The 144,179-nt window shown below is 43.6% G+C and overlaps 1 protein-coding gene across 1 annotated transcript; it reads right to left on the bottom strand.

The window, feature by feature from the left end:
• Positions 1-39,027: 39,027 nt before the first annotated feature.
• Positions 39,028-105,339, bottom strand: LOC124593992 (acyl-CoA Delta-9 desaturase-like). Its single transcript, XM_047132344.1, has 5 exons — positions 105,126-105,339; positions 96,061-96,191; positions 54,190-54,395; positions 50,190-50,375; positions 39,028-39,361 (listed from the first exon to the last, which is right to left on the bottom strand). Exons 1-5 carry the CDS (start codon positions 105,337-105,339, stop codon positions 39,028-39,030), a joined length of 1,071 nt encoding a protein of 356 aa, XP_046988300.1.
• Between the last annotated feature and the right edge of the window lie 38,840 nt (positions 105,340-144,179).

Raw genomic sequence — 144,179 nt, 5'->3', positions numbered from 1 at the left:
AGGTGGCAGGGGTAAAATAAAGGGAGCGAAAGGCTATTTAGAATTTGTACAGAAACCAGATGGCATTTATATGAGTCGAGGGGCATGAAAGGGAAGCAGTGGTCGGGAAGGGAGTGAGACAGGGCTGTAACCTATCCAAAATGTTATTCAATCTGTATATTCAGCAAGCAGTAAAGGAAACAAAAGAAAAATTCGGAGTAGGAATTAATATCCATGGAGAAGAAATAAAAACTTTGAGGTTCGCCGATGACACTGTAATTCTGTCCGAGACAACAAAGGACCTGGAAGAGCAGCTGAACGGAATGGACAGTGTCTTGAAAGGAGGATATAAGATGAACATCAACAAAAGCAAACGGGGATAATGGAATGTAGTCGAATTAAATCGTGTGACGCTGAGGGTATTAGATTAGGAAATGAGACGTTTAAAGTAGTAAATGAGTTTTGCTATTTGGGGAGCAAAATAACTGATAATGGTCGAAGTAGAGAGGATATAAAATGTAGACTGGCAATGGCAAGGAAAGCGTTTCTGAAGAAGAGAAATTTGTTAACATCGAGTGTAGATTTAAGTGTCAGGAAGCCGTTTCTGAAAGTATTTGTATGGAGTGTAGCCATGTATGGAAGTGAAACGTGGACGATAAATAGTTTGGACAAGAGGAGAATAGAAGCTTTCGAAATGTGGTGCTACAGAAGAATGCTGAAGATTAGATGGGTAGATCACATTGTAACCTCCCCACCGAAATTTGAAAACAGACAATATTTAATAGAAATGGAGCCAGGCGTAACGTCCCTGCAATTAAATCTACTGTCAAAAACAATAAAAATGTGAAATTCGCAATCTGACTCTGGTGTAAGCTCCCACAAAAAAAAATAATAAAAGACAATTTAATGCTAATGAAACTTCAGTGATAATGATAACTCAATTAAACCGAAATATCGGTCTTTGGCCCTGTACAAAAATCAGAATTAATTTCTTACCTCAGTATAACTGCATGTCAAATTTCTGCTCTTAATGTTGGCCACGGCTTGGAGGAAATGCATTGCAAATAATATTTTTTTTTTTTGAAATTTAACTGAAACTTTTCTTTAAAGGAAATGGAAGGAGATCGTTGGTTCAATTAAAAGGTTCTTTTGTAAAAATTGCTTTGAAATCAAAATTATTATTGGGGCGATTATTGCACAAATTAGTTACAGTTAATTTACATTATTAGCTGAGCGCATTTAAAAATAATATACCTCGTCCTGTATCTTGACCAGAATGCCGTGTCGACGCTCGCCGACTCCTCACACACAACTGCACTGGGCTGCTACTACCGACATACTGCTCGCAACTGTACTGCACGACTACTACCGACCGACTACTGGACGCAACTGAACTGAGCTACTGCTACCAACAGAGTACTGCTCGCAACGACTACTGACAGAGTACTGCTCGTAACACTCGCGCGGTCGAGCACAGACTAACTACGATAAAAGGCTCTCTGGTCAAAGATTTTATCATGCCTCACCATCGCTGCTACGTTACATACGTGTTTCAACATAACTAAAGAGGAGGTATTGAATCGAATTGGAGAGAAGAGAAATTTGTGGCACAACTTGACCAGAAGGAGGGATCAGTTGGTAGGGCATATTCTGAGGCATCAAGGGATCACCAATTTAGTATTGGAGGGCAACGTGGAGGGTAAAAATCATAGAGGGAGACCAAGAGATGAATACACTAAACAGATTCAGAAGGATGTAGGTTGCAGTAAGTACTGGGAGATGAAGGACGTTGCACTGGATAGAGTAGCATGGAGAGCTGCATCAAACCAGTCTCTGGACTGAAGACAACAACAACAACAACATATATTCCATTTAGGGCGGTGGAGGCAAATAGGCACCTCGCATGTACTGAAACCTTAGTACAAATGAGATCAGTGACACGTCATCTGTAGTAAAACAGAGGAGGTACGAAGGAAAGAAACATTTTTTAGGGAAGGGTGTTATCATACGCATGTATATGTCTCTCTCTTTTTCAACTTGCCGTACAACAAACATATCAGAAATAAATTAGTACAGCTCTCTGTAACACATGTCGTCAAAGGTTTAGCTGAGCTATGATGGGCAAAGGAATGTGGGGCTGCTATGCGTATGTTAACACTCTTCCCTCAAAAATGTTTCTCTCCTTCATACTTCCTCTGTGTTACCACAGATGATGTTTCTCTGATCGCATTTGTAGTAAAGTTTCAGTACATGCGAGGTGCCTATTTGCTTCCACCGCCCTGAGTGGAATGCATAAGTTCTTATAAATGTTTACCACCTTACAGTCTTCTATAGTTGTTGTCCCCTGCGCAGAAAACGGCACATAGGCCGTGAATCCGTTATCTTGAGGCTGTAAGAAACTCTTAGCGAGGAACGGTTACTTTAGAAATAATTAAATTTCCAATCAGTTTGTTTATATGGCATACCACTCGCTTTTTATTAGCAGAACAAGAGGAACTGCACAATTACATTCCACTTCAGAGTCACAAACAATTTCCATTCTTCAACAAAATAATGAACTGCGTATTTCCGAAATTATTGTCACACTGCTGTCAACTATATGTGCAAAAAACTAAATGTTGCTAATAAAATCCTAACCTGATGCCGACCACTGCAGACAACATATCTGTCCTCCGACGCTGCCGAACCAGCTCTGATTTTACAGCCGAACCACTTCGCCCGCCATCCAGTTTGGGCGAGATCCGAAGATCTCCGGTGTTTCCTCTGCCTTTTCGTTTAGCAGTTGTTTATTATTGTGCTGGTTACTAATACTTGTGAAATCATGGAATGATAGCACGGCGGTGACAGATACTATAATCTGAAAGGCCAGTAAATACGCTGTTTAGTTTGTCTAATTTTAGTAACATAAGATTATATTTTGGCGCGCAACTTCCGAACGCAGCAGCCAATCGCGGAGAAGGATCACAATTTAGGCGGCCTATCTCATGATATCAGTGGTGGACAAACCGTCTGACATCGGTACCTCACACAACATTACGTTATCTTGCCACTACTGCCTTCTCAACTGCTCTAAGAAGAGCTTCTTGTAGCCCAATATGATGACTGCAAAGCCAGAAATATTACAGAGCGGTGCTTTCTAAAACCATACTGTTTCGTGGACGTAAGCTTCTCAGTCTTAAGAAAGTTTATTATATGTCCAAGGATTCTGTAGCAAACGGAAGTTAGGGATATTGTCCCGTAATTCTGCGGGTACGTTCTTTTACCTTTCTTATATGCTAGAGTCACCTGCGCCTTTTTCCTGTCCCTTGACGTTGTGCTGGGTAAGAGATTCAAGGTAAATGCAAGCTAGGTTAGCAGTAAGGAGCCAATGCTGTGGAGTACTCTTTGTAAAATCGAACTGCGATTCCATCCGGACCTGATGCTCTATTTACTTTCAAATCTTTCAGTTGTTTATCTACGCCAGGGATGCTTATTACTATGTCGTCCATACGGGAGTCTGTCCGATGGTCAAATGACGGTATGATTGAACGATTCTCCTGGGTGAACGATTTCGGCTTTCGTTTTGCTATCTTCAAATGTCACGCGGGACTGGCCAACAAGGGACTGAATGGAAGCCTAAGACGCGCTTAGCGATTTTACATAAGACCATAATTTTCTCGGGTTATCTGCCAGGTCTTTTACTAAGGTGTGACGGCGGTAGTTGGTGCATGCTTTCCACAGACGCCCGAATCTCTACTAACCTTCACTTGTCGCCATATGTGCGCTCCCTTTTGAACCGAGAGTGCAACAGGCTCTGCTTCCTCAGCATCCGCCGAATTCCGTTATTAAACCATGATGAGTCGTTTCCATCCTTTATCCACTTACAAGGCACATAACTCTCCAGACCACGATTTACAATCTGCTTAAACTTTGCCCATAAGTCTTCTACACCCATCTTACTGAAAGTAAGTGCTGCCAATTCACTTGTAACGCGTCCTCTTATATTATTTTGTTTTGTTACTGTTGTTAGATAAATCTTTATTCAGACGGTCGTCGAAATTTTGAAATAAAAGTTATTGTGGATGTCGCGTAAAAAATATTTCGCGTGAAGCGCTGTTGTGACTCAGGCAAAGATCAATTGTGGAAACTAAGCCACTGAATGTTACAAATAATGACATTAAAGAATACGGCCGACTGACTACATCAAATAAGAGGGCACGTACATCACGTACATTCGCGAATGAGTGGTCCAAAAAATAAAAAAAAATAAAACTTAATACTGTGTAGGAAATATAGTTACACTTGTACACACTCAAATGTATGCGAACATACGAACGGGATAGAGGCACATACATTTTGAGTGACATCATCCGCCGTGGCCTGGATAATAAGAATCACAGTTAAATGCATTTATTCATTTTAGAACGTAAATGCGTGGACTTCGAAATTAAGTGAAAAGAAAGACTGCAGGTTCTGAATGTCGCGGCAAATATATTGAAATTGACGGTAGCGGCCACGAAAGGAAAAAGATGAACACTCTATTGTTGAGCAGCGCCGCCGTGAAGATCGTCGCCTCCATCTAAATTCTCTGCATAAAATTAAAATAATAGTAATAATTTTCCAGAATTTCAGGAGCTGGGACCCATGGTATCACAAAATACGAAATCGCTCTGCTTTAAAATCACTTTCATAATTTAACCCAATTTTATCAGTAAGAAATGGCACAACACGTCTTAAACTTATTCTAAAACTAATAGACGAAGAGCGTAAAGCTTCTTTTGTATTTTATATAATTCCTTTACATACTGTACAAGTGAGCTACTAATAACTGCTTATCTACTCTACCTAGCAGAGAAACTCTCCTAGACTCCTTGACTGATTTATTAACTTTCGTAATCGTAGTTGCTATAGTAACATCATGATCGCTAATCCCCATTTCTATACTGACATTGTCAATAAGGTGCGGCCTATTTGTAGCTACAGGATCTAAGATATTTCCATTATGTGTGGGCTGCCGAGCTAGCTGCTCAAGATAGTTTTCAGAAAACGTGTTTAAAAGCATTTAGCATGACTTTCTGTCTGCCCCACCCCCCCCCCCCCCTCCCCAAATGAATCTATAGATATCTCAGTCTACATTTGTTCTCTACAAAACGCTGCGTGGTAGGTGGTTGTAGGTACGTTCCATCCTAACGTACATTATGGCTTTTTCAGTACCGTCAACAGATGAAGCGATAGAAGAACGACGGATTACAGAACTTTGCGGCAGCTGTTATAATGTCATCTTCACAGTCTCGGAAACAATACTGAGGGAGCTAGTGAGTACCTATGTATTCATTCCTGGGTATTGTTTTTCAGAAATTTCTAAGTAAGTCTAGGTGATATACCAGCTGGTTATTGTTAAGGTGCTGCTACTCATCTACTCAGGGAGATCCAGTGTGGGCTGTAATTATCGTATGGCAGCGAAACTTGGTAGATACCGATTTAAGCTGGAAAAAAATCTAGTTGCAATTTTGGTGGTCACCAGGTGCAAATATGGCGCTGCAAACTGTTTATGTGACGGTATGACACCCTCGCTGTCATTTGACAAGCCATAACGTGAGTTAACAGTATGACGATCGAGAAGAGAGATCTTGTGCCTTTAGTGAAACTGTTTTATGTGAATGGCAGCGATTACAGGGCTGTATAAAGGGAATATAGACGACCGAAACGCAAGAGGCGACGCCTGATATCATTAAATGGTTTAAAGAGGGAGATGCTAAAAATCGAAAACACAGGTAATTTTGGTGTGGCACCGAAAAGAGGAAGACGCCCTATCTTGGTGGAAGTTATGAGGAGGTTGCTGTTGCGTAAATGGCAATGCAACACTTGTCGCAGAAGTGCTAGTGCTCGTGTTGTGTCACCGGACTTATCCATCCCATGGCCAACAGTACGGAAAATTTTGCAGTCATTTTACACTGGTAACCGTACAAGATCCAGACGGTGCAGCAACTGGAAGCTCATGATCCGCAGCCACGTTCTGAACTTGCTCTTCGGTTTCTGACGTGGACCGAAGTTGATGACTTGTGGCCAGGCAATATTCTATGGGTGACGAGGCACATTTTGCACTACAGGGTACTGTTAAACAATGCGGGATTTCAAATAATAACTACCCACTGTCCGACTCAGAGTTGCAATATTAAATTTTTGGCTGGTTTCGTTGTCTAGGGGCTGAGATACGTATTTGCGGCATTACAGGCCAAATACTGCTGAGTCTCCAGTATACGATAAGAATACACATACGTATCGAATGGTCGAAGGTTCCTATCACTCGGCAATTGCGGACTATGAATGTAACATAAATTTATAAATGAAAGATCGCAATTAAATAAAATCTGTAGGTACTATCTTAACGACTTTAAATGATGAGTACGATAGTAGAAGTACTTTTAAGGTTGCGGTATATTTCTGCAAAACACTGTCGATGGTCCAGCAATTAAATTAAATATAAGTTGAATAAATGGGAAACAATAGATTCCTACAGCACGTAATTAGTTATGAACAACAACATAGCTCGCGAGACATTCACTTCTAATCGCACACTACGTCTCGACTACAGAAGCCACGGATATGACACAAGAGCACAGGTCGGCACTCCGAAACATTTCTATCTTCCGCGACCACGCGCAAACTGCTCCACTGTCCAAGTCTTTCCGCCGACTGTGCGTCCCTCGCGCCGTACCGTCACGCCACTTCCCGTGTCCTGTGCCGTTCTGTCCAGAACTGCCCCGAACTCCCCTCGTGTCCTCTCCGGAAACTCACTTCCACCCAGTCTCCCCATTCACGAGCGCTGGGATTGGCCAGAGCGCTCGCGCCATGTCTTCAAGCCAACGCACAGTCACACAAACATAATGAAACATATTCGAAATACTGGATTTACATTTAAATACTTGAAATTAAATAAATATTCCTACGGCTGGCCCATAAACACGCTCCAACATACATTATTAAATACATAAACAATTAAATAAACATATATCAAAAGAAAAGAAGCAAGAGGTAGGCCAGGAGCCTAATGTCTCTGTGCTTTCTAACACACATTAAATATTGAACCAATTTCTTCATGAATAGTATATATCGGATATAAAGAAAGACATAGACGAATAAATATATTTACAAGCATGCTGCTACCGTTTTTTCATGTCACTGTGCAGTACTCATGGCCTGACGCGATCGATAGTAATCGACCACTTTGACCTCCAATAACTCATGTACTATTCAAGTTAGATGCCTGTAATTTATACCAATTTAGGTTTACACTAATAGCTTTCTAAAGACACATCATCGACGAAATCGGATGAAGCGTTTAAATTTTGGAAATTCGTGGCTCTGTATTACTTGTATAATTTACATTCAGATACTAAACTTTAAAGCAATATAGATATTGAAAATCTGATTACACCATCAGAATCGTCGTGCGAATAATAGTAATGTACATGTTTCTTTATGAGGTATCGTGATTCATCTGGCTACTATTAATTTCTATACGAACTGTGAAATGTCTGCCATTAAGGTTTCACAAAGTCCGCCATCTTTGACACTCCCGGCATAGTCATCTCCTTCATCGACACAACGCACCGTCCTAGTCACAGCGGCTGCACCATGCTCTGGGGCCACCCCTCTCGTCCGGCTAACGTTTGCCACCACGTGTTTGCTGCCGGGCCGCGGCTTTAACGAGCGTCCTGTGCGGCCACGCTAACTTAGAATATTTCCAGGGCGCCGCAACTCGCCCGTTACGTAACAACCACGTGTTGCGCACGAAGAGCTATCGCACTCCCCGTATATGACTGAGTGCTGTGGATTCACAAGAACCTTTATTCTTTGAAGAGAATAAACCAAGAGCGCCTCTCACGTGTACCGTGACGCCTACACGGTATCGAGTTTTCTTTTCACAGCACATGATTCCTGCTCTGGAAGAGCGCAACTGAGCGGAAACCACTTGTTTTCATGGAAGATGGGGCAACACCTCATGTCGCTCGCCCAGTGGAAGATCATCTTCATACAATCTTTCACGTACGTGTTGTCTCCAGAGGTTTTTCAAGTGCATCGTCTGCAGGATCACGTAATTTGAATCGGTGTGACTTTTGGCTCTGGGAGTATCTACCGAAAAAAAAAAAGCATTTATCAGGGACCCGTTCGATCTCTACCTGATTTGTAGGCCAGTATACAGAAACACGCTACTCACATTCCACCGTAACTTCTGTGAGCAACTGTAGATCCCGTCATTTTACGAATGCAGCACCTCGTCGACGGGCCGGCCGGAGTGGCCGCGCGGTTCTGGCGCTGCAGTCTGGAACCGCGAGACCGCTACGGTCGCAGGTTCGAATCCTGCCTCGGGCATGGATGTGTGTGATGTCCTTAGGTTAGTTAGGTTTAACTAGTTCTAATTTCTAGGGGGCTAATGACCTCAGCAGTTGAGTCCCATAGTGCTCAGAGCCATTTGAACCATTTTGAACCTCGTCGACGTCCCTGGTGCTCGTACTGTACAAACTGTGCAAGTGGTGGTTCATAATAAAATCGACATAACGCATTTCTCACTTGTTTGACCTTTTCTGCCCACGTCCAGTTCCTAATCCATTGAATATGGAAATATTTCTACACGTCTTTCTTGCATTGACAGTGCCAGGTTTGCACCTGGTGGTCAAAATTGGAACTAACTTTTTTCCAGCGTAAATGGTTCCGCGTTAGCTCATTAGGACATATACGAAGTTTCGCTGCCATACGATAATTATAGTCCACACTGGACCTCTGTGAATAGCTGCGCTTTAATTATAACCACCCTGTATTGGTTGATGAGAGGGGGGGGGGGGGGAGAAGGGACCTAACAGCGAGGTCAGCGGTTCCATCGGATTAGAGAAGGATGGAAAGGAAGTCGGCCGTGCCCTTTCGAAGGAACAATCCCGGAATTTGCGTAAAGCGATTTAGGACAATCACGGAAAACTAGATCAGGATGGCAGGACACGGGTTTCAACCGTAGCCCTGCCGAGTGCGAGTCCAGTGTGCTAACCACTGCGCCACCTGGCTCGGTCCTGTATTCGTTCCATTTCTTCAAGTGATCATCAGCTGCCCGCTCTGTTTACACCTTCTAGTGTCTGTATAAGTTTGTTCCTAAAGCATTTGGGACATACTAACTGGGCTATCACTCCAATCAATTCTGAGTGAGTGAACATTACTCTCTAACGATAATGGCGTGTTGCGTTCTGCATGTCTGTTCATAAATGGTTCAAATGGCTCTGAGCACTATGGGACTTAACTAATGAGGCCATCACCCCCCTAGAACTTCGAACTACTTAAACCTAGCTAACCTAAGGACATCACACACATCCATGCCCCACACAGGACTCGAACCTGCGAACGTAGCGGTCGCGCGGTTCGAGATTGTAGCGCCTAGAACCGATCTGCCACTCCGGCCGGCTGCATGTCTGTAAAGTGTCAGTCCAAGGGTAACTCTTGCTGCATGTCTTGTGCGAATGATTTTTTTTTTGTATGAGTGGGTGTAGTATTGAAACGAAAGCACATATATACCAGAAACTCGAAACTCATTTTGTTCCGCTATTTCGTTCGATATCGTGATGGTTGCGGATAGACTCCAGTGACTGATTATGGTTGTCAATGACCCACTTGTGAAAACGGGGAGTGGAACCCGGCGTCAGCATAAATGGTGCTATTTTCTACGTTTAAAATGGAACTGGCGAATTTTATATTCCTGCATCGTGGCTGGAGGTGCGTGGCTTTCACTCTACAACACTACCAAATGGTTTGACGGCCAACAGCTTTAGACAATATACGCTCCTCTGGCGGTCAAATTCCCACGATAAAACCGAGAAAATCTACAGAATGGGTGGCAAATACATACTCAGAAAGTATGTATCAACTAAACTAACTCCAAAGGTTGGTGGTAATTGCGCGCGATGTAAATAGCTAAGAGGTCCCATCTGTAATCGGGGAGGACATTGTAATCAGAAAAACAAATGAACTTCTCTAACCAGAAATGGAGATGGTGTTGAGGAGATTTAACTGTGGTTCCTGTACGCAGTTTCATTCTTGAGGAGACACAACGAATGGTCACCACGACTCGCGCTAGAAGCCACTATCTGATGAGCGACCTTGTTGACGCACGAGGCTGACGGATGACCTCGAAAAGCTGCTCCATATTACTCAGGCACTAAATACACGAGTAAATGGCTCCCCAGCTGTCACCCATGACAGTGCTGTTCTACAGACTGACCCTACCTTCGGCACATTCTCTTCAGGTGTATATGTTGTGGGACTGTTTGTCACGTCGATAAAATTCGAAAATTCTCTGTAGAAAAACAGGAATAGATGTATGCATTTCTTACTTACTGCTATGTATCGGATGGCAAACGCGAAAAACTAGACAGAGGGTGGAGAAACTACTTTTAGACATATCGAAAGGTTGTTAAGTGCGTGTAAATAAACTAATTTAGACTGGGAATTAGGCGTCGTAAACAGATGTCACTGTCTCTCTACCCCTAAATGTGAAGATGACTTGAAAAGATAAAATAATAATCGCCACCTTCACCAGGAGAAAAATAAATAAATAAATAAAATAAAAAAATTACTCGCTACACATTAGGTATGTCTAACTGATTTGCTCATCCCGCACGTTTCACGAATTGTAACTTCTAGGGAAATAATTAAGTTGTTCTTGACTGTGATTACTTATCAAAACTAGTTCTTTATGCACCTACAATCTCTCTAAGTTCTTGAAAACAGTTTGCCCGCTTTCTGTACGTCAGAATAATTCTATGCTGTTTCTGTAAATCAATATAATTAAATGTTTGAGTCAGAGGAAAATCCATTAAAGACAAACAATATGTTTGGTCCATAAAATCCCCGTAATGAGATGTACTAACTCCTGCAACTCCTACAACCACTACTACGCTCGACTGCAAACTGATAGAGGACATACGCGTCAGCTTCGTGTCCGGACAGTTTACATGTAAATCCAAACCACTTTGGGAGTTACATAGATGGAGCAGTGCGATGAATGTTACTTCATAATCCCTGGTGGATTGATGATGCAACATCCAGTCCCTCCTATTCTATTCTTCTCCGAGGCGATTGACTGATTTCAATTCTCGTGACAGAGAGATGCAAATAATCTTGTTGACGTTGTGACATGAAATCGTAAATCGGAAGACGGATATTTTATGCACGAGCCCTTCTTGTGCTTTTAATACTGTTTTTGTGCCTGAAACGGATGCTCGAATTCAAATTAAAAGTTCTCGCTTATAGATCTCACAATCGTTAGGTATAACTAACAATACATTGGTATGCAAAACTTCCGGATGATGTATCACGTATCACTGCCAAGTACCACAGCTAGATAAAATTTGGATCACACCTAAAAGGGACTCCTACAGTACAGTACAGATTAACTAATAGAAATACGCAATGAGACGAACAGAAATTACACTTTTCTCCAAGACCATAATTACGCTGAAGTCACCGCAATTATTGATGACCCCCTATATATAGGAAAAGGCATAACAATGTACTTAATAGGGTTTGTGGTGACTTCAGACCAGACTGCATGCTCCTATGCTGATTACCAGGTTCGTAAGAAGTTCTTGTGGTACAGCGTTTCATTCCTCCATCAGCGCCTTCCACAACGGCTGGATGGTCATTGGCGCATGTGGACGCAATGCCACACCCTCCAACGTAGCCCACACGTATCCGTGTTGTTACATTTGGGTTTCCTATCCAGAGAGTTTCCCACAATGCAATAATGAATTAGACATATGTGGTCAATGTCCTCAACATTGACTTGCGAACTTATGTCTTTTCAGACCTGGTAACTGTACGAACATTTAACCGTCTTTTTCTCGCACTACCTTCACAGAGAAAAATTCTGAAGGTACAACAAACATGATTATCTTGACCATCAGACTTTTCCTTTATTGCGAAGCTCGCGGGCACTCCTTTCAGTGGTTCCCAACGCCTTTTTTTCTAACATCCCCATACTTTAGTTACGTGAGAATACCTGTGACGCCTTGCGTCCGAGCCGGCCGCTGTGGCCCAGCGGTTCTAGGCGCTTCAGTCCGGAACCGCGCAGCTGCAAGGGTCGCAGGTTCGAATCCTGCCTCGGGCATGGATGTGTGTGATGTCCTTAGGTTAGTTAGGTTTAAGTAGTCCTAAGTCTAGGGGACTGATGACCTCAGATGTTAAGTCCCATAGTGCTTAGAGCCATTTGAACCATTTGAACCTTCTGTCCGACAAAACAGTTTGTGATATTCGCTATTTTTGGCTTCATTAAAACGGCAAATAGTTAATACTTTCAGCCAGAAGGCGAATACTTGTTTATAAAGAATGATTAATGTACACTCCTGGAAATTGAAATAAGAACACCGTGAATTCATTGTCCCAGGAAGGGGAAACTTTATTGACACATTCCTGGGGTCAGATACATCACATTATCACACTGACAGAACCACAGGCACATAGACACAGGCAACAGAGCATGCACAATGTCGGCACTAGTACAGTGTATATCCACCTTTCGCAGCAATGCAGGCTGCTATTCTCCCATGGAGACGATCGTACAGATGCTGGATGTAGTCCTGTGGAACGGCTTGCCATGCCATTTCCACCTGGCGCCTCAGTTGGACCAGCGTTCGTGCTGGACGTGCAGACCGCGTGAGACGACGCTTCATCCAGTCCCAAACATGCTCAATGGGGGACAGATCCGGAGATCTTGCTGGCCAGGGTAGTTGACTTACACCTTCTAGAGCACGTTGGGTGGCACGGGATACATGCGGACGTGCATTGTCCTGTTGGAACAGCAAGTTCCCTTGCCGGTCTAGGAATGGTAGAACGATGGGTTCGATGACGGTTTGGATGTACCGTGCACTATTCAGTGTCCCCTCGACGATCACCAGTGGTGTACGGCCAGTGTAGGAGATCGCTCCCCACACCATGATGCCGGGTGTTGGCCCTGTGTGCCTCGGTCGTATGCAGTCCTGATTGTGGCGCTCACCTGCACGGCGCCAAACACGCATACGACCATCATTGGCACCAAGGCAGAAGCGACTCTCATCGCTGAAGACGACACGTCTCCATTCGTCCCTCCATTCACGCCTGTCGCGACACCACTGGAGGCGGGCTGCACGATGTTGGGGCGTGAGCGGAAGACGGCCTAACGGTGTGCGGGACCGTAGCCCAGCTTCATGGAGACGGTTGCGAATGGTCCTCGCCGATACCCCAGGAGCAACAGTGTCCCTAATTTGCTGGGAAGTGGCGGTGCGGTCCCCTACGGCACTGCGTAGGATCCTACGGTCTTGGCGTGCATCCGTGCGTCGCTGCGGTCCGGTCCCTGGTCGACGGGCACGTGCACCTTCCGCCGACCACTGGCGACAACATCGATGTACTGTGGAGACCTCACGCCCCACGTGTTGAGCAATTCGGCGGTACGTCCACGCGGCCTCCCGCATGCCCACTATACGCCCTCGCTCAAAGTCCGTCAACTACACATACGGTTCACGTCCACGCTGTCGCGGCATGCTACCAGTGTTAAAGACTGAGATGGAGCTCCGTATGCCACGGCAAACTGGCTGACACTGACGGCGGCGGTGCACAAATGCTGCGCAGCTAGCGCCATTCGACAGCCAACACCGCGGTTCCTGGTGTGTCCGCTGTGCCGTGCGTGTGATCATTGCTTGTACAGCCCTCTCGCAGTGTCCGGAGCAAGTATGGTGGGTCTGACACACCGGTGTCAATGTGTTCTTTTTTCCATTTCCAGGAGTGTATAATAAGGCGTCGCACAGCGACGGTGGAATTTCCTAAATAATGTAATTCGTCGTCTTTGGGCGGAAATATAAACACAAAAATACGGATAGGTACGCGATCCTTCACTATTTTGTTCGCTGGAGAACAAATGAATCCTTGAGCGCTAAAAATACTTGTACTGTTTTTCTTCAGTAAGACGGACGCAGATTTGTGGCGGTCTGATCTAATTTTTTACTAAATAAATAAAAACGTGTTCCGTCTAAGTTTGAGTGAAGTGTAAAAAGAAGAACTTATAACTTATCTTGACGACGCACGAGTAACTCAAGAGGACAATGGCTATATAAACGCACATAAAAATCTACTGTCACTGATTGTAGTACTAAGCTTAAGGTACGATATATGTTTTAGTTATAATAAATATTTGTTCTGGGAATATTAAATCATCTCCTCAGTATTATTTTCATTTTAATATGCATTTTGCTAAGATTACAGACACCAAGATCAGCAGTCCAATGTGCGTGTTACATTGACAAAAAGAAAACTGTTTTATCGTCTTCCTGCATCAGCTTTAATATTGAATTTCCCTTTTGTGTGATGTTACAGTTGTTTTTGCGCCCTGGTCCCTTAGGAAATTGTTTTGTCATAACAATAACCTCACCACCGTGTATGATCGTATCTACGATCATGAAGTAATTAGAAAGACGATAATGCAATTTCTTAATTAATTGCACGCTAGCTGTGACTGCTTCAAGCCACGCGAAACTGCAAGTAAAGACTATTCACATTTCATAATGCAATATTTTATGACAATGGTCAATCCATGATTCTTACGCCAATTGTGATAGATAAAACAGTAAGCGAAATCTCAAATTCCAACTTTTCCATTGAATAACAACATCACTTTTATTTTGTTACATCACACTTGGCGCCCGAACGTGGGGCCTGACCAAAACTTAGTTCAAATTCTTGGAAAAGTTTGTATGTGCTAGTGTTAACAAATGTTCTGTCATTTCATATACACATCATCTCTCTGTGAGAAAGACAGGAAATATGCTGGTCGATAACGCAGTTTAATTACCGAGAGAAAGGAAAAGAAAAGAGACGCGAATTTGCTGAGACAACGTAGCGGTAATCAAGCCATCAAAAAGTAAGTCAGAATTTTGCATACGCAGTGTAGTACTTCAGTAGCAACGTTGCTTTTCCAAGTCGATCCACATCCTTTCTATCTCCTTCCCGCTATAGAAAATCCACCGAGCGAGGTGGCGCAGTGGTTAGACACTGGACTCGCATTCGGGAGGACGACGGTTCAATCCCGCGTCCGGCCATCCTGATTTAGGTTTTCCGTGATTTCCCTAAATCGCTCCAGGCAAATGCCGGGATGGTTCCTTTCAAAGGGCACGGCCGACTTCCTTCCCCATCCTTCCCTAATCCGATGAGACCGATCACCTCGCTGTCTGGTCTCCTTCGCCAAAAAACAACCAACCAACAACTATAGAAAATCTGCTTTATTTTATCTTTCAAAGTAAAATTCTTCGTAGTCTGATAATAGAAATTTTTTCCATTGTTAGAATAGCTGTATTACATTTTCAACATGATGGATATTGTGTGCAATTTGCAGTGAAGAGCATCTTCAATCATGTGTCTGAAACATTTAGGTTCCATCTTGTCCTCTCGCTCTTAGCGGACTCACCACGTCACTGACAACCAACGAAAGCCTTGCGTAGCACGTGATTTACTGACGAAAATGGCAGATAGTAAACACAGTCAGGTGACAACAGGAGACGGGAGTGAACACGTTAACAACATTCCATACCCTTTACGATCGCGAACGGTAGGTTCCCGTGTGGAAACTGAACTATGTGTGTAACAGGGGAAAGTGACCCTAAAGTCCAAACTCTTCCCGATGCAGCTACAAATGACCTCGGTGCGTTAATGGAAATGCTGAAACAACAGTTTGACACAGAAAATGATACTATAAAACACAAAATGAGACTGTTAACGCCAAGTTGGATGCTGTAAGCGAGTCAGTAAAAACACAAAATTAGACTCCAGAATGAGATTTTCACTCTGCAGCGGAGTGTGCGCTGATATGAAACTTCCTGGCAGATTAAAACTGTGTGCCCGACCGAGACTCGAACTCGGGACCTTTGCCTTTCGCGGGCAAGTGCTCTACCATCTGAGCTACCGAAGCACGACTCACGCCCGGTACTCCTTTCTTTCAGGTGTGCTAGTTCTGCATGGTTCGCAGGAGAGCTTCTGTAAAGTTGGAAGGTAGGAGACAAGATACTGGCAGAAGTAAAGCTGTGAGTATCGGGCTTGAGTCGTGCTTCGGTAGTTCAGATGGTAGAGCACTTGCCCGCGAAAGGCAAAGGTCCCGAGTTCGAGTCTCGGTCGGGCACACAGTTTTAATCTGCCAGGAAGTTTCATATCAGCGCACACTCCGCTGCAGAGTGAAAATCTCATTCTGGAAACATCCCTCAGGCTGTGGCTAAGCCATGTCTCCGCAATATCCTTTCTTTCAGGAGTGCTAGTTCTGCATGGTTCGCAGGAGAGCTTCTGTAAAGTTTGGAATGTAGGAGACAAGATACTGGCAGAAGTAAAGCTGTGAGTACCGGGCGTGAGTCGTGATTTGGTAGCTCAGATGGTAGAGCACTTGCCCGCGAAAGGCAAAAGTCCCGAGTTCTAGTCTCGGTGGGGCACACAGTTTTAATCTGCCAGGAAGTTTCACAAAATTAGACTGTTAACGCCCGATTAGATGCTGTAAGCGAATCAGTAAGAACACAGCTAGGCACAACCAAAACAGATCTGCTTAAAGAAATTACGGCTGAATTAAATACCCAGTTGAGTGAGGTGCAAACTAAGATCAGCGATCAAATTCAGAAAATACAGAAACAGGTGAAAAGCGAAATAGCTGAAGTATCTGTAACATTAAACACAAAAATTCAGGCAGCTACCAAAGAAATAAACTCAGTTAGAAATACGGTATCTGACATTGAAGGTGTAGTAGAGGATCTGTCGAGGCAGATAGACTCAATCAATATCGAAGAACGGTTAAGAACACCGTGAAAGCACACGCAGAGGCATTATCGTAACACTACGGTGAATGGATAAAGGGTAAAGATATTTTTATCGAAAAGAAGGTCAGGGAGGAGCTTAGGGAGACTGTCAAGGATGTAACATATGAAATCTTCGCTGCTCCTGGTAAGTCGGGAGAGACAGTGGTATCTGAATTGGGACAGACTCGGAGGACACTTACAGGGCATCTTCCTAAGTGGAAGCAGCAAGTAGTGGACGAAGTCAGAATGCTGAGAAACTGGGTAGAAAAGCCGCACACGCATACGCAAGCTATAGGGAACAAGTCTATAGACGGTGACGAATGTCAGTCAACTCCTTATGATTCACCGCCTGATTACATGCAAAACAACAGTCCTGTTGAGCCCCGAGTGGGGAAAATAAGTGATCCGCCCACAATTGTGAGTTTAATGCAAGAGGAAAGTGTGATTAAGCATCGCACTTTTCCTGTTTTTCAGCCGCAGAAGCGAGAAATACACCCCATCGTGTTCCTAAAGAATTTTTCCGGCATATTTCCCAGGAGCTGGACAGACAGACAGCGAATTCAGTTCATCACTGGATTTATTTCCGGTGATGCAGCATTATGGGGAACGGAAATGGTAGACACGTGTAGGAATTATAAAGAGTTTGAGAAAATGTTCTTGGCAAAATTTTGGAGTAATGAGGTACAGCAGAGATTATGAATGGAGGTGTATTGTGCGGAAATTTTCAATGAGGAGCATGGAAGTCTCCGGCGATACTTCGAGAAGTATCTGGCAAAAATTTAATTCTGGGATTCTCCGATTACTTCCAAGGACGTAATTATGATTCTCAAAAGCAAACTCCCTGTATCTATCAGAGAGAAACTAGTAAATGTGTCCGAAGAAGACACGGATGCATTCCTTCCTGTGCTGGATTTCTTAGATTTAATTAGCGAGGATGTGCGTTCCAAGGTTGGCAGCGGCAAATTCTTCCCTGGCAGCCAGCGGAATGCATCACACGCGGACAACAATGGGCCGAAGGAGAGAGCGCCTCTACTGCGATCGCTTGTACCAACCTGCCAGCTGATATGAAAACGCAAACGGCATTAACTTTAAACGGAAGCAGAAAACCAATTACAGTAATCAGCAGGGATACCACCCAATTTATAACCACCAGGTACAACAGCAGTATGGAAACCGGCCATTTAATTCTGCGCCTGAGCAGTATGGAAATTCTCCACAAACGAGTGGTAATTTTTCAAATGGGCAAGTGTACAATCAAAGTTATAGGTGGAAAAATAGCAAGTGGCATGGGCAAGGCGGAGGCCACCCTGAACAACATCAGAACAACATTTCACAGGATAGAGGACCGCGGAACAATTTTCAAACGGCACCAAATGCGAACTTTCCTTCACAAGGAAATGGTTTTGCCGGCAGCCAAAAGATGGGGCGACAGCAGACGTCTCAAGTATTCTATTCACAAATAAATGTACCCAGTGGATTTTACCCCTTTACACCGGCATTTGTACCACATAACCAGCACAATATGAAACGAAACAAACACTTAATGCCATGAATGACAAACAGACTAAACATCCTGCGGAAAATTAGAGGCAGCGCCTTTCAGCCTGCTAGAGGTCGCTGCGGATTTTGAGTGGGGGCACTAACGAATCCTCTGGTTCTGAGTATGTTAATGCGATTCGGTACGACCATGAGACCTACTTACGAGATGACCTCGCACCTGACAAAGAATCTAAAGACATTAATGACATTTATGATGAACAGGTCCAGGATTCGATTAAGATTTCTGTTGCTAACATGCCTGTCACAGCCATTGTTGAAAACATCAATGTCACGTCATCATGTCTCTTCAGACAGGTGTCTTCTGTTTCAAAAGTTTTATCATTGCCGATTCAGGGTTGCTCCATATCGGGAGCGATTGGTCTATTGAAACAAAGAGTTAGTTTACAGACGCAGCTTCAACTGCAGATAGAATCTGTTTTGCTTTCTTGCCTCCTGAGTACTGGAAATTTCCTTGTGTGAACTGTTAATGATAAGTATTGCGCTGAACAGCGTCCGGACTACATGGTAACGGTTGCTACATGGAAACCTTAACTATTAAATGTTAAGTGTGGAAAAATTGTTTATAGTGATGGACATGAACTGATATTTCTTCAACAAGCTGAAGCAGGAAATTAAGGTTGCAGAAAGAATTTCAATTTAACTTTAAGTTAGTATTAAAAGAAAGTGCTTGTGAGGAGGAGGATGCGTAAATAAGCACTTCTCTCGAGGTACAAGAAGATTTATAGATTTATTTTTACTAATGTAAGTACTTGAAGTTCTGTTGTAAAAGCCCAAATTACCTGCTTAAAAAAATACATGTTCAAAACGTCCAGACTGAACAGGAGTGGAGGAAATATTTTAGCTTAAAGTTCAGTTAAAGCGTGCTGTTAAATGAGAAAACAAGTGGTAACCCACATGTGTTCACGCAAGGGGACGAAACTAAGTTAGTTGAAGTACAGTACAAAAAGAGAGGCCAACCATGAAGCATGAATAATGTAGCGTAAGTACTCCACGAGGCCATTAATTGCTATGAAAGTAAACTGTTTCCCTGTGATCTGAGCCCAATCTAAAGAGTATATGACGAATTGATTTAAGTAGAATCAAGGTACTAAATAACCACACAGCAAGCCACCTGTATCATAAATAAGTCCAAGTAAAGATCTTCAGAAGTTTTGTAGTGTAATCTAGCGACCATTCAATACCCTAATTGATGGATAATCTAAAGAACAAGCAATGCAGTGATATTTAAACTTAATACTGACTATAACCACAGTAAGACGTAGAAGCAGCAAAGCATGCTGTAATGAAAGAGGTTAAAAATTTATATATCTGGCTATGTTTATAATGATAATTTTATTTACATGCAGATTTTATTGTAAAAATGTCTCCTAAGACACTCCTCTTATGAAATCCATTTTCCTTGTGCCCGTTCCTTTTGATCCAGGTTCATTAACCCAGGCCAAGGGTCGACTTGTAAAAGGCACGTGTGCTTGGAGGCAAAGCAATGCTTATGAGAAATGAGACAAGTAGGGCGATGAACTTCGCTAGCTTTGGTAATGTTTTTTGTGGACAGGTTGCGTAAATCCAGTGAAATTTGGGTAATTCCATTCATGCGAAAAATAGTAGACACGCGTAACCCTATTTTTTTTCTTCAGAGAACGATTGCTGAGTACTTGTAGCGAAGAGGGAGACCTATTGTTATCCAGTCTGGCCTCTAATATAAAAATTTTGGCAAGCACAAAGGAAAGCACAAAAGAAATAGTTCAGTGTTAAATGCGTATTCGTTATGTAGTAGATATGCTACTTGCCAGTAGAAAATGATCTTGGGTGCACTAAAGAATAAATACAACGAGTGTTGCGAAATCTGTAGTTTTCATAATGAGGAGATGAGCCCTTAAAAGAAAGTTTGAAAGAACATTTTTTGTTTCACTAGTGAAAGTAAACCTTGACATATAAAGAGTCCATTCATAAAGGAGTTGTTCACTCGGCTTAACGAAAGGAGTGACCATAAATTGTAAGTATTAACTCGTAAGTGATCTTTTGTAAATAGTAGAATATAAGCCTTTCTGTACTAATGGAGGAAACCTGCAAAATTTATTGTTTTGTAAATGAACGCTATCGACGAGGGAACTCAGCACGAATGCTGTGTGAAGATGCACACTAAAGTGCGACGTGCGTAATAAAAATAACTGTTCAATGTGTATTAGTGGTAGTGTTTTACTGCAAGTTTACAAAGCAGTCCAGGCTACGACAATAGGTGCAACGCTAAGTTCCGTGTTGTTATAAGTGCAGCGACAGCTAAAATATTCGTCGTCACTTACCTGTGAGCCTCATGAGAGGCAATTGACAGGGATGTATAGAGGCAGCTTCAGTGTCCGGGTCCTCTGATGGAAAACGCGCGCGAGGTGTGTGTATCGATGCACTCGCGTGATACGAAGTTCACAAAAAAAGAGAGCGATCGCGAACGGCAGCTCTGTTACAACCTGAGCGCGAACGGATACTGAGTATTGGAGCTCACGCAACACTGTGCGGCCGCTGTGAGTGGCTGACGTGTGGGTGACGAAACAATCCAAACTTTAAACTGCTAACGGCCATGACTTCAATCGTACATACTGGAGGAAAGACATTTGCACACTTGTGTGACTACATTTTCATACGTAAATTGAGCAATTTTCTTGAGTTGAAGTTAAGATGAGTGATAAGTAGATTGTCAGATTACTCAGACCTTAAAGCCATTAATACCGGAACTCCTGAACACTGCTAAAATTAATTATAATCCTGTCTCTTGATGGACAAAGAAAACGAATGTGCACTATAGGAAGACTCTGAACTCCAGACCAGTCCCGATCCTTAACCAATGTATCCAATAGAGTGTAAGTTATGCTAATAATTTTCCATTTCTTCTGTTTCATATTGTAAATAAAAACCCAGGAAGCCACTTGAATTCCTGGCACCACAGTGGAAAGGACAGATGTGCTGCATGATGAACGCCATAGACAGCTAACACAGAAAGTGAAAGTATCACGAAGTGTAGTGCTACGTTATTAAACTGTAATTGAACCACAATGAGTCAACAGAGGCTCGAACATTGTCCACTCTAGTTTATTAAAAATAAACACTCACTGTACTCATGTATTAGTTGTTGAGCTCAAGAGAATGTAAATTCTGAGTTCTATCCCCTGAAGTGAGAAATGAACGTTCACTTATTGCTAAAAGCAAATATGGACCAGACATAAATATGCACATAAATGTGAATCTTGGTAATAAGGAATGAAGTGACTGATGAACAAAGAGTGAAAAACTTTATTTTGAAAAATGATAAATACCTGATATATGTTTATAAATGTAATATCAATTTATGTACTTACAAGGGAACCTCCCCATCGCACCCCCCTCAGATTTAGTTATAAGTTGGCACAGTGGATAGGCCTTGATAAACTGAACACAGATCAATTGAGGAAACAGGAAGAAGTTGTGTGGAACTGTGAAAAAATAAGCAAAATAAACAAACTGAGTAGTCCATGGGCCACATAGGCAACATCATGGACAATATGAGTTCAGGAGCGCCGTGGTCCAGTGGTAGCGTGAGGAGCTCCAGAATGAGAGGTCCATCGTTCAAGTCTTCCCTCGAGTGAAAATTTTATTTTCTTTATTTTTGCATAGTTATTATCTGTCCGTTCGTTCATTGACGTCTCCGTTCACTGTGATAAGTTTAGTGTCTGTGTTTTGCGACCGCATCGCAAAACCGTGCGATTAGTAAACGAAAGGACGTGCCTCTCCAATGGGAACCGAAAACATTTGATAGCAAGGTCATAAGTCAACCGATTCCTCCACAGGAAAACACGTCTGATATATTCTATACGACACTGCTGACGGCATGTGCGTCACATGACAGGAATACGTTGTCGACCCACCTAACTTGTACACTTGGCGAATGGGTAAAAAGATTCTTCTACCTTCCCCGATTTAGGTTTTCTTGTGGATGTGATAATCACTCCCAAAAAAGTGATGAAAACATAAGAGTTTGTCACATAAACTGAAAATAAAAAATTATACTTTTCACTCGATGGAATATCTTGAACGAAGGACTTTTCGTTCCGCAGCTGCTCACATTACCACGAGACCACGGCGCTCTTGCGGTCCCAGTGTCCTTGACGTTGTTTGTCTTGCCATGAACTACTCAGTTTGTATATTTTGCTTATTTTTTCACAGTCCCACCCGACTTCTTCCTGTTTTCTCGATTGATCTGTGTTCAGTTTCTCAAGGCCTATTCACTGTGCCATCTTATAACTAAATCTGAGGGGGGTGCGATGGGGAGGTTCCCATGTTAGTACGCCAGTAACATTATGTAAGTGTCATACCAAAAATCACGAATATCTCATGGTGACATGAGGATCGAGGTAATCTTTCGGCATTCCCTCTCTCCTCATGGGAGGCGATGTGATATTCGCTATTTTTGGCTTCATTAAAACAGCAAGTAGTTAATACTTTCAGCCAGAAGGCAAATACTTGTTTATAAAGAATGATTAATGTATAATAAAGAGTCGCATAGCGACGGTGGTATTTTCTAAATAATGTAATTCGTCGTCTTTGGGCGGAAATATAAACACAAAAATACGGATAGATATGTGATCCTTCACTATTTTGTTCGCTGGAGAACAAATGAATCCTTGAGCGCTAAAAGACTTGTAGTTTTTCTTAAATAAGACGGACACAGATTTGTGGCCGTCTGACCTAATTTTTTACTAAATAAATAAAAACGTGTTCCGTCTAAATTTGAGTGAAGTGTAAAAAGAAGAACAGTTATAACTTTTCTTGACGACGCACGAGTAACTCAAGAGGACAATGGCTATATAAAAGAGCTCTCAATGGACATGAAACGGACATAAAAATCTACTGTCATTGATTGTAGTACTAAGCTTAAGGTACGATATATGTTTTAGTTATAATAAGTATTTGTTCTGGGAATATTAAATCATCTCCTCAGTATTATTTTCATTTTAATATGCATTTTGCTAAGATTACAGACACCAAGATCAGCAGTACAATGTGCGTGTTACATTGACAAAAAGAAAACTGTTTAATCGTCTTCCTGCATCAGCTTTAATATTGAATTTCCCTTTTGTGTGATGTTACAGTTGTTTTTGCGCCCTTAAGAACTTTCTGGTCCCTTAGGAAATTGTTTTGTCATAACAATAACTTCACCACCGGGTATGATCGTATCTACGATCATGAAGTAATTAGAAAGACGATAATGCAATTTCTTAATCAATAGCACGCTAGCTGTGACTGCTTCAAGCCACGCGAAACTGCAAGTAAAGACTATTCACATTTCATAATGCAATATTTTATGACAATGGTCAATCCATGATTCTTACGCCAATTGTGATAGATAAAACAGTAAGCGAAATCTCAAATTCCAACTTTTCCATTGAATAACAACATCACTTTTATTTTGTTACATCACAAGTTCCACGACAAATCGCTTAGGTCACTTAATGTTGTCCACTTGTTCCATCAGTTGGCATCAGTAAGTGCTCCAGACCGACGAATAATTTGTAAGCGACTACATTTCTTGACGATTTATAATTCCTTACTTTGTGCCCTTTTTTCACTCCTCTTATGCGGTTCCTTACCCATATCTCTAGATATTTGAGATGGTGGCGTGTTAGGTAAAGAATCAGTTTGTCCTTTTATTATTTCTTATTTATTTTTTTGTTACTTCATCTGAAATCACAACATATAAGTACTTTTTAATGAACCGTGTTAAAGAATAGTACAATTAGTCATGTTTATGGTCGGCAACGAACTTCTCCCTCTAAACTCTGAGTATTTATTAAGTGTTTGGAAATACTGGTATGTAATTAACTGACGGATTTTCGTAAAAGGATAGTAGGGTGAAGAACAATTACATGGTGATTATTTACCAAACTTCATAGACCGTACTAAAGCAATTGTAAAAAAGTGAACATTAAGACATATTATTTCTATCGTGACAGAGATGTGGTACGCTTCCGTTCTTTTAATTTGAATAGTGTTGAATAATATCTGTAGACTCAGTATTTTCGTCATTTCATTAGTTATTTTACCTTCACTGCCCCACGTATGTAATAATTTGTGTGATATTCGAATTTCTGCTGGGCTCCGCCTTCACATCACATCTTTTCATTCCTGTGTAGGACGCCCTGCCATGCAACTCGAAAGGGAAGAAATAATTTCTGAACGAGAACTGTGTAGACTTTGGATTTTCACCGGTAACTAGTGCGTGAAATCAGTTGCGCACTTCCTCCAGGTTGAGCTATTGTAATATAAGTCTATTTCTTGTCAACAATTATTGACGTCTTGTTTATTTCGTACTACAAAAGCCACTTTTTCCCATCTTTATAGCTTTGGTTGAACAAGAGACTGATAGTATGGTTAACAGTTGCATCTTCTGTAACGTATCAGATGCCACTGAGTTTTTGCACAGTTCATTTCGACGAAGAGGAACCACATGTGAGCCCGAACATTTTTGGGATGTTAGCTGGCACGAGGAACTGTTATTTTAGAAAAAATAAAATTTCCGATCAGATTGTTTATACGGGATGCCACTCGCTTTTTATTGGCAGAACACGAAAAACTGCATGTTACATTCCACTTTAGAGTCACAAATATTTTCTATTCTTCAACAAATTTATAAACTGGATATCTCCGTAATTACGGCTTTCCCATTTACAAACTAGATATTGCAAACTAAGTCTTGACAGATAACGCTGCAGACAACATGTCTGTCCTCCGACACTGCCGAATCAGCTCTATTTACAAACCACACAATGCTAATAAAGCCTCAACTTGATGTCGACCGCGGCAGACAACGTGTCCGTCCTCCGAGACTGCCAAACTAGCTACGATCGTACAGCTGAACCACTTTGCCCTCCATGTAAGTTAGGCGCCATCCGAAGATCACCAAAGTGCTTAGTCTGCCTTTCCGTTTACCAGTTGTTTATTATTGTGCTGGTTATCAGTACTTGTGAAATGATGGAATGATAACAAGCTACTGAGAGACGCTTTAATCTGAACTGCAAATGAATACGCTGTTTACTTTGTCTAATATTAATAACAGAAAATTATCATTTTGGTGCGCAACTTCCGAATGCAGCAGCCAATTGCGGAGAAGGCCCACAATTTAGGCGGTCTTTCTCACGATACAGTGAGGATGTAAGGATATAGTATCCTTACATGCAATGATAATTGTACAGGATATGTATGCAGCATATCCTATAATATAAAATTTGTCGCTGATGCCAATGATGCGTTGCAGAATGTACAACAATCAAAGAGGACGAACGCTCCACTTTTGTGTGAGGCACGGTCTGGTTAGAATGTAAATGAAGCTTCTCTCTACTTTAATAATTTCAAAGTGTAAATGTGGGAGGTAGTAATAGTCAAGACGTACTTTATAAAGTGCCTGTCAAAAAAATTAAGGACCCAGCAGCCATGGTTGGACATCAATTTAACTTCGTACACGTAGGCACCATTGGTGCGTATCTATTTGACTAGTGTTCTGTGTGACAGGCAGAACGCTCACCACAGTGCTTTAGTGTTGTTCGTTTTTAGTGCTCTTACGAGGCTTTGTGGGGTATATAAGAGATGTCAGACGTATCAACAGCGCCAGATGTTGACTGATCACTTTGAAGGAAACAGAGATGTTGCACACTCGTACGAGACAGCGCTATCAGTACGAGACAGAGTTTGAAAGGAGGCTCACTGTGGATCTCTAATTGGCCAACTGGTTGAGTTGTGCGCTATCCAGATTTGTGGGTCATTCGGACATGACAGCGGCCCTACGTTGGACTACATGGAAATGTGAGGGCAGGCACACTCATCGTCAGTGTTCTGGTCGACTACTTACGACCACGACGAAGACTGATCACAGTACTGTGCACCAAGCATATTGTAACCTCTTCACGTCTGCGCCTGCCATACGAGAACAACTAATGGACTTCTTCTTCTTCTTTTTTTTCAGGAATTACGTTTACTTTTTAAAGAAAAGTACAGAAATTTGGAAGTAGGAAATTATAAAGTTATGGTAAAATTTAAGAAGAGAATAAAAGAAAACAGGAAAGAGAAGATATAGATATACCTTCATCGATACCTCCTGGGGAAGGGGACTTGGTATTAAACTTCAAGCCCAGCGCCCTCATGTGATCCTACCCATTTTAGTAACCATCCACATGAACATCGCTCGTCGGGAAAGCACTATTTGTTGAGTCCAGGCGCATCCAACCTATGTCGGTGTTGTTTGTTAGAGTGCTGTGTGAGCTGATGTTTGTTAGGTTACGTAACAACTACGACTACTGGGTTATTTAGTAAAATAATTCTGCATGGCTTTGGAACAATATCCTGCCTCAGTATAATCTTATTAAGTTACTGATCCGACATAGCTATAGGAGAAATAAAAGGCACCACTAACTTATTATTAATCTTTTAAAAAACATTTTTGTAGAATAAATCAAGAGATTTTTTAAGCAGTGGACCCATTAATTGATCTACAACACTGTCTCAGGTCTACCCATCTTCACCCAGTATGTTTCAGGCCGATACTTGGGGGTTATATCGATCGGGTACCACATACAGCGAATCGAATGATGTGGTGCCGAACGCCTCAGATAATCTAAGACCTAAGTAGTACACTCCTCTGTCACCGCCTAACAGTGACCCTGTTCAGGACGAGAGTGAGTCTGTGTGCCCGTGTACTAGGTGCAAAGCTCAATACCGACTCGAAAAGTGCACTGTGGTACATTGTTATGTGTGTGAGTGGTAGCCTGTATCGTGTCGAATTTAATGTCGCTAGTTTGTGAAATAAACTCTCTGTTTTGTTCGAGATTAGTAGTGTGTTTTCGTTGAAGCTATGTCGTTCGTCAACGTGTACCTCAAGATACCTGCTTACTACTTTACGTTTCATGTTTGTGTTCTTTATTTTAATTGCCGTATGTCTTTGTAGTGAACATTTAAGCATTATGTACGCTCTTTTTGTGCTGCTGTAGGTAATTTGCTCCGGTTGCACCGTTGTTGTATTGTGTGTAGCATACCACTGGCCTTGTTTTCCAACACTTGTGTTGGCTGCTGACACAACTAACAGGTAACCAGCATACGCAACGATCCCATCTGAACGTTCATCTCCCTCGATTAAATTCAAGAGCGGTTCAATTCTGATATCCCACAAGATGGGTCTGCTGATAGAGCCCTGTGGACATCCTTTGGTGATCCTTTTTACAACTTTGCGGTTGCCCTCTTGTCACTCAGCCACTCTGTTTCTACAATAATCTCGAAGACTATTGTAGAGGGATCCGGGTACCTGTAGTTCTAAGGACTGCCTATAACGTTCTGTGCCACCCCACGCCATTGGAAGGAGAGTAGCAGTGGCGGCACTAGGGAATTACCATCCTACGTGTAGGCTGCCGTTAACATCACAACACAAACAGCTACGTGTAAAGTGGTGTAGTGACCAGGAAGCATGGACTGCTGATAAATAGCATCGGCGAGTGTGGCTGCGATCTGGAAAGTCTCATTCTTCCACCGTTTTGGAAAGGCACAGAGTTGTTATTCCTGCTGTCGTGATGTGGGGAGCCATCGGGTATGACTGCAGGTCAGGGCTACTAGTGACGGAGGGAACTCTGACGGCTCAACAGTGCGTTTCGGACGTCGTGCTTCTTCATGCGTTACTTCTCATGCAGTGTATTGTGGTGCCATTTTTCAACAGGACAAAGTGTTGTACCTGGTGAAAATACAATGGTCAGTGCAACTATGGGTTCTTTACTTGCTCCGAAAGGAGAAAGAGTGGCAACTGGAACACGTAAAACATTAGTTCACTTTATTACAAGACAGATATAAGGATTTACTTAGCTGTATGTACTTGAACTCCATCCCAGTGTACAGTATCCAGGATATCAAGGAAAGTTACAACAGCTGTGAGCCATCTTGCCTCAGGAGAGGATGCAACGGATGTGTGACACGCATTCCCAACCAAATTAATGCCTGTATCCAGACAGTATAGTGATGCCATTTTTCAACTGGAGAATGCTCGTCCACACATAGACCGTGTCTCCATGGACTGTCTCTGTCATGCTGATGTACTCCCGTGGCCAGAAAGATCGCCAGGTCTGTCCTCAATATAAGATGTGTGGAACCAACTCGCACTACGTCCTGGTGTTAGTACAGCTACAGGCCAGCTTGCCTCAGGAGTGGATAAAACAACTTATAACACCCTTCCCAATGGTATGAGTGGATACATCCAGGCCAAAGTGGGTGCAACTGGGCTCATACTGCCAAGTTCTTTGTAAATTTGCCTCATTTGTAAGCACTGAAATAACATCACGTACCCTCTCAACCAGTGAAGTTTCATCTCGTTTCTTCCTTTCCTTCTGCCTGCTACACTTTTTTGTCAGGTAGTGAATTATTTTATTCATATATTAATTTTTGCAAAGTACAATTTTAGAACATTTCCAGTTACACTAGGAGAATAAGTTGCAGTAAATGCTTTATACAAATCTCCATCTTATGACGCTCCTGGGAAAACAGTTGGTATTTGAAAATGAAAAATAACTTTTGCTTGTTATGCTGGAATATACACTGAAGCGCCAAATAAATTAGTATAGGCATGCGTATTCAAATACAAAGACATGTAAACAGGCAAAATACGGCGCTGCGGTCGGCAACGCCTATATAAGACAACAAGTGTCTTGCGCAGTTGTTAGATTGGTTAGTGCTGCTACAATGGCAGGTTTTCAAGATTCAAGCGAGTTTGGAAGTCATGTTGTAGTCGGCGCACGAGCGATGGGACATACCATCTCCGAGGTAGCGGTGAGGTGAGGATTTTCTCGTTCGGTCATTTCACGAGTGTACCGTAAAATAGAGAATCCGTTGAAACATCAGATAATCCGACATCGCTCCGGCCGGAAAGAGATCCTGCAAGAAAAGGACCAATGACGACTGAAGAGAATCGTTCAAGGAGACAAAAATGCAACCCTTCTGCAAATTGCCGCAGATTTCAATCCTGGTATCAGCGTGCGAACCATTCGACGAAACATCATCGATATGGGCTTTCGGAGCCGAAGGTCCACTCGTGTACCCTTGAAGACTGGACGACACTGAGCTTTACGCCTCGCCTGGGCACGTCAACATCGATATTGGACTGTTGATGACTGAAAACATGTTGCCTGGTCGGACGAGTATAGTTTCAAATTATATTGCGCGGATGGACGTGTACGGGTATGGAGTCAACCTCATGGCCTTGTATGTCAGCATGGGCTGTTCAAGGTGGTGGAGGCTCTGTAATGGTGTGGGGCGCGTGCAATTGGAGTGATATAGGATCCTTGCTACGTATAGATACGACTCTGACAGGTGACACGTACGTAAGCATCCTGGCTGATCACCCGCATCCATTCATGTCCGTTGTGCATTCCGACGGACTTGGGCAATTCCAGCAGGACAATGTGACACGTCACATGTCCAGAATTGCTACAGAGTGACTCTATGTACACTTCTCTGAGTTTAAACACTTCCGCTGGAAACCAAACTCCCAAGATATGAACACTATTGAGCATATCTAGGGTGCCTTGTAAGGGGATGCCTTGTAAGGTGCTGTTCAGAAGAGATCTCCACCCCCTCATACTCTTGCGGATTTAAGAACAGCCCTGTAGGATTCATGGTGTCAGTTCCCTCCAACACTGCTTCAGCTCTTAGTCGAGTACATGCCACGTCGTGTTGCGGCACTTTTGCGTGCTCGCGGAGGCCCTATACGATATCAGGAAGGTATACCAGTTTCTTTGGTTCTTCAGTGTATTTACCTTACCAAATAACTGTCAGCATAGAGGCCCAAGAGCAAAGTGATAATATTTATTGGCTGAAGACAGCCGAGATGGCCAAACCCATTCCTCAGCGTTAGAAAATTGCCCCTGGCGTATACTTCATTCCCGAAATCTTTCAACTTTTAATATGTACTGCATATGTTAATGATTTCCTCTCTCACCGGCAGGCCTTGTAAGGAAATTTAATCTTCACCAAAGTGAGTAATGCTGTGGCATTGTTATTATGATTTAGCTTCTAATTTCTTTTAAATTACTTCCTGTTTGAGATTTATATAAAAAACATGTACTTATAAAAATCGCCACAGGCCTATGGTGGGATGGTTCCTTTGAATAGGCCTCCTCCGATTTTCCCCTCTGCCCATCTCTAACATGCTGAAACAGGTGGCTCAGTGGTAAGACAGTGAACTAGCAATCTCGAGGAATTGGATTCAATTCCAGTCCAGATATACAGATTCTGGTTTTCCGCGATTTCCCGAAATTGTACAAGGTGAATGCTGGAACGGCTCCCTTTAAAAGGACAAAACTGATTTTCTTCTCAGTCTGTGCTTGTTCTCCCAGTAATGTATAGTCGTCGATGGGACGTTAAAATCTTATCTTTCGTTTTTCCTCTCTTAATCTGCCATTGTATATTGACCGTCTGGTATCCACTACACACTGGCATTATAAGGCTGTCAACAGTAACATCTAATTATACTGCACATACAGAAATGCTTCAGCCATGTTCACGAAAACAAATGAGTATGAGTCTAAGATTGACGTAGCAGTAATCAAACCACCCAAAACCACGCTTAATTCCTCTGTGATATTGACGTACAATTGAAGTGACTGGCAGTAAAAGATTTTTTGCTGCATGTGTACTACGGCTTTAATAAACTTAAGGAATTACATATTACAAATACCACTAAATTCTGACGTTAAAATTATACTTTATTGAGCAACTGGTGGTAGTCTAACGAACATTCTGCAACTGCGATACAAACATCGTTAGATTTGTTTGGAATGTTTCTATCTGAAGAGACACTGTGAGTGGTCGCTACTTCTTACGAGCATAGCCATGGCAGGTGCGATAGTAGTACAGTTTATTGAGACGATTTCTTTTTTGTGCAGTTGGTATCCAACAACGTCACATTTACTGTTTTTAGTTGACTCTAGATTATTATCATCTTTGTCGATAGAATGGTGAATTGTTGAAGCTTGCTTTGGTGTGGTTTAGCATTACCATCTAGCTTAAAGGATGGGCTCCGACACGTGACTCCGTTTCTGCCAGTATACCGAGTAAGAATGACATAGCACATCATTACGCTATTGCGGATGCCACGTGCATCATTTGCTGCGTCTGGTGTATTTTACTTGCGGTGAACATGTTGGACTTCATACTGCATAGCAAGATGCAGAACAAGTTAGGTTACCGAACAAGTATCGATGCTCATTCAGTGTACTTGTAGAAAACAGTATACGATTGCAGATAAGTTTCGCTAGATTTACTTCTGTGCTAGGCTTTTGTCTCACTTGGCTGTAGTGTGCAGCCTTTCATGACGTCATTGTTTTGATTGTGTTGGTTATGCTACTGAACATAAAAACTGGATAGTCCTTGTACGTTGTATGTTTTGCAATATTATTTTTGTTATTGGTTTTAACCTAACTAAGTTTCTTGTATATGATGGCATTTGTAATGTACCCCTATCTAATGTTCAGTAGAGTGCATTCGATCTCCTAGTAACGTCTTGTAGTAACAGAAACTTATGGTCGTATTTCAAGATGTCACTCTTTAAATTTACTTTAAACGTCAAGACCGATGCTGGATAATCTGTGACCTAGTGGAACCATAGCTGGTGCTGAATGCTGCACAAAATGTTACATCCTGCTATTTCGTTTTTGTCTACCTAGGTCATGGTCCACTTTTATATCATTCTCAGGCACAATTATTTTGTGAAACTGCATTACATACATTCGTGTCATAAATGGTGGGGATCATGGTCAAAACATAGCAGCTGAGATATACAGTTATCGTGGGGATTTAGACTTTGATGAAGACGCTTTCTACACACACTTAACCTCGGGTACATAAAGATCAAAATTAGAGTGTGTAGCTAAGGCTGTGGGACTTCAAATCAAGGCTAAGACATTGGGTGTTACAATTGATTCAGTCAGAACATTTCCAAGTAACGTTGAGGATTGGCCATCAATGAACATTAAGGGTTCATAAAGCACTGTGCACAGCAAATTATTAACGCCACATCGCCATATATGATTTCAAGTGATGCGTTGTTGAAGGCTGCTGAATGAATACCAGTCAGCTTAGAAATAAGAAGGAAAATTATAGATGGTTAAGGCATACAATAAGTAGACCAGAACCAGATGGCTCTGTTGTGGATGGGTCCGATTGAGTTACAGCTACACGTACCGTCGACAAGGAGATCCTTAGAAACTTCCTGGCAGATTAAAACTGTGTGCCGGACCGAGACTCGAACTAGGGACCTTTGCCTTCGCGGGCAATGCTCTACCGTCTTTTCTTTTCTTTTTTTTGCGTCTTGTTCGTTATTGATCGTTGTGTTTGGTCGTTGCGGACGTCGCAAGACACCCTGTTCAAGTTCGGTGGTTGATCCGTCCACTTAGTTTTTTATTACAGAGGCCAGCTGGCTCTCTGACCGAACACGCTGAGCTACCGTGCCGGCTATCGTCTGAGCTACCCAAACACGACTCAGGCCCCGTCCTCACAGCTTTACTTCTGCCAGTACCTCGTTCTGCAAGATTCGCAGGGGAGCTTCTGTTAAGTTTGGAAGGTAGGAGACGAGGTACTAGCAGAAGTAAAGCTGTGATGACGGGTCGTGAGTCGCGCTTGGGTATCCCAGACGGTAGAGCACTTGCCCGCGAAAGGCAAAGGTCCCGAGTTCTAGTCTCGGTCTGGCACACAGTTTTAATCTGCCAGGAAGTTTCATATCAGCGCACACTCCGCTGCAGAGTGAAAATCTCATTCAGGTCCTTAGAAGCTGGTAGATTGGTGAGTAAAAGTAGTAAAAAGTGTGAAGATCTGAAACCACATAAATCACCACTCACGTGAAATTTGAGAAGAAGAGAACAAATGAATAAAGAAATTGGTTAAAAATAGAACCAGCTGGGGACGATTAATTGATTTCCAATAAGAACTGTCAGCGAAAGTTATAGCGTCGTATTATTTTACAAGAATATTGAAGAGTTAACAAGTATCATTAAGAGTGATAAAGTTAACAGATGGACGATTTAGCCCTAGAAAAGCGAGGGGATGTGAAATAGCTTCAAGATCTGTGGGTCTCTTAGCGACGAATGGTGGCAACATGAATTTTGCAAATTTTGTTAAGTAAATCTCACTCAGCATAAACGAGCATTCCAACGCTACAATCCTCCGTTAGTTATTAACAGGGATGCTGTTGTGGTGTTTACAAGTAGATTTATATCACATATAAAAAACAGAAAATTCTATTAACTTCTCCATCACTCCTCCTCTCTCCTCTCTCTCACTTCTTCTCTCTCTCTCTCTCTCATTCTTTCTTGAAAACATCAGAATCATTTTACACATATTTTTAGTTTTATTGTAATATTCTATATTTACATAGTTACACACATATCATAGTTACACATCATTAAACATCAAAATTATTTACTTCAAATATTCACTGGTTCTGATCTTGATGTCTCAATTTTTAATTCTATTAAAATATTATTAACAAGGAAAACCGATTGTTTCATATAAAATGACGAAACATTTGTAATTTTTGGAACGGATCCAAATTAGCAATTATTCGCAAATTATGACTTAAAGAATCTTGCTTGTCACCAAGCTCTTAAAAAAATACAGATACATAAAACATTACTAAATCCCAAAATCTTCGTATAAAGGTGTAAATTTAGTATTGAAGATATTTACGAAATAAAACAACATTGCCTTTGGTAATACATGAACTAAACTATGTACAGATTTCACACGACATACAAGACTATTTATCTATTGGTACAGACACTGATAAATAATGTAATTCTTTGCTGCCAGCAGATATCTATGACATCTCTGGCAGAAGAACGGCATCAGTATTCCGCCTCCCGTTAAGAGGGGTGTCACGTGCCTTTTTATTCCATGTTTACATCTGAACTTCATTCGTTTGGATTTTCGTATTTAAATTTTCTATTTGTAGTCACAATAAGTCATAAGTATTTCAAGTACCATTCCTGATGATTTTCTACAGACTTTTTGCCATAGTTGTCACCCTTGATGCCATGCATCCATACCTTTGGAGAGAAAGTTTAGCCTTTTTTGAATGCTGATATAATTTAAATTCTTGTACGCTATCTTATTTATAAGGCAGCACAGAAGGCGGTATGTTCTTTGCCAAGGAAGTTTCTTTAACGGAATTCTTTTATAAACTTAACGTCTGTATAGGAGGTTCCTTCATTGAATTATTCAATATTATTTGCTGCCATAGCTTATTGACTTGAAAGCATTCATCGTTTCCTGTATCATATTCTGCTATTTCTGACATCAGCGGCAGTTGATCCTATTTTTATTCCTGGTAATATGCTGTTGTACTACCCGGAAGTCTTGTATTCTCTAATGTGTCTATTGGCGTTAACAAACGATCGTCTGTACTATTGTCGTTCACTTTGTCAGCGAATTCTCGTGGTAAACTAATTATGTTCGTTACATGAGCATTTAAAGTTTTTAATTTATTATACAGATTATTATGAATGCAGAAGCGAATAGTTGTAAGACAGTGTGTTAGCGTTTTCATCTTCCCGCATTTGAATTTCTGCGCCAGCATTATTTAACACCAGAGAACGTCCGTGCTTATATGGAACCCATAAATTATACGTGTCTGTTCTGTAGTGAAGCGAGATTAACTGACAAAGAGCGTGATGGCCGAGAACGACTGAGATTATGAAGAAAGTGTAAAGAGTTAAGAAAATCAAGGAAATCAAATACTTCGTAAGTCACTCGAAGGCGACGGTGTAATTTCTTAACCACGCTCTAGAGCGAAACATTTATACTTCAGCGAGTGTTTGCTGATTATGAGCGTATTCTGGAAAATCAAGGAAATCAAATACTTCGTAAGTCACTCGAAGGCGACGGTGTAATTTCTTAACCGCGCTCTAGAGCGAAACATTTATACTTCAGCGAGTGTTTGCTGATTATGAGCGTATTCTGGACTGGGACTTGCATATGAGTTTTTGGCTTTTACAGGTGAAGGTCTACTGAGATCAGTTTAATAATTTAACTTTTGCTCACTCTCGTTACGCTTCTACTAACATAAAAAATGAAAAATGCACCAAGATTTTTAATAACGAATACTGCTCAAATAGAAAGAAAATCGAGTTAGTTAGAAGATAATAATTCGAGAGAACAGTTAGAAGAATCTGCCTTAGATAAGATGACTGACGAAACGGAGAGATAATGAGGAATAACTAAAAATGTTTAAAGAGTGCACATCAAGATATTCATACATAAGATCAAAATGTCACTACACAAATGAATCCTAGCGGTGAGTAATACATTGGAGGAGTAAGAAGTATTTGAGAGAAAATGAATGATGAAAATTAAGCAGTAATAAAGAAATGTATGAAAACAGAGAAATAACAGCAGCAATAAGGCAATGAAGGTCGGTATAGTTTGCACATTTACAAAGAATGATTGCAAACAGGCTAACAGACCCAATTAAAGAAATTAATTGGTTAGATCCGAGACGTTAAGGTTTCAGAAATATACAACAAAAGAGTAATGGATACATTTTTGCAGGCGTTGCTTCACAGCTTCTAACTTAACATAATACCGTGGTTACGGTATAGACTGCAGTATCGCAATTACACAATAGAGGTAGTGGTGTAACTGATAGTGAGAAGACTGACCTGCCGGTAAAGGAGGCAATAATTAATGGATTAAATCTTTTGCCTTTCCACAGAAAAGAAAAAAAAAATCCGCCTGATATCGAAGTGGCAAGAACAATGGAAGACATCAAAAACTCGTACGGGGAAGGCACTGTATGGAGAGACATCGTACCATTTCTACCAAGATCTGGTTTAATGGTTGTCGTTCGTCAACACGAAGCATCACGACGGTTTGTAGCGTGAGATTTGGACATGAAAGTTTTGTGTATCACTAGAACAGAACTGACACCAATGCAGCGGTATTCTGTGATTGAGGATGAAGTGATCAGAGTTGTGAACCATGTGTTGTTGTCTTCCTGCAAATATGAAGTTACGAGGAAAATATTTATACAGCAGTTACGTTCATCAGGTCTCCGTTTCACACAGAACATTTTTTCACATTTCAATGGAAACAGTGTGCGAGTTCTTCTTACAGCAATCACTGAAAATTCATTTCGAGGAGCATTTTTACTATTTGAGAGTAATTTAGTTTGTCGATATAGCACCTTTGGACATGATATTCTGTACTCTTTTAAAATATGTTTGATGTGGTCTGTGTATTAGCCATAGAAGTGTACACCAGTGTGAGTCTGGCTCTGACGTTTCTTGGTCGTTGCTGTGTCTGCACCACCGCACATACACAGTCCGCTACCACCAATTTTGATTCAGTGTTGAGTGAGACGTTGTGGAGGATGGACGTTAGAAACTGTGAAACATCGTTGTTTAATTAATTTAACAGAAATGTTGAGGGGTCACTATAATGCTGGAGAAGATATCGCGTAACTGTTCTGTCGGTGAGTGTCGAGTATATGTATGAGAAAATGGGACTTTGAAATGACGGAAGACGACGTTGTGAAAGACGACGTTGTGAAAGTGACGTAAGTCACTGTCTTTGTGAAATGTGATTCCTAAGCTGATGCTCCTGCAGCAGTTATGGTCACTGGCGAAACTGATCAGTCCGCCGAATTTTCAGAAAGCGGCGAAGAAAACGCAGTGGCACACGGTAAGAATGGTCGTTCTTGGAACACAGCTGTTCCTAATAGGAGAGGTCGGCCAGTTGCTGATAATACTGTAGTCTATATCACAAGAGTGAGGAAATAATGAATGAATGGATTTATGAACAATTGAGAACACCTCAAATATTTGCTTAATACGTACATTTAATTAAATGAATAGCACCTTCATCTAATTAAAATGCAGAGTCTTTAGGTCCGAATTACTCTCGACTTTCATCTTTGGAAAGCTTCCACGACAGTTTTTACTTAGTCTCGAATTTTGGGCGCATTAATACTAATAGTAACTGAAAAAGTTCATGACAGAGGTGAAATGATAAGCATTTACTATATAAGAGTCCAGTTGAAGTATAAAATACTCTATATTTAGCGGATTTCTTCAGCAAATGATTGAGGACCACAGTGACCCTCGTGCACAGTTCGTGCGACTTCAGAAGTGTACACTGCTAGGGTTAACATTTATTAATGTCCATTGACTATTCTAGCTGGTTCATTGAATGATAATTATTTGAAGACTAGATTTAAAAAAATAACTCATTATGAATACAAGAACAAAAACTGTAAGGTGCAGCTACGAATAATCAAACTGAAAGACTCTAAGGTGTTATGGATTAAAGGTCCATAAAATAAATGAAAAAGTATTTAAAAATGGATGTCTAGATGTCTAACTGCAGCTTACTGGTGGCCATGTCTTCCTACTTCATATAATAAAAGAAGAAGGAACAGCATAAATAAATGTTTTTGGAAGGAAAGTATTAAAGTTAGAAACATTTTAAGGAACAACTGATGACAGTAGTGTCGTTAGGTGGTGTGACAAAAGAAAATGGGGCCACAGTGAAAATATTAAATAAGATTGGATGACACAGGAACCAAAACGGGAAAGAACAGTAACTGGTTTATGAATTTGAGTAGCTCTCGGGTATCCGACCGGGTACCGTCGTAATTTCTCCACAATATTTCAGGAGACATACACACTGCCATCTTCAGATGGTTCCTCTCGGCGCCCTATATATACTAGCCGTTACCCCCTCCACCGTTCCTCTCCTGTTGTCTTTGGTGCGGCCGGCGCGGCGGCTATTGGAGGTGGTGGGGGAAGCGGCGCCTGGGTCTGAACGGGGGTCTGCAGTCTCCCTGCTGCCGCCGTCGGGGGCGGTCCTCGATCTCGGGAACCGCATCTTTCTCTCCAGGCTCGGTGCAGGGTTCCAAGCCTAACTAAGTTGAAGGCCGCTGTCTTTAGTAATTAGATCGTCCTGTAGTCGGATTTCGATGGCCTCTTCAGTAATGCAGTCGCAGAAGTAGGAAGATGCGGTCCCAGAGAGCGATGACCGCCCCCGACGGCGGCAGCAGGGAGACCTCAGTTCAGACCCAGGCGCCGCTTCCCCCACCACCTCCAATAGCCGCCGTGCCGGCCGCATCGAGGACACCAGGAGCGGAACGGTGGAGGGGGTAATGGCTAGTATATATAAGGCGCCGAGAGGAACAGGACAGAATTCGTCAGGGACCACTTCAAGATGGCAGCGTGTACGTCTTCCGAAATATTGTGGAGAAATTACGACGCTTCCCGGTCGGATACCCGAGAACTATTCAAATTGGAAATACGACGAGAAAACTTCAGATCGCATAACTGGTTTATGGTTCCTACCTGGCCATAACGAACAACAGGAAACGGAAAAAGAAATTACCGCTCGTCAGAAGCTTGTACGCTTCCAAGTGGGACAAAGAGCAATGTACTGCTGACTTTAGTAATAGTAGTAGTAGTAGCGTTATTCGTCCGTAGATCTCTTTTTACAAGGATATAGGACATGTCAAAGTATTTACAAGTTTAGGCCAATTAAAAATACTTCGTACACAGTAGACAGGCTAGTCGTCTTTCAGCTCCGTTTTCGGACGTCAGGAGACGCTGACTGTGGGCCAGATGCCCGGTGGCGCGGCTGGCTAGCTGCAGGCGCCGGCTGCGCGGCGGATGCCCGCCCTGTAGTGCGCGTCGGAGCCGCCCGCGCTGAGCGGCGGCCTGCCGGCGGCCACGGAGGGGTGCGAGCCGTCGCCGGTGCGGGCCGCCCTGGCTCGCAGCGCCTCTGCCGGCACCGTCTGCAGGTCGTACGCCTGCCCCAGGGCCGCCATCAGCCGGATGAAGGCGGCCGTCGCGTTGACGGCGCCGCCGCCCAGCTCGGCCGCCTTGTAGTCGCCGGGGAACGTGTGGTGGAAGTTGTGCCAGCCCTCGCCCAGCCCGAACGCCCCCATCGCCAGGCTGTCCGTCGCGCTGATCGACCTGCGGAAAACGCCCGACTCGTCATATCCGAAAACTCCACCACCTTAAAAAATAAACAAGTCTGTACAGTCAAACGTATATCCCGGAACCCGAAGATCGTGGCGCGCTCGGTGTGACGTCACCGACAGCGGGCCCGAGGCCCACGAGAAAGACAGGCTGTGGCGCGTACGTCACGAAGGCAGTACTGAACTCGCTCGCTCAGCCCAGCAGACAAAATGCGGTTCTAAACTTGGGAGTGTAAGTACCACTGGAATCTGCAGAAGACTTATTCTTCAAGCTTGCGGTGAAATTACGGAAGACATGTGCCGTAGGGTAATCAATAACATCAGTGTTCGTTTGAAGGAAGTTAGGAAACGAAATGGTGGCCATATTGAGCAGGTGCTGAGTTAGAACAAATCTCCATGGACGGGTCTTCATTGTAGTATATGTTCCTTTCATATTGTACTGACAATAAAGTTTATATTCAAAAACAAAATGGTAACACATTTCGTGCGCTACCCTGTACCTTCAACCAGACAATCGTCGGAGATGTGTTTGGGGGCAACCTGGTCAGGCTAAGCGCACTGAACAGTGAGTGCAGCTAGGTGGAGGTTCCCTGCTGTTTTGGGGTGATATTACATGGCGCCGACGTACGCCGCTGGTGGTAATGGAAGGTGCCGTAACGCTTGTACGATACGTGAATGACGCCCTCCGACCCATAGTGCAACCATATCGGCAGCATATTGGCGAAGCATTCGTCTTCGTGGACGACAATTCGCGCTCCCCATCGTGCAAATCTTGTGAATGACTTCCTTCGGAATAACGACGTCGCTGGACTAGAGTGGCCACCATGTTCTCCAGATATGAACCCTATCGAACATGCCTGGGATAGATTGAAAAGGGCTGTTTATGGACGACGTGACCCACCAACCACTCTGAGGGATCTACACCGAATCGCCGTTGAGGAGTGGCGCAATCTGAACCAACAGTGTCTTGATGATCCTGTGGATAGTATGCCACAACGAATACGGCATGCGTCCATGCAAGAGGACGCGTTAACGGGTATTAGAGCTACCGGTGTGTACAACAGTCTGGACCACCACCTCTGAAGGTGTGTGTATGGTGGTACAACGTGCAATGTGTGGTTTTCATGAGTAATAAAAAGGGCGGAAATAATGTTTATGTTGATGTCTATTCCAATTTTCTGTACAGGTTCTGGAACTCTCGGAACCGATGTTACGCAAAACTTTTTTTGATGTGTGTATATGTATAGATAAGTGACAAATATCTTAAAAGTATATTAGTTACAGATACAGTACATATCAAACATATATTACGCGGGCGAAGCGATGGGTAGAAAGTGTGACAGTCGAACTACAGTATTTGTTTTTGCAGAAAACTGGACAAAAATGTTGCATATCCAAAACCACTTGACTAGTCATTTTCAAATTTAATTCAAAGCACAAAAGATCACGTTATTTTACTTATTTCGCAGATTTGGATGTGTCTGCTTTGTATATCTGTAACCACTTAGAAAAAAAGAGACATTACAATGCATACCAAACACTGCTTTAAAAGAAAAAATGAATTCGTCAGAGCTGTGGCTAGTTGAGCCACAAAGGGAATCTGATAATGAAAATATGGCCAAACGAGTAATTTACAGCTGGTGTGGATTAAATAAAATGATACCTAAGCAGTTATTTTAGTGTACATCATAAATAAATTCTGCACCGGCTCAAAAGAAGTCTTGCTTCACATGTGTATGTCGCAAACGCATTCCTCCTCGACCTACGGCGTGGTGAATCCAAACGTCTTGTTTCAACTGACTGAACATGTAAACAACCTTGCCTATAGCAGCATAAATGGCAACCATGTTGATTTCATTGCACATCAGTGAAGCAATTACACGTACCTTCGTTCAGAAAACAGTGTAGTGACTTTTGTGGGCACTATATGGACGTTCTACGATGCTAAGAAGTCAGGTACTAGAGTATGATCTCACACGTGTTGTTGCTTTATGTCAGCAACGATTGTCAATAAGAGAATGAGCGAAGTGAATAGTGGTGACACAGAGTGATGTGATACACTTGAGTTTCCTAAACACTCATATCGATCGTGGCTTGTTTGACTGATCACCCTAGGGTAACAGCTACGGCATATGGCCGGTATCTGCAACTTCTAGCCCAAAGGAACTCCGACCAGACTGCCACTACGATAGACAATGACTCGGAAGGACGTGTACATCTAAACTGTGCGAAACAGGCTCCACAACGCCTCTTTGTATTCTAGATGACCATGGAGAGATTTGGCCCTCGAACACAGACATCATGCTGAACGGTACAACCTGTCACAAAATTATCAAGGACAAACTTTGGAAACATGGCGTAAAGGTCGCTTCATAGATGTATGCCGAATATATCTGATACCAGGAACCTGGTAATGCTGCAGTCACGTCCTGTCAATTGAAACAGCAAGGTGGAGAATCGGTGACGTTCTACGGTGGCGACATGTGAGGGGGTCATACACTAATGTTGTGTCTCCAGGGCAAACCCACCTCTCACGAATACAGGGATAACATCTCCCACCCCACCGTTTCATCAGAGTGTGGTATAAGAATTCAAGTTTATCGATGACAACTCTCGAGTCTATCTTGCATCCATCGTCTACCATTTCATCAGTCGTGGATTGGCCTCCGTGCACTCTCGATATAAAGCCCATGGAACATACTTGGGTTCGATTGAAAAGAGATGTGTGAACACGTCCTGTCACATCACGAAAACCTAGGAGAGCTGATCAGGATTGCCACTGAAGAATGAGCTAAATTAGACAAACGATGGTTAAAAGAACCCGTATGCCGCATGCCACGTAGAGCGCAGGCTTGTATTCACGCAGTGGTGACATGTACTCTACAGTGAGTGAGGTTGCTACACAATGGGCTCACATCAAGAAAAGTATTTTTGTTTATTAGAGTGGGAGTGATTTGTTATCAAGAAACTGGAAGATGCATTACTTTTCAATGCCATACCCCCTTGCACGGAATAACTAAGAACTTCTGTTTGTGATTTGTATTTAAGTGCGTCACTATCGCTGACCTCTTTCAATACTTTGTCTTTTATGATCAAAGTCGTAGCGTGTTGCTAGGTGGAAGTCCCAGAGGGGTATGTTAGAGTTGGCGACAAACGTCTGTGTGCAGTAAAGGGCTTCTATAAATGACTCATTCGTTTTCAAAGTTTGTACGTGATGATTCATGAATAGAACCGTAAACTCATAGAGCTTGCATTGTGCCCACGAATTGGCGTTCCATGTGCACTGCCTTGACAAAATGGTGACGAAGGAGTAAAGAATTTTTATGTGTTGGAATGTGTGAGATATTTATCTGTTACAACAGTGCAGCATTTATTCAGAAGATAGTATGGAAAAGAACCGCCATGCAAACAGAGCATTGTGTTTTGGTTGTCTCAGTTAAGAGAAAAGTACCGATCGATCAAGTGTGCCGGAGGCAATCGTGAAGAGAGGGAAGGGAAGTTTTGTACCCATTACAAAAAAAATCAATGGTCCGCAGAAGCCACGTACATGGAACAACACAGCAAACTGTGTGGGAGATCTTGCGACGACGGTTTCATTTCAAACCGTACCGTCTGCAGCTCATGCAATAATTAAAACAGAAAAAATTATGGCCGACGCCTTCAGTTTAGCAGCACAATGCGGGAAGCATTTGAGAACGAACATTTCGCCTTCAGGCTGATATTCAGCGCCAAGCGAACTTCCACTTATCTGGAGGGCTTAAATGGCACAATGTGAGAATGTGGTTCACTTAAAATCCTCATGAAACTATGGCTCATGAGCGAGATTCAACGACGGTTAATGTTTTCCGCGCAGTATCACAGACGAACCTGTATGGTCCGTCTTTTTCTGTGAGAAAACTTTAATGGGCACCTCTTACCTCGAAATAGCAGTTGTGATTGTTTTCTAAACAGACTGCTGATTCCGATAATTTGATCTTCAAACACGAAGGGGAATCCCTTCCTTGTACCATCGATGTCCTTCGGTGGATAACTACAAATGGACGCTAGATTGGGCGTAGTGGTGAAGAAGAAGTGGCTCTATTCTTTTGACCTCTCAGATTTCCTGACCTAATGCGTTGTGACTTTTTCATTTGGGAGCACTTTAAGAATCGTGTGTATATATCCCACTGCCAAGAATAACGGAATAGCTCCAAGACCACAACAGTGTTGCTTTGATGATCACAGACAGGAGATGTTGCTGCATAAGGTATGGATTAACATTTGGACGTGTGACGTGTGACAAGAGGGGCTGTCGATGAACATTCGTAGAGCTCAAACTCAAACTGCAAACTTGGTGACTTTACGGTTCTATCCACGCAACTATACATATCACATATTTGTACACGTGATACTTCAGAAAATATACAGCCCCGAAAACAAATTACTCATTTATAGTAGCCCTCAAGTCCGTAATGTTGTCATATTTCACTATCTCTTGCACAGCTGTGTGCAACCTCAAAGGTTTCGCAACCTCCCTCCTAGTTTGAACTGCACTCGCCACATCGTACTACATTTATTGAATGATTTTATTCTGTAGTGGGTTTAAGCATTTGACAAAAAGAAAAAAATGGTCAGAGTCTTCCTCATTGAGGCGTAAAAACAAACAGTGCCGTTGCCCTTACCGGATGATGCTAGCTTACTTGCTCACAGCGGCAGGGCTATTCATGAAAATAAACAAAGAATGTAGTTTGGGCTACGGGTGCGACAATCAAACAAACTAAGGACGTACACTGATTAGTGATAATTACATCCGATACCTCATCCTGTGTGAATGCCCGCAAAGTTCAGACACTTGCGCTAACATTCCGTCTACAAAATTTAAACTTCAAAATCATCGATGAGTCCTGATACTGATTCTGACTCATTGGTGGCCTGAGTCTTTATCGTTACTATCACAATGAAAAATACTACTACTGAAATCTCAACGCGGTATGGATGCGGTGTGATACCACATCTGAGTAACGACTGTCCTTCTCAGTTAACCTTGTGAGTACATCGTAATGTTGCCAAACTGATAGAGAAAAGTAGACAAACTTTCACTCACTATCGCATCGCGTTGTAATGTAAAAAGAAATTGCTGGAGAAACCAACGTTTCGGTCACGGTTGCAGTGGCCCTCTTCTGGGTCTTCAGCATACCCAGAAGAAGGCCACTGCAAAAGTGGCCAAAACGTTGGTTTCTCCGGTAAAGTTTTTGCACTCTGACGCGGTGTGATATTCAGAAAACTTTTATTTCAACCGACTGGCGGCGGAACCCTACGCAATTGCAGGACAGAGAAATCTTAATGATAACTCGTAGATAGTAGGAACGCTTACGTTAAGCAATTCCCTCTCTGAAGTCAGTGAATCGTGCAGACAGAAAAAGAGAAGTAGGAGAAGTTAAGGAACAAATGAGTGAAAGAAAAAGAAACGGCTAGCTGCCACTTGTATTCGTGGTAGTGGTGTGCGGAGAAGAAAGGGATGAGGAATTCTATCGATAAGATTTGTGTAGAGATAAGGTCACGTGTAAATTAAGATAAATAATGATTCATAGTGGGTATGAACGTTCAAGTTCAAGTTAATGTTTACTAGCGCTGCCCCTTCCCGCTTGTACGAACCTTTTTTAAACATCCATAGGAGCACGCTTTGAGTAGCAACATAATTACGTTTGACGCAGTTTGGGGTATTCTGCTCTAGTTGAGGTTCGACCATCTATGTTATCGGACCAAAAATATCCAGTTTGCAGTATAGACCACTAAATGTCACGAAAGGTTGACGTGACAGCGTAAGAGGGGTCGAGGACTACGGTACTGTCAGTAGACAAGCAGTAACAGCTCAGTCATTCCGAACGTAGACTTGTCGTTGGACGTCATGTGAGTAACAGATCCATCAGAGACTTCCATCCCTTCTACAGCTGCTCAACTCAACTGTTGGTGACGTTATTGTAAAGTGGAAACGCGGAGGAATAATACAGCTGAACCATGGCCACGCAGACCTCATGCAATGATGGGCAGGGACAGTCGAGCGTTGCAGAGACTGGCTGCGCGAAATCGCATGAAATCAGTGGAAGGAATCAATCGCGAGTTCAAAATTGCATAACAGCAGTCCGGCTAGCTCAATGACCATGGATGAGGAGTTAAAAATAATGGGATGAAAAGGTCCAGCAGCTGACGATAAGCCACATACACACACCAAAAAACGCTTAGCACCACCTCGGTTCCGAGAGTTCCGGAATCTGTACAGAAAATTGGAATAGAGATCAACATAAACATCATTTCTGCCCTTTATACTGCTCATGAAAACCACAAATTGCATATTGTACCACCATACAGTGAGACCTTCAGAGGTGGTGGTCCAGATTGCTGTACACACAGGTACCTCTAATACCCAGTAGCATGTCGTCTTGTATTGATGTGGTCTAGCGATTCTAGGCGCGCCGTCCGGAACCGCGCGACTGCTACGGTCGCAGGTTCGAATCCTGCCTCGGGCATGGATGTGTGTGATGTCCTTAGGTTAGTTAGGTTTAAATAGTTCTAAGTTCTAGGGGACTGATGACCACAGATGTTAAGTCCCATAGTGCTCAGAGCCATTTGAACCATTTGAATCTTGCATTGATGCAACAAAAGTCACTACACTGTTTTCTGAACGAAGGTACTTGTAATTGCTTCACTGATGTCCGATGAAATGAACATGGTTGCCATATATGCGGCTATAGGCAAGGTTGTTTACATATTTAGTAAGCTGAAAGAAGATGATGTTTGGAATCGCCTCACCGTACGTCGATGAGGAATGTGTTTGCGACAAACACATGTGAAGCAAGACTTCTTTTCATACGATGCAGAATTTGTTTATGTTTGCACACTGAAATAACTGTTTAGGTATCTTTTTATTTAATCCACATCAGTTGTAAATTACGCGTTTGGGCATATTTTCGTTATCACATTCCCTTTGTGGCTCAACTAGCCACAGTTCTGACGAACTCATTTTTTCTTTTTTTCTAGCAGTGTTTGGTATGCATTGCAATGCCTCTTTTTTCTAAGTATGTACAAATATACAAAGCAGACACATCTAAATGCGCAAAATAAACGAAATAGCGTGATCTTTTGTGCTTTAAACTAAATTTGAAAATGTCTAGTCAAGTAGTTTTGGATATGCAACATTTTTTGTCCTTCAGTATTCTGCGAAAACAAATATTTCGGCTGTCACACTTTCTACCCGTCGCTTCGGTCGCGTAATATATGTTCGATATATACTGTATCTGTACCTAATATACCTTTAAGATATTTCACACTTATCTATACATATACACACATCAAAAAAAGTTTTGCATCACCTCGGTTCCGAGAGTTCCGGAACCTATACAGAAAATTTGAATAAAGATCAATATACATCATTTCCGCCCTTTTTATTGCTCACGAAAACCACACATTGCATGTTGTACCACCATACACTGAGACCTTCAGAGATGGTGGTCCAGACTGCTGTACACGCCGGTACCTCCAATACCCAGCAGCACGTCCTCTTGCATTGATGCATGCCTGTATTAGTCGTGACATACTATCCACAAGTTCATCAAGGCTCCACAAGTTCATCAAGGCACTGTTGGTCCTGATTGCCCCACACGTCAAAGGCGATTCGGCGTAGATACGTCAGAGTGGTTGGTGGGTCACGTCATCCATAAACAGCCCTTTCAAATCTATCCCAGGCATGTTAGATAGGGTTCATGTATCGAGAACATGCTGGCAACTCTATTCGAGCGATGTAGCTATCCTGAAGGAAGTCATTCACAAGATGTGCACGATGGGTGAACGAATTGTCGTCCATGAAGAAGAATACCTCGCCAATATGCTGCCGATATGGTTGCACCATCGGTCGGAGGATGGCATTCACGTATCGTACTGCCGTTACGGCACCTTCCATGAACACGAACGGCGTACGTAAGCCCCACATAATGCCACCCCAAAACAGCAGGGAACCTCCACCTTGCTGCACTCGCTGGACAATGTGTCTAAGGAGTTCAGCCTGATCGGGTTGCCTCCAAACACGTCTCCGACGATTGTCTGGTTAAAGGCATATGCGATACTCATCGGTGAAGAGAAGGTGATGCCAGTCCTGATCGGTCCATTCGGCACGTTGTTGGGCCCATATGTACCGCGTTGCGTGGTGTCGTGGTTGCAAAGATGGACCTCGCCATGGACATATGGATTGAAGTTGGGCATTATGCAGTGTATCGCGCAAAGTCAGAATCGTAACACGAAGTCTGTGGATGCTCGAAAAGTATTATTCAACATGGTGGCGTTTCTGTCAGGGTTCCACCGAGCCATAATCCGTACCTAGCGGTCATTCACTGCAGTAGTAGCCATTGGGCGGCCTGAGCGAGGCATGTCATCGACAGTTCCTTTCTCTTTGTATCTCCTCCATGTCCGAACAACATCACTTTGGTTCACTCCGAGACGCCTGGACACTTCCCTTGTTGAGAGCTCTTCCTGGCACAAAGTAACAATGCGAACAACAGACAACACGAGCCGTGTACCTCCTTCCTGTTGGAATAACTGTAACTTATGGGCTGCCCGTCCGTCTAGTAGGCGCTGGTGATGCATGGTTGTCTACATCTTTGGGTGAGTTTAGTGATATCTCTGAACGGTCAAAGCGACTGTGTCTGTGATAGAATATCCACAACTATCGGCTGGGAGCGTTCTAGGAAGCGGGGTGATGTAAAACTTTTTTTTATGTTTGTACTTCTGTAGCCAATGGTAAACGACGCTTCAGCTGTCGTAAAGAGCAACGCCACTGAACAGTGGATGACTGGAAATGAGTGATTTGGAGTGATGAATTATGCTATACTATTTGGTAATGGTTGTGGTTTGGCGAATACCTGGAGAACCTTACCTGCTATCGTGTGTAGCGCCAACAGTGAAGTACAAGTGAGGTGGGATTGTAGTCAAGAGCTGTTTTTGTGATTATGATGTGGCCTCCCTAATGCTCTTAAGAAAATGCTAAATGCAGTAGGAGACGAACATACACTCCTGGAAATGGAAAAAAGAACACATTGACACCGGTGTGTCAGACCCACCATACTTGCTCCGGACACTGCGAGAGGGCTGCACAAGCAATGATCACACGCACGGCACAGCGGACACACCAGGAACCGCGGTGTTGGCCGTCGAATGGCGCTAGCTGCGCAGCATTTGTGCACCGCCGCCGTCAGTGTCAGCCAGTTTGCCGTGGCATACGGAGCTCCATCGCAGTCTTTAACACTGGTAGCATGCCGAGACAGCGTGGACGTGAACCGTATGTGCAGTTGACGGACTTTGAGCGAGGGCGTATAGTGGGCATGCGGGAGGCCGGGTGGACGTACCGCCGGATTGTTCAACACGTGGGGCGTGAGGTCTCCACAGTACATCGATGTTGTCGCCAGTGGTCGGCGGAAGGTGCACGTGCCCGTCGATCCTACGCAGTGCCGTAGGGGACCGCACCGCCACTTCCCAGCAAATTAGGGACACTGTTGCTCCTGGGGTATCGGCGAGGACCATTCGCAACCGTCTCCATGAAGCTGGGCTACGGTCCCGCACACCGTTAGGCCGTCTTCCGCTCACGCCCCAACATCGTGCAGCCCGCCTCCAGTGGTGTCGCGACAGGCGTGAATGGAGGGACGAATGGAGACGTGTCGTCTTCAGCGATGAGAGTCGCTTCTGCCTTGGTGCCAATGATGGTCGTATGCGTGTTTGGCGTCGTGCAGGTGAGCGCCACAATCAGGACTGCATACGACCGAGGCACACAGGGCCAACACCCGGCATCATGGTGTGGGGAGCGATCTCCTACACTGGCCGTACACCACTGGTGATCGTCGAGGGGACACTGAATAGTGCACGGTACATCCAAACCGTCATCGAACCCATCGTTCTACCATTCCTAGACCGGCAAGGGAACTTGCTGTTCCAACAGAACAATGCACGTCCGGATGTATCCCGTGCCACCCAACGTGCTCTAGAAGGTGTAAGTCAACTACCCTGGCCAGCAAGATCTCCGGATCTGTCCCCCATTGAGCATGTTTGGGACTGGATGAAGCGTCATCTCACGCGGTCTGCACGTCCAGCACGAACGCTGGTCCAACTGAGGCGCCAGGTGGAAATGGCATGGCAAGCCGTTCCACAGGACTACATCCAGCATCTCTACGATCGTCTCCATGGGAGAATAGCAGCCTGCATTGGTGCGAGAGGTTGATATACACTGTACTAGTGCCGACATTGTGCATGCTCTGTTGCCTGTGTCTATGTGCCTGTGGTTCTGCCAGTGTGATCATGTGATGTATCTGACCCCAGGAATGTGTCAATAAAGTTTCCCCTTCCTGGGACAATGAATTCACGGTGTTCTTATTTCAATTTCCAGGAGTGTATTTTACAACACTGTGTACTGCATGCGACACAGAAATCATTCGGAGACCATAATCGTCTGTATCCGCATGACATTGCACCCTGTCATAAAGTAGCAACTGTCGAGGCAACGGTTTATGGACAAGATCATGGACTGGCCTGCTCAGAGTCCCGATTTGCAACGAGTGGAAGGCCTTTGGGATGAGTTAAAATGTCGACTTCGCTCCAGAACTCACAATTCAAAAGCACTACCTTCTACGGTTTCTGCTCTTGAAGAATGGGCCGTTGTTCCTCCACAGACAATCAGACACCTCATAAAAGATGATCCCAGCAGAGTTCATGCCATCAGAAAGACGAAGGGTGGAATACCTCATATTAATGTCCACTAATATGCGTCCGGGAACGTTTGATCAGATAGTGTACGTGCTACTCACTTGTCGAACGGCCGATGTCCGAAGACGTGTGCCACGCTGTTGATGCACCAGGTGATGTTGAGGGAGACAGTGTAGCGGAGGACGGACGCCAGGTGCCAGGACACCCAGCCGCTCTCTCCCCACAGAGCCACCGGGATCCAGGCGGGCAGCACGAAGCAGAACAGCGGCATGATTACCGGGTACAGCCTGCGGCATAGGCGCAGTAACGTCAAGTCTAGGAGTAGCGCATACGGCGGCATCTGGCACTCTATGTTCCTGTCCTCCCATTCAAAAATGTTCAAATGTGTGTGAATTTCTAAGGGACCAAACTGCTGAGGTAATCGGTCCCTAGACTTATACATTACTTAAACTAACTTATGCTAAGAACAACACACACACCCATGCCCGAGGAAGGACTCGAACCTCCTGCGGAAGGGGCCGCGCAGTCAGTGATATGGTGCCTCTAACCGCGCGGCCACTCCGCACTGCGTCCTTCCCTTTTTACTATAGAAGAACACGTAGGTGTTTCAGCAGTAACAGAGAAAGTCGTTTGAAGGAGTGGATTCACATAGCTACAGCAACATTTACACGGTCCAGTCGCATTAACGTGACCACCGATCATAGGTTCGACGTCAGCGTGGAATAACCACTCACAGACGGCAGCTGGCAGCACTAGGAGTGGGGGGTGCATAAAGCGTGCCGCCGTGGTTAAAGTACACTGAAGAGCCAAAGAAACTGGTACACCTGTCTAATATCGTGTAGGGTCCACGCGAACACGTGGAAACGCCGCAACGCGACGTGGCATGGACTCGACCAATGTCTGAAGTAGTGCTGGAGGGAACTGCCACCATGAATCCTGCAGAGCTGTCCATAAATCCGTAAGAGTACAACGGGGTGGAGATCTCTTCTGAACAGAACATTGCAAGGCATCCCAGATATGCTCAGTAATGTTCGTGTCTCAGCAGAGTGTTCCTGGAGTCACTCTGTAGCAGTACTGGACGTGTGGGGTGTCGCATTGTCCTGCTGGAATTACCCAAGTTCGTCGGAAAGCGCAATGGGCGTGAATGGATGCACGTCATCAGAGAGGATTCTCAAGTACGTGTCACCTGTCAGAGTCGTATTGTAACATATCAGAGGTCCCACATCTCTCCAACTGCATTCGCCCCACACCATTACAGTCCCGTGCTGATATGCAGGGTCCATGGAGTCATGAGGTTGTCTCCATACCCGTACTCGTCCATTCGCTCGATACAATTTGAAACGAGACTCGTCCGACCAGGCAACATGTTTCCAGTCATCAACAGTCCAATGTCGGTATTAACGGGCCCAGGCGAGGCGTAAGGCTTTGTTTCGTGAAGTTATCAAGGGTACACGAGTGGGCCTTCGGCTCCGAAAGCCCATATCGATGATGTTTCGTTGAATGGTTCGAACACTGACCCTTGTTGATGGCCCAGTATTGAAATCTGCTGCAATCTGCGGAAGGGTTGCACTTCTGGCACGTTGAACGATCGTTGAACGATTCTCTTCAGTCGTCGTTGGTCCCGTTCTTGTAGGATTTTTTTCCGACCACAACAATGTCGGAGATTTGATGTTTTACCGGATTCCTGATATTCGCGGTACACACATGAAATCGTCGTACGGGAAAATGCCCACTTCATCGCTACCTCGGAGGTGCTTTGTCCCACCGGTCGTGCACCGACTGTAATACCATGTTCAAACTTACTTAAATCTTGATAACCTACCAACGTAGCAGCAGTTACCGATCTAACAACTGCGCCAGACACTTGTCTTATTTAGAGGCACTGCCGATCGCAGCGCCGTATTCTGCCTGTTAGAATATTTCTGTATTTGAATAGTCATGCCTATACCAATTTCTTTGGTGTTCCAGGGTATACCGTGAATGGCAAAATGACGCTACCTAAAACGGACGCTGAGACAACTGTGGTGCACCACGGCCTTAGATGCAGGGGTGAACGACGGCTGCGGAGATGTGTGTGGGTGAACAGACGTGCGACTGTTAAGCAACTGACCGGCCAAATGAACTAAGGAGCTACCAACAGTGTCTTTTCAACGACCGTTTAGCGAATATTGATGTATATGAGGTTCCGAAACTGGCGCCTGTTTCATGTAACCTTGTTACTATTGTTTGTCTGCAAAGACGGCTGGTATTTGCACGCGAACACTGCAGTTGGACGTCCACCAACCCATCACAGGGGGCTGAGCCGTGCTGCGGCTCGCGTTGGTGCTGTTTGTAGGTTTCCGCCCTCTGTTGGAGGCCAAACGGTATCGTTTAGTTGGCATGGTGGCGGTTGGTCTTCCTCTCGTATTGACTAGCGCCATTCGGTTTCGCAAGCGTTGCCTGTCCGCTAGTGGCAGCAGCGGCGGTTATTGATATATAGTAACTGTTGCCCTATTCTGGGGGCGACGTCGTTGTTTTTCCGGGTCGTGTGAGTGTGCGATTTCGGTTGGGGACTCAGGAGAAGCCAGGTCCGCACAGCGTGAGAACACGCCGGGACTGCTGGCGGGATGCGTGGACTGCCAGATGGAAGGGCTGTGGTCACGAGGGTGCACGACTTCGAGGTAAACGGGATCCAGCAAGTTTTAAGATGAGTGCATTTCAATCCAAGTAGAGGAACGTCCACCATTGAGATATCTCGCGATTCTCCAGTGACTTGGGTTCGTGTTGCTGCTCGTAGTGTCGCCGAGGCGAAGAGCAGCGAGTGTAGTGCTTGGGGAAGGCGTATCTGATTAGCTTTCCTCGACTTCTTATTATTATTTACTACGTTCAACTTCTTACAATTTGTTAAGTTCAACCAGCGGTAATTTTTCTTGCCTGGTGGCCGCTAACACCCCAGTTGCCTTTCCTGGGGGTTAGTGTATGTAATGGCAGTGTACATTTCCTCGCCTTGCCGCTGCTGTCCGGTAAGGCGTGTAGTTTTGACAGCTTTCTTGGTTTTAGGCCGGTTAGTGATTCTTCTACTCTGGTGGTAATGATTCCTTTCTCGTTCCAGGCGCTCTAAACACAGTATTCTTGACGTAGCGCCTCGTCCTCAATCGTAACCGAATCCTGCCTTCCCTTGACTACCAGGTTTCAGTGGCTTTTTCGGATGAATCATGTTCTATGCTTCCTCGGACAAATGGCCGTTGGCGTGTGCGATCCTGCAACAATCTTCGGAAGGATCTACGCCGGAGTAGGGAGCGCTATAGTCTGGTGAAAATTTTCCTGACACTCCCTAGGTGATCTCTTCATTCTGGAAGGCATAGTGGATTAACAAAAATCTGCAGCTACACTTGGGGACCATTTGCATTCCTACATGCAGTTGTTTCTCATCAGCACGATGGCATCTACCTGCAGGACAGTGTAACTTGTCGGATGGCTAGCAGTGTACATGAGTGGTTCGAAAAGCACCACGACGAGTTTGCCGCACTCCCCTGGCCACCAAACTCTCCGAATTTAAACGCAGTCGAGAGTCTGTGGGACCAGTTCGCTACGGCTGTTCGCGTCATGGATCAAAAAAATGGTTCATATGGCTCTGAGCACTATGGGACTTAACATCTGAGGTCATCAGTCCCTTAGACTTAGAACTACTTGAACCTAACTAACCTAAGGACCTCACACACATCCATGCCCGAGGCAGGATTTGAACCTGCGACCGTAGCAGCAGCGCGGTTCCGGACTGAAGCGCCTAGAACCGCTCGGCCACAACGGCCGGCCATGAATCATTAGACGAGAAATATGGTGCACCTGCCCACGGTACTGGGTTCGGCATTGCTCCACATCTGTGTCCGTACCTTCCAGAACCTCGTTGACTCTCTCCTAGCACGCCCGCGCTGCAAAACGTGCTTATTCAGGTTTTGAGAGGTGGTCACATTACTGCGAGTGCCCAATATTAAATTCTAGGTTGGAGGTTTTAACAGAAAATAAATGAAAGAGTGAAAGTTTTTGCTTCCTATGATAGAATACAATAGAGACGAGGCGAGAATGAGACGGACGCGCGCAGTGCCGTAATGGGCAGCTCACCTCATCTGCCACATGACGACCGGGTCTTGGCGCAGGTCGGACATGTCCAGCTGGCGGCCCTTCTCGCGCACCAGCGGGTGCTTCCGCACCATCAGCCAGCCGATGTGCGAGAAGAAGAAGCCGCGCCGCGAGTTGTGCGGGTCCGCGTCCGTGTCCGTGAACTTGTGGTGCACACGGTGGTCACGCACCCACTCGTAGATGTGGTTCTGAAACACAAGTATTAATGGTAGCCAGAAATTTCCTCACACAATTTTTTTTTTTTTTAAATACACTTTGTGTCCTGCCTTACGGCAGGTCTTGTCATGAGGGAAGCCTCTTCAGAGAGGTCCACCGCATGAGCGTCTAGGAATGTGATTCCAGTGGTGGTTTCCCGTTGCCTTCCACTGATGATCATGAAATGATAATGAGGACAACACAACACCCAGTCCCTGAGCGGAGAAAATCTCCGACCCAGCCGGGAATCGAACCCGGGCCCCTCGGCGTGACAGAGCGCCGCGCTGACCACTCAGCTATCGGGGCAGACAATGTCTACAAGATGGTGTCAAAATATAAAATGATGGTTACCTGATATTGTCAAATGTATTCGAGATGATCTCAGAATCTAAAAACGTTTACTCCTCTTATTACAGAAGTTTATTCGTCTACAAAAATACCCAGTGCATACTTATTTCAGCGAAATTGCCATACGCGATTCAGTAGTAACAGAGAAAGTCGTTTGAAGGTGAGATTCACGATTGACACGGCCCACTCACATTAACGTGAGAACGCCCTCTGTTGGACATCAATGTGCAATAACCACTCACAGATGGCAGATGGCAGCACTAGGAGTGGACGGTATATAAAACGTGCCGCCGCGGTTGAAGTATGCCCTCCCCCCCCCCCCCCCAAATTCCCCCCCAAGTCCCTCCAGATTCTTGAGTGTCATGCACTCCGCCTCGCCTTCCGTATGCGCCTCCCGTCCCCGACGTGGATCCTCTGTGACCTCATGCCTTTCCCCCATCTGTTCTTATTCCTCGAACATATCCGCATACTCTACACCTCTCGCTGCCTTTATCCCCCTCACCCTCTGGTTGCTCCGCTCCTCTCCCGTCCCCGCCACTCAGCATAAAACTGTTATTCTTAAGGCTCTTGCGTGTCACGTGAAATTCTTTTTGTCGATTAGGCGCAAAGGAAAGCCTACTTTCATGAAAGGCTGCAGGGAGGTCTGGCACCCTGACCTACACCAGCGTACAGGGGGTTTCAAAGAGTAGATCTCACCCACAGGGGACATAACTTGAAAGTTGTACTCCACAGCTGATAGTTACTACATGAAACTCGTAAAATATAGAACCATCGACAAAATCTAGGGGAACTGAAGTATCTACGCCAGTTTCGGTCTTTCACACCATCTTCAGGAACAAAAACATTACTACAGTGTTTGTATGTCCACATTATGATTACCTAACTCGATAAACATGAAGCAGCTGTCGGTTTATTTATACATTGTGAATGTAATATGTATCTCATTATGTTACACAATCGACGAATCTTGGTAATAACATTACTTTATAGTGATTTAGTCCGATTCCAGACTTGGGCTCGTTGATTATAATTACTTTCAAAAAGTTAATTCCAAAGATATATTTGATTCTTGCTGTGAATGAATTTTACATTATCATGCAGATATTGTCTTCAGCGTATGAATTATGATCATAGTAAGCAACCGTCGATTCGTGCAAGAAATGATGGCGCATGGAATAAAATATCTTACTACATCATGAAAAACTGATTGGCATCGCACACCGTAGCTATGTGGCTTCATTTTCACAATTTAGTATTAAACTTGTTAGCATCATGAATGAGAATCTAGGAAAACAACATTCGTCAACTAGTGCTGAAAAAACAAAGATCACATAGAATGAAGATAACCTGACATCATGGGAAATATCGGAAAGGAAGCAGTAATCAGTTCTGTAGAAATGAGCAGCAGATAACTGATCGGAGTTACGTAATTCCGAGCAAAAGCAGAGGCAGTTGAAGGTTTTTTTTAAAGAAAAAATATAGGAAATATTCTTCGTTCACCTAATGTGACAAAAAGCACGTGCTCTAGAAAGGAAAGAGTTCTAGTCTAGAACTGTACATTGAATATAACGACCGCTTCGCCTACCAAGCGATAAGCTAACGATCATTGTGGCCATTAGGAACAGATTTGTTGTCAGAACGGAAGGAACAGAAAAATTCCAGCTGGAGAAAATAAATGAGACGACGGTAGAAGGAGCTTCCGAAATAATTGTGAATTATGCTTACCGAAAATTATACTCTACTTACAATATCTCAGATAAGCTAGAATTATGAAATAACTTCATATACTGTATTGTGCTGGTTGTAAGTGAACCATTTCATTGAATTACTTAAGTGAGATAATGTTTCTCGTGGAATCCAGAATTCCGTCAAAATGACTGAGAATTATACTGAAAACACATAAACTAATAAGTGGAACAATATATTTCAACAACTGAAATTTAAGAAAAAGCTTTAAAAGACCTAGGTCATTCACTGCAAGCTAGCTGTTCCAAACCGTTTGAAATAACCTGCGAAGTGTACAACAGGCAAAAAAAGCATAAATAATTCACTAAAGGTTAAATGCACGAAAAAGTTTGAGGATCACGCCATTTCATTTCTTCTATGAAGTCAGTTGTGAGAAATAACACTTAATTTGACGTTTCAGTGCAATGAATATGAATGAAGCATTGGATTAAAAGATAGAACGAGAAGGGCGTTTAATATTCTCTTTTGCGTTCGTTAAGTTGGGGAAATATTTCTTTGTAATGAGTCTGGTTAGAATTATGCTAAACGAGCTAAGTGACAGGTTTGGAAGATATTTAATTCTCGAGACAATGTAAATAAGAACTACTGAATTCACAAGTGAGTACGTGGCAACGATATTTCTTCATCTCGTACCACTGTGATCTCTTGATTGGCAACAGAGTATTTGTAGTTCACAAGCTGCTTCTTTTCATTTGTCGATACAAGACCAAACAAAAATCTGACTTTTCTTAGTTTTCACTCCAACAGAGCATAAACATTGTGGGCGCAGGGAACATAGAATATTGCGCTTCCTGATAATTCGTATAAACACGGCTCAAACGTTGTATAAAATTAAATGAAAAAAACTCTTTTAAATGACGGAAATGACATGTTTCCACTGAGAAACTTTGTGAATTTTTAAGTCCAAATTGCAAAACGTTCTTCAGCAAAAGAAAAATAGTGATGCGAACCTTGGAGCCTGAAATTAACTGACAAAAATTACTTTAAACTAGGGATCGTTTCATGTATAATATTAACTGTCTTTGCGAACAAGATCCGATGCAAGTATAACATTACTGACGGGGAATTAAGAAACCAAGTAGATGAATATCTGTATGTCACATATCAAGACACAAAGTTAGTGAACACGATTCAGTCACTTCATTAAAGTCTTTAGTTCTGTCGACTGCGAGATGATCTGATGACTACAAATTAAATTAATTAGTGCAAAGTTGTAGAAAAGACTACCACGAAGACGCATAGACGAAAGAGCTTGAGGAAAATGTCATATTTCCACTGAGAAACTTTATGAATTTTGAAGTCTAAATGGCAAAAGGTTCATCAGCAAGTCAGAAATAGTGGCCGCAAACCTTGGTACCTGAGATTAACTGAAAGTAATAAGCCCTTGACCGAATGTTACAGAACCACTTTATCTATCGGAGGATGAGCGTTACAAAGATGAAGTACCTCTTCAGAGACTGAAAAATCGTGTTTTGTTAAAAAATCCGGAGAAATTATGGGATTAATGGCAGACATCACGGTTTAATGTATATTATCTACAAGACAAAAGACAGTTATAAAATGAAAAATTGGGAAACGCTAATTTGTCTTGAATATCACCTGATATATCCACAAAGCAATGACGGTAAATTTCCGAATGGGAGATAATAAAAATACAGCCTACACAACAAACGATTTTTGGTTTAGAATAAAGACAGCAAAGACAAAAGTGGTAACGAACAAAAGAAAAGGGAGTAACGATGGTACCAGTCTTGTAACTAAGCTCGGTACCTGACGTCGAAGGAACAAGTGGTGAGTCCTCTGTGGTAACCAGACTGTATTAAATTCCAAACCTATCTTCGTCGTCTTCTGAAATGAAATGCAGTTAATGGTGATTTGTTAGTCGGCCGATGAAGAGTGGTACCCGTAGTTATTTGAGAGATGTGTAGTTCACGTCTTGGTACATAACTCTTCCCTTCTCCATTACCTAATCTACGCTCGTGCTCATAAATTAAGGATAATGCTGATACATAGTGAAACAACGCTCTGGTGGGCTGTTTGAAAGTTTACATCACCTCGGTGTATGACCATGCGGTGCATTTGACCTGCGGTCGTCGCACGGTGGCGCTGGCAGCAGTCCACAAACGCAGAGGTGTGTTTCTGCACGTCAGAGTACAGTGCAGCGAGTAAGTGTGCAGGCGTTTCCAGACGTGCTAATGGTGACAGTGCGTTGAAAATGGCTCAGAGAACACAAATAGATGACTTTATGAGGTGTAGAATACTAGGGCGACTGGAGGCTGGTCAAACACAGCAGGTCATAGCAAGGCCCTCCGTGTACCACAAAGTGTGATCTCAAGATTATGACAACGATTCCAGCAGACAGGAAATGGGTCAAGGCGCTACAGTACTGGACGTCCACAGTGTACAACACCACAAGAAGACCGATATCTCACCATCAGTCTCCGCAGACAGCCATGGAATACTGTAGGTAGCCTTGCTCGGGACCTTACCGCAGACACTGGAACAGTTGTCTCCAGACACACGGTTTACAGACGACTGAACAGACATGGTTTTCTCGCACGGAGACCAGCAAGGTGCATTCCACTGACCCCTGGTCTCAATAGAGCCCGTAAGGCCTGTGTCAAGAACACAGTACATGGTCATTGGAACAGCGATCCCAGGTTATGATCACAGTCGAGTCCAGGTATAGTCTGAATAGTGATTCTCGACGGGTTTTCATCTGGCGTGAACCAGGAACCAGATGCTGTTGTTGTTGTGGTCTTCAGTCCTGAGACTGGTTTGATGCAGCTCTCCTTGCTACCGTATCCTGTGCAAGTTTCTTCATCTCCCAGTGCCTACTGCAACCTACATCCTTCTGAATCTGCTTAGTGTATTCATCTCTTGGTCTCCCTCTACGATTTTTACCCCCCCCCCCCCCCCCCCGTCACGTTGTGCCACAAACTCCTCTTCTCCCCAATTCTATTCAATACCTCCTCATTAGTTACGTGATCTACCCATCTAATCTTCAGCATTCTTCTGTAGCACCACATTTCGAAAGCTTCTATTCTCTTCTTGTCCGTGTTTCACTTCCATACATGGCTACACTCCATACAAATACTTTCACAAACGACTTCCTGACACTTAAATCTATACTCGATGTTAACAAATTTCTCTTCTTCAGAAACCCTTTCCTTGCCATTGCCAGTCTACATTTTATATTCGCTCTACTTCGACCATCATCAGTTATTTTGCTTCCCAAATAGTAAAACTCCTTTACTACTTTAAGTGTCTCATTTCCTAATCTAATTCCCTCAGCATCACCCAACTTAATTCGACTACATTCCATTATCCTCGTTTTGCTTTTGTTGATGTTCATCTTATATCCTCCTTTCAAGACACTGTCCATTCCATTCAACTGCTCTTCCAAGCCCTTTGCTGTTTCTCACAGAATTACAATGTCATCAGCGAACCTCAAAGTTTTTATTTCTTCTCCATGGATTTTAATACCTACTCCGAATTATCCTTTTGTTTCCTTTACTGCTTGCTCAATATACCGATTGAATAACATCGGGGAGAGGCTACAACCCTGTCTCACTCCCTTCCCAACCATTGCTTCCCTTTCATGTCCCTCGACTCTTATAATTGCCATCTGGCTTCTGTACAAATTGTAAATAGCCTTTCGCTCGCTGTATTTTACCCCCGCCACCTTCAGAATTTGAAAGAGAGTATCCCAGTCAACATTGTCAAAAGCTTTCTCTAAGTCCACAAATGCTAGAAACGTAGGTTCGACTTTCCTTAATCTATCTTCTAAGATAAGTCGTAGGGACAGTATTGCCTCACGTGTTCCAATATTTCTACGGAATCCAAACTGACCTTCCCCGAAGTCGGCTTCTGCCAATTTTTCCATTCGTCTGTAAAGAATTCGTGTTAGTATTTTGCAGCTGTGACTTATTAAACTGATAGTTCAGTAATTTTCACATCTGTCAACACCTGCTTTCTTTGGGATTGGAATTATTATATTCTTCTTGAAGTCTGAGGGTATTTCGCCTGTCTCATACATCTTCCTCACCAGATGGTAGAGTTTTGTCAGGACTGGCTCTCCCAAGGCTGTCAGTAGTTCTAATGGAATGGTGTCTACTCCCGGGGCCTTGTTTCGGCTCAGGTCTTTCAGTGCTCTGTCAAACTTCACGCAGTATCGTATCTCCAATTTCATCTTCAGCTACATTCTCTTCGATTTCTATAATATTGTCCTCAAGTACATCGCCCTTGTATAGACTCTCTATACACTCCTTCCATCTTTCTGCTTTCCCTTCTTTCGTTAGAACTGGGTTTCCATCTGAGCTCTTGATGTTCATACAAGTGGTTCTCTTTTCTCCAAAGGTGTCTTTAATTTTCCTGTAAGCAGTATCTATCTTGCCCCTAGTGTGATAAGCCTCTACATCCTTACATTTGTTCTCTAGCCATCCCTGCTTAGCCATTTTGCACTTCCTGTCGATCTCATTTTTGAGACGTTTGTATTCCTTTTTGTCTGCTTCATTTATTGCATTTTTATATTTTCTCCTTTCATCAATTAAATTCAGTATCTCTTCTGTTACCCAAGGATTTCTACTAGCCCTCGTCTTTTTACCTACTTGATCCTCTGCTGCCTTCACTACTTCATCCCTCAGAGCTACCCATTATTCTTCTACTGTACTTCTTTCCCCCACTGCTGTCAATAGTTCCCTTATGCTCTCCCTGAAACTCTGTACAACCTCTGGTTCTTTCAGTTTATCCAGGTCCCATCTCCTTAAATTCCCACCTTTTTGCAGTTTCTTCAATTTTAATCTGCAGTTCATAACCAATAGATTGTGGTCAGAATCCACATCTGCCTCTGGAAATGTCTTACAATTTAAAACCTGGTTCCTAAATCTCTGTCTTACCATTATATAATCTATCTGATACATTTTAGTATCTCCGGGATTCTTCCATGTATACAACCTTCATTTATGATTCTTGAACCAAGTGTTAGCTATGATTAAGTTATGCTCTATGCAAAATTCTACCAGACAGCTTCCTCTTTCATTTCTTAGCCCCAATCCATATTCACCTACTATGTTTCCTTCTCTCCCTTTTCCTAAAAAAAATGGTTCAAATGGCTCTGAGCACTATGGGACTCAACTGCTGTGGTCATAAGTCCCCTAGAACTTAGAACTACTTAAACCTAACTAACCTAAGGACATCACACACATCCACGCCCGAGGCAGGATTCGAACCTGCGACCGTAGCGGTCGTGCGGTTCCAGACTGTAGCGCCTTTAACCGCTCGGCCACTCCGGCCGGCTCTCCCTTTTCCTACACTCGAATTCCTGTCACCCATGACTGTTAAATTTTCACTTCCCTTCACTATCTGAATAATTTCTTTTATCTCGTCATACATTTCATCAATTTCTTCATCATCTGCAGAGCTAGTTGGCATATAAATTTGTACTACTGTAGCAGGCGTGGGCTTCGTGTCTATCTTGGCCACAATAATGCGTTCACTATGCTGTTTGTAGTAGCTTACCCGCACGCCTATTTTTTTTATTCATTATTAAACCTACTCCTGCATTACCTCTATTTGATTTTGTATTTATAACCCTGTATTCACCTGACCAAAAGCCCTGTTCCTCCCGCCACCGAACTTCACTAATTCCCACTATATCTAACTTAAACCTATCCATTTCCCTTTTTAAATTTTCTAACCTACCTGCTTGATTAAGGGATCTGACATTCCACGCTCCGATCCGTAGAACGCCAGTTTTCTTTCTCCTGATAACAACGTCCTCTTGAGTAGTCCCCGCCCGGAGATCCGAATGGGGGACTATTTTACCTCCGGAATATTATACCGAAGAGGACGCCATCATCATTTAACCATACAGTAAAGCTGCATGCCCTCGGTAAAAATTACGGCTGTAGTTTCCCCTTGCTTTCAGCCGTTCGCAGTACCAGCACAGCAAGGCCGTTTTGGTTATTGTTACAAGGCCAGATCAGTCAATCATCCAGACTGTTGCCCCTGCAACTACAGAAAAGGCTGCTGCCCCTCTTCAGGCACCAAACGTTTGTCTGGCCTCTCAACAGACACCTCTCCGTTGTCGTTGCACCTACGGTACGGCCATCTGTATCGCTGAGGCACGCAAGCCTCCCCACCAACGGCAAGGTTCACGGTTCATGGGGGGGAGGAACCAGATACCAACCCCTTAATGTCCTTGAAAGGGACCTGTATAGAGGTCGTGGTTTGATGGTGTGGGGTGGGCTTATGATTAGTTCAAGTACACCCCTGCATGTCTTTGACAGAGGAACTGTAGCACGTCAGGTGTATCGGGACGTCATTTTTCACCAGTATTTCTGCCTTTTCAGGGGTGCAGTGGGTCCCACCTTCCTTCTGATGGATGATAACGCACGGCCCCACCGAGCTGCCATCGTGGAGGAGTACCTCGAAACAAAAGATATCAGGCGAATGGAGTGGCCTGCCTGTTTTCCAGACCTAAACCGTCAGCACTTCTGGGATGCTCTCGTTCGACGGATCGCTGCACGTCTTCAAACCCCTACGACACTTCAGGGGTTCCAAGAGGCACTGGTGCAAGAATGGGAGGCTATACCCCAGCAGCTGCTCGACCATCTGATCCAGAGTATGCCAACCCGTTGTGCGGCCTGTGTGCGTGTTCATGGTGATCATATGCCATATTGGTGTCGGGGTACATGAGCATGAAACAGTGGTGTTTTGTAGTACATGTGTTTAGGGACGGTTTTCTCAACTTATCACCAATACCATGGACTTAAAGATCTGTGTCGTGTGTGTTCCCTATGCGCCTATGCTATTAGCTCCAGTTTTGTGTAGTGCCACGTTGTGTGGCACCACATTCTGCAATTATCCTTAATTTATGAGCATGAGTGTACATCACCTACAAAAACATAGAGAATCACTGTGCAGAACAGTGTCCAATATGCACCAGAGAATGAGCAACACCAAAAGTTAAGTAGTGTTCAAAAATCAAGTAGAACTTATTTTTAAGATGCACAAGAAATATACCATTTATTTATATATTTATTTATCATACGATGATACAGAGCTTGGATCAAATGCATAATTTTAAGAGTATACAATGTAAGAAATGACAAGCAAAATACAGATACAGAATCAAATGTCCAAAGTATTATACTAAATTAAGTACACATTACACAAGTTCTTAGATTTCTAAGTCCAATCTGCTGATCCAGTTGAGCCTTTCAAGGGGATGCATGGTGGACGTCATTTGATGATCCCCCGAAGGCTCGTTTCGGGCATTCACTAACAATGTGATTTATTGTTTGCAGGGCAGCTCCACAGTCACAATCTGGAGATGTTGCCCAGCCCCATTTGTGCTTTAGATATCCGCAGTTCCCTTGACCTTTTCGGATGCGGTTGATGGTTCTCCACTGGCGTCTGGGAAGTGTGATACCTGGAACTCTCATGGAAAACTTTTCAACCAGATGACCGTTGAACACTGACGATTCTTTCCATTGACTTCTCCATACTTCGTTGATGTTAAAGTCGGAGGCTTCAAGATGTTGTGCAGTTCGCCAAGGTGGTTTTCTTGACTTCAGACGCTGATGTTCTGCTATTAAGGTAACGCTGTGAACGGGTAGCTGGGGATACTTCTGAATGTTTCTCAAGATCTTCAGGAGAGCATCTGATCTTCGTAGAGCTGGAGGTTGGATGTTACTTAAAACTGGTAGCCATGCAGTTTGAGTACTACATATGCAGCCTGTGATAAGTCGCGGTGTCTGGTTGAGTTACGCATCTATGTTGCTACAGTGAGCATTGTTCATCCAAGTTGGACAACAGTATTCAGCGGCAGAGTATGATAATGGCATAGCAGTTGATCTTAGGGTTTGAGCACTACAAACCCAGGAGGTACCAGCAAGCTTCTGAATAATATTATTACGAGTCTTCACTTTTGCGGCCACGTTGGAGAGATGTTGTCGGAAAGTTAGGGACCTATCGAGTGTTATTGGTTGGTTGCTTTGGTGAAGGAGACCAGACAGCGAGGTCATCGGTCTCATCGGATTAGGGAAGGACGGGCAAGGAAGTCGGCCGTGCCCTTTTAAAGGAACCATCCCGGCATTTGCCTGGAGCGATTTAGGGAAATCACGGAAAACCTAAATCAGGATGGGCGGACGCGGGATTGAACCGTCGTCCTTCCGAATGCGAGTCCAGTGTCTAACCACTGCGCCACCTCGCTCGGTATCGAGTGTTATTCCGAGGTATTTCGGTGTGCTGCAGTACTGTATGGTCTGTCTTCGGAGTTTAACTTCTGGTTTATAGTCAGAGTGTCTGTTCCGTAGGTGGAATGCTGAAGTAACAGTTTTCTGAGGGTTTTGGCGGTGGCACCATTTTCTGCAGTATGTGTCCAGGATTTCCATGTCGGCAGTTAATGTATATTCAGCAGTGGTGAAACTGGAGCTCTGGGTTACCAAGCAGATGTAATCAGCATATATGAATTTCCTTGAGGTTGTGGCTGGCAGGTCATAAATGTATAAGTTGAAAAGGAGAGGGGCCAATACAGATCCTTGAGGTAGTCCATCACTTAACTTGAAGATTTTGCTTCTGTCGTTATCAGAGTAAATCTGGAAAAGTCTGTTGCTTAGCATGTTGCTAAGTAGGTTCTTGAGATTCCGACACTGAATGATGCTCACGAATTTTAAGAGAAGGCCTTCTCACCATATGGTATCGTAGGTGGCGGACAGGTCCAAGAAAGCAGCTAAGCTTACGCATTTCTTCTCATATACATTTTCACTATGGGTTGTTAAGGCAAACACTTGGTCATTACAGCTTCTACCAGGCCTGAATCCAGCCTGTTCTACAGGTATTTGTTTATTAATTGTTTCATAGATCCTGTTGTAAATGAGCCGTCAAGTAGTTTGTACGTAACTCTTAACAGGGCTATTGGGCGGTAACTTTCTACTTTTGTTGGGTTTTTGTTCGGTTTAAGGATTGCTGTTAGCTTGGTTTTCTTGAATAATGGTGGGATATTTCCAGTGGAGAGAATGTCTGAGAAGAAGTTAGAAAGCCATTTGATAGTTGCTGGTCCACAGTGTGTGAGAAATTCAGGGTACATCCCATCGAATCCAGCTGCCTTCCCAACTTTCATGTTTCTGATGGCATCCCTTACTTCGTCTTCATTGAATGGATCGGAAAATTTAGAGGAATTTGGGGCTGCTCTTTTCTTGGCGTTGAATTGGGTTTTGATTTCCCTTCTTGTCTGCTTATCCTTTGGGCTCTTGGAATTTGAAATTATATGTTTAGCAAAATCATTCATCTTGATGGCAGTTTTAGGTCTCACCGGTGCTGAGTTTGTTGCATTCACTTTTCTGATAATGGACCAAACTTTACGACTTGAATGTGTGTGGTCGAATGATTCTACGGTTTCATGCCAGATCTTCTTCCTGTTCTCATCAAGTGACTGCAGAAGGTCCGTAGCTTTGCTAACAGTTGGACTTTCTTCGTATTCTTCAAGCAATTTTTCACTGTCCTCATTCCAGCCAGGTGTATATTCTTTACGATAGCCTCTAGGGATAAATCGCCTGGCTGCTCCTTTAATTATGCCTATAAACCGACTGTAGTTACTGTGTATTGGCTTGATCCATCTGATATTGTTATCCGTTTGTTTTCTGAATTCAGTCCAGTTAGCTTTCTTGAAATTCCACCTTCGTTTCGGATGCGACTGCACAAGGGGTCCACATATTCCAGTCTCTAAAATAATAGGTCTGTGTTGACTGTGGGGGAAATCTTTAAGTATTGAGCGGCGTATCTGGGTATGGGTGCTGTGAAGCTGAGTTGTGAAGCACAGGTCAGATGTACATCCTCTGTTACAACGTCCTGAGTGAAAGGTAGGGGGATCCTTGGCATCAAAAAACAACTTCCTAATTTTCGTTTCCATTCATTCACAAAGAGCTTCACTGTTACTGTCGTTTTCACAGTATCCCCATAGATTATGATAGCTGTTGAAGTCGTCCAGGAATAGAGATGGATGCTGCTGAGATGGTAGAGGAGGAGTAGGTCAGTTTACTCTGGGAGGCTTGTAGACATTGACTATTGTTACACTATCAATTTTTATTGAAATTGTGAAAATATCGTTTTCGCTGCTCACTGAAACTACCTGATAATTTTTCATATTATGCTTGACGTAAATTGCAAGACCATATTTTGGATGGTTATTCGAGGCTATTAGTTTATATCCTGGTATTTTCAGTCTACTGCTTATCTTTTGATCATCCGCTGTGTGTGTTTCTTGCAGTGCTATTACATCGACTGCATGGTTCTTCGATAGTCTGGATAGATAATCACATTGCGACCTGCTTATTCCTTTGATGTTACGTTGGCATATGTGAATAGATGGTCCAATTCTACGAACTGTGCGTCCTGAGAAGAACTTTTTGGTTGTTTGTTCTGCATTCTATGACCGGTAGGCCTTTTCGGGCAGTTCGGTCTTATCCTGTTGTTGTTACTCATTTAGCGCCACCCAGGAGGCACGTATGACTTGGGGTATGTCACGGACGCGAGTAACCTCATACAGTCATATGATGATTTCCATTATCGCCTCGCGCGTTATGGGATATCTACTCAACGAACAGCAATGAAAATTGTAATTGCTTATGATTTTTTATTTCGCTGATCATACTACCTGATTCTCTGATCCCCTGAACTTTTAAATGTAACTACGCGAAAAAATGTAAGTATATGTATATGTAGATCACCATTGTAGATGCAGTTAGAAAATTGCTTTAATTTTCTCCAGCGTACCTCATTACTTATGGACACAGTTATATATGAATAAATGAATCGTCTCTTCTATTGAATATCTGCAAATCAATTAAAGCAGTGCACACATTTCCAGTTTCACATTATATATGGCCCAGTCAACGAAGATCATAGAAGGTCGAATAGGTGAAAAAATGCATGTAGTCGCAAATTTTTGTACACTGGTAGGAGGGAATGTCACGAACAAAATAGTAAATTTTCTGAGCGGCAATGTGTTAAGTGTGGATGGGTGGGCGTTTAAAGGTCACTTTTTACCGTTTTTCTTGAATACCTTGAAATTAGTCGCAAATCCGGAACCGCGGGACTGCTGCGGTCGCAGGTTCGAATCCTGCCTTGGGCATGGATGTGTGTGATGTCCTTAGGTTAGTTAGGTGTAAGTAGTTCTAAGTTCTAGGGGACTGATGACCTAAGATGTTAAGTCCCATAGTGCTCAGAGCCATTAGTCGCAATACAAAATTAAACTACATAAAATTTTCTGCAGAAAAGGTCCTATTCATTTTTTACAGTTTATTAAGTGCTTATTTGCAGTTGCTATGTGAGCTACTGTGTTAAAAAGCTCTATAGCTGGAGCAGTCAACTGTTGACAAACTGAAGAACTTGTCCCAAGTGTAACATGCCGGCAATACGTATTCGCCAATGTTGATTTCATTCCCGCTACCATCAATGGATGGAATACTTCTCATACCATGAGATGGTATTAAATGCTTCACCCCAGCCTCAGCTCCCTCAACAACTGTAGAGGGCTGGAGGCTCCACCTGTAACACAAGCAGGTCACCTAGCTGTTACAGAACTTCATAAATTTCAACATAAGTCAAGCAATGCATTACAGCCGATTAGTGCTTTAGGTCTGAACATCATCAATCCCATGACATCAGTTATATTCACACCCACCTCGCGAGGCATATGACAAGTGACTCCACTCTGTGCAGACCCTTTACGAGAGTCAGTGATCCCTGATTTGAAGAGATTTATGGAGTCTACCAGTAACGCAATTAATGGAGAGAGAATCTGAGTAACTTTCTGGCCAGTCATTAATTTACCACCAAGTGCCATGTCTTTACTATATGCTGCCACATTTACCAATCCAATCTCTTTCCCATCAACGCCATATAGGTGACGGACTACATCATACTTGGGACTGATGACCTAGTAGTTTGATCTCCCCCCGCCCTCCGTCTTTTAAACCAACTAAAATCATACTTAAAAACTAAACACTTCTCAGTCATTGCTCTCTTGAGAAACTGTAAAGAACTACACAGTCCATAAACTGAAAATAACTCCACTATATAAACACGAGACCAGAGAAGATATTTTGTCTGCTTACATAAGAGAACTGGACAGGAAATGATGGGGAGGTATATTATAGTCTGCCTGTAAACTTGAAAGCAAGCAGCGTTCATAGTGGGGAAAGTTGTCTTTCCTGGAAGAACGGTATAGCTGCCATGCTGGACCACTACGAATCAATTTCTCCTCTAGCGATATAGAACAGTCTTGAGAGACTTACATACAATCTGTCCATAAGCTTTTCATGTGTTGGTGTTACGAGGGTGAGTCAAGTGAAAACCTTAAAAATTTCGGGAAGTTGTATGATGGAGTTGGTAGGCGGCATTAGTGTTCCTTGAGGTTCAGAAAGTAGCCGACAGGTGGCAGAGTGATGCTGCAATGCAGAAGAACGCAGCAGCGACAACAACAAGATGACTGCCCTGCTGCCAACATGCATTGTGATTGAGCAGCGATCTGTGATACGTATTTTGTGCAGTGAAGGTGTCAGACCAATCGAAATTCATCGCAGAATGACAGCCCAGTATGATGATTCGTGTTTGTCATTGCAGCAAGTGTACTAGTGGTGCAGGTAGTTTAAAAGTGGTGTAAATTCTGTGCATGATGCTCCAAGACGGCGGCAGGCTCACTGCGTACTGGCGGACATTGCATTACTGGAGGAGACTGAAAAGTAGTCAGTGAAATAGCGAAAAGTTTGAAGATTAGTATTGGTTCAGTGCAGAATGTTGTTCGCATACTGGATTTCAATAGAGTGTCTGCAAGATAAGGTGCCATGTCACTTGACTGCCAAACTGAAGGACCGCCATGTTGATACCTGTGAAGAACTTTTGCATCGTTTCCCATCTAAAGTGGTGCATTTCTGGGACAAACTGTTCCAGGCGATAAGTCTTGAGTCCACTATCACCAACAAACATGAAAAGGTCAAGCAAGGAATGGCACCATATCTCATCGCTGAAACCGAAAAAATGCCACTCTCAAACGTGTGATACAAAAGTCATGCTCATTCTCTTCTGGGATGCAAATGGAGTAATTTTGGAGCATTAAATGTATAGTGAAGTGACGGTAACTAGTAATTCTTATTCATACATGTTGAAAAATCAACTTTGGCCTGCAAACAGGAGTAAACGACAAGGACTTCGGACTTCTGGAGTATTGGTACAGCACGACAATGCCTGAACGCATACAGCACGTAAGACAATTAAAACTATTCACAAAGTTAAATTTGAATGTCTGGTACATCCTTCTTATTCACCAGAACTCACTCCTAGTGACTTTCATCTGTTCAGTGCACTCAAAGAAGCAATGGGAGGTAGGCATTTCAGAAGTGATGAAGAGGTGAAAACCACTGTGCACAACTGGCTACACACATGACCAAGAGAATTCTTTCACTATGGTATCTACGCATGCAGTGGAATATGTACGTTCAATGTCAAGGAGATTAATTTTCCTCTATTAAATGTGATTTGAATAAGTACACAACTATGACACTCTTATTTATTACTAATTAGGGTTTTTCCTCATTAGACAAGTCTTTCAAGTCCCTTTATAGGTATTTTTCAACTGAGTATTATGCCTTATTTTTAAAAGATATCTCTAAAACTACCTTAAATTTATTTAGAATGATATTTACAATGTTGTTCATTGTTACAATTCAAACTGTTATAACACTTTTAAGGTTTACGTTTGACTCACCCTCTTGGAACTCATATATTATTCATTACAGTTTTAACGCAATTTGTAGAAAATAAACACAACTCCCTCTCCGTCACCTCTCCCATAAGTGACTGTGCACTGCGTCGTCAGTGGTTCATAAGGCACACTGTGGAAGGGTCGCTGTAATTTCGTGAAATACCCTGGTCTCCCCCTCCAGCCTGTCACGCCCCCAAAACATAATTTATGCCTCAATACGGTTCTACTTCACTTAGCTGTGGTACATAATTTAATATTTGTTCTTAACCCACTTGATTCAACAATAAACACTAGTTTTATACCATAAAATATAGTGTTTTCAATAATCCACGATTTTTCTATCCCCTGCAACACAGAACATATCAGACCTAGAAAAAAACTGAAAAGGAACTTTTTCGAAGAAAATTTAATGTACAGTTTTAAACATGGCTGTTTCTCAGCAGGTGTATATTAGTTTCAGTATAGTATTATACAGCTAACCGGCTGCAGATAACTGTTTGGTTCACTAACCTAGGTTACGACACCACTACGAATGTCTTAATCAGAATGAAGTTCTGAGAAACCATAAAATCACAGTGCAAGAATGCAATGGTCAAAATTAAGAGCAGATAAGCCCAAATCAAAAAATAAAATAAAACACGTTCCAGCTTTTGGCCCATGTGCCTAGCTAGGAACAACATCAGACTTACGTTCCCAGCTCGGCACACGTGGTCGAGCGAGATCTCGGCGACGAGTATGGCTGCCTTTACGTTTCCATGCCGTCCAGCATCGTACCATTGTCACATCCGAGTGCCACGCCAGTCGGTCAAATGGAGACCAACAATGAAGTCGCTTTCATACTCTATCAGGTGCTGACAACGCTGCCTGACAAGAGAACGCTGCGACTCCTCCTTCACAGTGGTTACTCAACGTCTGGTGCTGTTCTCACCCCATCTATACTCTACCAGGCCTGGTAGCAGCGCTAAACACGAACAACGCTAACGCACGCTGTGCATGCTGGTGACCATGCTACCCGCCACAGAGAATTCCACCTCTGATCATTCACATACCCGCCGATGACGTATACGTCTACGAAGTTACTTTGACATCCTACCACGCCTTCTGGGTGCGTCACCTTTTTCGTCATGCATTGTACCTTTCAGATGTTATAGGATGTAGAGGTTATCGTTAGACATGCATGACAGGAACCTATCGATTAATGCCGTTGGCTAAACTTTAGGTGACTAATACACCTACATTTCACTGTTTACGTTATCTGCAGTGTATGGAGTAAGTAATCTTTTCTTGACGCCAGCACAACGTCAAAATTATGTTTCGAATGGCTGATGTTGCAGGCGGTAAAAACTCTGTTCAAGTGTGTAAATTCCTAAGAGACCAAACTGCTGAGGTCATTGGTCCCAAGACTTACACAATACGTAAACTCATCTTTTTATCATTCATTTTCTTTGTGCTTTTGTCTCACATCAACGCGGGGTCGGCCTTGTTACTATAGATTTGGCAAAGTTAGCGTCAGTGGGTGGCCGGATGCCCTTCTTGTCGCCACACTGTACTCCCTGGGATGGAATTAGTGTACCCCAGCTGTTTGCATCTAGTGTAAACCTTGAAATATTGCGAACATTTTTCAAATGTCTGTGAGTCGTGTAACTGAGGCAGGACGTGGGGACCAGCCCAGTATTCACCCAGTGGGCTGTGGAAAACGGCCTAAAAACCACATCCAAGCTGGCCGGTACACCGGCCCTCGTCGTTAATCCGCCAGGCGGATTCGATCCGGGACCGGCGCGCCTACCCAAGCCCAGGAAGCAACGCATTAGCGCTCTCGGCTAGCCTGGCGGGTCACATACACACTGGTAAACTGGCTTAACCTAACATATGCTAAGAACAACACACACACCACTGACCGAGGCGCACCTCGAACCTCTGGCGGGAGGGGCCGCGCAATCCGTGACATGGCGCCTCAAACCACGCGACCACTCCGCGCAGCTAAAATTCTGTCTAACAAAAGCATCAGAGTCCGAGGACTAAGTACGGAGTCAAATAGTAGTAAAAAATGAACAATTAAATAGGAAGACGGCCTGCGCCACTATAACCCCACTGTTAATGCAAGTATAATGGGCCAAATCTTAAGTACTTCTGTCGTGATATCTGTTCATAGCGATTCTTTTTTCTTAAAAAAAAAATTGAGTACTGCTATCCCCTGTTAGAATATATCACTCAACTTTGAGAGGTTAAGAAATCAGCCAACCAGCTGCAAATAAAGGATTATTGTAATGGAGGGTTCCAATAAACCTTTGTTTTCAACTGCTTCGCTGAATTTTTCTATCTCGCCAAGTGTATTGGAATGATAGGTTCCAATAAACCTTTATTTGCAGCTTACTGGATGATTTTTTTCCCAACCTCTCCAGACCTACGTCGTACAGTTTCTGAATTTACGGCCATATTTAAGATTTTAAAATATGTGACTCATTTTCAAGGACCCTGTATTATGAGTACCATGGGTACTTCCTGCTCATGTATCATCGATCTTTCCGTTAATTCCGTTTCCTCCACACGCCTATTAAATTCAACAGTCACTTTTGTGGTAATCGTCTTCCTATTCTTACTGGTAAACTTGTGCGTGGGAGGAGGAGATTAGTGTTTAACGTCCCGTCAACAACGAGGACATTAGAGACGGAGCACAAGCTCGGATTAGGGAAGGATGGGGAGGGAAATCGGCCGTGCCCTTTTCGAAGGAATCATACCGGCATTTGCCTGAAGCGATTTAGGGAAATCACGGAAAACCTAAATCAGGACGGCCGGACGCGGGTTTGAACCGTCGTCCTCCAGAATGCGAGTCCGTTCTGCTAACCACTGCGTCACCTCGCTCGGTTGCGCGTGTGATGTTTCTACTGTATAAAGTAAGATATTCCAGAAACAAAAAATTACTGCTTCTGTGTTACCAAGAGTCCGTTCACTGAGAGCTTCAGTATGGATTCTGTTACGGGAAAATTCATCAGGTACAAACTGTGTGCTCAGAGGGCAGAAAAAAGCAATAAGATATATCTAACGTCTGGATCCTAGAAAATCCTCAAAATAATGAGATTCCCATATTATATAATTGCTTAATGTACAAAGTGTGTGAGAAAAGTAATGAGGTTGATTTTTTTATCTGCAGAAGTTTTTACTTTCATCAGAGTAGTACTCGTCGGCAGCTATACACCGGTAGAGTCGTTGTTCCGAGTCTTGGTAGCAGCACTGAAAGGCTTCAAATGGTAGGGCCTTTAACATGTCGGTCACATTCCTTTGAATGTTCTACAGAGTCCAAAAATAGCGTCCTTTTAAGACATTTTCCATTTCTGGAAAAGAGACAAGTCACAAGGACTCCTATCAGTTAAATGGGGGACTTTGTAACAACGGGAATGCCTTTTGAGGTTACAAATTCCGTGATGGAAGTTGCGTGTGTGACGTGGGGTGTTGTCATGATGCAACAGTCACCTGTCTCACTCGATTCACCCTTTCTCTGAGCCTTTAAAGGACATTTTTGGTAAATACTTAGTTGACAGTTTGTCCTGGAGGAACAAAGTCGGTCTGACCTCACAAGAGCACACACACGTTCGATGTTTTCGTCGGTTATTGAAGGTCTCCCTGAGTGACGCTCATCTTAAATGTGCTCTCGGCCTTCCAAAAATGATCTGTGCCAGTGAGGAGCTTGTGCTCTTGATAATGAATGTTACCCAGAGGCCTGTTTCAACTTTACAAAGGTCACACTCGCGGATTCCCCAAGTTTAACACAAAATTTGATGGCATAACATTAATCTAAATTCCGCTGTTCCATTTTCGAAAGACACAGCAAAAACACAACTTCAGTGATGGCGCTGTCAGAAATCACGTGATGGCTTTACAGAGCTGCAACTCGGACCGAGCATCTGGAAGATCACACAAGTACAACTAGACAGCGTTGCCAGATCTCTCGCTGTGTTGTCAGTTTGTTTACTTTTTCCATACACTTCGTTTGTCAGAGGAAATATACACACTTTATCCCGAAAACGAATGTCTTTTGCACAGTACCAGGCTCAACTGGATGGTTGATGTATCGTTTCTAAGGCGGTCAGTGATACTTGATAACCACAGACAGCTGCTACAATCAGTGAAAGTCCCACCCTAAATAATTTTAAGATGATATTACAGGTATCTTTTAAAAATAAGGTACACTATCCTGTTGAAAAATACCTATAAAGTAACCTGAAAGACGTTATGAACTGTAATGAGTAGTAAATAAGAGTATCATAGCTGTGTACTTATTCAAATAACATGTGTAATCATAACAAACTTTTTCATTTATGTAAAATATAGATATACCATACTAGTCAACGAAGGAAAATCAGGTAAAAATTCTTGTGGTTGCAAAATTTTTTACAGTGTTAAGAGGAAATAGTACGGTCACCATACACGACCGATGGGATTTGAACGTGGGGGTGGAGGTGTATCTCGAAACCCGTGGCTTTAAGCGAAAATATTTTGCAGTACTAAATTAATAAAACAGATTAAATTTTCAGCATAGTATTGCACAGTCAGCGGCTAGCAAAGAACTGTATGGTACACTGACCTATGTTTCGACACCACTACGGATGTCTTCATCAGAATGAAATTTTGAGAAACAGTAAGATTACATTGGGGAAAGCAATAGTCAGAATTAAGAGCAGATATGCTCAAGTCAAAAAATAAAATAAAACACATCTGCCCCTGCCATCTGAGAACAAGTGATGGACTCCCTGCGACATTCTGTGTCTTTACACATCGTTGGCCGAGGACTAGTGGCAGCCAGACTAGAGAAATACTGTCTCATGCGTAGGCTGTCGTTAACACCACAACACAAGCTGGTGCCTTTGGAGGGATGCCGTGAACGGGAAGAACTGGCAGCTGATGATTAGCGTCGCACTGTGCTCAGCAATGAATCGTGATTCTGCAGTACCCCGGGTGAACATCATTAGCGCGTATGACAGCGACTTGATAAGATCGCTTTATTTCAAAGTTTTGGCGGGGCACAGCAGTGTTAGTGATGGTGTCATGGTTTGTGGAGCACAATGTATGACTTCAGGTCACAGCTGATAGTTATTGAGGGAACTATCACGGCACAACGGTGTACAACGGATGTGCGACGTTCTTGAGTTATTTTTGTCATGCGACAGTATTACGCCAATTTCCAACAGGAACATACGTGTGATCAGCTCGGACGTCAACCTCGTCATTGTGCAGCTATCCAGGATATCAAGTTGGCAATCACGCCTCAGGAGAGGATAGAATGGCTTAATGACACCCTTTCCAACCGAATCGGTGCATGTATCCAAGCCAAAGTGGGAGAAGTGTCATGCTGGTAAGTGAGCTAATAGGATTGTTTAAAGTACACTACAAATTTCTTTTGAGTTTTGTATTCTGTGAATTTAATGTGAGTATAAAGGAGAGAGCATAATAAGTCAGAGTCGTTAAAAATTTATGCCTATTTAAAAAAAGAAAAAAAAACACTTTGAGAAATAAAAAACGCTAAATTTCGTCTGTCTCAATGACCATCTCATCCTCATACCGCGCCACCGAACGTTTGCTCTTATTCTGTTAGTTTCTCCGGTGTATCATCGGGTGAATATGTTATATTGAAATATGATGCGAAACAATAATGGTTTTACAAGATATAAGCCATAAACACGGGTAAAGGTGGCTATAGTTGTAACTGACATGTTACTGTCGAGAATATTGCGAAGTGAACAAACAGCACTTAATATTAGTTAGAAATTTATTGACTGCAGCCTTTCTTACATTGCAAGAAGAACTTCAGTTACTGTGGAGAGAGGGAAAATAAAATATTGATTAAGTTGCCTTCCATTCGGAAAGTGGGTGCACTCAGCCACTGTTAAGTGACTTATAAATTATAGAGTGCAGCAATCAGTCATTCCTATTTAGATTTTATTATGCAAATCCAGATTTCGGCTAGTAGCTAGCCATTCTCAGTGCACTATTTTCTATTCTCATTGCATGTAGGTTTCTGTTGTTCGGGCGTCAGTCACAGTTCTTTGAATACTACAGTAGTATTCAATGAACTATGACTGACGGCCAGACAACAGGGACCTACATGCATTGAGATTAAAAAATAGTGCATTGAGAATGGCTTGCTACTAGCCGAAATGTGTATTTGCGTAATGAAATCTAAAAAAGAACGACTGATTGCTGCATTCTGTAATTTATATAAAAATATACAAAATATTGATGTAGTGTGGCTGGATAAAGTTCCCAAGTATGCTATAGAATAAAAGACAGCTAGTTCTTTTTAGCACATTCTCATGCCAAAGCCAGTACACGTGATTTCTGGTGGCCTTCCACACTTTCCAGCGACACATTGCCTGTGTCTAGATCGCAAATCAGAGAGTTTATTTGCGAGAATGGACGGACGTAAATTTCCTACGTTAGCTGTATTAAAACGCACATTTACTTCCTCGCCAATAAGCTAATCATATTCTGCCTGTGAGACACATAAATAAAAGCTTCAATATACATGAACGTGTCGTAAGGCAAAAAAGAACTTCCCATGGTCACTCGGTAAGCACATCAGCTTATAAAAAGTCCATTGCAAGCAGTGTGATACAAGATTGTAACAGTCCTCCACGTAAGGTAAAATTATTTCATCATTATCTCTTATTGGCAAAACTATTGAGTCATTCTTACTTTATCAGTGTTTCTATTCAGTAGTAGAATTTTTAGAGCATTTGAAACACACAAGTTGAAACAAGAAATAGCAAAAATCTTATTATAAGTAATGCAATCTGTCTTGTAGATAAAGCCGAAGAATCATTTGATTGCTGCAGCGCCACTGTTGCATTTTCAGTACTTACGCGCGCGCGCGCGCGTTTGCGTGTGTGTCTGTGTGTGTGTGTGTGTGTGTGTGTGTGTGAGTGAGTGGGTAGGTGGGGGGTTGATGTGGATGAATGGGTGTGTGTCCATGCACACAATCATAAACAATATTTATAAAGGAATTGTGTATCCCAAAGTACAGAACGGTTATTAGATGAATAAATAAACACTGAATTGCAATCAACAAGACAGTGTTGACGAGAGTAATGTTGCAATTCGTTGGTCCATGTTTCTTGGCATGTTCGTAAAATTATATTTACATAACATCGAATATCACAGAATGTGCTCCTATGAAAGTAATGACAAAGCCCAGGGCCTTTTAGAAAATGCTAAGGTAAATTAAAATGTTTAAGAATATATCGAAACCCGAACAAACTACTTGTTACTTCACAACTCTGCATCTCTGTTCAATGCAAAACGTGTGCAAAATATGACCGTGTCTTCTATGTTACGATCTCCTGTAGGCTTCCATCGCCGATATGTTATTAACTGATATTTAATTATAACAAAGCATACCAACAACCACACGTTTTCAAGAATTTCAAATGTACCGATGCCTTGAACCGGCATACTTTCATAATACAGAAGTAGTAAATATATAAATACGGTACGAAAAATTTCTTAGCCTCCAATAAGACGTTTCCTGTCATTCTAATACAATTAACGTCACGTTTTCGAGACCTCGTGCAGGTGCTCTGAAACAGCACATACTTATAGGGCGTAAGTTACAATTTAAAATCCATTAGATATCACTTCAAATGATAATGTTGAATTCCAGTGTGACGTCTGCCAAGATCTGCTAGTGACGTAAAGCGCATTCTTGCCACGTACTGGGTAAACTTTTCGTTCCACGTTGCTGAAATATTGCGAAATTTGTTTCGTGTTTCACGCGTGGCAGTGGTTCCGCAACAGGAAATCAGCTCTTACGTCCCCTGCGAGGACGGCTGTAGCATACCACGGCAGCTGCGTTTCTCCTCGTCCATTAGCGTCACATCGATGACACGTTAAGGTGCGTCAGTTGACTCCAGCCTTGAGGAACAGAAGAACCACGAGCGGCCGAGGTCAGCACGTGAAGCGGCCAGCGCCAGCGCTCACTGCTGCAGACGGGGTGGCGGCTGGATACGGAGGGAGCGGTGGCTCAAGGCCAAAGTCGCTGCGCCCGCGCCACGTTCACTCCCTGACGTGTTGTCACCAGGACGGTGGGAAAACACTCGGCAACGTCAAATCCGACAACGATTGAAACAATCGTCCTCCTCTGTTTCTCAGGTAAGTTAATCTGTAGTGTATGTCCGTCCGAACGTTTGTTAGAGTATCGTTTAAAAATTTCCTGGGTGCATTACGTGTTCCCACCTTTCGCCATATGCGTGTACGTCCAGGATTGTCGAACATGGCCGTTTTTGCGGTCCAGCTCTTACCGTGTGAGCAGGCGTAATGTTGCATGACGTACTGACCTCCGACCTTTGAAAACGGTGCACTCACCGGTCAAGGTCATTCAGGCACTGTACGTCTTCCCCATGTGTGTCTTTTCAGGCATGAATTCGGCCCTGGTTTCGTTTTTAGAGTTCCAAACCTCCATCAATGAAAACGGGACCCTTTCTAGTGGCGCTCTGCTATCCATCTCTCTGTTTGTCTGCCTGCCTTTCCGACTGTTAAAAAACCTTTAATCAGGAACAAGTAGACGTATTAAGTTGAAATTTATGTCACTTACTGAGGTCTGCGGTCCCTTGGCGTAATAATAAACTTTAGCTTCTATGTCGGTGCAATCAAACGATACCGCCATTTATGTCACATTTTTTGATACTCTAACAACTCACTCATCAGAACCTATGCGGCACTCCCCGTTGGTCTAGAGCAACGAAATTGACGAGAAGAAAGGTCGCACAGTTCAAGTAAAGGAAAAAAAATCCGAAATTGTTAATATGTAATCATATCACACGAAAAAAATATTTCTTTTGTCATTTATTATCAGACTTCAAATTTGAAATTAAAACATTCCCAAAAGAACAGGAACCCCTGATTTGATATCTCGCGAATATCAATGTAGTTAACAGGAAAAAATCGTCAAGATTCTCGATTCCCGGAATGGATGAACTGTCTATGTATGAAGGTTACCCAGAAAGTAATGCAATGCATTTTTTTTTCTCAGCTGAAAACAATGCTACGAATGCGAAACGTTACGTATGTATTATTTGAAGTCTCCTGAGCGAGAGCGCCAAGTTTCTGTCACTTTCGACAGATAGCGTAGCTGTACGACAGTTTCAAAATGGCGTCTATAAATGATGTACGTTAGAAGCAACGTGCCGTCACTGAATTTCTCACTGCAGAGAAAGAAACTGTGTGGAAAATGACAAACGTTTGTGCAGAGACTATGGAGCATTTAGTGTCGATAGAAGTACAATTAGTTGCTGGGCAAGGAGGGTGAGGTCATGAGAAGGCGGTTCGGCGGAGGTCCACGATCTGCTGCGGTCGGTTCAAATGGCTCTGAGCACTATGGGACTTAACATCTATGGTGATCAGTCCCCTAGAACATAGAACTACTTAAACCTAACTAACCTAAGTACATCACACGACACCCAGTCATCACGAGGCAGAGAAAATCCCTGACCCCGCCGGGAATCGAACCCGGGAACCCGGGCGCGGGAAGCGAGACCGCTACCGCACGACCACGAGCTGCGGACCGCAGCGGTCGGGGAGACCATCCATGGCTGTCACACTTGACATATTGCAGCCAGCTGATTTTGTCATTCGCGAGGATAGACGCATTACGACTCGGCAGTTGGAGCTGCATCTGTCAATCAGCAAAGGAAGTGCGGGTGGAATTATCGGCATTCTTGGATATTCAAAAGTGTGTGCAAGATGAGTCCCGCAGTGTCTAACGGTGAATCACAAATCGAACAGAAAAAACACTTGTCTTGATTTGTTGCGAAGTTTTGAAGCTGAGGGGGGGCCTTCTTGTCCCGGATTGTGACAGGTAATGAAACCTGGGTTGGCCATTTTGAGCCGGAAACAAAACGACAGTCGATAGAACGGCGCCATTCCCACTCCCCACAGAAGAAAAAATTCAAAGCAACTGTCTCTGCGATAAGGTCATGATCACCGTGTTCTGGGACTGCGAAGGCGTGATTCTCACTGATGTGATGCCAAGAGACGGCGCCATTAATTCAGAAGCATATGTCAGCACATTAACAAAACTCAAGACGCGCTTCCGGCGACTTGGGCGCCACTGCAACCGAGAAGATGTTTTGCTGCAACACGATATCGCTCGGCTCCACCCAACTCTGAGGACTGCTGAACACATCGCAAAATAGGCACCCTACAGCCCTGACCTAGCCCCCTCAAACTTAGATTTGTTTGGGTCATTAAAGGATGCCATTCGTGCAAGACATTTTGAAGACGATGAGGAGGTGATTCACACAATGCAGCAGTGGCTCCGCCACCAAGACAAGGATTGGTACCGACAGGACATACACGGCCTTGTTTCGCGCTGGAGGAAGGCCATAGAATGGGATGGAGATTACGTGGAAAAATAGGGTGTGTAGATAACACACCATTCTTTCGTGTGTGTAATTCTCATTATGTTCAATAAAGAATTGTTGAAGAAAGAAATTGAGGGCATTACTTTCTGGGCAACGCTCGTACATAATTAAGTCTGTATGGAACCCACAGTGTGCGAGTGCTACTCGTAGCTGGCCAGGTTTTTTTATGGATGACAATGCGCGACCGCATCGGACGGCGCAGGTGGAAGAGCTCTTTGGACGAGAGGATATTAGGCTAATGGACCGGCCTGACCCTTCCTCCTACTTAAATGCCATCGAACGCGTTTGGGATTCGTTGGGAACACGTATTGTAGCAAGTTCACGTGCACCAACGATGATGCAACAGTTGTATATCGCGGTGGTACAGGAATGGAACAGCCTACCACAATAACTCCTTACCAACGTTGTCACCAGAGCACGCATTGCCACTCGTGGTGATCACACACCCTATTTAAAACTATATCCCATATTTTGCAATATCCAGGGGATCATCACAAATCGCGGTGACTTTAGTATAATCACTGTCTTTGAACACAAGTTATCAGTTCTGTTCGTCTCATTCTGTATTTATTTAAGTTATCTTCTGCACTACACTATAGCACAATTTTTTGTGAATGCACCAAGTTTTATCGAGCTATTTTACTTGGCAGTCGCACATCATGTAGAAGTTACCTTCGTTCTTAGGTTTTGCACACCAGATAAAGTGGACTGGCAAAATACTGCACTTGTGATGAACATGTGTGGTCGATACACATGTACTCGGAACTCCGCGAACCTCGCAACCTTCTAGGCATTAGGGCCGACATGGATGATGTAGTCCTCTGTACGTGATTTTGGGCACAGAAGGCACCGAAGCATATGACTTTCGGTTGGCTCTTGTCCACATTCGCAGTACGTGTCAAGAACCAGCTTTCATTATTGTCTTTGGATCTTTCCATTCCGTCCCGTACTCTGTTAAGCGACTTCCATACCGACCAGCTTATTTGTTTTAGTTGTAAGTATTTGTTATGTATTGTTGCTCTTCTGACATGTTGTACATCCTGGAGGACCTCCTCACTACGGATCAATCGGAATGAAAGTAAAATCCATCCATCCATCCAGCTTTTCGGGGGACGTTGTAGGCTTCCCAAGCCGGGTTTTGCTACGAGGAGGAATTTGGTGTCACACGAACAGGACAGGGCGTCTTGCATCGGCAGGGAGGCAAAACTTAAATAATTGTACGTTGCGTATTTGTGTTTTCCCAGAAAATGAACGGGCGAGTACATTAAGTGTTCATCCTACATGTGCTGTCTGTGAAGGGTGTCCAAACGAAGTGCTGTTACATTAACCGAAGTGCTAATATACTGTCCCGTATTCATGGCTAGAGTAGAAGAAAACAAAATGACATTCCTGGGTTTGCTGATAACTAAATATACTGAAATATGTCAGTAGAAAATCATTCAGGCCAAAACATAAATAAATGAAAGTAATAAACTGATGAAATATACTTATAAGCTAAGAAATATGTAAATAACAACTATAGTGTGTAAGAAAAACGTTAAGAAAAATATTTTGTAAAATTTATTTAAGTCCTTTGCATATCGATGGTGACAGTGAAGTATCCGCACCAAGATCTTTGTCGGCGGGAGAGCCCGCGCATTGATACACAGGGAGCGCGGCAAGAAGCGCGCAGCATTGTCGATAGGACACTCTTGAGTCAACCTTTGTGCAGTTAAGTTGTGTGTAGAGACAGAGCGGTGTGCCTCTTCGCCACCAGCTATATATTACTTGAAGAATACTGTTGTGTTGGCAGAAGACCCAACACCGTGCTACTAGAGGAGGCCGAAATGCACGCGTTTTAGCTCACGCAGGCTGGCGTGAGAAGGGAAGGACTATACTGACGTGAGGTCTGGAACATGACAAGGAATTAGAATTCAGAAAGCGGACGTAATTAGTTTGATACTTAACTTTAATCCATTAATGATGAACGTCGCTCTTGACGGTACACGATTCACAATATTATCAGTTCAGAATACATTCTTGAAGAATATGGCGCCTTTCTAGGTCGTAGCAAATGACGTAACTGAAGGCTATGCTAAACTGTCGTCTCTGCAAATGAGAGCGTATGTAGACAGTGAACCATCGCTAGCAAAGTCGGCTGTACAACTGGGGCGAGTGCTAGGGAGTCTTTCTAGACTAGACCTGCCGTGTGGCGGCGCTCGGTCTGCAATCACAGATAGTGGCGACACGCGGGTCCGACGTATACTAACGGACCGCGGCCGATTTAATGGCTACCACCTAGCAAGTGTGGTGTCTGGCGGTGACACCACAAATACTACAATTATATAATTGGTAATTATTTATGAATTATTAAAAATTGACGTCATGAAGACATCAAAGGTATTTAAGCGCTAACTGCATATTGTAAGCCCGTTGTCACATTTTTAATCTGTTTTATGTAAATGATTACCAAACTAAAGTTTTATAAATTGAATCATTATAAAGAGTTAAAAATTTATATTCAATCATTTTCACAATAGATCAGTTTATCTCAGTCAATATCGTATTATTTTTCACTGAACCCAGTAACAAGAAGATTTAATTTCTGTTGAGTTTTCTCAATTTTTTATTTAATAATGACATTGAATTTTGCACCAGTAACTTCAATCAAAAAAGCAAATGAATAATAGGTACAGTTTTAGCTCACATATTTGCAATCCTAGTAAATGAATGCCAACCCAAATAATTATCAACAATAGATCAGAGTGAATTTATTCAGACATGCAATCAGATGACGTTATCCAGAGGAAAATATATATGTATGTTTTCTGGTTCACTGCATAGACACTGCATAGTTTCTCTCCACAGAGTCAAAGTTTTTGCTGTGTGTTACAAGGTTAGTTCATCTGTACACGAAGCTTCTTGTATTTGGAGTCAGTGCTTGGTCAGTATTGTAGATGTTGAACAGAAGTGAAACTAGAACACTTCTCTTAGGTAGGCCATTTTTCTCTGCTCTACAGCGACTACACTGTGCTTGGAAGTCATCAAAAAATCTGCGATTTTGCAGAGTTCCGTTAAATTCGGTGAGATGGAGGTCACCTGGCTGGTTGTAGTATTCGACACGTGGTGATCGGTGACTGAGAGTAACATACACTTCCGTCAGGTTCACGATAGCTACACCAGTAACGTAACGAGTTTCATTCTCGTCATCTGTTAGTGAGAAAAATTCAAATGGTTCAAATGGCTCTGAGCACTATGGGACTCAACAAAATGGCTCTGAGCACTATGGGACTTAACATCTGTGGTCATCAGCCCCTAGAACTTAGAACTACTTAAACCTAACTAACCTAAGGACATCACGCACATCCATGCCCGAGGCAGGATTCGAACCTGCGACTGTAGCAGTCGCGCGGTTCCCGACTGAGCGCCTAGAACCGCTAGACCACCGCGGCCGGCGGGACTTAACATGTAGGTCATCAGTCCCCTAGAACTTAGAACTGCTTAAACCTAACTAACCTAAGGACATCACACACATCCATGCCCGAGGCAGGATTCGAACCTACGATCGTAGCGGTCGCGCGGTTCCAGACTGAAGCGGTTAAACCGCTTGGCCACACCGGCCGGCGAGAAAAATTCAAGAGCTGCTGTGTGCAGCTTTTACCATGTCGAAATGTACTTGCTCTTGTGTAACTAGAGGGTCAATTACGGGTAGAATTCCATCATCCAGACTCATGCTTCCTAGCAGCCTGCAAATATAGCTTAATGCGCTAACAGTTCTAAAGTTCTTGACATGGTTTTTTTCTTTGCCTGCTTTAGGAAGACTTATCACGCTGCTCTTTGGCCATATATTTGGTATTTGTCAGCTATTTGTTGAATTGTTGGAAAGTTGTAGGATCCATTCTCCTGTTGATGGGCCAAAGTAGAAATTCTACTTCACATATAGGAGTTTTATTGTTATAATACAGATACAGTCTGCTGAAATGCAAGAGATTCTAATTACTGGAGGCATAAGGCATTTTAGTGACTATTGTTGTATATAAAATATTTTTGTACCTAGTAATTTAATAATTAAACATTTCTTCAAAACTGTACATTAACAAATATTTACTGCCTAGATTTATTTGACATATTAAATTCCATTTGTGTTGCTACTTGCTTGTTCACCTAATGTATTTCATAATTCAACTGTGTAATTTATTAGAGACTCGACGTGCTCCTACTTTCGTAGTTGCTTTTTAAGTCTTGTCATTAAGCAATGACAGTTGTCTACTGTTTGAGAAAGTAACAGAAAAAATGTGGAATGTATTCCACCGTCCAGAAGCCGCCTCGAGAGCTAGCATAGACAGACGCATTATGACAGAGTGGAAACTGAATATCAACAGCAACTACATTCCCTTGCTGAAGCGAGCCAGGGTGTTGGAGCGGTTCGTCGGAGTCCGTTGCGAAACAGCCGTTTAGGAATCTTCCACGCTATGGCGTGCGGAGGGCGAACGTTCTGCTCTTCCGACAGGCGCTGACCAGCTCGGCATGGTTGCCGAGCACTCGCCTCGCCTATAACGCTTGTTTCTGTGTGGGCCCTGTCATTAGTTCCTAATTTCTTAAATAAACCCATACCACACACTGCCTAATTTGCAACACACAGCAGGAGAGGACATAAAGGACCAAAATGCATTTTATGATCACTTGTTTGCATGTTTGTCTATTGCCGGCCGCTGTGACCGAGCGGTTCTACGCGCTTCAGTCCGGAACCGCGCTGCTGCTACGGTCGTTGGTTCGAATCCTGCCTCGGGCATGGATGTGAGTGATGTCCTTATTTTAGTTAGGTTTAAGTAGTTCTAAGTCTAGGGGACTGATGACCTCAGATGTTAAGTCCCATAGTGCTTAGAGCCATTTGAACCATTTTGTTTGTCTATTCATTATTATACTTCGTAAAAAAATTTCCAGTTTTCAGGAGATGTGTGTCCTTAGACAATCTTACTAAATGAGGCTAAGTAGGGGATCCTGGCAAGATTGAAATTTTGGACTCTATATTGTGATAAGTTCTTATGAAACCTGATGAAATACTTTCATTTTAATATTCCTGATAGCTTATGTCACATTGCACAAAATACCAAATATGCATCTATATGTACATTCTTGTACCCCGCAAGCAACTGGGAAGAGCATGACAATCATACAGCGTGCCTGTAATAGCCATTTTCTTTCCTATTGCATTCTCTTACTATGCGAGGGAAATGACTGTCTTTATGCTTCTGAAAGAGCACTAATTCTCTTATCTTATTCCCATGGTCCCTTCGGGAGGTGTGCGATGGTCTGCAGCATAAACCTCCCACATTCGCCTGCCAATACAAATTATCTAAATTTACCTGAATGGGTTTGACGAGAAGTAAGTCGCTTTCTTCCAAGGTAAATGGAAATACCGTGTGGCTAGGGCCTCCCGTCTGGTAGACCGTTCGCCTGGTGCAAGTCTTTCGAGTTGACGCCACTTCGTCGACTTGCGTGTCGATGGGGATGAAATGATGATGATAAGGACAACACAACACCAAGACCCTGAGCGGAGAAAATCTCCAACCCAGTCGGGAATCGAACCCGGGCCGATAGGTATGACATTCCGTCGCGTTGACCACTCAGCTACCAGGGGCGGACACTTCCAAGGTAGTATCAGGTGATAGTGTGTGTAGTGTTACGAAACAATGTGTATGTGTGTGTGTGTGTGTGTAATGTGCGCAGTGACTGAGGCTACGAAATGAATTAACATTGTACCATTAGTCTTTTATCATTATTAAAAATCTCATTTTTACAACAATATTGTACACTAGGGTACAGCGAATGAGGTAGCATTGTTTTAAACAAAGTGGCCTTGTGTTCGGTAGGTTCCAATCTTCATACAGACATCACGATTTAGCTTTCCCGTGGCTTTTCCTAAATTATTTCAGGCGAATGCTGGGGTGGTCCCTACTATAATGGCATGGCCGACTAGCTGTCCCATCCTTGCCAGTAAGAAAGAAAACGTCTGTATACCTGAATTAATTTCTTTTTGGTGTTCTTAATTTGTAGTACAGAGACATGTCCGATATCCTTGGAAATGAGATCTAGGAATAAGTAGAACTACTACTAGTACTAAGGACTCACATAGAAGTTCCACAAGTATATCCGTTAGATTTTCGTCTGAGCTATAGCGGCCTATTGGGATGTTAGCAATGCATCTTTCAATTCGTGGCAGTAGAAGTGTACATAGTGTTTTATAATTTCTACTACAAACCAAGGAAGTGATATAGGCCCCCTGCTGTTCCTGACCTACATGAAGGATTTACGACACAATTTCAGCAAATCTTTTAGATTGTTTGCAGATGATGCTGCCATTTACCGACAGGTAAAGTAATCAGATAACCAAAAATAATTGCAAAATAATTATACAAGATACCTGTATGGTGCCAAAAGTGGCGACTGACTCCAAAAAATGAAAAGTATAAAGTCATCCATATGAGTACTAAAAGGAATCCGCTAAATTTCAGTGGCACGATAAACCACACAAATTTGAAAGCTATAAACTCAACTAAATACTTAGGGAATACAGTTACGAATAATTTAAACTGGAACGATCACATAGATAATGTGGGGGAATCAAACCAAAGACTGCGATTTATTGGCAGAACACTTAGCAGGTCTACTAAAGGGATTGCTTACACTACGCTTGTCCGCCCTCTTCTGGAGTACTGCTGTGCGGTGTGGGATCCACATGAGATAGAATTGACGAGGACGTCGAAAAAATTAAAAGAATGCATCTCGTTTTGTATTATCCCGAAATTAGGGAGAGAGTGCCACAGATACACTCCTGGAAATGGAAAAAAGAACACATTGACACCGGTGTGTCAGACCCACCATACTTGCTCCGGACACTGCGAGAGGGCTGTACAAGCAATGATCACACGCACGGCACAGCGGACACACCAGGAACCGCGGTGTTGGCTGTCGAATGGCGCTAGCTGCGCAGCATTTGTGCACCGCCGCCGTCAGTGTCAGCCAGTTTGCCGTGGCATACGGAGCTCCATCGCAGTCTTTAACACTGGTAGCATGCCGCGACAGCGTGGACGTGAACCGTATGTGCAGTTGACGGACTTTGAGCGAGGGCGTATAGTGGGCATGCGGGAGGCCGAGTGGACGTACCGCCGAATTGCTCAACACGTGGGGCGTGAGGTCTCCACAGTACATCGATGTTGTCGCCAGTGGTCGGCGGAAGGTGCACGTGCCCGTCGACCTGGGACCGGACCGCAGCGACGCACGGATGCACGCCAAGACCGTAGGATCCTACGCAGTGCCGTAGGGGACCGCACCGCCACTTCCCAGCAAATTAGGGATACTGTTGCTCCTGGGGTATCGGCGAGGACCATTCGCAACCGTCTCCATGAAGCTGGGCTACGATCCCGCACACCGTTAGGCCGTCTTCCGCTCACGCCCCAACATCGTGCAGCCCGCCTCCATTGGTGTCACGACAGGCGTGAATGGAGGGACGAATGGAGACGTGTCGTCTTCAGCGATGAGAGTCGCTTCTGCCTTGGTGCCAATGATGGTCGTATGCGTGTTTGGCGCCGTGCAGGTGAGCGCCACAATCAGGACTGCATACGACCGAGGTACACAGGGCCAACACCCGGCATCATGGTGTGGGGAGCGATCTCCTACACTGGCCGTACACCACTGGTGATCGTCGAGGGGACACTGAATAGTGCACGGTACATCCAAACCGTCATCGAACCCATCGTTCTACCATTCCTAGACCGGCAAGGGAACTTGCTGTTCCAACAGGACAATGCACGTCCGCATGTATCCCGTGCCACCCAACGTGCTCTAGAAGGTGTAAGTCAACTACCCTGGCCAGCAAGATCTCCGGATCTGTCCCCCATTGAGCATGTTTGGGACTGGATGAAGCGTCGTCTCACGCGGTCTGCACGTCCAGCACGAACGCTGGTCCAACTGAGGCGCCAAGTGGAAATGGCATGGCAAGCCGTTCCACAGGACTACATCCAGCATCTCTACGATCGTCTCCATGGGAGAATAGCAGCCTGCATTGCTGCGAAAGGTGGATATACACTGTACTAGTGCCGACATTGTGCATGCTCTGTTGCCTGTGTCTATGTGCCTGTGGTTCTGTCAGTGTGATCATGTGATGTATCTGACCCCAGGAATGTGTCAATAAAGTTTCCCCTTCCTGGGACAATGAATTCACGGTGTTCTTATTTCAATTTCCAGGAGTGTATGGTAAACAGTTAGGGGGTAGAAGTCATTAAAACAACGGCATTTTTCGCTGCGGCAGTACCTTTTCATGAAATCTCAATCACCAATTGTGTCCTCAGAGTGTGAAAAAATTCGTTGCCTCCCACATGCATAGGGAGAAATGATCATCATAATAAAATAAGAGAAATCAGAGCTCTCACGGAAAGATTTAAGTGTTCGTTTCTTCAGGGCTGTGTTCGAGAATGGAACGCGGAGAAGTAGCTTAAAGGTGACTTTGTGAACCCTCTGACAGTCACTTAATTGTGAGTTGCAAAGTAATCATGTAGATGTAGACAGTGATACTGATTGCAGAGGGGACTTCGTAAATAGTGTTTCGATGATAAACACAAGTCCAGAAGTGTACCGATTGGATTTAAAATAAGTTTAAACATCGGATCACTTTCAAATCTGCCACATCAAGGTACGCATACAGCAGAGAAGGTGAGCCCTGATCTGTGTGCTCTATAGCAGCTGCTGCTCGTGGCGATCCTAATGACCGTTGCACAAGGTGTATCTGCGATGAATGCTTTCATACAAAAGATCCACAAACCCTGATCTAGTGTGCGTCCACTTGTTTGTGAACGTAACGGTTTCTGGTACCCTTTGTTGTAGACGGACAAAAATTGTGGGTGATGGACAGAGGCGATACGGAAAACGTTCTTTATACGTGCACTGTGCAGCTCTACCATTTCTACTCAACAGACAGTTGGGAATGAGAGGACAGATTGGTCTACATTGAACAGATATTGGTTTCTGGACATATCATCATAGGATCAATTAACTTGCGAGTGTTAGAGAAGCGCTACGTGAACTCGAACGGGAATCACTGGAGGAAATAAGACGTTCGTTTCGCGAAACACTGATGAGAAAGATTAGAGAAGCGCATTTGCGACAGACTGCAGAACGATTCTACTGCCACCAACACACATCTCTTTTACGCATCGCGAAGACAAGATAAGAGAAATAAGGGCTATTACAGCGCAATATAGGCAGTTGTTTTCCCTCACGTCATATTAGAGTGTAACGGGAAAGGAAATGACTCGTAGGGCGCAATGTACCTCCATCATACACCTTCCGGAGTACGTAAACCGTCCGCCCAAAAAGTTTCTGACTGATTTTATTTCTGGTGTGTAAGCGAAGTCAACTCACTAGGAGCAGTGACAGCTTGAACTAACATGTATAAAACACCTTAAAAAAGGAAGCAAACCTATTTTAACTGTAGTTGCATTAGTAGGAATAAAATAATAATGTGTCCATTAACCACTAAGGCCGACCCAGTGGCCGAGCGGTTCTAGGCGCTTCATCCAGGAATCGCGCGACTGCTACGGTCGCAGGTTCGAATCCTGCCTCGGGCATGGGTGTGTGTGATGTCCTTAGGTTAGTTAGGTTTAAGTAGTTCTAAGTTCTAGGCGACTGATGACCTTAGAAGTTAAGTCGCATAGTGCTCAGAGCCGTTTGAACCATTTGAATAAATATCTTCTGGAGTCGTCCGCTGTAAGGAAAAGACACAAAAATATTCTATATTCTTACATAACTAGTGGAATACTTGGGTACTGGAGTATTGCTAGTTACTGTAAGAAAAACATTAAACGAACGAAAAATATTATTTATTGCAAAAAATTCTGAGAAATCAAGTGAAATTTTTTCGTATAAATTAATAAATTTCGGGGTTCTTTTCGGAACAGTAGATTGCTTCTTATGGATAGGAATGCTATTATTTTACAAAGTATGGAAAGCTTCTTTTCTCCCTTTTCTTTAAGAATGTTATTTACTCGGCAGAATGGCTGAGAGCCGCACCTACTCAACTTGACAGCTCCTTTTCCTGGAAAAGTTGCAAGGGTATGTCATTCGCTGTCTTTCCTCACTCCTCTGGCGCTTTGCGTCAGAAATATTCCGCCAATCATCATTGCTCTTTTAAACGGGAGAATGATGTTTCGTTTAAGTCAACCAATGCAGAAATGTGTAGATCTCTATTAGGCGTCTACTGTCCTCCTGTGAGAACTCCGTAACTACGCAGTCAATCCATGAAAAAATGCATCTTCTGGGCGCTCCCACACAATGTAGCGGAATTTGCTTTTAATTCGAACATGGGGATCATTATCCCTTCGCTCTTGCATAAGCTGTCCTCTTTCTGGACGGTCACTCGAAGTAGGTATGGTTCAAATGGCTCTGAGCACTATGGGACTTAACACCTATGGCCATCAGCCCCCTAGAACTTAGAACTACTTAAACCTAACTAACCTAAGGACATCACACAACACCCAGTCATCACGAGGCAGAGAAAACCGCTGACCCCCCCGGGAATCGAACCCGGGAACGCGGGCGCGGGAAGCGAGAACGCTACTGCACGACCACGAGCTGCGGACGAAGTAGGTATGTTGACTCACCCCTTGAAGGGACAAGCCTCCCAGTGGGCTGGTTGCCTCTTATAGAACGAAAAAAATTCCTGTGTCCATCATGTTGTGTACCCCAGTCCCGACTTTTTTAACCTCGGTGCACACTTGCGATTTACTTATTAGATCTGTATATCGCTTACATGAATTCATACAAAATTGACTCTACCTTATCGAGTTTGGGTTCGAATGAAGCGTCTTGACGTGCAGAATACGATTGTGAGGACGGAATATGTAAGAAATGAAGGTCAAAAGACCACGCCACCTGACAATAATGGATGTACGAGTGTGGGCTGTAGACACATGGTTGACGACATGTGGAAGTCTGGGCCTAGCTGTGAGTAGTGTTCGGATAGGCAAAGGTAAGGTGACCGCTGGCGATAAGCGGGATATCCGGGTCGAGTCCTGTTGCGGCACAAATTTTCATTGTCATCGCTCCATTCTACAGCTGCTGGTGGTCCATATTCACAATTGCGAATACACTTAATATAGTCCAACACTGTTATCTAAACTTGTCGCTAATTTGCAGGAAGAATTGTACAAGTTTCAAAAAATGGTTCAAATGGCTCTGAGCACTATGGGACTCAACTGCTGAGGTCATTAGTCCCCTAGAACTTAGAACTAGTTAAACCTAACTAACCTAAGGACATCACAAACATCCATGCCCGAGGCAGGATTCGAACCTGCGACCGTAGCGGTCTTGCGGTTCCAGACTGCAGCGCCTTTAACCGCACGGCCACTTCGGCCGGCCTGTACAAGTTTCTCTTGAAAACTGTGTGTTATCTGTATTTATCCATTCTGAGACGACTGGAAACTTTTCAATGCCAATGGAATTCCTACACCGTATTACGCACGATAATGTGTTTCCATATTATCGTCCACCCGCTGTAGACGACCGCACTCTGCATAGGATCTGTTTCACTTCAATCAGTGGAGTGAACGTCTGTTTTATCTGTATCACTGAATTGTCGAGAAGATTTTCCACCTTCAGGAAACATACTGTTCCCAGGCTGCTTGTAGCCAGAGCTGCTGCCGGCCGGTGTGGCCGTGCGGTTCTAGGCGCTTCAGTCTGGAACCGCGTGACCGCTACGGTCGCAGGTTCGAATCCTGCCTCGGGCATGGGTGTGTGTGATGTCCTTAGGTTAGTTAGGTTTAAGTAGTTCTAAGTTCTAGGGGACTGATGACCACAGATGTTAAGTCCCATAGTACTCAGAGCCATTTTAGAGCCAGAACTGCTCGTGAGATAGCAGCCTGGTAATTACAAACAGATATCCTTCGTTAAGAGGAACTTGTTGCAGTTCACGTCTGAGTGCTAGTTTTTGTAAATAATGACATTCTGCAAGATGAGGTAGTAATTACTTTGAAAACTTAATAATCAGTGCCTTCCTTCGCAGCATCTCGGCAACTTCTTTTGTACTGTCATAAATGGCCCATAAAATGTGTATAAGCTTTTCAGTCTCCATAATAGGTAACTGTAAGGATCATTCTAAATGTAAACAACGTTTTGATCTTACGAGACGCGCCATCACCAACGCAACCCCCTGCCATGTCGCACGCCTTCTTAATCTTTGGTGCCAGTATGACGCTAACAGTGAACAGGAATGGTCATTCACTGCTCAGTTGTGCACTTTTAAATGAGTGACAATGATCGCACCAGGTGTGTGCTTCATATAGTAACAGGGTTTCAAAACCAAAAACAAAATGTGTACCCTGTCAAAATTTAAAGAGAGATGGCCGAAGTTCATGGAAATGTGACGAATGAAGCTACAGTTCGAAAATCGTGCATCCCGTTTAATGGCAGGAGAACGAATATTCATCATGACCAACAATCATGTGGAAATAGAGTTGTGAGCGACAAACTCCAATCAGGGACTGAGGAGAAAAATTCAACAGGATAGACGTTTCACTAATGATAGATTGAACTTTGCCTTTCCCGATATTTCACGATCAGGTCTTTATTAAAAATAATTTGCGCTGATCTGGGCCTTAGAAAAGTGTGTGCCAGAATGGTTCTTCGGCTGTTGACAGATGAACACGAAAAACATTTGCATCAATTTTTCTCACAACTTGTGACAAGGATGCCGAGGAGTTTTACAATCATACTGTTACTCGTGACGGGGGGTTGAGCATAAAAGTCAGAAACGAAGTGGCAGTCAATGGAATGGCATTATTCACGATCCTCAACGACCCCAAACAGCTCGTTTTGTATTATCGTGAAATAGGGGAGATAGTGTCACAGACACGACACGTGAATTGGAGTGGCAATCATTAAAAGAAAGGCGTTTTTCATTGCGATGGGGTCTTCTCATGAAATTTCAATCACCAGTTTCCTCCTCCGATTGCGAAAACATTCTGTTGGCACCCACCTACATAGGGAGAAATGATCATCACGATAAAATAAGAGAAATCAGAGCTCGCACAGAAAAATTTAACTGCTCGTTTTTTCCGCGCGCCGTTTGAGAGTGGAACGGTAGAGAGACAGCTTGAAGGTGGTTCATTGAACCCTCTGCCAGGCACTTTATTGTGAATAGCAGAGTCATCTCGTAGATACAAGAACACAGTTTCTGGATCAAAGAGGTATACTTCAAAACAAACGGCGTGGATTGGTGTCAAACACTAGCCTGGCTTAAAGAAGGATTTGCTTCGGCAGTTTGAATTGAAATTTTTTGAAGATACGCCTTGTATCCCAATGATTACCATATTTTCTCCCAAACTGATGGACTTTTTGGCGAAAAGTTCTATGGAAAAAATGAAGAATTCTACGGGGACGCTAGTGACTGGTTCAACGACTTGGCGGCAACTGAGAATACACAATGAATCGGAAAACATCTGGGGCGCTATGAACGGCGACTATGTAGTGAAAGAGCTAAGATATGAATGTATGTTGTAAAATACGCTCTAAGAAAAGAAAAAGAAACAGAAAAAACAAAAACAAAAAAAACGACGCACCTCGAAGGAATTGCCTGAATGACAGAAATCGGTAGATGTGATGTGCATGTACAGACAAACAAATGATTACAGTTTCAGAATTATTGGATGATTTATTCAAGAGAAAAAGCTTCACAAATCGAGAAAGTCAATAATGCGTTGATCCACCTCTGGCCCTTGTCCAAGCCTGGCATTGATTGACAGAGTTGTTGGATGCCCTCCTGGGGGATATCGGGCCAAATTATGTTCAATTGGCGATTTACATTGTCAAAATCCCGAGTTGGTTGGAGGGCCCTGCCCATAATGCTCCACACGTTCCCAATTGGGGAGACACCCGGTGACCTTGCTGGCCACGGTACGGTTTGGCAAGCACAAAGACGAGCAGTAAAAACTCTCACCGCAGGCGGCCGGGCATTATCTTTTTGAAATGTAAGCCCAGGATGGCTTGCCATCAAGGGCAACAAAACGGGACGTAGAATGTCGTCGACGTAGTGCTGTGGAGTAACGGTGCCGCAGATGACAACCAAAGAGGTCCTGCTGGGACATTGCAGGTTCAGATTATCACTCCTAGTTATCGGGTTGGTATGCCACTGCTGAATGGAGCATATCCAGAGACGTCTTCGCTGGACATCGGGGCCCAGTTCTAAGCAGGAATCATCACTGAAGACAACTCCACTCCACGTGATTGCAGGCCGAATGTGCCCAAAACTTCGGCAAACGGACTCGTTGGTGTACAGAAGCCAGCGATAGTCGGCACAAGGGGTGCTGCTGTGAGCCCAGCCCAGCCCCCGGCTGTGAGCCGCTTATTAATAATCCTTGTGGTCTCTGAAATGCCAGTTGCACGTCGCATCTATGATAATGATCAATCCAGAGCTCTGAGTGCCTCTCTGATCATCGCTCGCTCCGCACGTTCTGTCGTCTCTCTAGGACGACCGCTTCCTTCTTCACATCGTGTCCGCTCTGGGTTCACTCACTGCTGCCAACATCGTCGAATAGTGGCATCGTTCCTCTTCAAATGTCGAGCGATATGCTGATTGCTCCAATTGGATTGTTTGAGCCCAACTAAATGTCGTCTCACAAACGCTGACGTCTGTATATATTGTTCAAGCACCTGTCTGCAAGACATAGCTACTGTCCAGCTCAGGTCACGGTATGAAATTCTTAGTCTTTATGCCATGATATCGACATGTCCCCTGTTGGTTATCCTTGCCGGCTGCGGGATGGAATTGTGCTGCAGCATCACGCATTCGTCCATCGGCCAGCAGTGTTTACAGTTCTGCATTTTCCGTCGGTACCTGTATGAATATCAATTTGTGATCAATACGGATAACTCCTTCTTGGCACATCCTCTTTTCTTGCCTTAGAGTGTAACTTTTGTTCCATTATCTTGAATAACAATATCTGGAGAAATAAACGGCTTCTTCTTGTAGAATGACGTAACATGTGAAACACAATCAGACGCAAGTAGCGACTGGTGTCTGCATCGACCCGCTACGTCCGGCCAACTCCATTTCACTCCGATCTCTCGGTCAGTCGGTCGTACTCGGCCGTGACGTTCGTGAGCAGTTAGCACTTACCAACAACATCGCCTATCTTGGTATTTGTCGGCCGTACTCAGCCGTCTTCGGCTGACCGGCTGGTCGGTCGAATATCGTCCCACCCTAAAGATGGCTATGAAAACAACTGAACGGTCGGGCGACCCTTATAAACACTGTTCCAGGCCAGCAGAAATGTGTACACAGCAGATTGGAAAGACTTGATGCTATAATGTGTATACAGTGGAGTGGAAGGACTTGGTGAGGTGTGTACTCACCTGGAAGGCGATGGTGTTCCACACGGCGAGCACGAGCCGCAGCGGCAGCTTGGCCTTGTACGACCTGTGCGCCCAGAGGCGGTGCGCACCCGCCTGTACGCCCGTGGTCGCCATCCAGCCCACCAGCACGGCTGCAACAAACAGACATCTTTATACCGTCTTTTGTGGCCAAGTGCGATACAGGCAGCGCCGAAATCGACGTGGTCATCGACGTCCAGAAGCTGTGAACCCTGCCAGTGGAATTGCTCTCCGCCGTAACTAAGAACTTTGCGTCAAACAGCACCTCCAGCCGAATGTCAACGCTTGTAAAGATAGCCACCACAGGCAGCAGATCTCCTTCCCAATTATGAACGGCTGCCGTACCAACACAATCCTCCTCCCTCCGTCCATTTTGCCAAGCCTTTCATATACTGTCGGAAGAAAACATCAAAAGGATTCCCCTTCCTGACCGAGATTCTTCCTGATATACAAATTAAAAATCTCATATCCTTTCCTCAAGTCGCTGCTTCAATACCTCTCCCAGATTCCGTTCATCATCGCGCCTTCCTGCTTCTCCGTCCCCTTACACATCCGACTTCCCAGCTAAACATAATCCATCCCTCCTCCCCCTTTCATACATAGCTACTCATGTATACGAATTGTCCTGCTGCCCCTCGTGCGTCCATCTGCCATGGCCATACCCAACTTATTGTGAGATGAGCTTGAAAGATTTGCCAAACAACCTCACGCATCCTCGCTCCTTCCTGCTCCTCCGTCCACTTACACGTCCGTCTTCCGAGCCCAACATCACCTCTTCCCCTCCTCCCCCTGCTTCACCCCAGACATAGCTACATATAAATTATCCTACTCATACTTTCAAACTTCCTGGCCACACACTACTTATTGGGAGTTTAGTTCGACGGATTTGCCAGATAATCATCATCACCATTATCGCACCAGCCACTGCACCACCATCTGTCTTTTTTATAGTAATACAGCAAAAGAAATGTGTGTTTTCATTTCGACAAATTTAATGCTTTTAACTGAGCAAATACGTATGTATTTTTGTCATAATTTGGCTGCACAGCAGCAATATGGGCTCTTGCCCACTCAGGGGAATGAAATGGTCAATAAGGAAGAGAAGTCATAGAGCCACATACATACACACTCATTGATGCTACAATGATGCAGCGGGTAGGTACAGTGTTCATGTGAGTAAGCCATTGCCTTTACTGTTACACACACAGATACAATTTCAATGTGTGTAAATCTTATGGGACTTAACTGCTAAGGTCATCAGTCCCTAAGCTTACACACTTCTTAAGCTAAATTATCCTAAGGACAAACTCACCCACCCATGCCCGAGGGAGGACTCAAACCTCCGCCGAGACCAGCCGCACAGTCCATGACTACAGCGCCTGAGACCGCTCGGCTAATCCCGCGCGGCCACACAGCTACTAGAAAAAAGGGATACACCACGAAGGACTTATGCAAATTGGTCACAAACTGATATTCATACTCGTATCGTGGAAAATGCAAAACTGTTAACAATGGCGGCCGATGAACACTGCAGGACAATTTCACTGTACAGCTGACAAGGATAGTTAACAGGGGACATGTCGATACCAGGGTATAAATAGTTTGAGAATTTCATTTTGTATACTCAGTTGGACAGTAACTATGCCTCTCAGATAGGTGCGTGAACATAATACGCAGATGTCAACATTTGAAAGAGGACGTTAGCTGGCGTAATCGGCGAATCGCTTGTCTTTGAATTGGAGCGATGCCACTATTCGACGATCAGGAATGGGTGAACCATGGCAAAACACAGCGTCAAGATGGAAGCGGTCGACCACGAGAGACGGCAAAACGCAGTCGTCAGCGAGACAATCAGAGCCTCGGATTCATCATTATCATAGCAGCGACGTGCAACTGGTGCTTCACTGGGCTCTCTATTCGCGTGGGACCGTTGAAAACGTGCATCGCATTCAGTATGCTTCGTTGAACTGCCGTGGGATCTTTATCAAAACGAGCAGATATATCACGGAACGACAGTCTCGAACACCATGATTCTGCCGCTGTCGAATTCCGACACATACTGAAGGGCGTTTTCCCTCCTTGCACGGTGCATAACACGAACTTCTCACAACCATCCAACATCAAAATGAGATTTCTGAGTGAGAAACCTACCGAGTAGTCATCCGTCTCGGAGTTAGTGGAAGTATCATGTGACGTCGTCCACAACGACCAAAAAACAAAAAAAAAAGGCATTTCTGGCAATTGCTAGAATTGACTACTTGTTGTTCTACAGTCAGTTCCATAAGAAAGTGTACACCATAATTTTAAATGTAACGTCCGCAGCGACAACTCTGGTAATGCTCTCGAATCTATAATCACTGCGCTCTAGCACAGTGTATAAATAAACAGTGTGAGAGTTGAAAGTTTTGTTTTGTCGGTTGCAGTTTAAAATGAGTGCGAAATATCTGAAGCGTCACGAGGCAGCGTTCCTTGTAAACCATCCTAAGGGACCAAAGCTTTCATATGGAGCTGCTGCCAATTTCTTAGAAAGTTAAAGACGTTCTCTGCGAAGTTGTTCAAACGATATTTAGAGGTAGGAAACGTGGATGATTTGCTGGAAAGAGGGTTAAGGTGCCAAGCTATAATCGATAATGGCGGTGATTGTGCAATTAGTAACATCATGTATTTTCACGTAAACCTATGTTTATAATAATGTCTTTTATTTCATTCAGATAACGGCGTAGACCTTCTTGTGGAACTGGCTGTAAGTTCGTGAAGGTTTGTGGTTTATCTTTTGTTTTATTCATAGGAAGAAACTCCTCGCACTAGAGAAAACAACGAAAATTCTTTCTGTTATACGTGTGGAGATCGGAAATTGCATAAACGGAATTAACCCTCTTTTAAGAAGGGACTATGAATTTAACTTTTGGTGTAGTGTTCTTGACCAGGACAAGGACAGACCTCGTAAATATGGTGATCGCCATGTGCCACACTACCGACAAGGTAATTAAAAAGATCACGTCACATGTTCTTTACTGTTTGCATGATTTCGATGGAACTAATGGATAGACAACGGACTGTAATTTTTGTCTGCAAAAAAGAGGTGTACTTCTATTGAAAACAATAAAAAGTGTGCAATAACCTAATTGATCATATAGTACAAGGACATACAGTGAAGAGCCAAACGAACTGATGTTGTTGTTGTGGTCTTCAGTCCTGAGACTGGTTTGATGCAGCTCTCCATGCTACTCTATCCTGCTATCCTGTGCAAGCTGCTTCATCTCCCAATACGTACTGCAGCCTACATCCTTCTGAATCTGCTTAGTGTATTCATTTCTTGGTCTCCCTCTACGATTTTTACCCTCCACGCTGCCCTCCAGTACTAAATTGGTGATCCCTTGATGCCTCAGAACATGTCCTACCAACCGATCCCTTCTTCTAGTCAAGTTGTGCCACAAACTCCTCTTCTCCCCAATTCTATTCAATACCTCCTCATTAGTTATGTGATCTACCCATCTAATCTTCAGCATTCTTCTGTAGCATCACATTTCGAAAGCTTCTATTCTCTTCTTGTCTAAACTATTTATCGTCCATGTTTCACTTCCATACATGGCTACACTCCATACAAATACTTTCAGAAACGACTTCCTGACACTTTAATCTATACTCGATGTTAACAAATTTCTCTTCTTCAGAAACGCTTTCGTTGCCATTGCCAGTCTACATTTTATATCCTCTCTACTTCGACCATCATCAGTTCTTTTGCTCCCCAAATAGCAAAACTCCTTTACTACTTTACATGGTCCTTGTATAGACCCTCTATATACTCCTTCCATCTTTCTGGTTTCCCTTCTTTGCTTAGAATTGGGTTTCCATCTGAGCTCTTGATATTCATACAAGTGGTTCTCTTATCTCCAAAGGTCTCCTTAATTTTCCTGTAGGCAGTATGAAACTTACCCCAAGCAAGATATGCCTCTACATCCTTACATTTGTCCTCTAGTCATCCCTGCTTAACCATTTTGCACTTCCCGTCGATCTCATTTTTAGACGTTTGTATTCCTTTTTGCCTGCTTCATTTACTGCATTTTTCTATTTTCTCCTTTCATCAATTAAATTCAATATTTCTCCTGTTGCCCAAGGATTTCTACTAGCCCTCGTCTTTTTACCTACTTGATCCCCTGCTGCCTTCACTACTTCATCCCTCAAAGCTACCTACTCTTCTTCTACTGTATTTCTTTCCTCCATTCTTGTCAATTGTTCCCTTATGCTCTCCCTGAAACTCTGTACAACCTCTGGTTTAGTCAGTTTCTCCAGGTCCCATCTCCTTAAATTCCCACCTTTTTGCAGTTTCTTCAGTTTTGATCTACAGTTCATAATCAATAGATTGTAGTCAGAGCCCAGATTCGCCCCTGGAAATGCGTTACATTTTAAAACCTGGTTCCTAAATCTCTGTCTTACCATTATATAATCTATCTGAAACCTGTCAGTATCTCCAGGTTTCTTCCATGTATACAACAACAAACTGATACACCTGCCTAATATGACCCCTCCATCCCCCCCCATCCCCTCCGAACACGCAGAGGTGCCGCAGCATGACGTGGCACGGACTCGACCAGTGTTTGAAGTAATTGTGGAGCGAACTGACACCATGAATCCTGCAGGGCTGTCCATAAATCCGTAGAGTACGAGAGGATGGAGATGTCTTCTGAACAGCACGTTTCAAGACATCGCAGATACGTTTACTAATGTTCATGTCTGGGGAGTTCGGTCTCCAGTGGAAGTGTTTAAGCTCAGAAGAGTGTCCGTGGAGCTACTCTGTAGCAATTCGGACGTGTGGGGTGTCGCATTGTCCTGCTGGGATTGTCCAAGTCCGTCGGAAGGGACAATGGACATGAATGGATGCGATCAGACAGGATGCTTACGTACGTGTCACTTGTCAGAGTCGTATATAGACGTATCAGGAGTCCCATATCACTCCAACTGCACGCGCCCCACACCATTACAGAGCCTCCACCAGCTTGAACAGTCCCCTGCTGACAAACGGGGTCCACGGATTCGTGAGGTTGTCTGCATACCCGTACACGTCCACCGAGCGAGGTGGCGCAGTGGTTAGACACTGGACTCGCATTCGGAAGGACGACGGTTCAATCCCGCGTCCGGCCATCCTGATTTAGGTTTTCCGTGATTTCCCTAAATCACTCCAGGCAAATGCCGGGATGGTTCCTCTGAAAGGGCACGGCCGACTTCCTTCCCCATCCTTCCCTATTCCGATGAGACCGATGACCACGCTGTCTGGTCTCCTTCCCCAAACCAACCAACCAACCGTACACGTCCATCCACTCGATACAATTTGAAACGAGACTCGTCCGACCAGGCAACACGTTTCCAGTCATCAACAGTCCAATGGCGGTGTCGACGGGCCCTGGCGAGGCGTAAAGCTTTGTGTCGTGCAGTATTCAAGGGTACACGAACGTGCCTTCAGCTCCGAAAGCTCATATCGATGATGTTCCGTTGGACGGTTCGCATGCTGTCTCTTGTTGCTGGCCCAGCAATGAAATCTGCAGCAATTTGCGGAAGGGTTGTACTTCTGTCACGTTGAGCGATTCTCTTTAGTCGCCGTCGGTCCCGTTCTTGCAGGATTTTTTTCCAGCCGCAGCGATGTTGGGGATTTGATGTTTTACCGGATATCTCATATTCACGGTACATTCGTGAAATGGTCGTATGGGAAAATTCCCACATCATCGCTACCTCGGAGATGCTGTGTCCCATCGCTCCTCGCCGATTACAACACCACGTTCAAACTCACTTACATCTTGATAACCTGCCATTGTAGCTGCAGTAACCGATCTAAGAACTGCGCCAGACACTTGTCTTACATAGGCGTTGCCGACCGCAGCGCCGCATTCTGCCTGTTTATGTATCTCTGTGTTTGAATACGCGTACCTAGACCTGTTTCCTTGGCGCATCATTGTACTCGTACATCACAGCCGATAGCAGTGACTCCTACGAGAGTGACAGCGAGTGAAGGCCAATACAGTGACGACTGTGCAGAAGGCAGTGAAGGAGATGAGCGTGCTGACCCAACATTTCGAGGCCTATACAAATCAAATAAGCCATACTTTTTGTGTCAAGAGGATCTGAACGATCTTGATCGTAATATACATTTGTTGAAGCAACATGCTCGACTAATAGCTTCGCGAATAAAGACTTCTTAGCGATACGAAAGTGAGTGTTTACCGTGATCAGCAAGCTGTCTTTTTCTGAATATTTCGTCAAGGAAGGCGACATGGCTTTCTGAAATAATGTAGAGTCCATTAGGGAGATTCGTGGCCATGATTACAGTGTAAATGAGAGGCAAGTATTCAAAGATCCCAATAAAGTTAGTGTGTAAGCAGTACTCCTCCAGAATGGAAGCAAGTTACTTTCTGTTTCAATATGCTCATGCAGTTAATTTGAAGGAAACAAATGAGAGCTTTAAACTGCTAGTCACACTCATCCAAATGGCGTGCATGTGGAGATCTTAAAGTAATACCAATTCTTCTCGGTATGCTGGTTGGGTACATAAAACCATGTTGCTTCCTACGTGAGTGGCACAGAATAGACAGAAGAACAACCGCTATTATAGGATATAATGGCTTGCTCGGAATGATCTGCTGCCTACACAGAAAAACGTTGACCCCAAACTACTGCTGCACATTAATTTGCGCCACATCAAAAAGCCAGGGCCAAAATTTCATGTTAATTCATGCTCTTGGGAGAGAAGTTTCCAAGGATCGTTGGGGTAAAAGTAAAGAAAGGAATAGTTGTAGGGCCACAAATTAGGAAATTTATGTCCGATGAACATTTCCTTGAAAGAGTCACATTATTGTTTTTCACAAGTGTCTGCAAGTAAATTTTACACAGCGGCGCAATTTCAGCGCAGAGAACTACCGCAATGTTGTACAGGAATTACTGTGATCATACCACATATTACTTAAACTATATTTCTTGAATATTCATTTGGACTTCTACCTGGATAACCTTGGTGCAGTTAGCGACGAAGATGGAGAATTGTTCCACTAGAACATTGCTTAAATGGAAAAGTGGTATAAAGGTAAATGGTGTATCGCAATGTTTCTCGACTGCTCCTGGTCCCTACGAAACGATATTCTTGAGGAAAAATATCGCAGCGTATCCGGAAGAAAATATTAAGTAAGATAATTTATCCTTGTTTGTTGTTATACTATTTTTGTTTCCTTTGTGTTATGATAGACTTTTTTTTTCTCCTTGCGCTTTTTAAGTCTTATTACGAGAGGGTATCATTTTGCCACATTCATATAATACCTGCACCAGTTTACAATAAGCATTATATTATGAAATTAAATGTGCTATTGGCTGGGAGTTCCCTTTCTGGGAGTTTAGCAGCACGGTGCAAGTCTCTTTTTATTCGACGCCACTTCGGTAACAAGCATGTCAGTGGTGATGAAACAGTGATAAGGACAACGGAACACTCAGTCCCCAAGCGGAGAAGATCGCCGACCCTGTCGGGAATCGAACCAATGCCCTGGTATGGCTCTGAGCCGCGCTCACCACTCAGCTACGGAGCCGGACTAGTATATGAAAACCGAGGCCGGTACAGAAATTTTGAAATTATATCTGATTTCATAGGCGAATTATCTTCCAGAAACAGTGTACACCGAGGTGACAAAAGTCAACGGGTACCTCCTAACATCGTGTAGGACCTCCTTTTGCCCGGCTTACTGCAGCAACTCAATGTGGCATGGACTCCGCAACTCGTTCGAATCCCCTGGAGAAATACCGAGCCATGCTGCCTCTATAGCCGTCCATAATTGCGAAAGAGTTGGAGGTGCAGGATTTTGTGCACGTACTGAGCTGTCGATTACGTCCCATAATGGGCGATCTGGGTGGCCAAATCATTCACTCAAATTGTCCAAAATGTTCTTGAAACAATTGTGACGCGGTGACATGGTGCATTGTCATCCATAAAAGTTCGATCATTGTTTGGGTACATTAAGTCCATGAATGGCTAAAAATGATCCACAAGCGCCGAACATAACCATTTACAGTTACTTTTCGGTTCAGTTGGACCAAAGGAACCAGTCTGTCTCATGTAAACACAGACCTCATCATTTTGGAACCACTAACAGCTTGCACAGTGCCTTGTTAACAACTTAGATCCAATGCCTCGTTGGATCTGCGCCACGCTCGAACCTTACCGGCAGCTCTTACCACGTGAAATTGGGACTCATATGATCAGGCCACGGTTTCCAGTCGTCTAGGGTCCAATATATATATATATATGGTCACGAGCCCAGGAGAGGCCTACAGGCACTCGCGTCGGTTATCTGCTACCATAGCTCGTTAACGTCATATTTCGCCGCACTGTCCTAACGGATACATTCATCGTACATTCCACATTTTTTTCTGCCGTTGTTTCGGGCAGTGTTTCTTGTCTATTAGCAGTGGAAACTCTGCGCAAACGCCGCTGCTCTCGGTCGTTAAGTAAAGGCTGTCAGCCACTGCGTTGTCCGTGGTGAGAGGTAATGCCTGGAATTTAATATTCTCTACACTCTCTTAATACTGTGGATCTCAGATTGTTGAGATCCTTAACGATTTTCGAAATGGAATCTCCCACGCCTCTATCTCGAGCTACCATTCCGCGTTGAGAGTCTGCGTCAAAAACCTTTTACATGAATCACCTGAGTACAAATGACAGACCCACTAATAAACTGTCGTTTTATACGTTGCGTACACGATACTACCGCTATCCGTATGAGTGCATATCGCATCCCATGACTTATGTCACCTCAGTATATATTGCCCCAGTAAATAAAAGGGAAATATTTTTGTTGTTGGCCAGAGTAATCTATTTCATGTCCAAGCACGTTGTACAGTTCATGCCAGTTTGACGTTTGTTACAGTTTTAATGGCCAGTTGTGTATTTTCTCGCTTTCTGACGAACATTTTACGCTGTCGTTTCCTAGCGTCATTACAAGAAATGAAGCTCAGTGCGAAGCTCAGTATTAGAATATGTGAGAAGTGTGAGGAACAAGGTGGCGGTTACTCACTCCAGTAGACGGTGGCCCACTTGGCGGCGGTGAGCGCCAGGTAGAGGCCGTAGACGGTGGCCACGTGCAGGTAGATGAACACGACCACGTTGCGCCACACGATCCGCCACTCGTACTCGGGCTGCTTGTCGGCGTCCTCCTTCTGCGGTGGAGGGCTGTGGTGAACGCCGACGTCACATGGTGACCTGTCCGGAGACGTCACGTTGGGCGGCATACTCGGGACAACAACGTGCTGCAACAAAATGCGTAAGGGTTCCTGTTATCATCTGCGTGAGTCTAAGAATATAGCATCTACCGGCAAAGGCTAAAGGACGTTCCAAGATTGTTATTAGAGACAGCGATTTCATCTCCTATCTTCTATCAACATATCTTCTTCCACACATACGCTGACGGAAAAAGTCGCAACACCAAGAAGGAGTTGTGCGGCATAAATGAGAGTCGGTACGCGTGTTTATACACTACTGGCCATTAAAATTGCTACACCAGAAATAAATACAGATGATAAACGGGTATTCATTGAACAAATACATTATACTATAACTGACATGTGATTACATTTTCACGCAATTTGGGTGCATAAATCCTGATAAATCAGTACCCAGAACAACCACCTCTGGCCGTAATAACGGTCTTGATACGCCTGGGCATTGAGTCAAACAGAGCTTGGATGGCGTGTACAGGTACAGCTGCCCACGCAGCTTTAACACGATACCACAGTTCATAAAGAGTAGTGATTGGCGTATTGTGACGAGCCAGTTGCTCGGCCACCATTGACCAGACGTTGTCAATTGGTGAGAGATGTGGAGAATGTGCTGGCCAGAGCAGCAGTCGAACATTTTCTGTATCCAGAAAGGCCCGTACAAGACCTGCAACATGCGGTCGTGCATTATCCTGCTGAAATGTAGGGTTTCGCAGGGATCGAATGAAGGGTAGAGCCACGGGTCGTAACACATCTGGAATGTAACGTCCACTGTTCAAAGTGCAGTCAAGGCGAACAAGACCTGACCGAAACGTGTAACCAATGGCACCCCATACCATCACGCCGGGTGATACACCAGTATGGCGATGACGAATACACGCTTCCAATGTACATTCACCGCAATGTCGCCAAACACGGATGCGACCATCATGATGCTGTAAACAGAACCTGGATTCATCCGAAAAAATGATGTTTTGCCATTCGTGCACCCAGGTTCATCGTTGAGTACACCATCGCAGGCGCTCCTGTCTGTGATGCACCGTCAAGGGTAACCGCAGCCATGGTCTCCGAGTTGATAGCCCAAGGTTCTGCAAACGTCGTCGAACTGTTCGTGCAGATGGATGTTGTCTTGCAAACGTCCCCATCTGTTGACTCAGGGATCGGAACGTGCCTGCACGAACCGGATAAGATGCCTGTCATCTCGACAGTGATACGAAGCCATTGGGATCCAGCATGACGTTCCGTATTACCCTCATGAACCCACTCCATATTCTCCTAACAGTCATTGAATCTCGACCAACGCGAGCAGCAATGTCGCGTTACGATAAACCGCAATCGCGATATGCTACAATCCGACCTTTATCAAAGTCAGAAACGTGATGGTACGCATTTCTCCTCTTTACACGAGGCATCACAACAACGTTTTACCAGGCAACGCCGGTCAACTGCTGTTTGTGTATGAAAAATCGGTTGGAAACTTTCCTCATGTCAGCACGTTGTACGTGTCGCCACCGGCGCCAACCTTGTGTGAATGCTCTGAAAAGCTAATCGTTTGCATATCAGAGCATCTTCTTCCTGTCGGTTAAATTTCGCGTCTGTAGCACGTCATCTTCGTGGTGTAGCACTTTAAATGGCCAGTAGTGTACATCTGAAAGATGATGCCTGTTCAAATTCCGCCCCGGCTGCACAAGAGAGGCCATAGTAGCGCCCCTACCAAGATATAAACCAGGTTCGCTTTAAACACACGCTGGAACGGTCGCGAGCGTTAGTTACCTTTGGGATTGGACGTGGAGAGGTGATGTTAGTCAAGAATGCGACTAACACGCCATTATCAACTCTGCACGTTTGATCGAGATCCTGTGATAGGGCTATGAGAAGCTGGATGTTTCTTCTGCGATATTACAGAAGGACTTCGTAGGAATATAGCCACTGTACATGATTGCTGACAGATGTCGCCACGAGAATGTACGGTCACAAGGAGACTGGGCTCCAGACGGTCACGTGACATTACCGAGAGGGAAGACCATCGTGTTCGGTGTATGGCTCTGGCGCATCATACTCCATCTGCAGCAGCAATCTGATCAGCAATTTACACCACAGCGACACAACGAACTGTTACAAATCGGTTACGTCAAGGACAGCTCCAAGCCCGAGCCCTGTAGCATGCATTCCACCGACCCCCAAACCACATCCATTTTACGACTTCAGTGGTGTCAAGCGATTGCTCATTGGAGGGCATGGTGGAGGTCTGTTGTGTATTGTGATGAAAGCTGGTTCTGCCTCGGTGCCAGTGATGGTCGTGTCTTGGTTAGATGGAGGCCATTTGAAGGCGTCCAACCAACCCGTCTGTGTGCTAGACACAGTGGACCTGCACCTGGAGCTATGGTCTATGGTGCCATTTAGTTTGACAAAAGGAGCATTCTTGTGGTTATCAGACTCACCCTGACTGCAAAATTTACGTCGGTCTGGTGATTCGACTTTCTATGCTGCCATTCATGAACAGCATTCCAGTTGATAGAAAGAGATTTTCACTCTGCAGCGGAGTGTGTGCTGATATGAAACTTCCTGGCAGATTAAAACCGTGTGCCGGACCGAGACACGAACTCGGGACCTTTGCCTTTCATGGGCAAGTGCTCTACCATCTGAGCTACCCAAGCACGACTCACGACTCGTCCTCACAGCTTCAATTCTGCCAGTACCTCGTCTCCTACCTTCCAAACTTCACAGAAGCTATTCTGCGAACCTGAAATTCTGGCAGGACCGAAGCTGTGAGGACGAGTCATGAGTCATGCTTGGGTAGCTAAGATGGTAGAGCACTTGCCCGAGGAAGGCAAAGGTCTCGAGTTCGACTCTCAGTCCGGCACACAGTTTTAATCTGTCAGGAAGTTTCATTCGAGGAGGTATTTTGCAACAGGATAATGCTCGCCCTCATACCACTGTTATAACCCAACGTGCTACAGAGTGAGTCGACACGTTGCCTTGGCCTGCTCGATCACCAGATCATTCTCCAATCGAGTTTATAGGGGGCATCATCGGACGACAATTCCAGCGTGATCAACAAACAACATTAACCGTCCCTGTACTGAGCGATCAAGTGCAGCAGGTATGGAACTCCACCCCACAAACTGACATCCGGCACCTGTACAACACAATGCATGCACATTTGCATACTTGCATTCAACATTCTGGTAGTTGTACCGGTCGTTAACGTACCAGCATTACTCATTTTCAATGGCTTACTACATTAGCCTGTGATCTTGCAATACAGTTTAATCACTTAAATTTGTTACCTAGAGAAATGTGTTCCCGAAACTTCATTACTCTAATTAGTTTTTTGGTGCTGCATTTTTTCTTCCATCACTCTATATGAATTGAAGTCGCCTGCCGTAGTTCTACCTGTATTTTCAGGCTAATCTCAGGAACTACCGCATGGATTTTGCTACAGTTTTCTGTAATAGATAGACTGATTTACAATGAAGATGTTTATGTATACGTCGTGCAGACTATCTGAACTGTGAGTAATTACTCTCCTGTCGCTGTGATAACGATGAAATTGCCATCTAGCGGTGGATGGCAGAACTACTTGAAGTTCAACTAAGCATGACATGATGCAGCCATGGCCAAACTGAGTGCGTACAAACTCTGTACTTTGTTTAATGTACCGACAATAGGTGGAACATGCAAGTCAGTGCGGGCGTGACTTAATGTTTTCACGCAACCTTTGTTTTGACACCTTGCAGCTATAAGTGAGACTGGTAAGTGGGTCTGCCCTGGCGTGAAAAGAATATAGGCGTTTTATAACCATAAAAAATGTTTGTGCATGTTACCAACATATCATGTGCATTAATGTATAACCTAAAGCGCACCAACTGAAAAGTAGCAGCATTGCTTTTAAATGTTGGTGCATTCTTGATCCTCTTAAAAGAGGGAACAGACAGCCACGATCTGCTTGCCACGTTAAAAACAGGACTGAATGGGATTCCGAAATGTGATTTCAGAACCTATGGTTTTTAATTTTTATGCAACAGTAAAAAAAATTTCCAAAAAATTACTCTAGCAAGGGGTGGAGCTTTGATTCGTTTACATAAGGAAGTTTCTTCAGCAGTACAGAAAATGACACATGTTTCAGCTTTCTGCTCTCTTTGAATCAAACCTAGATGAATTTTGCATGAAAGGGCGGAAAAGTCTATTACAAAGAGTTTGTGACAAAGGATTGTGGCAATGAGTCTGAACAATGAATCAGGGAGAACTAAAGTTTGCAAGAGGCTTGGTGTCACAGGCCATACATCTATGTCAAGTGTTTTTGCCCCTTTCAGTAATCTTTCAGTTAGCCAACATGATATGCTACAAGATTCATTCAGTCAACACACACACACACACACACACACACACACACACACACACACACTGCTAATTTACATAGAATATGTAACGTATCAATTAAATCATGATTTGTTCCCATCTTTGCCACAAGATGGCACTCCACACGACAACTGAATATGGACATTTAACATTCATGTCTCCTAAGAAGTTCCCTGGTGTGCACTATTTACGCCGTTTAAGTTGTAAGAAAGTGATGATATTCAGTTGCCAACATTAATTTCTTAATTTTACGCACAACCCTATGCAGTGGCCAACAAATAAATATCCCACTATTCCAGAGAAGTTGTCCGGCCATAGGTTCTTACAAGGAAACAGAGGCAAGTGTAAATAAATGATCTTGAAACTTGGTGGGGAGCCAAAAGGTAATTTCGCGTATTAGGTTTAGAGGAAATGTCTTTGAAACAATGAAATTAAAAAAAAGTGTTTCATATAAAAGCTGAAATGAGATAAATGGTCTTGAAGACTGTAGAATTAAGTTTTGTGATAACTGAAATTTTGCAAACTATCCAATCACCATGAATTAATTTTGCAAAATAAAAACCTCTGTTCTAGCGTTAATTAAAGAAGCTTTCATGCTGCATCGATCCCTGACGAGAAAGCTGGTTTCTGAATTATCATTTTTGGCAAATAAGTTGCACACAGTGTACAGTCAGAGTATTTTCAACACACAGAATTAAAATGTCTAATCGTTGACTGTTATTCTAATTATTTGTTTTATTCATTTTTGTTTTATGTTTTAAACTGCTATTTTACATTTTAAATTAATCTTTCTTTTTGTTTATCATTTAAGATACGTCTACTTTGTAAACTGAAAGCGGTCAAAGGCGCTGGTGCAGTCATGGACTGTGCGGCTGGTCCCAGCGGAGGTTCGAGTCCTCCCTCGGGCATGGGTGGGTGTGTTTGTCCTTAGGATAATTTAGGTTAAGTAGTGTGTAAGCTTAGGGACTGATGACCTTAGCAGTTAAGTCTTATAAGATTTCACACACATTTGAACATTTTTTGTAAACTGAAAGTAATAAATGACTCACTATTATGATACAAAATCAATACAGTAATGAAATCTCTAAAGAAATACTCAAAAAACACCTTTTTTTACACCATGCACATAAAATGAACGAAATTTTTTCACATAATATACACGCCTGGCAACATAATATAAAATAAAATTCAATAGGACTCTTAAATTGTGGCGGGCGATCCTCTAAATATCCTGATTAGACCCAGAATTGAGAATCTCTTTTTTAAGCCTCAAAACATTCTTGTGGGGGCATTGAATCTGATAAACTAACATCCGTCCCCTCAAAAGGTTTTTAACAGAAGTTTTCTTTCCCAGTGCGTAAGAAAAATCTGTACTGTTGTTAGATTCTTGGGATGTCAGTGTGAAAGAACAGCTTTGAGCGTCGTACCTTGGACAAGGCTCTTGTACATTTAGTAATTCCAAGAGGCTTGACGGAGCAGGTACAGCCATTGGACATACATAGCTTTCCATGTCAGATGAACTTCGTGAGAAGACTTTTAGATTTAGTTCTGTTGAATGATTGTAAGATCAGTCTCCAGTTGGAAAACAATACGAGTACAATTGAGCTGCAGTCGCTAGTAAATAATCAGTTCTCCTTGTCGAGGTTTCACAGTGTACTCAAACGTGGCTGGTACAAATCAACGTATTTAGAGTATCGCCCGCCACAATTTCAGAATTGTGCTGAATTTTGTTTTATATTGTTTGTTCGTTGTGTGAAGAAATATCGTTGATTCTATGTGTATGGTGCAAATAAACGTTATAGTTTACAGATGTAATGATTTCGTATCATAATAATAAGTTACTTATTATTTTCCATTTACAAAATACATGTATGTTAAATGGTAAACTAAAAAACAATTTAAAACGTAAAATAACACTTCAAAAAATGGAACATAAATATGTAAAACAAATAATTAGAATAATAAATAACGTTTAGATATTTTTCTATTTTTGGAGTAATTAGGTGTCTTGAAAACTGTTACAGCACTTTGTGTACAACTTACTTCCCAAAAATAGCATTTCATAAACCAGCTTCATTACACGTAGATGGATGTATCATGGAAACTTCTTTCATTTGTGCTGTAACAAAAGGTTTCATTTTGCAGAATTAATTAATGGTCAGACGTAAGTGCTGTGCCTACGGTTACATGAACGCTCACTTACAGCAACACTCAACAAGAGCACCGGATAGTTAACCCAAAGTCCAAAGTCCACACCCGCTCACGGGAACGAGTTTTCAGAACTTGGGTTGACCACAAAGGGTCACCCTTTCCAGACGTTTGAAATACACTACAAAAGCGGCAAAGATTTCCTACAGCTCAGCGTGGTTGCCGGTCGACGTTCCATTTACTGACCTCCAGGACGCTCCACGAAATTATTCAACACACCGGTCTTTCAGCCAGTCCGTCTCTGGAGCAGGACATAACCCGTTTTATTGGCCACGTCCTTTTACCCCTTACAGCACTTCTCTAAGCTGCTGCTTCCTGACAGCACTTTTAAAACTTTCTGTGTCGCATATGTTGGAAAATATTGGCCGTTGTGGGTAAAATACTCGCCCTTAGCATCGGTCTATTCGCCTCCGACCGCCAACCATGTAGGAAGAATAAGAATAGGAATGCCAGCCCATTATTTTGAGGGCGAACAAAATCCACAGTCCCCCAGCGAAAAGAAACTGTCAAAGACGACTACAACAGCGAAACGGGCTACCCGACACGGTCAGACAGGAAATGATGCGTTACAAATCGTTCACGATGTATTCCATGAGTCTCCTTAAGCGAATTATTACGAATTGAAATTTACTTTATACATACACATCTATCCACAAAATACGGTATAGTTTACTTGAATAACTCATAGAACAGCGAAAAGACAGGGCACTTACAGTCACGTTACCGGAATATCGAGCAACAGAGGAAAACTGTGTGACCGAGCGGTTCTAGGAGCTTCAGTCTGGAACAGCGCGACTGCTACGGTCGCAGGTTCGAATCCTGCCTCGGGCACGGATGTGTGTGATGTCCTTAGGTTAGTTAGGTTTCAGTAGTTCTATGTTCTAGGGGACTGATGACCTCAGATGTTAAGTCCCAAAGTGCTCAGAGCCATTCGAACCATTTGAACAGAGGAAAAAGTAAATTCAGAACGTGGTGCCTATGGGTAGGGGTCACTTTTATCTTCAAGCTACTGTACAGTACAGATCAGGGTGCGTTACGAGGCCTGTAGCAGTAATTTTCTCCTTGCTCCCGACGCTAATGGAGTAGGACGGAAGTTACTAATGGTGGTTCTGAGCACTATGGGACTTAACATCTATGGTCGTCAGTCCCCTAGAACTTAGAACTACGTAAACCTAACTAACCTAAGGACATGAACAACACCCAGTCATCACGATGCAGAGAAAATCCCTGACCCCGCCGGGAATGGAAGTTACTAATATTGATGCAAAGTAGCCTTCCCCTTTCAATATACGGAGGCTTACTGAGTACATATTAGATATAGAGTATGATGATGAAAGATTTTATCCAATAAGGGAATTCGAACCAACTACCTCTACACCTAGTGATATCGCACTATCACGAGCTATCGACTTTCGACTTCCGTATATTAACTTTCTATGTACTGTATATCATTTTCTGACTTTCAGCTTCACTCTCAGCCTTCATAATTAAAGTTATCTAGTGTAAATCTATTTTTACCGAGGAACTTTTGTTATAATTATGTATGGGCATATCACACTTGGTTCAAAAGCAAAGAGGACGTCTGATTTTTTAAAAGTATATTTTCACTTCCATCAAGGCTCGCCCACAGCCAGTCCTAGAATATTTTTCGTGATGTCTTAGAGACTGGAGAATTACTGGGGGATGGAAGAGGGGAGCGGTGTTGCATAAAACTTTAACCTTGACGAAGTGTGTTCAACGGATAAAGACGTGATCTTAATAGTGATAAACCAGTCATCTAGGGATACAGTACATCTAAGTTTATTTCCAGATAACAAGTGGAAACATGTGTGCACGATCTCCAGACCAAATGAGCAGCAGCATCAATCAATTGTGAATTTCTTCCACAAACGTCATTCTCTGAAACTCGAATGACTGGTAGTACCGGCTATGACTCCCAAATTATTAAAAAAAAAAAAAATCCGAATCAGGACATTATTTCAAGAACTCGGTCTTCAAAATGGTTCAAATGGCTCTGAGCACTATGGGACTTAACATCGGAGGTCATCAGTCCCCTAAAACTTAGAACTACTTAAACCTAACTAACCTAAGGATATCTCAAACATCCATGCCCGAGGCAGGATTCGAACTTGCGACCGTAGCAGTCACGCGGTTCCGGACTGAAGCGCCTAGAACCGCTCGGCCACTGCGGCCGGCACTCGGTCTTCGGTATACGGCGTTGTGCTGAGCTATGAAAAAGAATAAACAACAGTGATCCTTTAAAGCTACCAAAAAGGTATCCGATATATCTTCTGATACTTGATTATTTTCTACCTACAAATTCACTTGATGATGTAGCTGTGATGTGGTGGATTCAGCTTTGCTTAACGTGGATAAGAGACAAAGAACAAAAAATGGTGTCAAAACAAGTAGAGGTATGTTCGACACAACTAACGCGACCTACTACCGCTACGATAACACGTGGATGTAGAGATACTTTAGTGTGACTTGACCATTGGTTAAAAAAAAAAAAAAAAAAAAAAAAAAAGACTTATTTAACAGTAGTAATGTCTGACATTATCATGATTGATGAAAGGGATCGCCATGTAATTTGTTAAAATTTAAATTTTTTTTACAAAAATTTTTAGTGACCAGATACCATATACGTAAGAAAATTAATGTATGACCGCTATCTAGTTTCGGTCATAAGTAGCAACCATCTTCAGGTAATTCACATATTAAATGCGGGTTGAACACGAGCTGTATATACCATTGATAATCATTATGCAGTGACATGCATTTGTGTAGAAAGCAATATGAATAAGAAATTTGGTGCTAACAGAAACAACATAAAGGTTGTGTACCACACTCTTATAGGACTCAGGATGAACAAACTGGTTGTGAATTATTTTCTTGGAGTTGTATGAAAGAAAAGTTCAGCGAAGGAACTTTTGTGCAACGGGACAAAAATTAAGAATGGTACTATACTCTGATTGATAAAATTGTTGTCCATCATGGAATATGAAATGACCATCGTTACGTCATGTAATTCGTGAACAAAGTAATACAATGCCTACATGTCTAGCCGCACTGACTTGACTACCCCCATTCAAAGACATAGTAGTTATGTTTTGACTTTGAATGAAATGTAAAATGAGCATCGTTACATTACGTAGCTCGTCGATAAGGAAATGTTTTTACAATTGTTTAGACATTTAACATCTGCCCCTTCGTGGCTCAATTAGAACAAACAACACTTAAACTTTTCAAGTGCTTCTCCAGTCAACAGAAAAAATATTGTATATGAACATTTTTTTACCTCGTTAACATATGCCGGTTCAGGGCTCAATTCAAACACACCAGTTATAAAACCTTTATATGGCTGACCAACAGCTTCAAACACTAAAGAAAACGTCAGTAATTTTTAACAATCAACTTAAATTTCCTTCTCTGGCGCTATTGTCGTTGTCAGGGCAGCTTTTCAACAACTTCTGTTAGTGCAGGGTGTCGCAACTAAAACAGGCCACCCGAAAACTACCCATCCTGAATAAGTACATCGAGCTCCGGTTTTCGCCACGTTATAGCGGACAGTATCGCAAATTTCCATACTTTGGTTTTGCCTAATGGAACTGGATCTTTTCTCTGTGGCATCTGAAAGAACCTCCTATGAGAACTTCAACGACATAACATGTATGGGACTTGATCAGATACACCGACGGATAAAAAATCGCAACCCAAAAAAAGAAAAAAATTAATATAGAGTAATAGGCGTTTGTCTAATCTCTTCTCCTGATGGAGGGACAGTGGCTTGCGGAACTGTTATCTTGATACTATTTGATTAAGTTCCATACAAGTTATGTCTCTGAAGTTCTCTTAGAAGCTTCTTTCAAATGCCACAGAGAAAGCACATGGTTCCATTAGATAAAAAAAAAACCTTCACGTCGTAATTCGGCACCCGTAAACTATAAAAAAACTTGCGAACATCCGGTAATTCGCCATATTGCCCGCTATAGCTTGGTGAAAACCACACCTCGATATACACGTTGGGTCAGGAGGAAAGGTGCGTGCTTTGAGGATGACAGTGTTGGTGATTCTGAACAAAAAAATAAATAAATAAATAAATAAAAGTCAAATGAACGTATGCTCTCTCCGTAACCGTATTCGACATACAGCCGTTTGAAAAGCATGAACGTCAGTAGCACGTCCTTCTTCACCAGCATTCACATCGAATATAACGAAAGCGACAAGCAGAAAAACGTCTTCCGGATTTCTCCAGTATAACAGAAAGTCGTTAGTTCCATGAGAACTCATAGAACGAAACGTATCCTCGCCGTTGGATCGGTCACTGAGAAATCATTTCTTGGCCACCGAGGTCAAGCGATCTTATTCCAATAGATTACTGTCTACGGGGTTGGTTCAAGAGCGAAGTCTACAAGAGCAGAGTGGACAGAGAGAGGGAACTTCTGGCTCGTATTTTACATGCATGATTCAAGTAGAGGACCGTATAAATGAAATCAGATCAGCAACACAGCAGCTGTATACAAGAACTGCAAGACGCACTAGAGTTGGCGGACTTTTTGAAGATCTTTTGCGAGGAAACTTAGGCAATCAAACAAAGCATTAGAGCACACTGCTACATTGAGCATCACCTGCATTTCTCCTGCATCCCACTGTTATCACCAGTTTCCTCGGGAACTGCTAAGAACGGGAAATGCGTTCATCTGACGTTTGTTGTTCAAAATCACTGATACTATCACCTTTCCTCCTGACTCACTCTGTACTTATTCATTCTGGATGTTTGTTGGGCAGCCTCACCTTGTGTGTCAAGACGGGAATTCGGCTTTCTTGGTCACGCGCCCATTTAAATTAACTGAAACGTATTTAAATCGTCGCAGTTTGTATGCACTTTTGTACTTGCCAGTTCCAAAATATCTAGTAACTAACCGATAATACCAACGTAAAGTTCCCCATAAGTAAGCTTAACGGCTATAGGTGGTTTAAAATCAGGCACAGGAAAAGGCAGTTATCACAATATTTATTGTTCAGATACAATGAAATTGTAAAAATCACTGAAACATACTAGAGGAATAATAAAGGACTCGGAAGTCAAAAATAGCCGGCTCCGGTGGCCAAGCGGTTCTCGGCGCTTCAGTCCGGAACTGCGCGACTGATATGGTCGCAGGTTCGAATCCTGCCTCGGGCATGGATGTGTGTGATGCCCTTAGGTTAGTTAGATTTAAGTAGTTCTAAGTTCTAGGGGACTGATGACCTGAGATGTTAAGTCCCATAGTGCTCAGAGCCATTTGAACCATTTGAAGTCAACAATAATATGAACATAAACAATAACGGGAATCGTCAGAGACCGCCTTAAAACACTGCATCCGTACCAATGGCGGTGATCACCGATTATGTAACTCGACATGAGAAAGCATAAGCTTATCACAACCATCCTTGTTTAATCGGAGTACAGTAATCTGTCAGTATGCTATACAGTATTCAGCAGTACGCATACGGTATAGTATCACTAACAGAGACAGAATGATACATACCTTCTTAAGCAGCTACGACTGGCCACAAACACCAATATGCTTACAGCTTCTGCTGCTACGACGCTCCGTTGGAAGGTGCTACTGGCAGACAGGCAGGTTGACGACCACTACGCCTATACAGTATAACTAAGCACTTCGTTGCGCACGTCACGGCCACTACTTCACACGCCACAACCACAGAAAACACGGGCGCCTGTCCCGGCGAACGGCCAAGAACCATATCCTCCCGCCTTTCCAAATGGCCGTTATATACCGGCTCGAGGCGCAACAAACAACTCGCTCCACTTTCATACTTAACATAGCGCTTACAAAAGACATGTAGTGCCAACCTTGGCACAATGTGTACAAAGCGTTCTCGTGTCATCGACATACGTATGCACACATTTGTGGTTCAACCTCTGTAGCAGATATCATTGATGACGGACTGTAAGGCACAATACCGGTCTGGCAAATAAGCACTTTCGAAGTGCAGCTCGTGCAGTATAGCAAGATGTCCTTTATTAAATGTTCATACTTCTATTGTTTGTATGTTGCTTCAGAGACTAGATATCGAAAGGGATTTACCGAGGTCGGCCGAGAGCTAAGAGACGCATCAAGGATCAATGCTTACTATTCAAGGAATAAGCCCGTGGCGCTATTATACTTGAGTCCTATTGCGCCGTACTTGAAATTTAAACAGTCAGAAGGTGAGGGAGAAGCGAAATGAAGCTTCACGGATTAAGAGGGGATGTGATGTTACTTCACTGATTAAAAACTCGATTCAAATTAACATGTTATATGTTGTGTCTCTTCTTTCAGACATGTCCGAAAAAACAGACGCCACATACACTACTGGCCATTAAAATTGCTACACCAAGAAGACATGAAGATGATAAACGGGTATTCATTGGACAAATAAATTATACTAGAACTAACATGTGATTACATTTTCACGCAATTTGGGTGCATAGATTCTGAGAAATCAGTACCCAGAACAACCACCTCTGGCTATAATAACGGCCTTGATACGCCTGGGCATTGAGTCAAACAGAGTTTGGGTGGCGTGTACAGGTACAGCTGCCCATGCAGATTCAACACGATACCACAGTTCATCAAGAGTAGTGACTGGCGTATTGTGACGAGCGAATTGCTCGGCCACCATTGACTAGACGTTTTCAATTGGTGAGAGATCTGGAGAATGTGCTGGCCAGGGCAGCAGTCAAACATTTTCTGTATCCAGAAAGGCTCGTACAGGACATGCAACATGCGGTCGTACATTATCCTGCTGAAATGTAGGGTTTCACAGGGATCGAATGAAGGATAGAGCCACGGGTCGTAACACATCTGAAATGTAACGTCCACTGTTCAAAGTGACGTCAATGCGAACAAGAGGTGAGAGAGACGTGTAACCAATGGCGCCCCGTATCATCACGCCGGGTGATACGCCAGTATGGCGATGACGAATACACGCTTCCAATGTGCGTTCATCGCGATGTCGCCAAACACGGATGCGACCATCATGATGCTGTAAACAGAACCTGGATTCATCCGAAAAAATGATGTTTTGCCATTCGTGCATCGTGGTTCGTCGTTGAGTACACCATCGCAGGCGCTCCTGTCTGTGATGCAGCATCTAGGGTAACCGCAGCCATGGTCTCCGAGCTGATAGTCCATGCTGCTGCAAACGTCGTCGAACTGATCGTGCAGATGGTTGTTGTCTTGCTAACGTCCCCATTTGTTGACTCAGGGATCGAGAAGTGGTTGCACGATCCGTTACAGCCATGCGGATAAAATGCCTGTCATCTCGACTGGTAATGATACGAGGCCGTTGGGATCCAGCACGGCGTTCCGTATTACCCTCCTGAACCCACCGATTCCATATTCTGCTAACAGTCATTGGATCTCGACCAACGCGATCAGCAATGTCGCGATACGATAAACTGCTATCGCGGTAGGCTACAATCCGAGCTTTATCAAAGTCGGAAACGTGATGGTACGCATTTCTCCTTCTTACACGAGGCATCACAACAACGTTTCACCAGGCAACGCCGGTCAACCGCTGTTTGTGTATGAGAAATCGGTTGGAAACTTTCCTCATGTCAGCACGTTGTAAGTGTCACCACCGGCGCCAACCTTATGTGAATGCTTTGAAAAGCTAATTATTTGCATATCACAGCATCTTCTTCCTGTCGGTTAAATTTCGCGTCTGTAGCACGTCATTTCGTGGTGTAACAATTTTAATGGGCTGTAGTGTACTTTACGGCGACGAACGACTGCAATGTCTTCTTTTGTCTTCCGGGCGAAAGCGCTGGCGAGAGGAAAATTCTAGTTGCCCTGGTTTGCATAAATGGTACTTGAATCAGACCCTCTCTTTCATTGCTCTCAGATGATCTCTGGTAGTACCCACGTGTGTACATGACGCCGATCTATGCCGGCAGCGGCAGTTTCCAATTTTGAGATGAAGACTTTCGTAGTACACGGCGATGCAGCGAGCCGTGTGCTCTGAACTTTGGCTCCAGAAGCTACAGGCATCCGTCTGAGCAGAAGCTACCTGGGATCTTCACACTGCTGAGTCAGCATCCACCTTCTTAGCGAGCCATGTAATCGAGTCCGGACTGGTAGCTGATTGGCTACCCTGTCGCTGCACTCTGGTCTGTTCAAATTGTTCAAATGGCTCTGAGCACTATGGGACTCAACTGCTGTGGTCATAAGTCCCCTAGAACTTAGAACTACTTAAACCTAACTAACCTAAGGACAGCACACAACACCCAGCCATCACGAGGCAGAGAAAATCCCTGACCCCGCCGGGAATCGAACCCGGGAACCCGGGCGTGGGAAGCGAGAACGCTACCGCACGACCACGAGATGCGGGCTAAGACTGTGTCCCTGTCAGCTACTGCTGACATCGGCTGATGACGCCACCTATACACGCCACCGCCCAGGCGGTCCTGCTGACGGCGACTCGCTGAGTTTCTGTGGCTCACTACGTCATTCTGAAGCCAAAGACCACTCCATTGGCGACCACATCTCTATACATAACGTGAACAGAAGTCCTATTGATTCAGGAATGTCTTACTAGTGGTCCGACTGTTGATTCCAGTCACCATCACAACACTAAATCCACGGTCAGATGAAGAAAGCGATGCTTCATCCTGATCTTCGTACAGTCGTTTCCTCCGTCACTGTTGGGGTCATCTTCCAGCCACACCTGAATGTCATTACACCGCTGGTGCAGACGGATAGCGTCCAAGAGTACTGTGAATTTTGTACAAGCGTCTCATAGGCATCTTAAAAATTGGATATCTCTAATGAACCTTAAAGCTTGGAAGATGTAATTCTAACGTCATTTAGCTGGTTTGAGATAAGTGTCACAATTCAGATATCATAATTTTTTCCTATTCCGTTGTAGGAAAAGAAGGGACAGCCAACACAATTTGTGAGGTTTTGTTCTGCACGTGATCACACTAACATGTCTCTGTTACGGAAAATACGCTGCTACGGCATTGCGACAGGAGTTCCTAGTTCGCTAAAGTAAGGAAAAAAACGCCTGAAAAACACAGAGACAGTGTAAGTGGGTTGTTTAGGTTTTTATGTTGGTAACGCCACGTAGCGCACTGTATGAAAATCACTGACTGTGCTGTGTGCAGTCTGTGGCTGGTTTGCATTGTTGGAATATTTGCTGTTGTAGTGTTGGGCAGTTGGACGTGAATAGCGTGTAGCGCTGCGCAGTTGAAGGTGAGCCGCCAGCAGTGGTGGATGTGGGGGGAGAGATGGCAGAATTTTGAGAGCGGACGATCTGGACGTGTGTCTGTCAGCAAAAGGAAATTCGTATGACTGGATGTCATGAACTGATATATATATATATATATATATATATATATATATATATATATATATATATATAATGACCTTTGGACACTATTAAGGTAAATAAATTGTTTGTTCTCTACCAAAATCTTTCATTTGCTAACTATGCGTATCAGTAGTTAGTGCCTTCAGTAGTTAGAATCTTATACACTCCTGGAAATGGAAAAAAGAACACATTGACACCGGTGTGTCAGACCCACCATACTTGCTCCGGACACTGCGAGAGGGCTGTACAAGCAATGATCACACGCACGGCACAGCGGACACACCAGGAACCGCGGTGTTGGCCGTCGAATGGCGCTAGCTGCGCAGCATTTGTGCACCGCCGCCGTCAGTGTCAGCCAGTTTGCCGTGGCATACGGAGCTCCATCGCAGTCTTTAACACTGGTAGCATGCCGCGACAGCGTGGACGTGAACCGTATGTGCAGTTGACGGACTTTGAGCGAGGGCGTATAGTGGGCATGCGGGAGGCCGGGTGGACGTACCGCCGAATTGCTCAACACGTGGGGCGTGAGGTCTCCACAGTACATCGATGTTGTCGCCAGTGGTCGGCGGAAGGTGCACGTGCCCGTCGACCTGGGACCGGACAGCAGCGACGCACGGATGCACGCAAAGACCGTAGGATCCTACGCAGTGCCGTAGGGGACCGCCCCGCCACTTCCCAGCAAATTAGGGACACTGTTGCTCCTGGGGTATCGGCGAGGACCATTCGCAACGGTCTCCATGAAGCTGGGCTACGGTCCCGCACACCGTTAGGCCGTCTTCCGCTCACGCCCCAACATCGTGCAGCCCGCCTCCAGTGGTGTCACGACAGGCGTGAATGGAGGGACGAATGGAAACGTGTCGTCTTCAGCGATGAGAGTCGCTTCTGCCTTGGTGCCAATGATGGTCGTATGCGTGCTTGGCGCCGTGCAGGTGAGCGCCACAATCAGGACTGCATACGACCGAGGCACACAGGGCCAACACCCGGCATCATGGTGTGGGGAGCGATCTCCTACACTGGCCGTACACCACTGGTGATCGTCGAGGGGACACTGAATAGTGCACGGTACATCCAAACCGTCATCGAACCCATCGTTCTACCATTCCTAGACCGGCAAGGGAACTTGCTGTTCCAACAGGACAATGCACGTCCGCATGTATCCCGTGCCACCCAACGTGCTCTAGAAGGTGTAAGTCAACTACCCTGGCCAGCAAGATCTCCGGATCTGTCCCCCATTGAGCATGTTTGGGACTGGATGAAGCGTCGTCTCACGCGGTCTGCACGTCCAGCACGAACGCTGGTCCAACTGAGGCGCTAGGTGGAAATGGCATGGCAAGCCGTTCCACAGGACTACATCCAGCATCTCTACGATCGTCTCCATGGGAGAATAGCAGCCTGCATTGCTGCGAAAGGTGGATATACACTGTACTAGTGCTGACATTGTGCATGCTCTGTTGCCTGTGTCTATGTGCCTGTGGTTCTGTCAGTGTGATCATGTGTTGTATCTGACCCCAGGAATGTGTCAATAAAGTTTCCCCTTCCTGGGGCAATGAATTCACGGTGTTCTTATTTCAATTTCCAGGAGTGTATTTAGCTGGCAGTATTGGCGCTCGCCGTATTGCTGTAGTTCTAGTAACGAAGATTTTTGTGAGGTAAGTGATTCATGAAAGGTATAGGTTATTGTTACTCAGGGCCATTCTTTTGTAGGGATTATTGAAAGTCAGATTGCGTTGCGCTAAAAAAATATTGTGTGTCAGTTTAGTGATGATCAGAATAAGTAAAGAGAGAAATGTCTGAGTACGTTCAGTTTTGCTCAGCTGTTTGAAAATCAAATAACGTCGAGGTTTTCTAGCACAGTCATTTATAAATTTTTCTAAGGGGACGTTTCAACAGGAACTATTAAATGCAGTAAAGTAGCCATTTATCACACTTCGACATGTTTTTAACGACTGAAATTCCTCTCGTACCCTCTGTAGATTGACAAAGAAATAAAAGAAACAAAAGAAAAATTTGGAGCAGAAACTACAGTTTAGGGAGAAGAAATGTTAAAAGTGGGGTATGCAGATGACATTGTAAAATTCTGTCAGAGGCAGCAAAGGGAAGAGCACTTGTGTGGAATGGACATTGTCTTGAAAGGAGGACATGAGATGAACATCAACAGGAGTAAACCGAGGATAATGGAACGTAGACGAATTAACTCAGGCGATGCTGACCGAATTACGTTAGGTAATGAGATGCTAGAAGTAACAGATGAGTTTTGCTTATTGGGCACTGAAATAACTGATCATGGCAGACATAGAGAGTATGTAAAACGCGCAAGTAGAGTGGGAAAGCCAAGAAAAGCGTTTCCGAAGAAGATAAAAATATAAATTTAAGTGTTAGGAATCCTCTTCTACAGGTATTTGTCAGGAGTGTAGTCTTGTGTGGAATCGCAACGTGGATGATAAACTGTTCAGACAAGAAGAGAACAAAAGCTTTTGAAAGCGGTGCTACGGAAAAATGCTGAATATTAGATGCGTAGATAACGTAATTAATGAGGAAGCACAGGACGGCACTGGAGAGAAAAGAAATTTGTGGTGTAATTTAAATAAAGAAGGGATAATTTGGTAGGACACATTCTGAGACATTAAGGAATCATCAGTTAAGTAATGGAGAGAAGTGTGTGGAATACAAATTTTCGAGAGAGACCAGAGACAAACACAGTAAGGAGATTCAGACGGAATTTATTCAGATATGTAGAGGCCAGCACAGTATAGAGTAGCCTGGAGAGCTGCATCAAATCGCCCTTCGGGCTGAGGACCATAGCAACAACGACAACACAACAACAATTTAATCTTCATTCATCTACGTGTAAGTGAAAATACTTATCGCACGGAATCATTACACACGTTTCTGATACTGGTAGTACAGTCCCCGATTGTGTCTACTTTAAAATGAACATAATGCCTTGGAGATCTGTATAAAACGGAAAAAAATGACTCCGACTGTTAGATATAAGTATAATCTGCAGGTGAACATTGTTATACAGGGTGATTCAAAAAGAATACCACAACTTTAAAAATGTGTATTTAATGAAAGAAACATAATATAACCTTCTGTTGTACATCATTACAAAGAGAATTTAAAAAGGTTTTTTTTCACTCAAAAACAAGTTCAGAGATGTTCAATATGGCCCCCTCCAGACACTCGAGCAATATCAACCCGATACTGCAACTCGTTCCACACTCTCTGTAGCATATCAGGCGTAACAGTTTGGATAGCTGCTGTTATTTCTCGTTTCAAATCATCAATGGTGGCTGGGAGAGGTGGCCGAAACACCATATGCTTAACATACCCCCATAAGAAAAAATCGCAGGGGGTAAGATCAGGGCTTCTTGGAGGCCAGTGATGAAGTGCTCTGTCACGGGCTGCCTGGCGGCCCATCCATCGCCTCGGGTAGTTGACGTTCAGGTAGTTATGGACAGATAAGTGCCAATGTGTCTCTCCATACAGTTGATTGTGGAATTTGCAGCTCTCTGCTAGCTCTGCGAGTAGATTTTCCTGGGCTGCGAACAAATGCTTGCTGGATGCGTGCTACATTTTCATCACTCGTTCTCGGCCGTCCAGAACTTTTCCCTTTGCACAAACACCCATTCTCTGTAAACTGTTTATACCAACATTTAATACACCACCCATCAGGAGGTTTAACACCATACTTCGAAATGCACGCTGAACAACTGTCGTCGATTCACTTCTGCCGTACTCAATAACACAAAAAGCTTTCTGTTGAGCGGTCGCCATCTTAGCATCAACTGACGCTGACGCCTAGTCAACAGCGCCTCAAGCGAACAAATGTACAACTAAATGAAACTTTATATCTCCCTTAATTCGCCGACAGATAGTGCTCAGCTCTGCCTTTTGTCGTTGCAGAGTTTTAAATTCCTAAAGTTGTGGTATTCTTTTTGAATCACCCTATATATTATTTGTAAAGCAATGTAATACAACACGAAAAATGTTGAAAAATATAATAATGATAAACTTTTTCATTTGAATATCAAAGCTGTGATTTAGTAGCACTTTAACTACTACAGTAATTTTATTTATTATTCCTAGTCATGAATTCTGCCTGATTACTAACATGCTGCTCTCTGCTATGGTGTCCGTTTCAGGACCGCAACTTTCGAGAAAGCACGTGAATCGAGATGGATTCAATAACGAACAGATCGAGTTCTTTCTGAATCTTGAATTTATGCTTATTTTAAAACAAGGAGATAGTCCTTTATTTACGAGTAATTGATTTAATAACCAAAGAAGGGGACAGAATATACGTGTATTTGAGCCCCTTTTCTTTATGTTTTTGCTTTCTTTAAAGTTCAATGTCTGCGAATAGCCATCAAAAACACGTTCAGTGACTCTTTAACACACATCCTGTTTATATTGTTTTTGAGAAGGACAGGAGTGTGGCGAGCGATTACTCGCCCAAACGAGCGTGAAAAACATCACGAGAACAGCGCAGGTCCGTGTGCAGCCTCTTTCGACGCGGATTCTGGCCACAGACAGCGCTTTGCTAAGGGAAATATACAGCTTAACTAGCTGAAAAGCTATTAAGGTAGTAAACCGGGTTTTACAAGCACTATATTCTTCTCGGCTAAAGTCATGACAACAATAGAGAGAGAAGCATACGTTAGTACTCTTCCGCACACTGAGAATGCCTACCAGAAATCTGCTAATTCCGTGTCGGTAACGAAATAACAATAGACATTGTGTAACGGTTCTGAGGTGTTACGAATAAAAACCGTGTCATGCGCATTTTTTTCAGCGGAAGTGAGTAAGCTTATGTACTCTCACAGTGAAGCACTTCCTACGTTATGCACGTACAATGGAAAAATACAATCTAAACACCACATTCGAGCTATGACTTTCCCACCTGTACAGATGTGGTAGTTCAATTTTATGCGCTTCATAATCAAGTAGCTTAGCTTGCAGGCGATAGCTGAACGACGCATGGAAAACTGAATACAAGGAAATGTAATGTTTCCGTATGAGTCGCAAACAGTGAAACAATGGAAACGTCTGTATATTTCCAAATACAGCAGTTCGATTTCATGTGAAAACTGAGTGATGTACAAAATTCACGCTCGGCTTCTAGAACACGTTAAGTCGTATGGCATCGCTGACAGGGATAACGCGAAGGGCAGGTTCAGCCACGTAATTGTAAAGGGTTTCCATTCGCGCACAGTGGTATCTTCCCTTCGCGAACTGTGAAAGTAGTGTGTTTAGGTGTATCTGATATATACAGGTGACTTTAGTGAGTGTGTGTGAGGTGTCATGTTTCTGTTGGATGACGATGGGAGAAGGGAGGGGGTGAGACCCGGCGCCGGCACAAAGCCTATTCCTCTCGAACAGCAACAAGGGCGCCGCTGATGCAATGTCTGCATCCGACTGACTGTTCACCATCAACAGTGTCACATGCCATCATATCATCAGACATTGCGCTGAGATTTGGTATTTAATTCAGGACACTGGCACAAAGTGTAGCGATCAGGAAATTCAAAAATGGTTCAAATGGCCCTGAGCACTATGGGACTTAACATCTGAGGTCATCAATCCCCTAGAACTTAGAACTACTTAAACCTAACCAACCTAAGGACATCACACACATCCGTGCCCGAGGCAGGATTCGAAACTGCGACCGTAGCGGTCGCGCGGTTCCAGACTGAAGCGCCTAGAACCGCTCGACCACACTGGTCGGCTCAAGAAATTCACCCACGCTGTAAAGGCAAAGGGAAAGCTGCCAAAATCTGGTGCCATAACTCAGGATTAACCGTTCGAGTCTGACGTTGCCTAACTTCAGTGATCTGACGGAAACTGGTGTGTTCAATGATGCAAGGTCACTGCCGCGACACCTTGCAACATGAAGCAAGGAAATGGAACAAAATTTTAAATTTGAACCTTTCCTCTGCATCGTTAAACTGTCCGAATATAAGCTTTGTTGTACATCAAAGCATAAAGAAATCCACTGTGGTCTAGCTGAAGGAATCATCCTGTCACTCGAGTGAAATGACCAAGAAAAACTACGGAGGAATATATACTCCAGATCACTTGTTTCTTGTTGGCTACTGTCCAGTGACGTCGTTCCTTATGTCACCTCAAACTTTGCGGATCACTGACTGCTGATATATGTGGCTGATGATGAGCTGCAAGACCATTGCACGCCATTCTTTTTAATTACGTACGCACGCTCTTTGTGCTAGATGGACTGCATTTTGTAACTCACGAGTGATTCCTTGCGCTGACTGCATATACACTATGAGATAAAAAGCATCCTGACACCCCCCAAAACATACGTTTTTCATAACAGGTGCATTGTGCAGGTACTCCATATCAGCGACCTCAGTAGTCATTAGACATCGTGAGAGAGCAGAATAGGGCGCTCCGCGGAACTAACTGACTTCGAACGTGGTCAGGTGATTGGGTGTCACTTGTGTCATGCGTCTGTACGAGAGATTTCCACACTTCTAAACATCCCTAGATCCACTTTTCCCGAAGTGATAGTGAAGTGAAAACGTGAAGGGACACGTATAGCACAAAAGTGTACATGCCGACCTCGTCTGTTCACTAACAGATACAGCCGACAGTTGAAGAGGGTCGTAATGTGTAACAGGCAGACATCCGTCCAGACCATCACAGAGAAATTCCAGACTGCTTCAGAATCCACTGCAAATACTGTGATAGGCAGGAGGTGAGAAAACTTGGATTTCATGGTCGAACGGCTGCTTGTAAGCCACCCATCACGCTGGTAAATGCCAAACGACGCCTCGCTTGGTGTAAGGAGCGTAAACATTCGACGACTGAACAGTGGAAAAACGTTGTGTGGAGTGGCGAATCACGGTACACAATGTGGCGATCCGATAGCAGGGAGTGGGGACGGCGAATGTCCAGTGAACGTCATCTGCCAGCGTGTGTGATGCCAACAGTAAAATTCGGAGACGATGATGTTATGGTGTGGTCGTGTTTCTCATGGAGGGGGCTTGCAACCCTTGTTGTTTTGCGTGGCACTATCACAGCACAGGCCTACATGGATGTTTTAAACACCTTCTTGCTTCCCCCTGTTGAAGAGCAATTCGGGGATGGTGATTGCATCTTACAACACGATCGAGCACCTGTTCATAATGCAGGGCCTGTGGCGGAGTGGTTACACGACAATAACATCCCTGTAATTGACTGGCCTCCACAGAGTCCTGACCTGATTCCTAAAGAACACCGTTGGGATGTTTTGGAACGCCGGCTTCGTTTCAGGCTTAACCGACCGCCAGCGTTACCTCTCCTCAGTGCAGCACTCCGTGAAGAATGGGCTGCCATTCCCCAAGAAACCTTCCAGCACCTGATTGAACGTATGCTTGGAATAGTGGAAGCTGTCATCAAGGTTAAGGGTGGGCCAACACCATATTGAATTCCAGCATTACCGATGGAGGGCCCCACGAACTTGTAAGTCATTTTCAGCCTTGTGTCCAGCTACTTTTGATCACTTAGTGTAGTTTCTTGCAACCATCCTCAGCAACTCTCGACACTTCTTGTCCGTCAGTGCATGATGTGTGCCCCCTCATGGACTGGCTGTGGTTATTCCTTCGCGTTTCTATTCGACAATCACACCACCAATTGTCGACTTGGGCAGCCTTAGAAGAATTAAATTGTCCATGATGGATTTGTTACAGAGGTAACATCCATTGATAGTCCACGTCAGAAGACAGTGTACTCATCTGACCAAATCATTGTGCAGTTACTGCTTCTCTACTGACAACACAACACTCCTCTCCTCCTTTGCCGGCCGGTGTGGTCGTGCGGTTTAGACGCTTCAGTCTGGAACCGCGTGACCGCTACGGTCGCAGGTTCGAATCCTGCCTCGGGCATGGATGTGTGTGATGTCCTTAGGTTAGTTAGGTTTAATTAGTTCTAAGTTCTAGGCGACTGATGACCTCAGAAGTTAAGTCGCATAGTGCTCAGAACCATTTGAACCATTTTTGATCTCCTCCTTTTGTACTGGGGGGTCAGTTTCTCGCGTCATCTAGTGGCCAATTCCGCTTTACACTGAGCTGTCCGGATACTTTTGATCAGACAGAGTAAGTCTGGACGGCCGGATGGGATGTTAACCATACTCCCCCTGAATAAAGTCCATTGTCTTAACCACAGCCTCTCATCTTTCTGAGTGACGCAGAACTGCTCACAGAGTATATCAGGCAAAGCGAACGTTTGCTACGTAGGAATCAACATGCCGGACTGACTAACTGCATATGAAATTTCGATGGTATACTCGTTTAAGCATGTGCTGTTTTCGCTTCCCCAGGTCAAAAACACACCACAAGACACATACTATTTCCAGATTCATCAAGATTCATCATAAGTGAACAGCCCCCTCATCTCCTACGAACTTATATATATATGAAACCGAAAGCCACTTAGCAACTTTAGGAATGTGTAGAATATGCATAGTACGTGGTATCAAAACTAGGTTCGGTTTCACAAATCGAGTGAGTAACGTTTAACTTCACTACAATAGAAACTTCACAGTACCATCCACTTTGTCTCTCTTAGCAAAGATAAGAAATAAACAAACAGGTACAGGTACATCTTATAAATCTCGGATAGGGCTTCAACACGTCAAATAACCGAACAATACCGCGTTTGTCATGTACCGGTGGTATTGCTTGTTAAGGCACTTGGATCCAAAATCGCAAGTCAATTATACCTGTTGCTGTGGAATATGGACAAACATTGTGCAGTGTAAGTTACACATGAGCTATTACTGGCGGTTCAAATAAAAAGGATTGTCAAGAAAGGCGGCCTTCTTTCTATGACGAGATGAAGTGGCGTTAATTCTTGACATCTACTGGACCAGTATTTTCTTTCTGAAATTCCGTGTCGTTAGTGTTCTGTAACGTGTAAGACGCAATAAGATTTTATAAAGCGGGAGAACAGTGAGACAAAGAATGAAAACATGTTAATAATATATATTATTTACCATGATCAATTTAGGCGTACTTTACTTGACAAAAAATGCAATTTTAAAGTGTGTTGCAGCATATAAATAGTTTTGTTTAAGTTCTGCACTGCAGAAGTAGTGATTGTACTGAAAGAAAATTTAAAAAGAGCAGAAAACAGCTACAAAGCAATCGCTACAGTAATTTTGAACGAAAGTATGGATAAATTGCGTAAATAGTGGTAGAAATAAAAATGACAGTTGCTAAACATTAAAATTTATGGAAAATATCGAAAGAAGTGGACATGTCGACATCGAAGAAGCGTGACTGCAGAGTGTGGCAGAAGCGAATAAGGAGTCAGAAGATAATCTGCGTGTATAAGAAAGCACTCTACATCGAAGACACTCTTCTGGTATTAAATACTGGCCTAGAATTGTGGAAAACGTTTATAAATTTGTAGGTTTGAGAGCACATCATTGCATGGATGGTTAGTATAAGTCATAGAAAAAGCAGAAGCGGCGGAAACAGAAAGGTTCTGAGATGTAGTTAGGTAGTTAGTTACATCTTCCGTAGATCGTCTGGACGATTCTTTCATTGAAATAATGTGAAACGAGTCAGTTTACAGGATATGTATACGTAATTAGAGATAACATTGCTGAATGCACTACTTCTTTGTCCTACTCATGCAACTGCAGTCAAAAACAATATATACAACTCGTCCACGGAATAGAAGGAGTTGTCCAGGAGAGACACTGCTGGTTTAGATTTAAAAATTATTTTGTTGCTTTTCAGACATTTCATGTTGTTTTATGGACCGCGCTGTTCTTCTTAAATTGTGATGGAATGACAGATTTCTTCATCGAATATACGTGTTGTGACGACGCGTGGATGAACAACACATATTATCCTTACTGTCTGCTTTTGTGGAATCAATACTTTCTTTCCAAGTGATGAGTTACCGCACAAAATTATTCCATAAGACATTGTTGAATGGAATATACAAAATGTGTCAGGAGGTTAATACGTTTGGTTCCAACATTAGCAGTTATACGATGAGAAAAAGTAGCTGAACTTTTTGTCGGAGTAGCTCAGTAACGTGCTGCTTCCAGTTCAAGTTTTCATCAATATGTACACCCAAAAATTTGGAACATTGTACCCTGTTTGTTGACTCCTGCTCATGTACCTCCTCAGTTGTTGGTACGACTATTTCTCGTACAGAACTGAATGTAATGTGCTTTCTCAAAATATTCTAAGAACCACTTTATAAGTCTTTGTAAAGTATAATTTACAATCCCTTCTTTTACTTTCTCTCTAATGGGGTTTATTATAGCGCTAACATCGTCTGCAAAAAGTATCAGTTCTGCTTGTTGAATGTTTAGTGGATGGTCATTCACATATTTATTGAGTAGGAGTAGACCCCTGTGGGACCCCAGTGTGATTTCTCCCCAGTCACTAAAATTTACTACTCTTCCAACATTGTCTGAATTAGCAAACACAACTCTTCTCATTATATTTGTGAAGTATGATTCAAATCATCTGTGTGAAAAGCCATCGTTTCTATAAAACATGACTTTTTGTAAGAGAGTAACATGGGCTATACAGTCAAACGCCTTGGAAAGATTACAAAAATCCAGCTGTCGATATGTTATTACTTAAGGTCTATATTATATTATGAGTGAATGTATAAGTAACTCAGGAAACTTTTCTGGAATAAAAACTGGGGCATGTCAAGTAAATTGTTTCTACTTGAGTGTAAGACTACTCTTGAGTACATTACTTTTTCGAACATTTTAGAAAAAGATGTCACTTAGGAAACAGGTCGATAATTGCTTAAGTCTGTCTTGTCACTTTCCTTATTAAGAGATTTAACAACTGCGTATTTTAACCTGTCTGTAAAAATTACCTGGGCCAGTGATGCATTATGTACATTGAGATACACAAGGGATTCCTCCTGCTTTTGCCCGGCGTAGTGTAGCAGGTAAACGTAGCATGGACTCAACAAGTCGTTGGAAGTCCTCTGCAGAAATATTGCCCCATGATGCCTCTAGAGCCGTCCATAATCGCGAAAATATTGCCGCTGCAGGATTTTGTGCACGAACTGACTTCTCGATTATGTCCCTTAAATGTTCGAAGGAATTCATGTCGGGCAATCTGGATGGCGAAATCATTCACTCGAATTGTCCAGAATGTTCTTCAAACCAATGGCGAACAATATATTATGACCCAGCGACAGGGTGCACTGTCGTGCCTAAAAATTCCATCGTTATTTGGGAGTATTAAGACCATGAATGGCTGCAAATGGTCTCCAAGTAGCCAAACATAACCATTAGAAGTCAACGAGCGCTTCAGTTGGACGGGAGGACCCAGTCATTCCAGTCCATTTCATGTAAACACAGTCCATATCATTATGAAACCACCACCAGCTTGCACAGTGCCTTGTTGACAAATTGGGTCCATGGTTTCATGGGGTCTGCGCTGCCTTCGAGCCCTATCGTCAGCTCTTACCAACAGAAATCTGCATTCATGTGACCAGGCCACGACTTTTCAGTCGTCCAGCATCCAACGGATACAGCCAGGAGCCCAGGAAGGGCGCTGCAGGCGACGTCGCGCTGTTAGCAAAGACACGTCAGTCATCTGCTGCCATGGCCCATTAACACCAGGTTTCGCCACACTGACCTAGCAGGTACGTTCGGCGTACGTCCCACATTGATTTCTGCGGGTATTTCACGCAGTGTTGGTTGTCTGTTAGCACTAACCTGCTCTCGGTCATTCAGTGAAGGCCGTCGGCCACTGCGTTGTCCGTGGTGAGAGGTAACGCCTGAAATTTGGTGTTCTCGGCGCACTCCTGACACTGTGGATCTCGGAATATCGAACTCCCTAACGATTTCCGAAATGATATGTCCCATTTGTCTGGATCCTTCTACCATTCCTCGTTCAAAGCCTGTTAATTCCCATCGTGCGGTAAAGTTTTCACATGAATCACCTGCGTAGAAATGTCAGTTCTGCTAAAGCACTGGTCTTTTATACCTTGTGTACGCGATAGTACCGCCATCTGTATATGTTCATATCGCTATCCCATGATTTTTTTTCACCATAGTGTATAAAATGAAGTTGAAGTATATTTGATAACTACCGCCATAGCGATGTTTGTAAAGTATGAAGGATACGAAACTCTTCCTAACAAAAATCATGCTGATTGCTGAAACTGTAAAAATGGTTAGAATCTTGTGAAGAAATAGCTGCAGCAATCATCTGCATTCGAAGCGGCAGCACTGTGGATCACACTAAGCTTATGTGAAGAACAAGAGGATGTGGAAGGACATAGAGATGAGAAAAACCAAATATTGTCAAAGTGTACATAAATGAAAGAAATGTATTTATTTGCACTCTGAATAATCTAACGTAGCCCCGCGGAGAGGCCGCGCGGTTAGAGGCGCCATGTCACTAATAGTGCGGCCCTTCCCGCCGGGGGTTCGAGTCCTTCCTCGGGCATGGGTGTGAGTGTTGTCCTTAGCGTTAAGTTCGTTTAAGTAGTGTGTAAGTCTAGGGATTGATGACCTCAGCAGTGTCGTCCCTTAGGAATTCACACACATTTGAACATTTGAATCTAACCTAACATTCATAAATTCTTCCTTTTGTGATTTAAATATTGTTCCACCTGTTTCTGGAATAATATATGAAATCGTACCATGTGGGGTTCGCGTACTGTTTTGAAAGGTGGAATAACTTTCGCCTATTGCTTTTTACCATGGGAAGATATTTTGTAGAAATGGCATTCATGATTTAAATAAAAAGAAACTGCACCAGTTACATATGTTTTCATTCTCTGCACGATGCTTTGTAAGAGTTATTCTCATTACCAATTGCAACTCTTTATAAGGTATTTTATGCGATATACCGACAGAAAGAAAAAATCACAGAAATACAACTGCATGGCAACAACATACAAACACCACTTAAAATGCCTATGTAAATATTTAGACTTGGTAATAAGAATAAATTCTCGAAGGATGTGATATTGAATATGAAAAGATACGTAACTAATACAGTGTTCCATTATTAAAATCACAAATGACACTGTTACTTGCCTTCCTAAAACATCGATTATATTGAATGAAATTAAGAATTGATATTTCTTAAATGAGTATCGTGTTTGAAAATGGCTAATTGAAATGATTGTTCTCCCATTCTTAAATAATTTTCGTTGTTCTTTATTTCCTCACATAGCCGCTTAGGGAGCAAATCCTGAAGCACTTCGAGCTTCTCTTCCCACTGTCCACGGTTTCACCCACAATCGTTTCCGTTTCTTTTTCTTTTCAGGCGATGGGCTCGCCACCAACATATGCTGCTGTACAGGCCATTAACTGTTCAATATCCATCCACGAATACCTACGACGAAAAATTTTACTATATAATTTTGACTCCACTGAAGTAGTTTGGTCGAAAAAGTTTGAAGAAATCTGTGACAAAGATCTTTGTCAAAGATCTTTTTCAGTGTAATACGGGCCTTAGCCCAGGGACCACTGAACAAAGCGAACAAGGATACAAAAACCGATCGTGAAAGCTTTCACTATGCGATCGCATGGTATTGTTAACTTCCAGGACCAAAAGGAATAGTTTCAATCGTATTATTGGAATGGTTATCTTTCTTTACACACATTGCCACCTTTCCATCCTGACGTGTTGTGTGTCTTCAGTGTATTAAGTGTTGGTAATACTGAGTGTGGGAACCGTGTTTCTTTGTGTTATTCATGACGATGCAGATAAGGTAAGGTGTGGCATCTCTGGTCACAAAGGTATGCTTCACCTCACTTTGTAGTAAATGATGCGTCGGACTGTCGCTATACATCGTACTTAGGTTCTCATGGCCGGCAGGAAGAGCGAATGAAGTAACAGCAGACGCATCCGTCGATGGCTGAGACAGATAGGGAAAGACTTTCATTGACTGCAGCCCCGCGAACGAGTGCCCGGGCTAGAGGGGAAAGCGAGAAAGGTGCGCGAAAACAGCATGTTTACTAACAACAGCTAACGTGTGTGACTCGATCTGAATAGCACATAGGCTCAAGGGAAAGCCTCTTTCATCACATCCACTGAAAAGCCAAAGAAACTGCTAAACCTATGTAATATTGTATAGGGTCCCCGCGAGCACGCAGAAGTGCCACAACACGACATGGCATGGACTCGACCAATGTCTGAAGTACTGCTGGAGGGAACTGACACCATGAATCCTGCAGGGCTGTCCATAAATCCGTAGGAGTACAAAGGGGTGGAGATCTCTTCTGAACAGCGCGTTGCAAGGCATCTAATATATGCTCAATAATGTTCATGTCTGGGGAGTTTGGTGGCCAGCGGAAGTGTTTAAACTCGGAAGAGTGTTCCTGGAGCCACTCCGGAGCAATTTTGGACGTGTTGGGTGTCACATTGTCCTTCTGGAATTGCCCAAGTCCGTCGCAATGCACAATGGACATGAATGGATGGCCGGCCGCGGTGGCCGTGCGGTTCTAGGCGCTCCAGTCCGGAGCCGCGCTGTTGCTACGGTCGCAGGTTCGAATCCTGCCTCGGGCATGGGTGTATGTGATGTCCTTAGGTTAGTTAGGTTTAAGTAGTTCTAAGTTCTAGGGGACTGATGACCACAGCAGTTGAGTCCCATAGTGCTCAGAGCCATTTGAACCATGAATGGATGCAGGTGGTCAGACAGGATGCTTACGTACGTGTCATCTGTCAGAGTCGTATCTAGGCGTATCAGAGGTCCCAAATCACTCCATCTGCACATGCCCCACACCATTACAGAGAATCCACCACATTGAACAGTCCCCTGCTGACAAGCAGGGTCCATGGATTCATGAAATTGTCTCCATACCCGTACACGTCCGTCTACTCGATACAATGTGATACGAGGCTCGTCCAACCAGACTACATGTTTCCAGTCATCAACAGTCCAACGTCGGTGTTGACGGTCCCAGGCGATGCGTAAAGCTTTGTGTCGCTCAGTCATCAAGGGTACACGAGTGAGACTTCGACTACGAAAGCCCATATCGATGATGTTTCGTTGAATGGTTCTCATGCTGACACTTGTTGATGGCCCAGCATTGAAATCTGCAGCAATTTGCGGAAGGGTTGCACTTGTATCACGTTGAACGATTCTCTTCAGTCGTCGTTGGTCTCGTTCTTGCATTATCTTTTTCCGGCAACAGCTATGTTTGAGATTTGATGTTTTACCGGATTCCTGATATTCAAGGTACATTCGTGAAATGGTCGTAAGGGAAAATCTGTACTTCATCGTTACCTCGGAGATGCTGTGTCCCATCGCTCGTGCAACGATTATAACGCCACGTTGGAACTCACTTAAATCTTGATAACCTGCCATTGTAGCAGCAGCAACCGACCTAACAACTGCACCAGACACTTGTTATGTTGTCTTATATAGGCGTTGTCGACATCACCGCCATATTCTGCCTGTTTACATGTCTCTGAAATTGAATACGCACGTCTATACCCCTCTCTTTGGCGCTTCAATGTATTTAACAACGTACAGGGTGTTTCAAAAATGACCGGTATATTTGAAACGGCAATAAAAAACTAAACGAGCAGCGATAGAAATACACCGTTTGTTGCAATATGCTTGGGACAACAGTACATTTTCAGGCAGACAAACTTTCGAAATTACAGTAGTTACAATTTTCTACAACAGATGGCGCTGCGGTCTGGGAAACTCTATAGTACGACATTTTCCACATATCCGCCATGCGTAGCAATAATATGGCGTAGTCTCTGAATGAAATTACCCGAAACCTTTGACAACGTGTCTGGCGGAATGGCTTCACATGCAGATGAGATGTACTGCTTCAGCTGTTCAATCGTTTCTGGATTCTGGCGGTACACCTGGTCTTTCAAGTGTCCCCTCAGAAAGAAGTCACAGGGGTTCATGTCTGGCGAATAGAGAGGCCAATCCACGCCGCCTCCTGTATGTTTCGGATAGCCCAAAGCAATCACACGATCATCGAAATATTCATTCAGGAAATTAAAGACGTCGGCCGTGCGATGTGGCCGGGCACCATCTTGCATAAACCACGAGGTGTTCGCAGTGTCGTCTAAGGCAGTTTGTACCGCCACAAATTCACGAAGAATGTCCAGATAGCGTGATGCAGTAATCGTTTCGGGTCTGAAAAATGGGCCAATGATTCCTTTGGAAGAAATGGCGGCCCAGACCAGTACTTTTTGAGGATGCAGGGACGATGGGACTGCATCATGGGGCTTTTCGGTTCCCCATATGCGCCAATTGTGTTTATTGACGAAGCCGTCCAGGTAAAAATAAGCTTCGTCAGTAAACCAAATGCTGCCCACATGCATATCGCCGTCATCAACCCTGTGCACTATATCGTTAGCGAATGTCTCTCGTGCAGCAATGGTAGCGGCGCTGAGGGGTTGCCGCGTTTGAATTTTGTATGGATAGACGTGTAAACTCTGGCGCATGAGACGATACGTGGACGTTGGCGTCATTTAGACCGCAGCTGCAACACGGCGAACGGAAACCCGAGGCCACTGTTGGATCACCTGCTGCACTAGCTGCGCGTTGCCCTCTGTGGTTGCCATACCCGGTCGCCCTACCTTTCCAGCACGTTCATCCGTCACGTTCCCAGTCCGTTGAAATTTTTCAAACAGATCCTTTATTGTAGCGCTTTTCGGTCCTTTGGTAACATTAAACCTCCGTTGAAAACTTCGTCTTGTTGCAACAACACTGTGTTCTAGGCGGTGGAATTCCAACACCAGAAAAATCCTCTGTTCTAAGGAATAAACCATGTTGTCTACAGCACACTTGCACGTTGTGAACAGCACACGCTTACAGCAGAAAGACAACGTACAGAATGGCGCACCCACAGACTGCGTTGTCTTCTATATCTTTCACATCACTTGCAGCGCCATCTGTTGTTGAAAATTGTAACTACTGTAATTTTGTCTGCCTGAAAATGTACTGTTGTCCCAAGCATATTGCAACAAACGGTGTATTTCTATCGCTGCTCGTTTAGTTTTTATTGCCGTTTCAAATATACCGGTCATTTCTGAAACACCCTGTATGAGTCTTGTATTAATAAACAGTTAAATGAAAAAAAGTAATAAGAAGGCGGCCAATCGCGAGTGATGTTAACGGTGATGAGCAATTGTTAACAGACTGAAATCCCTTAAACCACGGCATAATAGCCTGGAATATTTTATTGTGACAATTCCGGCCGTGGAAGTTTACGTTTAACAGACTGACATCTACTCTCGGCCGGGATCTAGTCCTTAGAATAACCACAAATCTTTACTCCCGATGTGTAGACCATATGGAAAAACTCCTCGATTTGTACTTTAAAAAAAGACAATGTATTGATAGCATTGTGGCGGTGCAGCTTCTCAAGCCTGAGTTTATTTAAGAACGAAAGCTACTACAATCCACATCACGTAGCGTCATCTACCAAGAGCATATGAATGCATAAAATGTTTGAAAGGAGAAATTCTCCATACAGCAGATTCCTTCACGCAGTTCCCCCGTAATACAAAGACTCACAAGCGACTGACTCGCGTTGTATGTACGTCTCGAAGCAGTGGACCGACCGTACAAGAAATGTTATCAGTACTTTCACCAGGCGGCAAGGAGGTAGCAAGGGAAATAGAAAACGGACTCTGGAGTGATATGGGCCCTATTTCTCTTGAACAAACCGAAGGAGATGCTCAGTTCTCCTCCGCTCTACTAACGGATTAACTTCTCAATGCTCTTCCAGGGAGCTTTGCAATCAAACTCAAAATATTTTCAAATATATCTGATAACTGCATCTAAGTTCTTACTCCACAAGTCACTGGTCAGGGTGGCCGAAAATTTCCTGTACACGAGCAACTATTTAATTGTAATTTTAGTGAGACTGTCGAAAATTTCCGAACGTGTTCCACCATTATCTCCGCACAGTTTGGTTCGCCTCCATGTCCTATTACTCATCCACTTTAGGATCTGCAGTGTCTCATGCTGGAACGCTTCAAACAAACTTGCCCACAGAGCGTTATTTTCACGTACCACTTCTACCTGACGTGTGCTTTGAGGATCCCCCGCAGGGCATTGCCTGGTGTCGTAAGTCCCAACCTTTGATGCTAAAGGTAAAAGCGGCTGGTGGTTTTGGAGACCCACGTTCTATTCACCGGCCAGGGAACAGTTCATTCAGACTTTGACGATCAGCAAGTACGAATAGGGCGGGAGCTCCATCGCATGAATCGTGCCGCGGATGGAAAATTCTGCAGTTGTGGAAGAATTCCTTCCGGTGATGAACCCTAAAAGAAATACGAATCAAAAATATATGCTTCAGTTGCCCCCCTTCCCCCCACCCCACCCCCCACTCCCGCCACCACCAAAGCATGACGTGCGGAGGACTGTTCCGAATTTCTTGGTACCGATATGGGCTTTCCTTGCTGCACATGAAAGATGTTCCTGTACCAATAACTGCCATAAATAGTACATTCATCAGAGAAAAGAATGCACTTAACGAACAGGAATGGAGGGAAAGGCCTCTAACAAGGTCCTGCATGCTTCTTGTTGGCGGTTGAAGTCAACTTGTGGTAGTTCATTCATGGCCATTGGCACCACTGACGTACTGACTTCAGTAGGCGTTTCTCTTTGAAGTGATAACCGACCAGAATGGGGCGTTCAAAAACACTTCCCCTGCGAAAAGCTCCCTTCCCCGACGTGGTCGAAGTATGACAACCTGGTGGCTCTTTACGAAACCTATGCCATATTTTCCTTATTGTTTCCATTCAGGATGACACAGGACTATTTTCATCGAAACTGCCACGCATCATAATCAAACTCTGTTAATTTGATAAACCATCAAATCAAAATTAATTCGCATCGAGAAAAGAAAGAACGAGTAACATCTTCAACTTTTGTAATCATATCGTACTCAGTTGCGTGAATGTTACATTATGTTAATAATTTTTAATTTTCGACCTTCTAATTACAACTGAATGAAATAAGATTTTCGTGCCATAGGCGTTTCGCCTTTATTCTTTGCAAAGCATCTTCGATGGCCTGGAATATGTAAATATTTTTACTATTTAGTTTACATTTTGGGACAATGTATATTTAGGTTATCAACAGGTCTTGTGGTTGGCCTTTCTGTGGCCTAATAAAATTTTAAATTACACTGAATATAGGTTATAAACAGCTCTGGTGGTCGGTTTTTCTATTGCGTAGTAATATTTTAAATTCTACTTATAAGTTCCCTGGGTAATGTTCTACATGTGGTATTTTTGTTCCATTTTTGCGCTGTTCTGCTTCTTGTAATTGCCATTTGTCCGCCCCTGGTAGCCAAGTGTTCAGCGCGACGGAATGTCATACCTAACGGCCTGGGTTCGATTCCTGGCTGGGTCGGAGATTTTCTCCGCTCAGGGACTGAGTGTTGTGTTGTCTTTATTATCATCATTTCATCGCCATCGACACCCAAGTCGCCGAAGTGGCGTCAACTCGAAAGACTTGCACCAGGCGAACGGTCTACCCAACGGGAGGCCCTAGCCACACGGCATTTCCATTTCCAATTACCAGTTGAGTTTTTGTTTTCCAGAATTCACCGCACTAGGAACTTAACACTTGTTTTGTTGCTATGTTTTGGTTTGTGTTCCCAACTGTCGAATGTTATTGCCAAAGACAGTCGACACGCTGGAGCAGTGCCTGAAATTGGTCACACTAGCGTGTTGTATGCGATTTTCTTTCCCAGAACTTCGATCAAATCTAAGTCTTCCATTCCCCTGCTTTACAACAGATTCTACGTATAGGCCGCATTTCACATCCCTTCTTAGCGAAATCTTTAAATATTTAACGGCAGAGATGTCGGGCCTGCTGGTCTGGTAAAACTCATGCCTGGAATGCGAGAAATCGCAGGATCGAATCCCGATCGGACAACGGAAGTTTTCGGGCTGCCTTTAATCTAGTCTTCATCTGTCAGTGATGTGAGAAGTTACTAGGAATAACAAGTGGATACGATTCCGCGTTAAACTGTAAGTTCACCTTTCGTTGTTCAATAACTGGGGTAGGGTACGGACACGCAAAGCGCCCAAGTGGCGTCCAATTGAAAGACTTATTCTGGCCGAGACACAAGAAATTATTGAAGCTGACATGCGCTCTGGAAGTTAACTACTTATTATGTAATCAGAAACCATAATTTTCTTTCTCTATGATCACCCTCCTCTTCTTCAAATCTAGGGAAAGCTGCATTCTTTACAAGAAGTGAAAAAGTTGGTCAGATCTTTCTCTATGTCTTTACGATCTAACGACCATACTTTCCAGTAGGTAGCGGCATCGTCAGCAAACAGCCTATTAGTGCTGCTGACCGTACCTGACAAATCCTTTATGTACCGGGTGGCTATAATTAGGGTGCAGCTACTCACAAGGGTCGGTCACGAAAACTGGCAACGGGCGGGAGAGCGGTGTGCGGACCGCATGTCCCTCCATATCCTCATCCAATGACGCCTTTAGCCAGAGTTTGACACGGCGGTCGGTCAGTACCGTTTGGTCTTCCGAGATCTGACCGCACAAAGTTTAGTTTAGCACTCACAGAGGTCCAGTGTGTGCTCTAATTATCGAGGTTGCTGTTGTTTTTGTTGTTGTGGTCTTCAGTCCGAAGACTGGTTTGATGCAGTTCTCTACGCCACTCTATCGAGTGCAAGCCTCTTCATCTCCGAATAACTACTGCAACTTACATCCTTCTGTATCTGCTTGATGTATTCGTCTCTTGGTTTGGCTCTACGATTTTACCCTCCCCCCCCCCCCCAACCCCCGCCCTCACCCCACGCACACACCCACACACACATCCCTACAGTACTAAATTGGTGATCGCTTGATGACTCAGAATGCGTCCTATCAACCAGTTCCTTCTATTAGTCAAGTTGTGCCACAAATTTCTTGTCTCCCCAGCCTATTCAGCTTCTCCTCATTAGTTACGTGGTCTAACCATTAATCTTCGGAATTATTCTGTAGCACTAAATTTCAAAATCATCTATTCTTTTCTTATTGGTTGGTTGGTTGATTCGGAGGAGGGGACCAAACATCGAGATCATCGCTCCCATATGATTAGGGAAGGAAGTACGCTGTGCCTTTTCAAAGGAAACACTCGGCATTTGCCTAAAGCTATTTAGGGAAATCACGGAAAACCTAAATCAGGATGGTCGGACGCGGGTTTGAACCGACGTCCTCCCGAATGCGAGTCCAGTGTACTAACCACTGCGTCAACTCGCTCGGTTCTCTTTTTGTCTAAACTGTTTATTGCCCACGTTTCACTTTCATGTATGATTACATTCCATAAAAATACCTTCAGGAAAGGCTTCCTAACGCTTGAGTCTGTATTCGATATTAACAAAGTTCTCTTCTTCTGAAATGCTTTTATCTCCTACTCTCTATTTTGGATATCATCAATTATTTTGCTGCCTAAATTGCAAAACTCATCTACTAATTTAAGTATCTAGTTTACTAATCTAATGTCTTCAGCTTTGCCTGATTTATTTCGACTATACTCCATTAACGTCGTTTTACTTTTGTTGATGTTCATCTTATATCCTCTCTACAAGAGACTGCTCATTCCATTCAACTGCTCTTCCAAGTCCTTTGCTGTCTCCCTCACTGTTTTTATTTCTTCTCCCTGAACTTTCATTTCTACTACAAGTTTTTTATTTGGTTTCCTTCATTGTTGGCTCAATGTACAGACTGAATAACATCGGGCGTATGCTGCAACCCGATCTTACTCCCTTCTCAGCCACCGCTTCCCTTCCATGTCCCTCGACTATTATAACTGCTGTTAGTTTCTATACAAGTTGTAAATAGCCTTGCGCACCATGAATTTTATCCATGCTACCTTCAATATTTCAAAGAGAGTATTCCATTCAACATTTTCAAAAGCTTTCTCTAAGTCTACAAATATTATAAACGTAGATTTTCCTTTCCTTAAGGTGTCTTCGACGGTAAGTCGTAGGATCAAGTATTGCCTCTCGTGTCCCTACATTTCTCCGAAATCCAGACTGCGGCTTGTAGCAGTTTTTCCATTCTTCTGTAAAAGATTCGTATTAGTATTTTCAACTATTACTTATTAAACTGATACCTCAGCAATTTTCACACCTGTCAGCAACATGGAAGCAAAACTTGGCAGATACTGTAATGCGTTAATGCGGATCCGATCTACGCTGGAAAAAATTAGTTCCAATTTTGGCCACCAGGTGCAGATCTGGCGCTGTGAATGCAGGAAATACGATAGACATGGTTCCATATGCAGTGGATTAGGAATGGGCAGAAAATGTCTAGAAAAAAGTGAGAAAGGCGTAATGTTGATTTTATTATTGACTGCCTCTTACAAAGTGCGCTCAGCATGAGCATCCGATATATTCAGAACAAGAATAATCCTATTTCGCTTCCTCGGTGCATGTACAATGTTACTTTGGTTTTGCTGAACACTGGCCAAAAAGTGTAACGTGCTTCTCTCTGCTAGCCAAGAAGTCATCGAGCCAATCGCACGTCTGTGATACTTTGTGTGATCGTGTGTTGAATACCAGTGAACAATGCTGTACAAAGTCGAAGTTCTTTCGGAAATCTAGTGTTTCAAAGGTATTAGGTGAGAATAAAGTAACCTGTATTTCACACACATGGTGTATCCTGAATCAAATTGGTTCTTCGAGATTTTTTTCCTCTATTAAAGTATTAATGTTCGAGGATAAAAAGTGCTCTAGCATCCTGCAGCAGGTGAATGGTTAGGTAAAATGATATCTAGTTCTGTGTATCAGTTCCATTTTTTGTGAATAAGAATAATCTGCACTGTTTTTCAGCTACTTGGGATTATTAACTGTGCGAGAGACTCTCGAAAATTGAGAGCTAGGGACAACACCGCCTTCCTTCCCTTTGACGAGCATTTTCGAGTGTTGATGATGAAAATATCTTCCACCATTAAGATTAGAACTGGCTGCCTC

This window comes from Schistocerca americana, chromosome 2 (assembly GCF_021461395.2).
Source record: "Schistocerca americana isolate TAMUIC-IGC-003095 chromosome 2, iqSchAmer2.1, whole genome shotgun sequence".
Taxonomy (NCBI): domain Eukaryota; kingdom Metazoa; phylum Arthropoda; class Insecta; order Orthoptera; family Acrididae; genus Schistocerca; species Schistocerca americana.
This window is presented reverse-complemented; position numbering and strand designations above follow the sequence as displayed.

Coding starts and splice junctions, on each gene's coding strand:
- LOC124593992 (XM_047132344.1), bottom strand. CDS start 105,339: ATGCCGCCCAACGTGACGTCTCCGGACAGGTCACCATGTGACGTCGGC. Junction 54,396..96,060: donor GGAACACCATCGCCTTCCAG/GTGAGTACACAC, acceptor CTTGTGTTTCAG/AACCACATCTACGAGTGGGT. Junction 50,376..54,189: donor GTCGTCATGTGGCAGATGAG/GTGAGCTGCCCA, acceptor CCTATGCCGCAG/GCTGTACCCGGTAATCATGC.